Below are 107,500 nucleotides of genomic sequence, written 5' to 3' on the forward strand. Positions count from 1 at the left end.
ATGAACTATCCAAGCGGACTATGGGGGAGAGGGAAATGTTTACTGTGTGTGTGTGTGTGTGTGTGTGTGTGTGTGTGTGTAATTGAAAATCATCCAAAAAAGTCTACAGGTGTGATGGAAGGTGTGTGTGTGGCTGTTGACTGGACTGTAGGGCTCGTCTGCCTTCCTCGTGTGGTGTAGTCAGTGGTGTATAGTGTAGTCTGTGTACGATACTACTGTCAGTGTTCAGCTCACCTAACTTCCTCCATTCTCAATATGCACGGGGTGACACAGCAGGCGCTAATGACTTCACACGGAGGGCGGCCTTCCTCTTAGTCCTAATTTTTACTTTAATCATTAACTCATCTAATTATAGTCTACTTTCCCTTTTATTAATAGTGTGTCATAAGTGTTTCCTGTTGTTTATTACTGGGAGGATCTCACATAATACTGGTGTTACCTCGTCAGCCATGTTTATTACTGGGAGGCTCTCACATAATACTGGTGTTACCTCGTCAGCCACTACTAATGTTTTACACGACTGTCTGCCTCACTAGTTGTTGTTGACACTGTTACCTGCCCAGCCCAGGTGTGACAGTGTATCATTCTCACCTGTAGGTAACCCTTTTAACCACTATCACATTTTTCTGTAGTAGTGTTCGGGCAGTTTCAAGTTCATGTCCCACCAGGCAATGGTTCCTTTCAGTAATTTTTCATGAACGAGGATTCTTGGTGTTAATGGAGAGTTGTTGTCTATGGAAACTAGAGCTGAATGTATGTTAGATGTTTGTAGAGCGAGAGAGCGTGTCTGAGAGTATTTACCGAGGTGGGGCAGCGTCTGGGGAAGTCACAACCCCTGGTCACCTGTTGCCTCCCTCCCTCACTCCTACCTTCCTCTCATCCCTCCTCTCGTCTCTTCACAGGGGAAAAAATAAAGTCACAGGAAAAAAAGGTCTTCTGTGATATTTTTTCCTACTTTCGTCCCCTAATTTTGCCTGGCTAAAATACCTAACATACGACCAAGGGCTTATACTAATTCATACATCATAATAAATTAAACCTTTTGTTGAGTATATATATATATATATATATATATATATATATATATATATATATATATATATATAGGGTGTCCCGAAATGGTGTCCCTGCCCCCTCCCTCCCTGCCTGACTGCTCCCTGGGACATTGTGAATTGGAGGGAGGGAAGGAGGCAGGGAGCAGGCAGGGAGGGAAGGAGGCAGGGAGCAGGAAGGGAGGGAAGGAGGCAGGGAGCAGGAAGGGAGGGAAGGAGGCAGGGAGCAGGAAGGGAGGGAAGGAGGCAAAGATAAATTTCATTTCTGGGAGATCTAGAGTGTTGACATAGAGGAAAACTTATATACGAGTGAAATACAGAAGACCCGGAAAGGGATTACATAACGTGATACAATTCGGGAACCTCTGGGCACAGCGACGGTCATTTGGAAGTTAGGACACAAACACACACATCTACCACGTGTTGTAGACTCAGCCACCACGTGTTGTAGACTCAGCCACCACGTGTTGTAGACTCAGCCACCACGTGTTGTAGACTCAGCCACCACGTGTTGTAGACTCAGCCACCACGTGTTGTAGACTCAGCCACCACGTGTTGTAGACTCAGCCACCACGTGTTGTAGACTCAGCCACCACGTGTTGTAGACTCAGCCACCACGTGTTGTAGACTCAGCCACCACGTGTTGTAGACTCAGCCACCACGTGTTGTAGACTTAGCCACAGCGTGTTGTAGTCCTAGTAGGCGGATCACCATAATCTAACACCACCATTGATTCACACTATCATAGATTTAGACTACCATGGGTTGAGACTACCATAGGTTTAGACTACCATGGGTTTAGACTTCTATAGATTTAGACTACCATGGGTTTAGACTTCTATAGATTTAGACTACCATGGGTTTAGACTTCTATAGATTTAGACTACCAAGGGTTTAGACTTCTATAGATTTAGACTACCATGGGTTGAGACTACCATAGGTTTAGACTACTATAGGTTTAGACTACCATAGATTCAAACTACCACAGGTTTAGACTACCATATTGACTCCCACAGATTTAGACTACCATAGATTTAGACTACCATAGGTTTAAACTACCATAGCCGCAGGTGGAAGACGCTTTGCTAATGACGTTTACCTGTAGTATGTAAGCCTCGTCATGCCCCTCCCCACCTCCACGCTGCCTCCTCCCCCTCCTCTTCCTCTCCCTTCCCCTCCTCCTCATCTTCCTTCTTTTTTTCACCCTCACCATTATCATCACCCTCTTCACCTCACCATTACCAGGCGCTTTCCCACACACACAAACACGTCTCCTATTTCCCATAACACCCCACCTTTACACCTTGATATAAGCGTCCCACTGTGTATATATGTGTGTGTGTGTGTGTGTGTGTGTGTGTGTGTGTGTGTGTGTGTGTGTATGTGTGTGTGTGTGTGTGTGTTCATCCACCTTGTCCCTCCCTACCCCCTGTATATATTAACCTGCTCCAGCATTACCTAACACTTCCTTATACCTCCTGTTGCTGCAGCTGTCCTAACACCTCCTTATACCTCTTGTTGCTGCAGCTGTCCTAACACCTCCTTATACCTCTTGTTGATGCAGCTGTCCTAACACCTCCTTATACCTCCTGTTGATGCAGCTGTCCTTCCTGTATTAACCAACTGTCTGGGGATTTAATGCTGTTTAGAGAGGGAAAGAAGTGTAGGGAGGTGGTGGGAAGGGAGGGAGAAGAAAGGGTGTGGGAAAGGAGGGAGAGAAAGGGGTATGGGAGGGAGGGAGGGGAGAAAGAGAGCGGGGTGTTGGTTTAGAGTTGTCACGCCGGGAGGAGTGTGTTGGCCACTGACAAACTGGACCCAAATATTCAGTGTGTGAGGTTTGAGTCTTGTTTCTAGATCTGTTTGTTTGGTCTACTGTTGAGTGTGTGTGTATGTGTGTGTGTGTGTGTGTGTGTGTGTATGTGTGTGTGTGTGTTTATTTGCTCCACATATACAGTATATTTGTACAGTTATGAACGAGTGAGTGTGTTAGCTTGAACTTGTTATACAATATACATAAAGAGGTCACCACACACATCTGTTAACCTCGCCTGAGAGTAACACCTGTTAGATACGCCAACCTTTTGACCAACAGGTGCAAACTGGCCAAATGAACTCTCTTTAATACGGTTTATATATCTGCACTACGTGTGTAAATCATAAACCAGTGTGAACCTTTATGGTAATTTTACTGTCATAATATCTTAGAGAAAAGGAGATACGGAGAAAATTGTGTTGTGTGAGACGGAAGTAGGTGATGAAGACCTGACATCCGGTTTTCATTTGATCCATCGCCCTGATACCTCGTTCGATTAGAATAGAGATACTTTCTCTCCCACAGCCACTTATTAACTCTCACTAGACCTCTGTTGCTGTCTTCTCCTTCAGTAGTTTGTTTGGTCATCTGGTTAACGTTCGTGTTGGTCTGGATAGAGAAAACGAGGTATAAGGTTCTTGTCTCTCTTGTCTGTTAAAGGGTAACAGTATAGACTCACACAGCAGGAGTCTCGTGGTTATTATATCCTGTTGTTTTCCCCTATGATGGCCCTTTGATCTCTGAAAGGTAATAAATATTTAACTTACCTGGAGTTGATTTTATGTGAGCGTCTTCATTTGTCTTCAGAAGTTCAATGAAGATTAAGTATCGTTGATCCTCATTTATCACTATTTGTCTTTGTACTGTTGGGTTTTGTCAGCATGATGATGTGCGTTTATCTTACCACATCGTCACTGATGTTATACCGTATGACATACATTGTGTTATATACAGAGCTTCATTAGCGTGTTAGGATGTGTTAAATGCGTCCGTGCGCTGCGGAAGATTCTCGTCACTTGCTTCATTCAGCGCGATAAACATACGTGTTCAATTCGTTGTACATTGTTTATTATTAATAGAATATACAGTATACTGCTCTGACTACTTGATGCACAGCACGATAGTCGTCAGAGAACACAAGATCATTGTCAATATTTTAACTTGTAAGAAAAGAATTGTGAAGAAACCAGCAGTTTAGTATCATACGAGCAAAGCAACAACAATAATTTTCTCAAACATCTATAACTTATTCACTTTAACACATGTTCTTAATCGGTGTTGTTTTATGGGTAGTCCAATATTATTCGTCCCGTTGTCCAGCGTAGAGGGAGGTAGGTTGTGTGAAGACGGTGACCAGAGCGCGTCACCTGAAGACTGAGAGGAGGCCAGTGTCTGGGAGTCAGCTCCGCCCCGCACCTCCCATCACTCACTTACTATAGAGAAATGCTAGACACAATGACGCCCTCTGTAGACTTAAACGCTCTGCCTGCCACCACCAGCCCGGCCATGGTGACGAAGTGCGTGTTTAAACTAAACAGTATTTCCCTTTTCATATTACAAACACAGGAATCGGATTCTTTGTAAAATCAATTTTTAGAAACGGTTTATATTTAGAAATATCAGTCGGTTATTGACCCACTTAACTAAACCTAACCTTACATAATCCAAACATGACCGTCACTATAAGCCTTAGGAATATTCCTACCCGTCTATCTTAATCCTGTATCCCACCTGTATCTCATAATGTGTTACGAGTAGAAAGGCGTTGTAATGCGACCTTCATATAACACAGCAGTAACTAAGGTGGGTCTACTCTATATGGAGGTTCTTTAATGGTTCTTCCCTCCCACATTCCCATGGTTGACCACGCCTACCACTCTTGGTTGGCAGGGGGGGGGGGAGAGGGAGGTTCTACTTGGTGATTGGCCAGGATAGGTAACTAGTAAAAACACACAACAGTAGGGGATCAGGTTTTCACTCGATTGTTAAACCAACCGCAGAGTAGTTTTGTGTAGGCCCCGTTGTGGGACACACTCACATGCATATCAGATCTTAGAATTTAAAGTCAAACCACATCAAGGCTTCAAGGTTCTAATAAAGTCTTTGCAATAATAAAAAAATAAGAATATCCGATTAGAATTTTACATCCTACTCAAAATTCAGTATCATGTTGTTGAGATTTTAGATGTTAACGTCCCTCTGGTTCTTTAGCAGATTACCCTCAGGCGAACACTTTCATTAAGGATATTGAGCACGCTGATGGATATTTTGAACACACAACACGTGGTTTTTTTTTTTACGCTGTTATTTCAAGTTCATCTGGGAGCAAACTTATACACATTTGTAAACGCTGAGATATTTGTGGATCGCCGCAGGTAAACACGACAATCAAACACACGTTGGTGATGTGTTTGTATGAACGTGGATTTTTCATGTTTGCTAAATTAGACAAGAAGTTGCATATTTTTCGTATTATTTTTGTTTAAAAGGCAAATATAATCCTCGTTGTAAATTTGTATGTATGTAGGTATGATTAGTATCACAGTCTGGCCTCACCCTCATCTGCAACACAGCACAAGGGCTACCGTACTAAAAACAAAACAATATCACATAAATATCTATCATAGCTGTTCCTGTTCTTATTACGAGTGTGAGTTGGCAATGGGTTGATTCACGTGGCCAGAGACAATGATTTCATATGTACATGTCGAGGATTGTAGTGATCGAGACGAGGGTGTAGTAGTATGGTGTGTGGGTAAGGTGTAGTATGGTGTGTGGGTGAGGTGTAGTATGGTGTGTGGGTGAGGTGTAGTATGGTGTGTGGGTGAGGTGTAGTATGGTGTGTGGGTAAGGTGTAATATGGTGTGTGGGTGAGGTGTGGTATGGTGTGTGGGTAAGGTGTAGTATGGTGTGTGGGTGAGGTGTAGTATGGTGTGTGGGTAAGGTGTAATATGGTGTGTGGGTGAGGTGTGGTATGGTGTGTGGGTAAGGTGTAGTATGGTGTGTGGGTGAGGTGTAGTATGGTGTGTGGGTGAGGTGTGGTCTACCCCTCTCCTCCTGCTGTGAGTCAATTAGGAACATCCACCTCTGACCTTAACCCCTTATGAAAACAAACAGTGGCACTTAATTAGATTGTGGAGGTATGGCTTGAGGGACGTGTGTGTGTGTTATTACGAGGGACTCTGGGGTGTATTTTCATGGTTAAGAGAGCAACAGGTATACAATGACCAGGTGTCAATGTAGCTCATGGATACACCTCTGACCCCTGTGTCCTCACTCTGTCACCTTATTCTTGGTGTTACTGTTGGTATTTTAGCTGTAGTTGTTGCTGTATTGTAATTAGTGTCACTGTTATTGTAGAAGATATTATAGTGGTTGCTGCGATTTAGAGTATTATGTACCTTGCTTTTTTTGCTGTTGTCGCAGAACCTATTATAATGGTGGCTGTCACAAAATTCCAGCACTGCTTAGGTTAAGTTAGGTTATAAACGAATTAGAAATGCAAATCATATGTTTTAATTCTATGGACACCCTGGACTGGACGTTGAGGAGGGAAGGGGAGGGTTGTCCAAAGAAATGATCATCCTCTTCCCAAATAAAGTCTATTGAACTATTACCCACCCTTACCATTGTGGCTTGAAGCACCTATATTACGGTTCCTTTAAGATGCTAGTAATTTCTCGAGAACTTAGTCACAGATTCTCAGAAAATGTGAAGGAAAGCGCACCTGTGTACCCTGTTGCGTGCTGATTCATTTAATTTGAGACTGGTATAAACATGAAAGGAATGCTTAATTGGTATTGGTGTTCCTGTGTGTGTGTTCCTTTGTGTGTGTGTGTGTGTGTGTGTGTGTGTGTGTGTGTGTGTGTGTGTGTGTGTGTGTGTATCACCCAGAGAAGAATTTGTGCTTTGATGGATATGTTGTTACTGTTGTGCTACTGTTGTGGTGGCTGTTGTTGTTGCTGTTGCTACTTTTGCTGTTACTGTTGTGGCTGTTTCTCTTGCTGCTTCTACTGTTGTGGATGTTACGTAGTGTACTTCTATTATTGTTGTTAGTGCTGTAGACTTCAGTTGTTCTTGTTGGTCTTGCTTGCCAACAGTGCGTAACAGAGAGCCAGAACATGTCAACATTGCCAATAGTGCCTAACAGAGACGTGGTCAATCCCCCAGGCGGCTAGCATGCCGATCAGTGGCGAAAATTATAAAATAAAATAAATTACACAAAAGTAAATAAAAGCTGTAGCATTCAACCTTAATAAGGAATAAAAAAGTTTCCCCTAATATATATTTTCATTTTCTTTTATAGCATTAAAGAAAATGAAAATAACACGTTCATGGATAAGTTTAAATGTTGGACTTAAATAAATTTGAAAGAATTGAATGATTTTGAATGAGTTTAAAGGTGTTACCGTAGTATTAAAGATACCAGCTGAGTATCATATGAGTAGGTGTATGGAATCAGGGGCTAAAACCCCAGCATCACCAGGAAGTTTGTTGACATGTAATTACTGCAGGGCGACGTCTAATGTACATTGTGTGAGTCTGGGCTCTACAGAGTTTAGGATGATTCTGAACGCGGTAAAGCATGAAGGCTGTTGCTGGTATTGCCTTGACTGCATAATCAAAGTAAACGAGGCGATTGCAAACCACAAGAGAATGAGAAACTTAAGGACGAAAAAAGATGAAGCTGGATCCTTGCTGGTTGCCAAACTATTTTTTTTTTTTTTTTATCCTCTTCGCCACTAATCGGCTTGTTAGCCGCTTGGGCGATCGGTCACGTCTCTTTTCATTTATCTTCTTCACCAAAAGATCGGCTCACTAGCCGCCCGGGCGATCGGTCACGTCTCTGTCACGCACTGTTGGCAAATACTGGGCATGCACCGGCTCCTGAATGTACCTGAACCCGCTCCAGTGTTGGTCAAGTCTTCTTGAAAGAGCTCACACTCGGTGCCGTCACAACACTCTCTGGTAGATTGTTCCAAGAGTTTCCAACCCTCACTCCGAAAAAGTTTGCCCTCACGGTTTTCTGGACTTGCGGCTTCTTCAATCTTGAGCTGTGACCCCTTGTGGGGCGAGCGTCCGCCAGCTCCAAGTAAGGACACTCGAATGAGTAGTGCCCCCTGAGATGCTTATACACCTCAACTAGGTCCCTCCTTGCCCGTCTGTAGTATAAGCTAGGCAAGTTCAGAGTAAGTTGGGAAAGAGATCCTCGCTAATACTGAGGAAGAAGCTGATAGAATGGAAGGAGTAGTGAAGAAGAGTTATGCTCAGGATTTAGCAGGGCCACGGGTCCTTCAGCAGCTAGGGAGCCTGACGAAGTGTGTTGAAGAGATGGCAACTAGCAGACTTACTGATAAGGAACATAATAGTGTTTGGAGTCCCTGAGAGCCAGTCGGGGGATCCATGTGTACCAGAGTTCTTCCAGGTGCATGTGTACCAGGAAACGTCCAGATGCATGTGTGCCAGAGTTCTACCGGGTGCACGTGCAACACAGCAGGCGTTCCAATCTCTCTGGGTAACTGAAACAGAGATGCCGTAGTGCAGGCACCAAGTGTGGACACGTTCAATCAAATGAGAGTCTTTAGCTGTTTCTCGGTGAGGTAATTATTTACGACTTTACAGTAGCTGATTTTGAGTTTGCCCTTTAGTATTTTCTATGGAGGTATTCTACATTAATCGGCGTTTGGAAACTGAAGATACATAGTGAGGGTTATGTAAACAAATTAAATAAGTTGTTTGCTAAATTAACATGGAATACTTCATACTTTCGTTAACCATAAGTGACAGATAGAATGTACACGTGGATTAGATTTATCCAGTCAACTTAATTGATTGATCAAGATGACATGTGCATAATATAAAATACCTGATCATAATTATTGGCGTATTATATATATGTATACAGGGTGACTCAAAAATATATACACACAGCCTTACAAATTTTCGTGGTGACTGCGTGATTGACTGATACCATGTTGGGATTCAGGTATATAGATGGATAAATACAAACGAGTGTGGCTGTATTAATTTTGATTGGTGGGTAGATAGACAGGAAGGTAGGTATACGGACATAGAAACGTGGATAGTTCAATAAATTTTGCTTAATAGAAGATTAGACATATAGATAGATACGGCTATAGCTCAATTAATTTAACTTAGTAATTTATATAGGTATTTTATAGTAAATAAAATCACTACGGTGTTATTGGTCATTACAAACAAGCACAACACAACGTAAGCTCCGCCTACCTATGACGTCATATTCAAGGCCTCACGAAACACCAAGGATTCTAATTATTTCATGAACGAAGCTCCGAGTCAGTAGATCCTGGAGATATGAATCCAGTTTGTCAGAATCCTTATTTAGGTAAACCAATACGTATATATGTGTTTTGATAAACACAATTCAGAATGTCAATGTCATAATATTGATCTACAAGTTGTAAAATATGTCTTCCATGACGTAAATGGTCGTCTTTTACCAATGATGTTTCAAATAGAGGTGCTTCGGTGTATTGTGAGCGAGTGAAGCGGCTCGAAGCTCCAGTAAACTTTGAGAACGAGGGCAGTGTGGGTACAGGGTCTGGGTAGGTTTGGTCGCGCCGCCTCATAACACGCCTGTCCTGACTACCTGCCGGTCTGAATCAACTTACTCCTGAGGTCTACTGGCTTTCTGTCGCAGGTAAGTGCACGTGTTTGTGTGGTATCGGGGAAGTGACGGTTCCTGGGGGAGTGCCTCCATTTCATAATATTGAGAAGGTACCCGAAATAATAGTTCACAGCACCAACTTGAAGAAAGGAACTACTTCAGAACAAAAGATAAACAATCCTCACCTCGAGTTAGGAACATCTAACCAACCTACCTACCTAACCTAAAGTTATGCGCTTCCGCCCCTTAGTAGAATTGCTTGGGTTGTCTTGTTAACGATAAATCATCATAGGTAACTGACAAACGTTCCGGTAAAAACTGACAAAATCGCCAAGCCAATGCAAAAAGTGTTTTAAAGCAACGGTTCTTAACCGGGGGCACGCCCCCCTAGGGGGCGCGAGTAATTTCCAGGGGGGAGGGGGGGAGAGGGTGCGAATCCAGAGCGAAAATGAGGAATGGCCTTAACAGGTGTGTGTGTGTGTGTGTCCTTATTTGGGTTATCGTGGGGGTGCCGCTCCCCACAGATACTTCAAAATGTCGTAAATGGTGATTGTCAATCAAAATGTAAAATTCCACTAAAAGTGACAATTAAGGTAGTGGTAATAATGTCGGGAAGTGTACGATAATTTGATAAAGAAACGATAATTTTGAGGCTGAATGTTGAAGGGACTTGCGCTGTGCTCTGGCACGCGGCCATGTATTCAGGATCTGGTAGCTCAGCAGTGAAAAAAATCTCACTAAATGTTGGGTATTTGCGAGTTGCTTATACACTTTTGAATAATTAAAGTTATTAAAGTAACGAATGAAAAACTATTCTCAATTTTCCTATTTAATTCAAGAGGAAATTGCTTTAGAATTTTATGTGAAGGAAGGAAGGAAGGAGGGGGCGGGGGCGTGGAGATGAGGACCAACTGCTATACCGTAGGGGGCGCGACCCTAGGAAGGCTAAGAACCACTGTTTTAAAGCCTTTTGTTTGTCTATTAATAATTTAAGAATTCATAATTATCTATACAAAAAATGCCAAAGTTGCTGGGTTTTTTGTGGAGCGGAGGAGTAAATGAAGCGCTCGTCTTTCAGACTCCTTAAACAAAACGAATTTGGAAAAGAAATAATTAGATCCTCCATTTTTTCTTATATTCTAGAGATAAGAAATTCCTTCCATGGAATTTTTATTTCATGTTGCTCCATCTAGAGTCGGTGATGTAAACTATTACTCACATTTATTCTTAGATAATTCCCCAAATATAGTTCTTACGGTGGGAAGAGAAAGTAATCCATTACATGTACTATACTCGTAGGTCACCTAATTATACATAATTTATATGTGCATAAATTTGGGGCTAATATTGATGACTAACCCACCAACGAATTATTTGTTTAGTGTTAATATTCTCACTATTTTCATGAGTTCTGATATGAATCATTTTGTTTTAAACTGCTTCGTTTGGTAGATAATTAGGTGACAAAGCGTCCACTACTTTGTCTGGTGCTCACTAATTTGTCTTTCTCGGCGATAATACACCTGAGAAAGAGTATCCCCACCATTCACATTAACGGCTCCAATCGACGTCAGTGTACGGTTGTGAGCCGCATGGTTTGGGCGGCTGCAATCACCCCAGCAAAAAACGTAAAATTACACCATACCATTGTTAGGTTTATTTAATATTCAGGGGGGGGGGCTATGGCTAGATAGTTAGGCAAGGTTAGGTAGGTTTCGTTGGTGAGGTCATCTAACACTCATTCTGCCACGTGTTCTTCTCAACTAAGGTTAGGTTTGGTTTAATTTAGAAATAACCACTTTTTAACACATTTGCCAAGACTACGACAGTATCCACTATAAAACTGAAATTGCGGCAATTTTAAAATAATTTTCTATGAAAAGTCTGCGGTGGGTCAGTCGTCCATAATTACCAAATTTTCTAATAAACTAGTATATAAATTAATAATAATTCAACAGGTGGTATAAGTCTAATCCAAACAGTGGACAGACGATTCGAGTTGTGTGGACAAGTAGCACCTGTCAGTCTCAGGATAATGTGTGGACAAGTAGCAAAGATGGTAGCCCTCTACCTGCCACTGGGCCCAACTATTGCTGGAGGAGTCAACTTAAGTGTATTACCACATTGTATGGATTTAAGATACCAAGTAATTCTTATAGTTCCTGAGATACCAAGTAATTTATAGTTTCTAAAATAAGTAATTTGCATAGTTTAAGGTATCGGGTATGTTTAGTTTAAGATTGCCCTAAAACCGTAGAGAAGTAATGCAAGTAGTTCATGTGCTGACACTAGTGTATATACATTTCAGCACTGGTACAGTACTCGCTGTGGAAGATGGAGGCCTCGGGTTTGACTACCAAACTCTAGATGTCTTGAGGACGAGACACACACAAGCGGGATGCTCGAGAGGTTCGTAAGTTATTTTTTATCTAAACTATTAACCCTGGCAGGCATTGTTACTGGTGAGGAAGATTACCTGGATGAGTTATAGAAATATTAAGAGGAATCATTGCTCAAGGTAGACGCTTATCAATCATTTGTTATAGTTTATTGATTTTAAAGGGTAAAAGTGAAGGTAGGAGGGCCAGGGGAGGGATAGATACAAGATGACGGTGTCTGCTGGTCGGTAAATTATGCATTTTATCAGTTTAAATATTAATGAAACGCGTTTCTCACGTGTGTGTAGAGTACAAATTAATGAAGTTTAAGGTCAGATCGGTAAGATTTGTGCATCTGACGTGACCCCCTGTGCTGACCTAACTTAACGAGCTAGGAGCAGCATGTGGGTCTCTGGACGAAGTATAGAACGGGAATAAATTTTGTCAAGGTCACAGTAGAAGGTGACGGGAGGATTTTTTGTGATGATGGGGTTTTATGTACAAAATTCCTTGAACAGGTCAAGTGACTCGTTAAATATTATGGGACCATCTTAGATTCAAAGTTAGCATGACTCAGGAGGTTTACCAATAGCTTCTTCACTAGGACTTGATGTTTGGGTGTAGATATAATCACAGAACGAATAGTGACAATGGATAGTAAGGGAGAGGAGCTTATTCTTGACTACATGTGAAACAAAAGATGAAGGGCTAAGGAAAGTTGAGCTGGGACAGGTTAAGGGAGAAAAATCATGTCTGAAAGGTAAAAGTGAGAGGAGTGGCAATGTAATGATGAAATGTGGTGCATGATAGAATGGTCAGCCCTGAAGTATCATGGAATATAAAAATCTGGTTGTGATATGGACGTTAGTGTGCAGGTAACAGTGAGAGGATGGGGTGGAAGGAGGTTGTAGGGAGAACTGAATAACTGTCTTTGAAGTTTGTATGATAGTAATGGATGTAGATGCGAGAGTTCATGAATGGTTGGGACTTGTGGAATTTAGTATCAGGAATTATTGTATATATAGGGAGACTGATACAAGAGTTGAGACTTATAGTGGGAAATACTTGTACATGCCCAAGGTGAGAAAGTACACAGGAGATGGATGGAAAGGAGTTTTATTGTGCTGATGGGCAGATGCTGAAATGAAAGCTGCATGTGGATGTACAAAGGAACTGGATTGTCTGTTAATTATTAAAGTATACGTGAGAATGTTAGTGAATGGAAGCATCAGTGAGTGGTTCTAACAGTAAGAGGCGATGGAGCATTAATGGAAGATTTAAAGGATCAACAAGGTGATATGAGGGTGATTGGGCAGTGCTCATTAAGGAGTAAACATATTGGCACACAAGCACTTAAACTGGTAATTTTTGAAATAAGTAAATCTGACACCATTCATGTTAGCTGCACTAACATCGGTCACAAGAGGCGACTCATTTCCTTCCCAAGTGTTCAAACTAATTGAAAACTCTCCTTGCTCACAGCTTCAGGTGTATAAATCGTTACAAGCATGTTGTGCATTTGTTGCCGTCTTGCCAAGCTAAAAGCAAAATTTTGTTTGAATATTGCTCAAACTGACATTTCTACAAATGCACGAGATGCTGCAGACAAGTCCTTATTCAATGCCATGGCACATTGGCACATACTGTAATGGTGGCAACGAGGAGTGTGGTAGATGTAAGCCCCACCCACAGGCCTAACCACTACTCGCTCATTCCTTGTAGCAGTAACATTCACCGAACTTTTTTATCATTCCTCGTATATATAACAAGTAACGATACCATTAATTACAATATTAATAGCTCTCCTTTGAGCTCGGGATTGATGGCAAATTCTTTCAAGTGAAGACTGCTGTAATTTCTTGATCTATTGCCGGATTTGCCTGTCGGTTCCAAAAATTCAGTAGAGGTTCTTGTGTTGCCATTAAGTTTTCATTATATATGGAGATGAAATACGCTTGTAAAGTACTGTAATGGATTGACACTTGGGTGGAATGGACAAACTGGGAGAATGGGAAGTGAAACTGGTAAAATTTGTGGTAGGAAGAAAGGGATAGAAGGATAGGGTGGAGAATGTAGAAGTGAGAAGGGAAGGAACATCCAGGAAACAGCAGTTTACTTGGAGGAATGGATACCATAGCTCGGGTGTTTAGGAAAGAAAACGTGTTTCTTGCGGGTGATACAGGCTTGTGTGAGGGGACAATTAAATCCAATATGCACGGCTTGTTGTGGAAGGCAAAGAAGCATAGCAGAATACGTCTAGTCTAGCAAAAAGTGAATATTGAATGATCGAGAGTGAAAGACTTTATTTCTTGTCACTCTACAATATACAAATTTGGCTAATTAAATATTCATTTTACAGGAAGAAGCAGATACCTGCCCAGGGAGGATGAGAACCAGAACTTGCTGTCCAGATAACGATGTACCATCACGTTGAACAAGAGACCAAAGAAAACTGAAAAATTGAATCCGCCCAGAATATATCCGGCTCCCCGACAGAAAGAAAGATATTGAATGATGTATAAGTAAGTGCTATTTAGAGACGTCCACATACTAAAGCAGATTATTAGTGTATTAAAAGTATTTTCTGACGAATGATGGTTTGGGTAGGAGTTTAGGACTTGCTTACTGTGTTGTGAGGGAAGGACTTGCTTAGTGTTGTGCAAGGGCTGGGGAAGAACTTGCTTACTGTGTTGTATAGGAGTGGGGGAAGGACTTGCTTGCTGTGTTGTGAAGGAGTGAGTGAAGGACTTGCTTGCTGTGTTGTGTAGGGGTGGGGGAAGGACTTGCATGCTTTGTTGTGGGGGAAGGACTTGCTTGCTGTGTTGTGTAGGAGTGGGGGAAGCACTTGCTTGCTAACTGTGTTGTGGAAGAGTGGGGAAAGGACTTGCTGACTGTGTTGTGTAGGAGTGGGGGAAGGACTTGCTTGCTGTGTAGGGAGTGGGGGAAGGACTTGTTTGCTGTGTAGGAGTGGGGAAGGACTTGCTTGCTGTGTAGGGAGTGGGGGAAGGACTTGCTTGTGTGTATGAGTGGGGAAGGACTTGCATGCTTTGTTGTGGGGAAGGACTTGCTTAGTGTTGTGAAGGAGTGAGGAAGGACTTGCTAACTGTGTTGTGAAGGAGTGAGTGAAGGACTTGCTTGCTGTGTTGTGTAGGGGTGGGGAAGGACTTGCATGCTTTGTTGTGAAGGAAGGACTTGCTTAGTGTTGTGAAGGATTGAGGGAAGAACTTGTTTAGTGTTGTGCAAGGGTTGGGGAATAACTTGCTTACTGTGTTGTATAGGAGTGGGGAAGGACTTGCTTGCTGTGTTGTGTAGGGGTGGGGGAAGGACTTGCATGCTTTGTTGTGGGGAAGGACTTGCTTGCTGTGTTGTGTAGGAAAGGACTTGCTTGCTGTGTAGGGGGGGGAAGGACTTGCTTGCTGTGTACTTGCTTGCTGTGTAGGAGTGGGGAAGGACTTGCTTGTGTAGGAGTGGGAAGGACTTGTTGTGTGTAGGAGTGGGGAAAAGGACTTGCTTGCTGTGTAGGAGTGGGGGAAGGACTTGTTGCTAACTGTGTTGTGGAAGAGTGGGGAAGGACTTGTTGACTGTTGTGTAGGCGTGAGGGAAGGGCTTGCTTGCTGTGTAGGAGTGGGGAAGGACTTGCTTGCTGTGTAGGAGTGGGGGAAGGACTTGCTTGCTGTGTAGGAGTGGGGAAAGGACTTGCTTGCTGACTGTGTTGTGGAAGAGTGGGGAAGGACTTACTTGCTGTGTTGTGTAGGGTGGGGGAAGGACTTGCATGCTTTGTTGTGGGGGAAGGACTTGCTTGCTGTGTAGGAGTGGGGAAGGACTTGCTTGCTAACTGTGTTGTGGAAGAGTGGGGAAGGACTTGCTGACTGTGTTGTGTAGGCGTGAGGGAAGGGCTTGCTTGCTGTATAGGAGTGGGGGAAGGACTTGCTTGTGTGAGGAGTGGGGAAAGGACTTGCTTGCTGACTGTGTTGTGGAAGAGTGGGGAAGGACTTACTTGCTGTGTTGTAGGGGTGGGGAAGGACTTGCATGCTTTTGTTGTGGGGGAAGGACTTGCTTGCTGTGTAGGAGTGGGGAAAGGACTTGCATGCTTTGTTGTGGGGAAGGACTGCTGTGTTGTGTAGGAGTGAGGGAAGGACTTGCTTGCTGTGTGGGAGTTGGGGGAAGGACTTGCTTGCTAACTGTGTTGTGGGGAAGAGAAGGACTTGCTTGTTGTGTAGGGTGGGGGAAGGACTTGCTTGTTGTGTAGGAGTGGGGGACTTGTTGCTAGGAGTGGGAGGACTTGCTTGCTGTGTAGGAGTGGGGAAGGACTTGCTTGCTGTGGGGAAGGACTGTTTGCTGGGAGTGGGGAAGGACTTGCTTGCCGTGTAGGAGTGGGGAAGGACTTGCTTGCCGTGTAGGAGTTGGGGAAGGACTTGCTTGCAACTGTGTTGTGGAAGAGTGGGGAAGGACTTACTGACTGTGTTGTGTAGGAGTGGGGGAAGGACTTGCTTGTTGTGTAGGAGTGGGGAAGGACTTGCTTGTTGTGTAGGAGTGGAGGAAGGACTTGCTTGCTGTGTAGGAGTGTTGCTTGCTGTGTAGGAGTGGGGAAGGACTTGCTTGCTGTGTAGGAGTGGGGAAGGACTTGCTTGCCGTGCAGGAGTGGGGGAAGGACTTGCTTGCCGTGTAGGAGTGGGGAAGGACTTGCTGTAAGTGGGGAAGGACTTGCTTGTAGGAGTGGGGAAGGAACTGCTTGTTGTGTAGGAGTGGGGAAGGACTTGCTTGCTGTGTAGGAGTGGGGGAAGGACTTGCTTGCTGTGTAGGAGTGGGGAAGGACTTGCTTGCTGTGTAGGAGTGGGGGAAGGACTTGCTTGCTGTGTAGGAGTGGGGGAAGGACTTGCTTGCTGTGTAGGAGTGGGGGAAGGACTTGCTGACTGTGTTGTGTAGGAGAGGGGAAGGACTTGCTTGCTGCGTAGGAGTGGGGGAAGGACTTGCTTGCTGTGTAGGAGTGGGGGAAGGACTTGCTTGTTGTTTCGTGTAAGGACTTGCCTACTGTGTTGTGTAGGACTTGCTTGCTTAGATGCTTATAAGAGGGATGGACTTATTGATTATCTTAATATGGATTAGACTTTATTGTACAATGTTATAATCTCTTAGTAAGTGGACCTTGTCACTAAGGATCAAGTTTGACTACATAATGTTTAATTCAACCATTGTAAAGAAGTATTCAGTCCCACCAATGGGTTAAGCTGCTAGTGGTGTCACTGTCCTTATGGTCTGCCCCACCAATGGAGTAGGCTGCTAGGGCTTGCGACTGTTGTAATACACCAATGGGGGCTCTAAGGTGTCTTTTGCCTATTTATTATACTCAGAATACAAAAAACCTGTGACATTCATTGTAGGTTTGTTGTAAAGATGTAATAATTACTTTAAATTGCAATAAATTCTTCACAAGCATTTCGTTGACAGGAAAGGGTAAAATATTGTAGAAGATGAAGTTACGCTACACAACATTGGTCAACTGAGATCAGTGATTGGTTGTGAAGTAGGAAGTTTTGATCTTCACTGGTTTGATGTTTTGTACAACAATAACCAGAGAAAAAACTCCAAGATAAAACCTACATCACAATCCATTACTTCTCGGTTCACCAATGTTGTGTACTTTAGTTCTATCTTCATATGTAACAATATTTTTGCTTTTTCGTGTCAATACAGAATACTAGTAAATATTATGCTTTTTGAAGTAATTACATCTTTACAACTTGCATGTAGTGAGTGACTTCTCATATCTTGTTTGTAAAAAAAATTGTAAAAGCTGTACTTTACAAAAAAAAAATTAATATTTAAAAATAAATTTTTTCCTTCCTATGTAAAGAGTTTTACTTAGATTTTAGGAAAAAAGTTCGATGTGTAAACTGGACACTTCAAACAAGGCAATCGAGATAGTCTATAAACGGCAAAAAAAAAATTGACCAATTTTTTCAGATAATTTATTGAAAATTAATAAAATTTAATTAAAATCTGAGAAATTTCCAAAAGTTTAAATAAAGTTAATTTAATAGTAAGATTTAAATATCAAGTTATAATTAAAAAAGATTGCAAAAATGTTTTCGGATTACATAACAAAAGCCTAAAAGCCGCTTTTGGTCTGGTGGCCAAGATTTACTGGAGTGCTTCTTGTGAAGTGAGAACGCGTGTTAAGGTCTATGAAAACTGGAGAGATCAGGTCCAAGGCCGGTGATGGAGATTAACTGGATGCCAGGAAACTGTCAGTGGCGTAGACGACAGCATGGCGACCTCGAGCGTGTAACTGGATGCCAGGAAACGGTCACAATGGCGTAGACGACAGCATGGCGACCTCGAGCGTGTAACTGGATGCCAGGAAACGGTCACAATGGCGTAGACGACAGCATGGCGACCTCAAGCGTGTAACTGGATGCCAGGAAACGGTCACAATGGCGTAGACGACAGCATGGCGACCTCGAGCGTGTAACTGGATGCCAGGAAACGGTCACAATGGCGTAGACGACAGCATGGCGACCTCAAGCGTGTAACTGGATGCCAGGAAACTTGTCACAATGGCGTTGATGTCTGCCTCGGACGTGCAACTGGAGGACTAGTGTATCTTCTTTTTCCTATTAAGAGAAATGAAAGTTAAATGGATGACAAGACAAGATAGTCCTGGGTCAATAGTGTTCACAAAGTGGATTTTAAAAACTCGCCAAAACTATTAACAAAATACAAATTAAAATTATGAAAATATTACTTTAAAACAGAACTTGATACCTTCAACAAACTCTAAAAAGGTAATTTAACAGTTCTTCAAAGTATTTTAAATATTTAAAGTTACTAATATATCGAGAACAAATCTTGGTCTAAGATGCCTAAAGAAAGAATCCACAAACCTGACTCGCGTCCTCCAACTCGGAATATATAAGGAGCTATTTTTAAGTTCAATTTAATAACGGCAATGAATTAAGTTTAAAATTCCAAAAACTATCTTCGAAGATAATTTCTAGAATATTCAATGAAATTACTTTGAGAACGCAGTTAAATTAAGTACGCAGTTTAATTAAGTAAGTCCCATTTAAAACTCCTAAAATAGTTTAAAGGATTCACCTTGTCATGTAACCTACTCCCCAGGCAGCAGATTCCCTCTCAGCTGGTACAGGACTCCTCCACTCTTGACGCCTCTTCACATCACCGTTCTCCTGCAACAGGATTTTTTCCTTTATCATACAAGTTGTGACAAATGTTTGTAACAATTCATTTGTGAATTAAATTTAACGAGCAACTTTCATAGCGTGTTTATAAATTCCTTGTTTTGTCGTTTTCTACCAATTTTCTCTGGAGGAATTGAACTATAGGGGAGACTCGTGTATTTCCACTCATGAAATACTGCAACAGTTTGTCCGTCGGAATGACTTCTCTATAGTACACCTGACGTAATGTCATACCAACCATTCTTATCTTCACTTGGGTAAAACTCTTATGGTTCCTCAAATCCTGTCTAGTGAACTACTCCGTACACACCCAGACTAGTGTTGTAGGCTGCCGGAACCACATTCCAAACATACCTATACTTCAGGCCTAACCACGCCAACAACTGTCCTACTCTTCATCTCCAGAGACAAGTCCACTGTAGTACCTAGACTCTTCCGGACAACATAACATCTCGTCTACCCCCCACAAGCTTGGCCGGGTCACATGAGAATAACTTTTTTTTAGTTTAATTCTTATTTTTCGGGCCCTAGTAGTGAATTTACAATGAATACGGATGGATGGATTAACGACATTCCAAGATGGCGGTGCGAATCTGAACAAGTCACCACGATTAAGAGTTACGACAATCTAATAACCTGTGCTGTAGTGCAAGTCAAACCTTTGATTAATAAGATCATTAAAGAGCTCTTAGTGGCTACACCCTCGTCAACCTCATCACACTAACACTTAAGTTTGATGCCTCTATAGTTGGAATTTTGTTTACTGTAGTTTATAGATTCAATGGTCTATATCATTAAGTTTGAACCCCCGGAACTTAAGGCAGAAAGTACAATAATATAACGGTGGAACAAGTGACATTTTAAGCAGATAACACGCAATCAAAATTAACCTGAACTATCGTCTAACTATCATCAAGATCGATCACCCAAAGTACATTACTGTATCAGAATAATTAAATTTAACAGTATCAGACGGGTCGACTACACAGGGGCGTCTGGAAGCTAATACTCTGGTTTTAAGTCCACAACCCTGACAGTTTAAATCGTCAAAATCCCTTTAACACGTAGATAAATTCCCTTATTGCTCACAACAAGAATAATATTCTTTGGTAATATTTAAGTTATATGAAAAGAATCCATTGAAGGTTAGGTTACGATGGGGCAGAAATGACCAAAATTGATGTGGACAGACTTTATTTGTATCCGGTTTCGAGAACAAGAATTCGAGGGAGCACGAACATTAATGAACAAACTCGGGGACCTACACTCCTCACCGCCGAATGGCACGCAGAAAGTTACACAACAGCTAATTTTTGCTTCCCCAAGTACGTAAATTAGCAAGAGATCATCAAATTATTATCCCTTAAAATATCAATTACGTTAAGTTATATAAAGAAACGCTATGGCGCCGTGTGTCTGTCCGCCATACAATCAAACTGCCATGCTACAATCTGACCCTAGACCTCGGTTGTAAAGTTCGAGTAAACAGCCTTATCAATTCCCTAGAACACTATCGAATTTGGTGGAACTTTACCCGTTACCCGGTCGTCTACGTCAGCACCCATCAGCGTCACCCGACTGGAAGCAGTAGTCCATCAGCAAGCAAGTATCCTTCAACAACAGTAGCGTTCACCCAGCAGCAGCAGCAGAAAACACAAACTAACATTCCCTGGCGTGTGACCGCTCCAAAATAATCTCTGTCACACGTTCGTTGTGGCGGATGACTGAGGCCTCGACTCCCCCATACTGAACCATCAACCTTCATAATCCCATTTTAATAACCAACATTTATACATTATAACTGAACCGACAACGAGACAATAACTACCTGAAGTAATAATAACTAACCAATTAACTTAATAAAGCTTAATTACTTAAAATCCTCGAGAGAATTGTTTCAGTGTTCGAAGCCGAGTATTGGTGTTTCGGTAATGACGTCATCAGTGGGCGGGGTTAATAAGCGAGGTGTTTGGACTATCAGTTGGTTGTTGTCTTTGCACTATGAACACAAATACGAACTTCACAATATGTAAACATTCTCCGTTATCAATTCAAAATATAATTAGTTAGCAAAATACTGACACACCTCTTCATTCCAATTATCTATCATATTTTACCAACATAAGGAAATGCTCGTCAAATAATGCTGCGATTATATTTTATCAATTAAATTAGTAATGGATGAACCCTACACACTAGAATGATCATCATCCAATCTCTGACTTTTCGTATCACCTTTCCCTACCACAACACCACCCACAACCAGAGATGGTTTTGGAGAATCACTTATATTCCACGAGTACACCACACCGCATACCCCCTCCCCTAGATCGGAACAAGATATACACGTATCATCTTGCACATCTGCAGTACAATACCCCGTAGTTACTGTATGCATGGCCGGGTTGTTCCTGGCATCTAGCACAACAGGACAGACAGGATAATCTTCAATTTATCACTCAGCTACCATGGTGCATCAGTCTCAGTCTCGGGGGGGCAGATCACAGTGACACACGACACTCACAGTAACACAACACAAGTCCAACATCCTGTGACGCAATCCCGGCGTAATTAGGTAAAGTTGAGGAGGAAATTGCTGGGAAATAAAGGAACATTAAAGGAACATTATTATCTAATTTCCATTCATATTAGATGAGTGAAGGACAACCTGGATCAAGACCTACATCTACAGGAAGTTATAAGTGGTGTTGTGTGTTCCTCGTTTCCTGTTCTTCCTTCACGTAAATAACAACACAGTTTGCTGGGTCCTGCCATCATCGTCCACACGTTTGCCCGGGAGATACAGTTCACTCTGAAGGAGGCGATAACCTGGACTCTCCTGAGGTAAAGGTATGGATCACGAGTCCTAAAGCTTCGAAACAAACAAATGAGATGTTCAACTGCGGAGATTGAAACACAACTATCCTGCCTCGGGATAATGTTGAAGAGAAAAGGAAGTAACTTGACACAGTTTATACAGCCCCAGCGTGAGGAAAATGTGTGTGTTTGTGGTCATTATGGTGGAAGTGGCTGTGGTCACTCGTGAAGGCTGGGTGATGCTCAGGTAGACGCGGTGACGCCACACTACTGTAATAAAGTCTTTTGTCATGTTATTATTTCTTACTAAATCAGTGTTAAAGTCACCGGAAATATGTTTATATATTTTTCGTTGCCTGTAATTTCACAAACAAAGGATAAAATTTATCAAAACTCTCAGATACAGTACAGTACTCATGTAACACGCCCGAACTTCAGCCTTTCCGTTGACAACTAAAAACTATTAGTATTAAATATCACAGTTTTCCCATACTCGGCTGGTGACGTAGTTTGTTGAGTACTGTGAAGGACGCAGGAGTGGGTGGGGCGGCAGGGGAGGTCCAGCTGTCTGAGGGTTTGTCCGGTAAGGAGTTGTTTCCTTACCCATGTGATTAATGTATTTCCTTGCTTCCTATTTCCGTGTTACAAGTTTCTTATAACGATGTCCTTCTGATCTCTGGCGCCAGATCTATGCTCAAATCTTCTCGGAAATTTATAAGAACATCTTCATAATATATAATTCTAAAAGTTAAATCAAATTTGTGGTCGGGAAGTTATCAAACTAACAAGGGGAAAATTTGGCTCCGTCTATAGTACAATATAAGGTTTGGGTTGGGGTCCGCGGCTGCCACTGTGTACGAACGATTTCAAGGGTGGGAGAACTTTCACTCGGGCGCCAACACATATATACCGGATGAACCGCCTCGTAGAAGACAGTCTAATCCAAACTTTTGTGATCGACACACACTCACCCCACGACCACAGAGGTATATGGTAGTGTTGTGCTCACAGTGAAACCTGCATGTTTGGAAATCTAACGTAAGGTTGTGTGTGCTTTACCGGGACCTGCGTAATTTGACAGTCTAGCCTAACTTTGAATCCCAGCAGAGGGAACTTAGAAAATTCTTAAAACGCAGATTAAAAAAAAAACGCTTATATTAACATTGGTCTTCGATGCAATTCCACTCGTATGCTTCCTGACCTCAAAATTAGGTCTGTTTGCACATTTTCTAAGGTCCTCACGACGTAACACCCGGGTAGTCAAAACATTATTATTAATTTCATAAGATAAGTCTAACTACAGTATACCATGGCCGACACACAAGGTAAACCTCACCATACATCACCATCATGACCACCACACAAAGTAAACCTACACTATACATCACCATCATGACCACCACACAATGTCAATCACACCACCATGACCACCACACAGGGTCAATCTCACCAAACATCACCACACAGGTAAAACAAGTACTGTTCCCACTCTCAGTTACCCACATAAATCTCCTTGCAACACTGAACATCACGAGTCATAGATCTACCTTACTCAATATGCTATCAGTGCCTTCCCTTCCCATAGGTGTAAGTCTTGAGAATCGCTGGAGTGACCGCTAAACTCACAGAAATGTTACCTGAGATAGGCTGAAAGTTACGGCAGTGTGTGTGTGTGTCATTGTAGGAGCATCGAGGCTACCATTATCCATGAACAGCTACTCTGGACTGGCCATGTTACCCCCCGCGTGGACGACAGTAGACTGCCAAAGCAGTTACTTTACAGTCACCTAACGAATAGTAAACGTAACGCCGGCGGGCAATTGAAAAGGTATAAGGAAAGTCTTAAGACCCAACCTGAAAAAGTGCCAAATCGACCCCCTCACCTGGGAGTCGATTACTCCACATCGTAACGCTTGGAGGAGCACCACATGAGAAGGTGTCAATACTTTCGAGTTAGCCCGACTGCAAACCGAGGCAGACAAGCGCCAACGCCATCGCCCTCCCCGCACTAGATGCATCCCTCCACATGTTCAACGAATGTGGACGACCCTGCGGGTCCCGTATCGGCCTCTTTAGTCACTTCAAAACTCACCAACCTAGGTGACATCCTTAATAACTCATATCATTGTATCATAGCTGGATGATCGTCATACTCGATTCAGAGTGACAGCAAAGTAGTAGTGATAGTAGTGTCATTGTCCTCCTACACAATAACACGGACAAGAATTGTTACGTCTCCCTAATCAACAAAACTGTAATCTTTTAATCTACCTACAAAAATTACATAAATAATAATTCATCTTCCATCAACTAATATGTTTTAACTTTTACGATATTGCTTAATTTTAATACATTAAAAGTGCTGACGTAGCATGAGATTATTGTTATTTACTCCTCGTCTTTAATTTACGTAATGTCAGTGTATTTGTGGTGTAAGTGCTTCGTCAGCCACTGATTTAGTAACACCCTGGTGAGGAAATACCCTGACTGACGCTTGTGACAAGATAAAACCAAAAGTGATCCAAACAGCAACAAGCAACTAACTCTATCATTGCAAACAACCCGCGAGGAGTGAGCGAGGGAAGCTTAGCCAATGTATTCGCGACACTCATTGTAAACAGGTATGGCTGCCCAGTACAGTATTGTGAAATGCTGGGGTCGTTTACTTATTTGTTGGCATTTCAATTTTGCAATAAATTTTTATGTCTTAATTTTACTGTACATTGTTACGGTGTACATACTCGTACATCTAATAAGATACAATTACAGTACACTATTTAACTTTTATTAATCCGTTTTCTTTGACAGCGCTTTAATAGAAAATGAATAACTTATTTTGACCGTAAACAATTATATATTAGCCAAATTCGTTTTATTATTATTGTATTTATTATTTCTACCACTCATCAGCACGGGAGGAAACCAGAGTATCCTGATACAACCTGTTAAGTTTGATAGGACTACAATGGATAACATCCTTTTTACATCTGTCTCGAGGTGGTGGTGGTGGTGGTGAGAAGCAAGTGCCCTTCCGCTGTACCACCAGCTTTCGATCCCTTTTACATTATAAAAAGAATAAATTAATCCATATATACACACACATATACAAAGTTAATGTACTACTTACAGGAGACAAACAACTGAAAAGAGAATGTCCGGCACATTATCCATTGTACATCACACACTGAGGAGAGAGGAGAGTGAATACAAAAATATAAAAGTATGGAGGCCACGCTCTGGGCCATCATTGCATCAGTCGTCAGGAGACAGCACTTACAGCAGTCCACACAACCACCACCACCACCACAATGACTCACGTTACGCTGAGATGCCCTCAGTACACAACCAGCAGGAAACATGTGCTGTACTTGCCTCGTACTGTATTTTGAATTGGGTGATTGGTCAGGATTCAGAGAGATGTGCTTGTTGTTTTTTGTTCTGAACCACGAATAAGGATATGCAGTTAGTTACAACAGTCTCGCGTGCAAATCTGACTTTTTAAAATTCCATTTCCACCTAATAAAGGAGAAAATTAGCTAAAGTCTTACGTCTTTAACAGATATGTGAAAGCTCCCATACGTCACGTTTTTTCTTTAGATAAAACTTACATTGTTTACCAACATTTACTTAACAGAGTTCTGGATTAATTTTAACGTTAATTTATCTTATAATAAAGGTAACTAAACGTCAGGCGCCTTTCTCAAATACTGTCATGTAATACGCAACAGTAGCCTTGACATCCCTCACTCACGCAACATTTGTACATAGTCCAACCCACACAGTCTGTAATCTTGACCAATCGAAATTTCATCACTGAAGTTTGCAAATCACTGTTCCTCAGAGCAGGGGCTGACTGACTGGCTTCATGAAACCAGTAATTAATGGGATGACAACGGATTTTTACGATGTAACAAAGAGATTCCATAATGGAGTACTATTTGATAATGGGCACTGACTAACAGCCTTTATGAAAATAAGGTGTAGTTACTTAGTTCCAATAGTGTAATCCTCAGCCTTGACATTCCATCAGCCTTAGCTTGCCCTTGGCTCTCTCTTTATCTCTTAAGTTCACTTTGATTTTTTTTCCATCAAATCGATTTTTGTCACCAATTTAAGGAATATTTCATTTTATAGGAAAAGTTTCGTAACAATCAAACAAGTGACCTCTGTTGCCCTTCCAGCAGCTCATGTCACTTGTTTACCTGCCTAGTGATCTATGAAATATAAACGAAAGTGAAAACAACCTTATGTGTATTAACATGTACATCACCATCTCGCATTACTGAGCCATAATTAAGGCCTCACAACCTTCACGGTATATGACTCTCATCCTCCTTCCCTACCCTCACAGCTACCTTCCACCCTCACCCATTATCCATACTAACTAGCAGTTAGATGAGGCAGGTGAGGGTGGACAATAATAAGGTTTTATATTATAAAACTCTGGTTTGAATATGGTAGTGGCCGGTTGTGTAACTTTTTTATGTGCTTATCTCTATCGTGTGTAGATCATATTGTCACTGTGCCACAGGGAAGTGTGCTGGGAGCGTTGTTTGTTTGTTTGTATTAGAAATGAATGTCATGCTATTCAGATAAATGCTTGTGGATGACACTAAGTTATTCTGGGAGATTAAGAACCCAACAGACTGTGAAGCACTACAGGAAGGTCTCTAGTGACTTCAGGAGTAGTGAAACTTCAAAGGGGCTTACACAAAGATAGTATGCATACTCTTCAAAGGTGAGTTCGTCCCCCACTTATGAGTACTGTACTGTCATCCCCCCCCCCCCACCGATATGTTAAGAGACTGCCAATTGATTGAGAACGTCCAAAGGAGAGCCACCAAATTGGTGCCCTCACCCCAGCACCTCACGGATCAAGTGAGATTAGAACACCTGCAGTTGCCTAGCTTATACAATTGATAGGCAAGGGTGATTTATTAGCACCTCAGAGGGCAGTACTCGGTTTAGTGTTATATCTGGAGTTAGCAGATGTCCACCCCAGTGAAAGTCACAGCCTCAGGTTAAAGAAGCCCCAACCCCACAAGTATACAGAACATTGTTAGAGTTAACTTTTTTGGAGTGAGAGTTGTTAATTCTTGGAATAATCTTCCAAGCAGAGTTATGAGAACACCAAGTGTGAGACCATTCAAGAATAGACTCGACCATCACTGGCCCAGGTATAGATACATTCTGGAGCCAGTACTGGGCATGATGCCCAGTACTGCATAATAGAGAAATGACCAGGCCAATTGGCTAAAGAGCTGACCAGTGGTGAGGAGGATAAAGTAGTACTGTAACAAGAAAACTTCACACAGCATGTAACAATAATGACTGAAGGAGTTAAAATGACAGAGATGACAAACTACAGGTATATACAGGGACTGTGTGCAGGGAGGTGGTTGTGTGGCAAAATGATAAACAAAATGTTACCAAACAAAAAAGCATATTTTGTACATATACAGTACTTGGATAGAGAGAAACATTAGTGTGGACCAACTTTTTTCTGTTTCTCTTCCTCCTTCAAAATGGCCACAATTACAGTATCTGCCTAGTGTCATGCTGGTTATACTTAAAAGAAGAAATAATAGAGGCTTGGTGTATTATTTGTGGAGTGAAATTGTAACTACTGTACTCTACCTCTTTATCAACAGATGCAGTGGAGTCAGTTAGTGATGATGGTGGTGGTGGTGTTGGTCTTGGTGACAGTGACAGCAAAGCCCCAGAATTTAGGGGTACAAGTCAACAACAATGCTCTCTTCACCCTGGGCGTGGGACTGCTGGCTGTGGGTGCTGGGTATCACTTTGGCCGCAAGCATGCAGCTACTCAGCAAAACAGATACAGGTACCCTCCGTAAGTAACATATTTTACAATACTTATACTGTACAATTACATGTACAGTACTACTGTAGCACTACTATCATCATCATCATTGTTGTTGTTATTATTATTATTATTGAGCATATTGGATTAAGGCACAGTGCTCTGATCTTTTCAAGGAAGTTGAGAAGCATTACACTGGGTTAATTTGTGTCAGGTTAACTTAAATTAGTGTCTGCTGATACAGCAACAAGATCATTTGTTAGAGCAATACTTCACATGTGGGTGTGCACATTCCAGTAACTTTTACATCAAACAAAACATAACCTTTCAGTTCTTCATAACCTCAGCCACATCTCCCTTCTCTGAGACCAATACTCTACTTATGCCCCACCCTCAGTAACTACTACCGCAACGACTTGTACTCACCCTTCCCTGGTGGTCGTTTCCGCCGCCAAGCTGAGCCAGAGAACGAGCTCGACCCGCTGGTGGAACAACTCTTCCAGATGGCACTGGAAAAGGATGCTACAGGGTGCAGTTTACAGTTAACTTGTATCATAGGAAATAAACCTGCCTCCTCCCTTGCTGGCCATGCAAAGAGCCTTTACAATGTCCTCAGGTAAGACCTCCACTTGGGGGAATACTGAATATTTCAAACTACAGTATAGGTTACAGTTACCTGGGAATCTCATCAACATAAGACTCCTGTGGTTTCCAGTATCATGTGTACACAAACAGAATGACATGTGTTGTTAGATGTGCCTCTGATTATGTGATAAGTGTGAGTAGACCTACTGATATATCCAATCTGAAAACGCACAATCTTACTTTTAGCGTCAAACATGTAATGCCAAGTCCAATTTTGGCAACTTTTTCCAATCACGTTATTTTTTTATACTTCTTCCAAAATCCCTCCCTCTTAACTTTGTTAGCTTGTCTTCTTTTAAAGAAAATGTTGAGCTAATGTTACCAGTCTGGGATCATCATCATCACCATAATTCTTTGGAAAAAATTTTACATTCTGCCCAGTAGTTTTAAACAAATGAGCATTTGCATCCATTTGTATTGCTAACCTCTGGCAGAAAGAGGATTTAAAATATCCCTCATTTTTGCCAGGCACTTTAGAGATGGTTTCATATTATATATCATGAGCAAGATCTCTTTCATCCCTGGGCTCATATGAAAATGGAGCTTAATCTTACAAACATGTACTAATTAACAACTACTGTATATGAAAACACTAGTTTGTCCTGACCTGACTTTTTCAACAGCACGGTGTCTGGGAAGGCTGTGACCACCACCAAGGGAGAGTGGAGTGGCCTGAATGCCTACCAGGTGGCGCTCAACCTTGGTCATGATGGTGGTGATTGTGACCAACTCTTCCCTCACTGTCCCACCTCCTCCCACCAGTTGATGCACCAGTTCCAAAACATGAAGGTTATCCACACCAATTAAAGAGAACAGATGGATGAATGATCTTCTTTCAACACAAAAACATTCTCTGTGTGCCCCCAAAGGGCACATTCAAAGACAACTCCACAAACCTACCAGTGAAAAACATTCCATTTCTATAAAGTTACTCAAGTGGTATTTTAAAACTTTGTGTCTTTAAACTACAGGGTTGTACAAGTACAGGCAGACCCTGACTTATGAGGATTTGATTTACTAAAATTTGCATTTACAAAACAAAACCAAAAAATTGTCCCATGCTTTGATTAACAAGCCAAAACCCTATACATACTGTAGTTTTTAATAATTAAATTAATGATTATGAAAATATGCTAAAATAATGTAGTTTTTTCACTTCCAGTTTGGTTATTTGTTTCACTAACTTATTTCATTAATCTCTAACTCTCACAGTGTTATTAAGTCTACAACTAAGCTTATTCATCAAACTTGTGTGGACAATTCCACTCCTCACTCACACCACCAGTTACTTTACAGCATGTACAGTATTTCACTGATGTTTATTACTGTATTAGCATAAAATCATTCTGTACTCAGTAAAAATAGTATCTTTCAGTAGGGGTCCGATGAACTGAACACTCGTGTTGTCTCACTACCCATGCGAGGTATGCCTCATGGGCCTTTATCAAAAACCTCTGTTTGTGGTGTCATTTTGTTTTGCACAATAATTGTAAAGATAGATTTTTTTACTGAGTGTACAGTACTTTACAGCAAATATTTTTGTTAAAAACATGTTTTGTAGCATTCTAAGACGTTATGTTTTTCTTTGTTTTAGGAACGTACAGTATCTCGGCTTTTATAATGGGAGTCGATGGGAAAATGTACTTTTATTTTTTATTTTCTTAATTTTCTATGAAGGCTTCACAATGGGGTAACTCTGCAGTGTCAATGTGTAGAGGTAGATTAAAAATACACTCAGTACACGAAGCCTTCATCAAATGATGTTGGTAAATATATCCATGTTGTGCCCACATTTCAGTTTATGGAAATGTTTTACAAATCTTAAAAATGTTAAAAAGAACATATGTATACAAAATATTATTAATGATATATACTGGTATTTATAATAGTCATATCCATAATAAACTATTTTTGTTTTAAATAGGCCTCTTTACCCTATGTAAATTATGATTGAGTACTGTATTGGCCTATAATAATTAGAATGAATGGAAGACAAATGTGCCAAGAACTTATTAAGTTACAAGGAGTGAGTTAGATGTGGGCGATGACTCATGCTCTGATCATCATTGTCTTTATTATCCTACATGTGGTCGCCATTATCCTACATCAACAATTATCCATACATTAAACATTTTTCAACATGCAATCAACATTATCCAATTAATATCAACATTGCATAAATTATCTCAGTACATTACAAGTATTATCCAACAATTATCAGTAGCAAATGAAATTATCTTCTGAGCTTCAATTGATGTGATTCAGCCATTTTTAAGATACTGACTGTAAAACAGGTGTCTGGAAGAGAGAAAAAGAAAGGGGGCAAACTTAATGATAAATGAGATGAATTTAAACCATAGATTATAATTATATGATGTGCACAACACTGGCATGAGAAACAAGTCAGCAGACATTTTACAGTATACAATAGGATATCCAGGTACTGCATAGGGTGATACCTACAGTAACTCAGGTAAAGAAGGGTTGCACTGTCCTAACAAACTGCATGTGATCAAATGTTTATGTACTGTATACAGTACTGTATACTGTACATAAAACATTCTTAATCTATCCACCTAAATCTTTCAACTAAAGTCTTGCTTATGACTCGCCAATTGAGGTACAATATTTCCTGTTCTCTTTGTACAGTACTTGTTAGTTTACAGCAAGTTATTCCCAACTTCACGAGGAAGATTTTGTGTGTATCATATAGGGTAAAAACCTCAACATATAATCATAATTTGTTAATTTATTTACCAATATATCAAGACACTTTAGTAGGGATACAAGTGTATATCAACTTTCCAATTTGACTGGTAGTGTTAACATCACTCTTCATAAAGAGAATTTATCAATATGATTATCAGTTTAAGAATACCTGATTTTTTCCACAGTTAGAAGAGAAGCACATAGTAAACAGGTAATCTCTGATTTTTGTATATTAAGGTTTTAATAATATCCAGGAAATGTAAATCCACAACTGGGTAAGAAGGACCCACCTTACATTATACAGTATTAGAGTGCCTGCCTGAGGCATAGTAAAAATGGCCAAATGTATTTTGTAGCTGAAACCTTTTAATTTCCTAAATGTATTAAATGCATCATAATATGATGGAAATTTGGAAGTAGTGTATTGGGGTTTCCTTCTCTAGCAGAGAAACCTCATTCAATGATAAAAATCAGGACTTCTCTCCTAGTAAAAATGTTATGAATATTTCCACAAAAAGAAAGAAAGGCAAAAAATAGGAAATATGGGAAATTACAAGGCACTAACTGAAGTAGCACCTTACACCAAACAGGTGAAGCTGTCAGAATATTCCTTTTCTTGAGTGTATAAAACCTTCAAATAATAATCCTATCAAACCAGAATACAGTAAACCCTCGAAGATCCGGACCCGAGAAATTCGGATTTTGGGGTTCTAGGCTAAGAAGCCTCCTAGAAGTTTCCCTAAGAAACACTCCCAAACCAGAGCAAAGAAGATCTCAGGCCCGTGGGCGCTGCTTGACCCGTCAGTTGCTTGGACACAGGTGCCCGAGGAGGTGGGAAACAATTGTTTGTGGGAAGATTATTTCATTCACTCTAGTAATGATACAATGTTTCTTATTATGTTATCATAGGTAAATGCATGGTGTATATACAGTAATTTGTTTATCACTACATTAGTACTGTATTTTTGGTGTTTCTTATATCATTTATTATTTGTCTGAAAATCCGGACAATCGGCTTTTCCGGACTGGTGGTCCCCCCTTTTAGTCCGGATCTTCGAGGGTTCACTGTACTTGGGTGAAAATTTCATTGACGTGGATACAGTTGTCTTATAATGGCAAAAAGGAGCAGTGTGATCACAGAAGCAGATAGCTAATATATATATTTATATTAGCAGACAGATATACAAGGACTCTCCTGACCCTGGGGTGGAGTGGCACTTGAAATAAATTTTTAGAAATAACCAATGCCACATGGATCAATTTCTCTAGGAACAGGTGAATCCAACATTACAAAATATTCTTAAACTATATAACTAATGTCTAAGTTTGTATCTCATAGGATAATCCAAGTCAAATATTGAAGCATTACAAACAGAAGACGTAAAATCTTGATAATAAATCTCTCATTCACATATTATAAATACTGTACCTTTATATAAATAATATCTTACTTCACAATTATACCCTCTAATCCTCTGTCACTTGTTCATATCATCACTTGAACAAATAAATCTGCAAAACCTTCTTAATTTCATAACTTTGTGACCCAGGCTTCTCTTTTACTTGCTCTCCATGATTCTTATCCCCTAACTTGCTGAAAGAAATCACTGCAATTAATTCAGCTCTCACCAGAAAATGTACAAATTCATATAATGTACAGTCAGTTCTGCTATAACGCGATAGTTGTGTTCTTGTAAAACATCGTGTTATAGAAATTCGTGTAATAGAAATAACAGGGCTTATGGAGAAAATAGGGTTAGGTGCAGATTACTACTCGAAATCGAAACAAATTTAGTAGTTAGCCTAACACAAAGGATAGCACAGTCTAAATAAATGTTACATTCATATCTAATAGTGAAATCATACAGTAAATGTAACACTTTACCTTGAAAAAATATGAATATAACTTGATGGGGCAGAAGGGTGATTTTGAGGTAGATAACATCAAGCTTCTCTTCAAGGGTTATAGCCTTTCTCTTATGATCATCACCGGGAATTCGATCACCAGAACGCTTCTTGGAGATATTCTTCTTTACCATATTCACAGTTAATACCACAAAATTGGAGAAATAGAAAGCAAAAATCGCGTTACAGCAAACAAGCGTTCGCGTTATACAAATATCGTTCGTTCCTCTATTCATAAATCGCGTTAGAGCCAATTCGCGTTGTCAAAACACACGTTATAGCAGAATTCACTGTACAAGGGAATTAATACACACAGGTGAAAGCTGTAACAGTGCTTCAGCAATTTTTATGCTATTGGTGTTAATTTTCTTGGTATCAAATTCTTAGAATATTCATGACTTGCCTTACAGTGAACTGCAGTTGGTTCCAGTTTTGTATTCATGTGCAACAATTCCTTATTACAGTATTGTGCATTTGAAATTTCCTATGATTTGCCAAATATTTCTGAGAAATATTCTTTCCTTGCACCTAAACCCACAACCTTTGACAACAGTTCCCAAATTTTACAAATACTGTACAGTATTAGTGTGTTTATTTACTACCTGTATTTAAATTAAATCATATGAGTACAAGAACGCCAGCAGTTTACATTCCTCTGTGAACTTTAAATAATGTATTGTATCATTCAGTACAGTACAGTACAGTACAGTAAAGTACAGTCTTTGTTGGCACAGCAAAGAAATTTTCAAATACCTGTACAGTATATAGTACTGGACATGTAAATTCCAATTTTCTATTCTTTCCTCTTTGCAATACACTACATCCTCTCTGAGAAAAAAATAACTCGGTATTTTCTGACACATATAAAAAACTACACAATACAGTATACAGTACTGTATTCTTCCTTCACTCAAATTTTGAAATTAATCTACAATATATATTTATGGTGATGAAGAAGTTTAATATACAGTACAAAATACATAACTCCTATTTGATTATCATGCACTTGATGAACAATAGAAACAGTTCTCAAATGTGGTAGAATCCTTTCATTCTTGCTTGGGATGGTTTATCTATCATAAATATTATAAGCAGTACCCTTCTAGCAAGCTTGAGGCTTTCTCAATACGTATATACAGTACTAAAAGAAAAAAAAGATTAAAATGATGTACAAATACTGTATAGCCGTATATGATATTCTAAGATGGTCAAAATACCTGCCACATGCACCTTCCTCACCAGAGTATTCAGTAACATGACACAGATTCAGTGTTATTGAATGAGTGTCTATAACAAAGAGGTTATTTTGGTATAAGAGAATGAGGTTATTAGCCCCTTGTGTACGAGGTGCCTCTGAATTGAATAAAATTGTCCAGTGTTCACCAAATAAAATATTAAAAGTGGCATCCCCATAGAGAAGGGGTTAATACCGGCATTATCACACGAGCCTACGTATAGCAAAAATAAAGTTGGTCAAAAACTACATTTTTTCCTACTGGCTAATATAACTGCCAGGTATTATTTGCCAGAAAACAATTAATACGAACTAGAGGACTCATCCTGACAACACGGCTCTCACATGAAGGCAGAAGATCAACCTTGCAGCACTTCCCAGCTTTACTCACTAAACATTCTTACGATGTGAGTAAGTTTAAGATTAAATATATAGGGACTTTGATGTGCTTGTAAGTAAGAACATCAGCACAGTTAAACATATTTTTAATTGATGAACAAAGAAAATTACGGATATATTAATCTTGTGTTGTCATTTTGCCTGAAGGTGGATACAAATTTGTTGAAAGTAGAGGACATGTCAGGTTACTGGATGGTTCTGTTAAGGCAGATGTATGCAGTGGCCACAGCTCTGATCCATATATACTGCATGTGTCCATACCATCTTTCTTTCACCAAGAAAATGTATCTAGCCTGAATTTATGGAGATTCATTAAGCAGTTCATATAAGATAAAATACAGAGGAAGACTATTTTGCTCATATGAAGAAAATTACTGCCAAATAAATATGAAAGGAAACTGTATCTGAGAATTCCATTTATCCTACTCAATTAGGAAATGGCTATACATAAAGACTCCTCTTATTCAACTTAAATTTTCTTTCATGAACACTGAATAACTCTTAATTTTCTGCTAATTTTAAAATATATACACTCAATTGACATACCAAGTAACACTACCAACATAATTTTTCCTCTTCGTCTCAAACAATGTACAGTACATTAAAACCTCTATTTAATGGACTATACTGTATAGAGAAAAATACATTATATCGAGGGTCCGTTACATGGAGGTTTCACTGTACAGGTGCTCCTGATACAGAGTCTTTAACTTGATACAGTAAAGCTGTACATTAGTAAACCTAAAACCAATTTTTTATTTTGTTAATGAACACACCTGCTAGTAATGAAGCAATTACTACTTAGAACTGTAAGAATTAAATATTTTACATAAAGAAACCACATGAAGAGATCAAAGTTCAGATACATCAGACACAAACAAAGAACTTAAAATCAATAGAGGCCATTAACAACAATGACTAGATCACATGTTCCTTTTCTTATAAGGATAAATATGTAGTTGTGAAAATTGCCCTCTTAATGTGTCCTTCAGTAGTTAAAGTTAAATTGCAGCACAATATTATGAGAGCATCATTCAGCCTTCACAACATCACTTATACAGAGTTAATATATAATTACTATTATTTTGATTGAAAACTTGCACAATATAGTAATGAAAGCAAACATACACTTATATACGTAATTATAAGAGATCAATATATTAGTCACAGATAATTATATACAGTACATAATGATATTAAACACATACACAACCATACACAGAAACATATATATCCAATTCATACACAATTGCAACACACACCCACACATCTTCCACCAAACACACACACATTCCCCATACACACTTACACCCCCCCACACACACACACACAAACTGAAGATTTCATAAATAAACATTGCCTTGCCACTACCTAACTCACTAAACATGTGTGATATTTTCAAGGTACTAAAACATAAATGTGATTCTAAAGCTGAAAGCATTTAAGGTGTTTCATAATTCCTTAAACATTATTATCAAGATGCATTGACTGTATGAACTGAAATTGTTTGTAATGCAGTATACAACATACTCATATACAGTATACACTGTACAATACAAACAATATCATACTAATGGTGATTTTTAATATAGCCTTCTTCTAAAGACTGGAGATAAAGATCCGTTCCATATCCAAAATTTGTAAATCATAGCATCCAGTTATTGAGTTAGAAAATAAAATAAGAGTATAATTTGCACAGCAGTAGTTAAACTATAGATGCCGTGTCTACAAGTATAAAACCTAAATGTAAAATGTACAAGAAAATATCTGCCCCAGATCACTCTAGCTCAGCCTTTGTGAGATCAAGTCAGAGTTTTGTTTTTTCCTTGCAAAATTCAAAGACCTGTATAACTTACCTTCTACAGTGATGGCTTTCAATAGTAAAGGAAATAACAGTGGTCATTCCTACTACAAACAAAAATGTAAAGTGAATGAGAATGTAAAATACTCGAAAAATCTATCCAAAGTAGACATTTGTAAGAGATTTAGAATGAAGTGTTTTAGTGGAAGAATAAAATTTTGTTTTCTCAAGTAACTGTGACACAAAGACTCTAAAAGGTAAAAGTACAGTACAGTATTATAATTTTTCAGATTCTAGCAAAGGTGTTGACAAAAAGGAAGACTTTACATGAGCCTAATTTACAGAAAGTGGCCATTACACTTTATGAGAGATTCAAATTGAAACAGTCTAAAGCCTCACCTGCATTTCCTCCAATATAATTAATGAAATGGGTGAATATAATTTATGACAAGATGAATTTGACTGATAAGTGTGTGTGTGTGTGTGTATTTTCTGAAAGGCTGTTGGGGTTGTTGACTTAATTCACATTGCATCATGACTTAGAAGGCTCGCTGTAACTGATGAGCAAAAAACTGCCAATCATAAAACTGCTTAAATATACAGTACTGTATACTGTTTTCATCTGTAAAATAAATATACTATAATACATGTGCTTAAATAACAAAACAAAATTTCCCCAAAAATCTAATATAAACACCAACAAATGCGGCCACTCGTACATCACTGGTGAATGATGCAGTACTATATTTTACTGTTTTATTTCCTTTATTTCTTTTTACACATATTGTTCATTTTCACATGTGTATATATATCTTAATGTTAGAATTATAGAAAAGAAAGCTTTCATAATGTCAAATGGGCTGTCAAAGTTGCTAATTCATGACTTTTGGAAAGGCCTTGATCCTGAGGATTCCTGATATTAAAGATTACTATATATAGATGAATGAATTTGTTAACTATACCGTAGAAAGTGTATAGAAACGCTATTAGTGAGAGAATTAAGAAAAAAAGGATGGTAAATTTATAAAAGGATGAGATATAAGTTTTTGTATAAGAGTGAAAATTTCTGGAGAAGAGGAAGACTTGGTGTTAAATATAGATCTATAAAAACATACAATAGAATAGATAAAGAAAGTATTATGGGAGGTATTGAAAATGTATGGGACACATAATTATAAGTCCAATGGCAAACATCATATCAATGGAGTAAGTAACCCACTAGCTGTTGAATGGTGGTGAAGTAACCCTTCCAAGGACTGACTTCATGTTAAGAGGGTTGGATAACCACTTGTTGATGAATGATGGTGCTCATCAATATAGTTGGTGGCTTGCCTAGTACATATGGGTCATGTCAAAAAACATCCATTACTTCTAGGTTGAGCTTAGCCTTGGATTATCCTCACCCTGCTTGTCAGTATGGTTCTGGCTGACTGTCTTCCCCCTACACTGCAACAGTTTCCTGGGATCATCTTAGGTCACAGGTTTGAGTCATGTGATATAACTGGCACCACCAATGATATTGAATGAAAATGATTTGGTGTTAACACAGAAAAAATTAACTTAACATTTATGATGATATGGGGTGAACTTGGAGGAGAGCAGTGATGTTTTTGCTGCCCCAAATGACTGAATTATTGCCGATTCTGTCAAAACAACATTATCTAAACTTCAGTTATATACTGTAGAGGTAAGTTATCAGGCTATTTGTTGTTTCCTTAACATGATTTTTTTACAATTGGGTAAAGAAACACTTGATTTGGTAATGAGTCTTGAGAGATCTGGTAATGACAGTAAAATCAGACTTGGCAATACGGTGCCGCACCACCCTTAAGGTGTAGTTCCCAGATACCAATGTTTGAACGAATCATACTGAAAACTGTGACATCACTTGGCAGGAAGAGCGTACTTTGGTTTCTTCCTGTACTAACACTGGACAATAAAGTTCATAACAAAGTAATAAGGAATGAACCAACCATCTGAACAGCTAGTGGTGAAATGATATTTGAATGTAGGGTCTGTGGGCATAGATTGATTGCATGGATTATAGATGTGTAGGACAGTCATTCATAGCTTTAATGCCTTTATTTCTTGAATAAATTTTTGGGGGGAAAATGCAAGAATTTCTGGGATAATGGAATGTACCTTTAATTTCTCAGAAAAAGTTAACTTTGAGAGTTTACCTTGATTTGCAAACAAGATCTTCCAACACTGAAACTCGTTCTCTATCAAGGGTTTACTGTATATACAGTATACAACAAATTACTCTGTACAGCAAATGAATATTGTGAAATATGGCAATGAAACTGACATTACAATATTGGTAATGAAGTAACTGATGAAATATGTAAAATTAATAAAAAAAGACAAAAAATAAAGGACTGAAATATAAAATATAATTTTGTGACTGGGGGAAAGAGATGAGTCACCTGTGAGATCCAAACCATTAAAAGACCTGGCCAGGCCTGCCTTTGTCAGAGGACTAGATATGTTTAGTGAGTTTACTCTATCAGTACAGATAAAACTTTCACTAAAAGGCAATTATTGATCCAAATTGTTTCAGGGTAAAGGATTTAATCCCATTTGATCCAGTGGTTGTCTAAGGACCAGTGAGGGATTCAACCCAAGCACTATGCTTATACATTATGAACCTTCAGCCATACAATGAAAGTCATACTACAATGCTCCCCCAAACAGCCACAAGATTAGCTGCCAAAATGGGCTCAAAGTAGTTTGATTTATGAAATATCAAAGTCAACTTTTTATGGGAGTTGGTCTGGCATGGGTGAGCTCATAATTGTTTTTGGTTTTGTTTTCTTTTCAACCACAATTAAAATACATTTTAAACAGCATGTACAAGTTTTACCAGTAGAACTTCATTACTTCACCTCACATACATTTACCATCACATTTTGCTGCTCAATTTATCAGCCCTAGTTAAATTGTATATCACCCACTAAATTCTTTTCTCTGTCCATTCAAATGTGGTGCAATGGAAAGACTGGGAGCACCACACTGGCTATTTCCAAATTTTCTAAGCTTAGCGAGTCAGCTTACCCAGACAGGTGGATGCTGTCCCAAGCACTTACTGTACTTCTCTAGCCCAGTCTACACTTTGTCTAAATTAGATACACTTGGCATTTAGTGTGGTAATCCTATGGTTTGTTTTCCTTTATCATGTATGCGGTGTTTATCTCTTTATCTAGTGTTTCAGTTCCTCATACTAGGGAGAGTGGACTACTGTACTGTATGTGTCAGTTGCCTATTTGAGACAACTACCAGATCAAAGAGGATTGAATCCCCAACTCTGAGTCAACTAGGTAAGAAGGGATGCATTGGAACAAAAGCTTTATCCATACATATTAAATAATCTCCCACAAAACTCATTTAGCCCACTGATAAAGGCAGGGTAGCAAGAGGGCGTGTTACTGGTATGAATCTTCCAGTTCATTCATTGATGCCCCATAAGACATAAAATTTGCATGTATGAAAAAGCCATTCCTGAGCATCTGTTCACACAAGGCATTTTCAAAAATCACCATAACCATTATAAGAACACCATAAGACAAACTATACAGACCATCCACTCATAAAACAAGCTATACAGACCATCCACTCATAAGACAAGCTATACAGACCATCCACTCATAAGACATGCTACATCCACTCATAGATTAAGACAAGCTTACAGACCATCCACTATAAAACAAGCTATACAGACCATCCACTCATAAGACAAGCTATACAGACCATCCACTCATAAGACATGCTACATCCACTCATAGATTAAGACAAGCTTACAGACCATCCACTCACATGTACTCGAGTCATTCACCAGAATAACACAAAGTAGAGACCAACCAATCACGAACATGCCAAAAGCTACCACCCAACCCACTGTATCTTTAGGAAATATTCTTTATACCTGAAGTCACGAGGATCCTTTATAAAGACACTTTACGAAAATGATAAAGTTACCTTGAAATAAGAACATCACACTTAAGCTGACGAAATTTAGTGTGATTACAATAACAAGTGAGCCAAACGAGCTGACTCAGTTGAGGATCACATAAACTATTGTTAGGATGGCAGTGAACTGATAACCACATCTCAATGGGAAGCAGCAAAAGTTTCTGAATAAAAATTTAGAAGAAAACAAAAACCAGTTCATATAAAAATCAGCAATCTTTGGGATACAGAATAAGGATATTGAATCACATTATCCTTGCAAGGGTTGGTAAATTATAAACCTTGAAACTTCCTTGACCTAAGCTATATTGACAGAATACTGAAAAAAAAATATTAACCCATACACCTTATATACCGTTGATGTATGTATTATACACATTAACATGAAATACTTATTGAAAAAAAAATACTTCCAAAATACTCTTCTCCATTATGTACTTTCTGTAATGTAACAAAATATATCAAACATCTGTCAAAAATAACGTTAAAGTCCCCTGTTTATTATAAATCCTTTGGCACAATCGATATTCAACAGTCAACTTCTACTGCCTTAAAGACAAACTACAATAAACTCTTTAAATACTCCATCTTGAAAATGAAGTATTATTATTAACCTGCAAATATTTTTATCACTGTTAATAGTTTCAGGATTGTCATTTGCATACACTCAAGATGAACCCATTATGTCTCTTGCTTCATGAAGGCTCTTTTAGTGGTATTTGAACCTTATCAATCAACTGTGTGGTTCGAAGGATGAATCAACCAGTTTGTCATGATGATTCAAGATACAAAATACTATTACTTGTATTATGTTTAGGATGCAGTCAGAATCCATTTAGGGCACAACCTGAATCTCTTTAGGGCAGTCAGAATCCATTAAGGACACAATCTGAATCCATTTAGGACACACTCAGAATCCTAGACAATATATTGTTTTCAGTAAGAGCAAAGTATAATGTAGTTCAACTTCATCATACTTCTAGCTGGACTGATTATCTGGATGGCTCTCTAATACAAGAAACAAAACAAAGGTCATTATGCTAATATTTCTAGTTGGACTAAATTTATGCTTGCTTCTCTAATATTTTTTTGTTTTCTAAATACTGTTTTTTTTATTAATATTACTGGTCAATCTTGGCATTAGAAACATATACTCTAAGAGCTTTCTCTGAGTGAATCTAATTGAAAATGTTCCAATATTTTTCATTGTAACTTTCAATGTGTACAATACAGAAAGAGTCTTGATAATTAAGCTACTTCAACTACCTCTCAGATTCTTTTTCAAGAATATAACTAACATGACAGTCTACAAGAAGGTTTAAATAATAAATAAATAAAAATGTAGAAATAACACACAAAAGCCATAGAGAGAACGTAATGGTCTTAGTGTGACTAACGGCAGAACAATCAGCAGTACCACTTTGCAACTCAACAACAGTACATAGATTAATAACCATGCATGTCTTATCTATACATCATAACCTTTGGGCTCTGGTAGAAGCACATGTAAGCATCGCAAAGAAGGCGCCGAGGGAGATCGGGGAGAGCCTTGTTGTCCGTGACGGCGTGAAGCATTTGGCTACCCTCCTCCCCCACCCACTGCATCAGGTCTCCACACTCAACAACAGTTGGGATGTTGTACCCGTGCTGCTCACCTGCACAACAAATAAGGGAGTGAAATATCGGCTAGTTAATCTGCCTATCTACATCTTACTGCTGTTATTTCACACTACTGTGGTATAATTGGATAACCCCAAGAGAAATTCAGTTACTGATCAACTTACATATAATTTCCTGAAACAGTTACAAACTTCTTAAATCACTCACCTTTTCGATCAGCCATTGAGTCAAAAAAGCACCAGGTAGCATCAGCACCAGAGCCACAGCGTGTGAAGGCTACATAATGCGAAGTTTCTATGCACACTACAGCGAAGAGTTCCATGTAGACCCGGGGTATTGACCCACAGTGATCAGCCAACATCTAGATAGAGAAGACAATGGTTAGTTGATGCAAATATCCTGTTCTATTATCATTACTGAAGGTCAAATATAAAATCAACTATGTAAGTCAAAGTTCTTTGGTTTTACAAATGTACAAATGGTGGTAGTACAGTGATATCTCCGTTACCCGGAACAATTGGTGCAGAGCACTTCCGGGAATGAGAGATTTCCAGGTAACGAGACGACTCTCTCTCTAAGCTGGAAAAAATCCCTCATCCTCGGAATTTTCTGGGTAATGGAAAAAATTTTCTCAGAGGTTCCATCCCCGGAATTTTCCAGCTCGCGGAAAAATTTTCTTGGAATTTCCGGAAAATGCACCTGATTTTCATATCTCAAACCCAGAAATAAAACTCCCCCATTCCTGGAATTTTCCAGGTACTGGGAAAATGTGCCCCTCAGAAAATTTTTCCCAAAGCCTGAATTTTCTAGAAAACTCCAGCTTTGGGAACGATTTTCCGAGAAAATATCAATTCTGGTTATCGGAGCGTTCCATGTTTGAGGGATACCGGCTAAAGGAGATATTACTTAAACTGTACTATATATGTCAAAATAATAATTATAATGTTTGCATAAGATTATTTCTGTATGATGTTTCATATGAACCAATATCCAGGTTTGCCATGTGATTATTTTAGCTCTTACTGGAAAACTATTACTGTACAGTGTACCAAAACTACAACAGGAGACAATATTACCCTAAAATAATAAAGCACATTGAAGAATCCCAAGAGTTGTTCTTCCTAAATTCTTAACAAACCACAGACTCTTTATTTTACATGTGTTTTAACAATGTGGACTGTTTATACATGGTAAAATTTGGACAATTATTTTAATATGCACAGATACTGTATTACTGATGCAACTTGGTTCATTAAATACAACACAGTACAGTACCAAAAGCTGAAATGCAGTACCCTGCGGCATATGACCAAAAACTGTCACATCTACAATACCACAAATAAATGAATAGATTTGTACCATATCCACATATAATTGAATATACTGTACTGTACTGTGTATATCCATCTACAGTCGTTTCAAAAAGTATCTTACAATTTAGTGCTAGACAGTATGACACACACAATAATACTGCAACAAAAAACCACAACAGCTGTAATGTTATTAAGACAATCACCAATAAAATGCCTGGAGCAAAAATCATAAATAAATACACTGTAGTAAGGAAAAATATTTTGCAATAGTACTGTAACACGACCCACAGATCATGACTCAAATATCCCAATAAGTTAAAATTTCACAATCTAAGACTGCAAACATATTTTTTCCCTTAAGTTTAAAATCTGCAGGTATCATGGTTGGCTGTATTACAACAACCATTGGGACACATTACAGTGATACAGCAGGAGCTTTCTGTATCAATAAAATAACTTAATAACATATTATACTTTACCTGAAAATCTGGAGGAACTTTCAGCTTGCGAGTAGATGAGTGGCTGCCTCTTTTCTTGTGGCTATGAACCTGCACAGGGCAGAAAAAGAGAACTTTTGTAATTTTAGCACTTAGTATGATTATTTCTCTCCTTGCCATGTCATTTTAGGGGGGTTTATGTCTCTTCAATTTAGCCTATGCAAGACAAAGGTGAAGAACTATACAATGGCTTCTACCACAAATCTTCTGATAATTATGAAGTATTTTATACTGGTATTTTGATGTTGAAAATGATGATGATTTTAGAAATAACACATCAGAAACACCGAACAAGAGAAGAAATTCCCAGAAAATCCCAGATGGTCAACAGGACCACCTAACCAAAACTTCAAGTGCTCTTGTAATAATCTGTGAGGACCTGCATTTGTTCATAAAGATTCCAAATTATCCACTTGTGGACAAATAGAATTCAAGAGGGAGGGAGGGAGGTGGTGAATTGGAGGATAGAGGTAAGTAAAGACTTGGCAACATCTCATATAGGAGACAGTTAAAAATCAGCAAATTTCTTTCCACGCCACAAATTTAATTTCTTAGTTTAATTATGAGGCCAGTGCAACTTACACTAACAATGTGCTGTAAATAACCACTACCACCACCACCCCAATGTGATGTTGCTAAGTCCCCACCTATATCCCCTAACCTCCTATACACCACCTCCCTACCTGCCTAATTCTTTTTGTTCACAACTGTACATTTTGTAATAATTCTACTGTACTTAAAGTAAAACCATATAATGAATTGTGATTTTCAGTACTGTAGAAGTTATAACTGATTAAAGTGAATGAATAAACATTCTGGAAAAAGTGGATCTGATTCAATTTATTCTGAAATAACACTGTCTTGCCCAATAGTTCTGCACATCAGTAAATCAGTATCCAAGTAGTTCAGCACTTTACAACTGTGACTGTGGTATACTTCCTATAGTCTGGTAAACTCCTCTGATTGTTTAGCACTGTGCTTGTCAGGAAATAGTGGTGGACAGATGTGCAAAATGAGCTCCAAGGAAAAAGGTATACGGAAGAATTTATAAATGTCCATTATTGCCAAAGTGACATGCGACTTTGATCACATTTCCATAGGATTCATCACAGGAAGTTTGGAGATAAATAATTTTGTGTTAAATAAATAGCTAATTACATTTGAGGTAGGCCACTAACCTTGTCCATACACTTGGCACAAAAAGCAATGCTCTCAAGACCAGAGCCACATTGTCCAAAACACTCACGGCACTCGTACTCTGCTAACTTCCCGCAGATGATGCACTGACGAGGTGCTACGAAGAGAGAGAAACTTATAGTACTGTACATCTTAACTAATGTAAATATATACAATGTATTTTATTTACAGTTAAACTAAAATATTTGGCATAATCATTTAACTTAAGCAAAGGAAAAGGTGAGGATGACGTAATTTTTTTACATAGTGAGTATAAAATGAAGAGATGTGGAAGATAATATAGTGTGATGACATGAAGGGATAAAGGAAATCCAGGAAGAAGGCCACACCCAAGAAAAGTCAGTGGAATTTAGAGAGAGGAGGAGTCAGAAGTATAGGATCTGTAATACAAAAGAAAATAGATGACAAATGAGGGGATAAAAATAAAGCAGATGATGGTATTGGAAGAGAGTTATAAGTAAAAGGTCTTACAAAGAGATAAAGAAAGGAAAGCCCCAAAAAAGGAGTGTGGATAAAAGAATAAGAGATACCAGAACATAATAAATGGTGTGAGAAATGTAATAATATCATACAAATGAACAGAAAGAAGAAAAACAAGGATTCCAAAGTCCATTAAAAAAGTAGCCAAAGAGATAAAAACTATTATAAATTAAATACAGCCTAAGAATTATTACTTAAGTTGGTAAAATAATACAAGAGAGACAAAGATAAAACTGAAGTGGTCAAAAATTGGGAAATGTCCTCTTGGGAACTGGGGAAGGGGTTGGACGAGTGGACATAGAAGGATACATCACCAGTCTCATCCATCTATACAAATAAGGTCACACAGATAAGCTTAAGGACCACAAAGGAAGAATAAGATGAAAGATAATGAAGGTGTATGGAGGAATATTAAAACTGTAGAACTGAAGAATATAACAGAATGTGATATACAATATGTGAGGAGAAGCTGGGGAGGAGGATTCATGTCAAGACAGGGCCCTAAACATCAGATATTATCAGTAAAGTTAGTAAGAGATAACAAAGAAACACACTACTCACAGTTCTCAATAACATCAGTAACATCAAGAACCATGGACGGCAGAATCCTTGGGTACATTTTGTAATCTTTTCCAAAACGGGGCATCTGGATGATTAGGCAGGACGGAACCTGTAAAAAATAAATCACCCAGATACTCTTTGGTAACCTTCATAAATATGGATTTACAAATACTCACAGTTAGTTAAAGAATCATATATAAACAAAAATAAGAGGATTGTCAGTGTAAATTACAATGATCACAAAAATATATGAACTCATTCCCTTTTTGGCTGATTGATTTCCTTAAAAACTTACTTGCTTCAACTTAATATCAGAGGTGAGGAAAGACTGGTCAAACAAAGTCTGAACAGATGGCAGGTTAAGTTTTTCATCTTTGTCAACAAAGAGCTGGTAGTGGTAGGCTTCTTGACCAGATGACAGCTGCAACAGTGGCTCAGCCTGCAGAATCTGAGCCAACAGGGAGTGGAGGAATTCTTCTGGATCTGTGATTAAATAATATACAATTTAACATATACAATCATATTAATAGTTCAATAATACCATATATGATCACCTATCTTAGAATTACTTGGGCCAAACCCACTCAACTTTGTTGGCATATAAGACACGAGTCCTTCCAAAATGGCATTAGGTTAAAAAACTTGCTTCCAAACAATTACCATAAACCCTCACAACAATATAGCCCAGTGAGTGGAGACATGTGTTTAATATTTAATTTTTCGCCAAAACATATGAGTCTTTTCCTGCCAAGATTCAGAATACAGTAGTCATATCAGTGAAGATCTGAGTCTTAACATTCAGCAGTTCATTGGGTTGGTCCATCCCTTTAGCGGGATACTAATCAACTAGTCGACAGGAGGTCAGTTCCATCATCAACAAGTGCAACTAAAATTGTACAGTACTCTCTTCAGTGCTGAGTGCATAAGGAATAGTATATATTTATTTTTGGCTCAAAGAAAACACTTCTTATTCAATACAGAAGCTACCTTAATTACTTTTATCCTGAAATTAAAATGGGACGAGTCTCTTCATAATTAAACAATGTGGTGAAAAAATAAAATGCTATGGGTAAAGGAAAATAAAAAAAGGTATGATTTCCAATAAAATTAACAAATGATTTAACAGACAGACAGACGGAAGAATAGAGACTAACAGATAGACACATAGATGCCAAGGTTAATTACAATAACCTTACAGCTCTGGTAGACATGTGGTAAAAAAAATATCATCTATTTCATTGTTTCCATGTTAAGAGAAGTATGAAAATTAATGCAGATCTGATAGGTTGCATTAAGTCAGTCTTTCAACAACTACAAAGTCCATTAAACAAACCCTTTTCTTCAGTGGTAAGACCCCGCACTGAAGACAGATGATCTAGCATGGTGCGTAACTTCATAATACGGTCGGCTCGCACGAACAGGTTTGCACGGAGAGGGTTGACAATCTCTTCTCGCAGAACTCGCTGGACTTCATGGTATTCCTTTATGTCATGGGTAGTCGGCGGTCGAAACAGCAAGTTGTCAAACACACTGTAATGTACAAGTAAGTTAAGGATATAAGTGAAAATGTGTCAACCCTAATGTATAATCTTCATAAAGGAGGCTAAAAAAAATATATACTGTATAAAGATAATGTAGCAGAGTGCAGTCAATATCCTATGTACTGTGTCTAAAGCTCTATATGGAGTACCTAGAGGATGTAATTACTGTATATAAACAAGAAACAAGAAATTAATCTTTGACTTGAGAATTAAAGATAATTAGATGAATTAAAAACACCTCTACCACCTCTATTCACTTCTGAAAAACAAATTAATGGTATAAAATAGGTATAATATATATAAGACATACTGAATCTGAATCAATTACAGTAGTCCAGTACAGTACAGTTCCTTGATACTGTACATCGGACTAATTGAGGCAGAAACCCAGTCCAGAAAAAGTGAATCTGTGGGAGAGGGGTAAGGGGGGAGCTGGACAAAATCCTGTTTATCTGGACAAATTAAAGAAAAGAAAATATTAATCTAGTTAGCGACAACTGTTTTCACTAATATGACTGTTTCGTACTGTAAAGTGTTATACATTATATAAGTACATACTGGTAACCACAGAATTTGCGGATAAATCATTTCAATGTGTTCGTGTGCCTTATGAATAAAGACAAAATTGGAAAATGAGTGTGACACCCACACACAGACATTCAACCACATGTACAAACACACAAACCATCCAAACTGATGCTGGATTTTACAGACTTTTTCAAATATTTATGATTAATAGAGGGATGGTCTGAAGCACCCCAGAGAGTAAAAAAAAGAAGGGAATTCTCATGTATTGAAGTCCAAAGTATAGAGATTTTACTACAGAAGAATTCTAATTATATCCAGTAAAGAGTTAAAACAAAAAGAGAGGAATAATGACTTACCAATGGCAGAACAATGATAAAAGTCACAGGAAAGAGAGAGATTAATGAGGGATTGATCCTGGAATCGTGTTGTCTAGCAGAGCCAATGACAGGCAGCCATCATTATACAGGCCACTTACTGAGCAACTACAATATACAGTACTATCCACACCCCAATTATACAAACCAAGGGATTACATCAGTCTTAGCTCCCTCCCCAGCATACCATCCCCTAACTAATAGTGACTTGGTGCAACAAACTTAGTGCAACAATTCCCATTTGGGAGCAAGGAGGTCTTAAATAAGCTCAGCCTGCTAAGTCAATTTGCTCCAAGCATGCTGACTAGGCACAGACACTTGTTAGGTGGACCTGTTGTAAGCAATTTTTTCGTTTAAATACTGAGTAACAGGTTGGACCATGGATCCTTAGGATTTTAAGAAGATAAATTGTTGCATATTCCAATGGTTTCACAAGGTTAGAAGTAACTTTACTGAGATGGCAGAACAATTTCTGCCCTGAAAATTGTTTCAGATTACTACAAGGCTTCATGTGAACTGCACCTGGAGATGTAGATGTTTTCTATGTCTATGGGTGTCCCTCTATACTGAAGATGATCTTCACAGCAACAGGTGAACATAATACCTGTATTTATTGACTGTAACTTCAGCCATGTGGTTTGGGGCAACACAAAAAACATTTCAGTAAAGAATATTACCTTGTAAAAGCAAACATACTGAAGAGTGTGGCATCTAAGTAGCAAGAATTCTGGTGACCTTGAATACCACGATTCTTGCCAAACATTGCACGGACCTCATCAGGAGCTGACAATGGTGCTACACTGCCTCCTACAGGCTGACAGTCCATACTGCCAAATGCTAGGAGGAAACAGGAAAATATACAATAAAGTATTTAAAGAAAACATTATAATAACACAACAGACAATACACCCCACAGATATCTACTGAACTATACACTAGCTGATGTTGACATTTTCATCTCCAGTTCCAAGTTTGCAAATTTTATCTAATGCGGAGTATAATAACTTCAACAGAATCTCTTGTTAAATGATGCATAACACTGAACACAATGACGGGCCACTTTATAAACCTGCAGATATATACTGTTTATCAATTATGAAGCACAATCTCTTATAATTACTTAAGCTACAAAAGATAAATGTTATTTCATGTATCATAACACACAATCACACACCAATGTTGTTAGTTAGTGCAGCTCATCATGCATAAACAAAAAATTAAAAAATCACTCTCATGAAAACACCACACCAAAATGATCATATGTACTATACATTAATATTGTCAGTAAATACCAAGAGAAAATACCACAACCTATCTGAAGGAGAACGATAAGGGAAGGAGATAAAGAGTCTGGCAAGGAGATAAAGCAAATTACTGAGTCATCTGGAGATTATATAAAAAAAATCTTCAAGAAATTTATAGAATCCCCCAAACCCAGTAAGACACCCACTCCAAAAATCATTATTAGAAAGCCGGGAGTTTTTAAATACCTCGAGAGGACCCTCCTGCAAGAAAAACAATACAATATGCTTGGCATTAGTACCTTCTGTTACTTACAATACATCATATATCAAAATAAATATCTGGCTGTTTTTTTTAAATTTTCTATTATTATAAAATCTACTGAAGAACATCTATGAGTTACAGAATAACAAGAGAAAGTGAGCCACAGATTTTGTATTCCACAAAGATGATGACAGTACAAATAATAAATTTCCATTAAAAAAAAATATATATAATGTAGAAATTTTTTAATGTGATAAAATAAAGAACTAAAGTAAGAAATCCCATTTTATGATCAGCAACTGTGAGATCCAGACTACTAAAATACCTTTCAAGTGTCAGAAGGGTCGAGATAAGAAAAAATAAATGAGTGAGGGCGAAGGAGGACAAGAAGATTGAGAGAGAGAGAGAAAGGACTGATTGAGACTAAACTGAGGTAGGCAGGTGGGTTGGTGAGGAGAGCAGGTGAATGGATGGAATGAGGAGTCAGAAAAGAGGAAAACCTACATTGAGATCAGATGTTTATAGTAGGATGGACTTAAGAAAGGTTGGGTATGATAGAAATTGGAATTCACTAACAATGGATTGATTGGGTGGAGCTGATAGATAGAAAACAAAAACATGAATAATAAAATACACTATCCAGGTACAACAAGGCTACACAATAGTATTCCTGAAAAAAGCAATTTCTTATCCAGTTGAATAAGGTCAAAGATTCGTCCCCATTTATACCATTGGTTGGCTCAGAGCTCCTGTAGGCTGCAGATGAGGAGATCAAAACTTATCTATCAAAACTTATCTATCTAACTACTGTATCTATCTACTACTTATCTACCTATCTACAGTCACGGAAAAAAGTCCTGTCAGTCCTCTGTCCTATCCACGGACACTAACGCTGTCTTAAATTTACACTTGCACCATGACCTGGGGTAAAAACTAACCTTCTAGTCACTGCAGGAACTGTGAAAAACAACTGTGTGGCAGGAACCAAACCTAAAGAAAACAATAAATTTAACAAATTCCTAAAGAAAACAATAAAATTTAACAAATTCCTAAAGAAAATAATAAAAATTAACAAAGAGTAATGTTAACACTTCTCCTCTTGAGGTATTCAAATGAAGACACTGGCAGGAGAAAAATACAAGTGAGACCAGTAAGAGCTTGGTATTGACCATTCAGTGCAGTAGCAGGATCAGAGAACATTTGTATATGTATTTCCTTTTATGTCACTGGACCCTGAGCCAACTTGTGGATCAACAGGGATGAATCTTCAACCTTGATTAAACTGGGTAAGAAAGTAAAGTACACCGAGGAACAAAGACATTATCTGGTCTTGTCCACCTGAATAGCGTATCCTGTCGTTAAACGTGTCAAGCCCTCCATGTACAGCACTTTGGATCTCACAGGTCACTTGTTGATGACCCATACTTCACACAAAGTACTAAGGATATGACTATACACTATTGAGTACAGTACTACTCTTTGGAATGATAAGAAAAAATTAAAAATGATAAGTCAATTATTTGTTCAGGAAAATATTATACTGTAATTAGAGATAATGCAAAGACGCTGAAGCAGAGTGGGTGTGTGTGTGTGAAGAACATGAGAAGTTAATGTATATACCTGTACTGCTTTGGCTAAAAATAACAATGGTCATAAACTCCGTCAACATGGCTATAGTCTACTCCACTACTTCGTTCTCATCAACAACAGTCATTACATACAAGTACCAGACGAAGATAACATAATGACAAAAAAAATCAACAACACTATGATTATTCTTTAGGATAATGGTTCGCTCGGTATCCAAAATTAGGAATATCACCAGAGCAATACTCATAAACCCAGCAGCAACTGTTGTGTAGTTAACAGTGGGATAGACCTCCTTCCCTCCACTACCTCCCCATGAAGGGCCAATTAAAGGTCTTGCCTCTAAACTCATGATATGAAATAGGACACTAATGGTTTTTCATAAGTTCTGTGATTAGTGTGACTCCCAAAACTGTACAATAACTGAACCATTTACCAAAATAATATCTAAAATCAATTATATTAATTTATGATTACAGAGTGACTAACAGTTCACAGAAATAGCAATGCTCATGTTGTGACGCAATGGTTTGCACATTTGTGCTTATCTTAAATATTTGGCGATTCCTTCCAGGTTCTTTTACTTCAACCCAACAATCAAAAATACCGTTAACAAAATCTTGTTTTAGCAAAGGCTTCAATTGCTGCAATCTAAAGTCAATTAAAAAATCTCTGGAAATTGTACAACTTTCATTGAATTTGACCCTTAAAATTTTGGCCAGTACTGTATACTGTATTGTAGGCACATTTTCTATTTGGTTTATTAAGCATCCTGTGTGGAGAGATTAGTTCTATATTTAGACTACATACAGTCTTCAGTAACTACTACCATACCACATGTTGACAGTGACCAATAATGATGTACACATATGAAATCCAAACAACATACAGTATATAATGTATTTACCAAGGCTAGCTCTGGGGTTGGATGATATGGACTCAAGGAAGCGACTATCCTTATGACACATGCGTAGTGGGACAAATAATGCTTTTCCAGTTGGGCATGTGAAGTATCTCTTGCCACTGAAGGTTCCATCTGACAACCCATCTTCTGCATCCTCCTGTAAAATATGTTAAAGTGTACAATAGGATTCCTTTTGTGATTCTTTTTTTATTTATTTTTTGTTCTTCTGGTTACCATTATGTGAGTTACTTCCTGCATACAGAAGCTTCCCTAAATTTTTGAAGGGGAGAACCAAAACTCAAATAAAGGGACATTATTTGATTTTCATCCACTAATATGTTTATTTTTCGTAAGCAAAGGAGAGCCATGGTCGAATGCCCCCCTTATATACGTCACTGGTTAAGAATATCAAAATAATAATACACTTTGCCTGATGCCACACTCACCATCTCTACACCAGCAACTTTTCGTCCTTCCTTTTTGTCTCCTGGTACAGTCCCAATCCACCTTATGACCCCAAACCTGTGGAAATCATGACAAAGCTAAATTATATGAAACCAGATGATATGTAAACAAGGCTGGAGAGTCACCACAATGTGAAAAACAATGTATGAAAAGAAACCATCATTCTGCCTGTCATTATAGGTTTCTTCTTATATAAATATGTGAATACGGTATTTATATGAAGCTATAAGGATCACATGTCCAATCACCTGCCAAAAGATGCAGCAGTGAGGGGGAGGAAAGGGGACAGTCACCTCACACTTTGTACTTTAACTTCCAAAAATAAAAATAAAGCAAAAGTGACTAGGGTGGTTGAATTCATAGGGACAAAATGAAGAACAAAATAATTGAACGATGATGACGGGAGATTTAAATCCATGAGCATTTATTCTCCTTCAAATTTTTATCATTTTTAAACTCGTGAACACAGTGTAGAGTATATCTGCATTATTATCTATACGGTACACTGAAATTAGACACATGCTGTCCAGTAAACAGAGAGTGAATCCCCAATTATATATATTATCAGTGACATAACCATTCTGTGGCCTAAGGAATATTATAGTTCTATTTGAGTAACGGTATGTGATCTTCAACTATATTACAGACAAAAGGGTATAAAAGGGGTAGGGAGAGAATAATCTGAGAAACTGCTGAGACTTGAGTGAAAGACAGAGATACCCTTGTCTAATCTATTGCCTCTCATGACTCAGCATCAGCCAACAGCAGCATCTCCTTCCCTAAAAACTGGGATGACCAAAGAGATGACATCAAGAGTTTAATTTATCCACCAGTAAACGATACACTAACTGTCTCCACTAAACAGTCAATGACAGTAACCATCAATGTGGACCTCCCCATCCCATCATACTCAGTGTTAAGTACTCACAAGGACACTTCCTATTTCTAACTCAAAGTGATCCAGGTGACTGGTTGTATACTGTATATAACAGCTGGAAATCTCTTAAATAATTATGAGTGAAGGCCTCAACTTTAACTTCAAGTGATTCATACAACTTATTGCAATAAAAATCATCCAAAACTTCTTGACTTATCAAAGCCCTGGATAAGTTTATTATTGAACTGTGATGAAGCAGTACATCAGCTGTGAAAAACTCACAAAAATATTTCACAGTTTTTGTCAAGTTACTAATTAATGGTTAGAAAATTAGTAAGATGAACAAATAAATGAATGATTGAAGGAGCACAAAGTTGATTATTACCGGAAGTCTGTCAGAGGCAAAGCCCTAATAAATCTTAGAAGCTATGAATCTAATACTATGACACTGAAATCCCACTGTAAGAGAAAACAAAACACAGTGGGATTTCAATGATACTAACCAGCTTGGGATTAGGTTGCCTAGTTTTGTTAACCCTGACACTGTATCAAGAAACAGTGTATAAAACTGAACTACTGTACCATGTTACCAACTATAGGAGCAAAAACTGAAGTGATAAAAGACATGTTACCTTGGAACTTCTTTGATGACCACCTCTACTAATGAACCAATATCTAGGTCTTCCTCGGTCCCCTCCACACTACCCTCGGGCGTTTCATACACACTGCCGTCCCCATCAGACACAACTTCTAATTGGTCGATCCCTAAAAGAAAACCCTGAATGTTATATACTAAAACTGATGATAGTACTTACATCTAAGGCAGAGTTTTCATCTTACATTGTCTGTTATGATAAAACTATTAAGCTATTCCTTCAATAATTAGTAAGAAAGATGATCAAAAATACTGAAACAGATCACATGAACTCAATACACAATTTCTGTCTCTCAAATCATCATCAACAGCTGTGAATAACTTTAATATATACAAAAACTACACCAAACTTTACCATGTAGAGACAAATGATACAAGGGGTTAACAGGTAAGTCCAAGTCCCCAAGACCCCCGATAGGAGAACCTTGCTCGACGTCATTGTTTATCTGAGTAGGTCGTCCACAGCTTCCTGAAGACTTCCATTTATTATTCTTTTTGTCTATATTGCGATTTAAAATTTTACTCTTGTCCCGTTGACGAGATTTATGATCATGCAGCGTCTCCTGTGGAAAATGGTACTTGTGATATTACAGGAAAAGAAGTTTCAAATATTGTAGATAATTAATCCTGAGTTAAATAGCAAGTTTAACTTATAGTATAAAACACTATATCCAGTCAATTCACTTTGATTCTCCTTAACTCAGAATCTTACTATTTTTTTTCTTCCAAATTTCTATTTTTTTTCCTAACATTCAATACTAACTCCTCTTATTATGTCAACTCATTATCCATAGATAATACTTTATCCCCATCTTACACCTGGGATGCTGATGCAAAACTTCCTCTGCAAAATCTAATCTCAGCAAATCACAAAGGCAAACACTGGAATGTCCCTCTCAGTACAGTAGGTACTCTCACTACACTCTTCTTTTGGTATGTCACTGTCATCAACTTTTCAATCTTATGGATGTTTCTTGTATAGTTGGGAAGTTTTATGGCTTTTAACATTACCTGGTAGCTTTGTTTAATAAATTCAAAAGGTCTTATTTTCACCAAACCTTAGGATGGATGGATGCAAACCTAGATCAACCTTTACACTCAATGGGTTAAAACTTTGGTCTCAATAAAGCATGAGTATCACATACAGCATAAATTCATCATACTCACCTTGTTACTCGAAATCAAATTTTTTTGAGTACCATAGGTCACATGAGGTAAAAGCTCCCACTCCTTTTCTGAGTAAGGCGGCGGTGGTCCTACAGTCCGCTGACTAGGTGTGGATAACTGTTCATATGCCAGGAGATGGAAAGGAGTCATACTTGTCATATCACTGCCCAGCTGATTGTCACACTGGAAAAAGGCCAAAGAATTCGAATATGAAATTGCCAACCTGAAGTATTACCCAGCAGAGCCCCAGCTGACTTGTCCAAGAACCTATCAGTGTTCAGTTTACGAGTACAGTAATGTACATTCGAGGTTAAAATTTCTCTCCTTCCAAAAATGAAGCAATATCAAACCTAAATGAAATAAAACAGCACACTTACATCAAATGACAGTCAGCATAAGTAAGTTAAGAGACTTATTCTTGTGCTTGCTTCACCACAGGGTACAAACTTTTGTCCGTGACTGTACAGGCTGCACATCAGCTATCCACTTGCACAAATAAGTGTTTATAAACCAAATTCCAATTTCACTCCAGCAGTGATTAAAAAATCCTTCACATACAAACTTGGAACTCAGACATTAAACCTCACATTTTCATGCTGATAAGATAAGCATGAAGAGAGGGGAGAAGGATTTCTGGTCACCTGTTCCCTCTTCCCAGCCATAAAATAGGATTTCAAACTTTAATCTTTTGTTTTATGGTCTATGGGCCATTTGACAAGTGACCTGTGAGATTCGAAATGGAGGAGGTTATGTAACAAGGAATGAATCTCAGCACCCCAGCAGGGAGTTACTCATTTATAAAAACAACATCTAATTAACATTTACTTCCTTGTACCACACAGTCTGATTTTAGGTTTACCACTCAGAGGGTCAAGTCCTTCATTTAATGGAGACAGCCAGAAAAGCATAATATGAAGTAGAACAGTTACCATAGTCTGAGTGGTGCTGTACTGACAATAATGAGATAAGACTTTCATAAAGTCAACGATAAAGATCCATGAGCTCTCCTTAAGGTGTTGAAAATACCGATAATAGCAACAGCTAGGGGAAAAAAATTATGTACTGTACTACTTCATGTCAAACATTAAAGCCAAGGAAATAGAGGAACATTACAGACCAGACATTGAACCCAGGCTCATCCGTTACCATAAAACCAGTCAAGGAAGAGGATGTGATTGTGTTGGGAAGAAATTATGATAAAAAGACATAAAACCCATAAGGAATAATGATACTCAACAGTCATCAGCATCACTAATTATTTACCTTTGAAATCAGATGTGCTGGCCGCTTCCCACTTAAATTGCGTCCACCCGGATCAATGCTGAGAGACTCTTTACCTAGAAAATCCTCTGCCTTCATGAGACTTGTTACAGGCATCAAAGAAGCATGATTCAGTTTAGCATCAAACAGCAGCCGGCCACCGACTCTGTGGTTATCATTACCTACAGGATTGTCCTGAGGAGAGAAACAAAGGTTGAGGACCATCTGTGAACTAGAGGGTCATGTGGTAAAAACTGATTTACTGCTACGATAAATAAATCTAGTCATAATTTCTGTTATCGCCGCTGGCTTCAGCTACAGTGCTGACGTGTGATGCCATTAAATCTTTCAACCTGTGACCTCACCAGATGTAGAAGTGTTTACAGACAAGTCCTGGTCCTGCTGAGTGGACTGTCTTAGACTGGTGGCGGTGGCTGCCCGCCCCTCCATGAGACAGATCGCCCTCTCTAATGATGCTGTGAAGACCAGCCTTCTGTCCGAGAATTTGTGCTGGGACGATTTACGCAATACTGTTTTCTCTTGGAACACCATACTGATCTGCATTGACCCGCACTTGTAAGTACAGCCTAAGTGATGACATACCCCTCGGTACTGAAATATTGTTGAATAATTACGACGCATTCAATATTTATTGATGTGGTCAAAACCTGCAGAGGAGAAGGCGTTCATATTATTACAAGGTGATCCATCTGATACATAATTAGTTAGTCTCACACAATTTTATCTTAATTACAATTTATTAAACATACTGACATAACACAAAGTTCATAACTCTATTAATCTTAGCTTCGCTTCACTCTGCATTGTCTTATTATTCCAGGTTAGGCAGAAACGAGTAGGCGTAATTATTCAACAATATTTCAGTACCGAGGGGTATGTCATCACTTAGGCTGTACTTACAAGTGCGGGTCAATGCAGATCAGTATGGTGTTCCAAGAGAAAACAGTATTGCGTAAATCGTCCCAGCACACATTCTCGGACAGAAGGCTGGTCTTCACAGCATCACTAGAGAGGGCGATCTGTCTCATGGAGGGGTGGGCAGCCACCGCCACCAGTCTAAGACAGTCCACTCAGCAGGACCAGGACTTGTCTGTAAACACTTCTACATCTGGCGAGGTCACAGGTCAAAAGATTTAATGGCATCACACGCCAGCACTGTAGCTGAAGCCAGTGGCGATAACAATTTCTTTTAAATTTTAAAATTATTGGACAAATTTATAGTAAATTAATGTGCATTATTTAAACTTGAAAGTCTTCATGTTTCTAAATACTACAGTATTAGTTGAATGGCAAGACTGTAACTAATTTTCAATTAAAAGCATTTTCAAAATGTTTCTCTTGACAATTTTAATCAACATACATAATATATGTAACATAAAACTAAACAAGAAAAATGTTGTACATTATTTGGAACTCACAAATTCCACTCCCACCATCCACGCTCCAGAATCGCTTATTCCTGGCAATTTCCCAGTCCACTTGACCACACCAAACTCTGGGTAATCCTCACTCAGCCAGACCACGCGGTCACCAACACTAACGCCGCACTCATCATTTCCACCTGCCATTGTCATTGTTCCCCAGGGTGGAAGAATTGCCTTATTTGATTATGTCACAGCAATTAAAAATCTTTCAGATTAATCACATGTGCTAAAAAGTTATGCATGAAGCACTGTTAGAAGACTAGACAAAATCACAAGGAAAATTTTGTTCTTATAACTTGCTGCAATAAGAGATGAAATGTAAAATGAAATCCTTTGAGAAAATTCTTTTAGAGGTGAGTGGACAAAAAAATCCTGTTTTACAATCTGAGTTGAGCAGATGATTTGTGACAAGTTAGCTATCATAACACAGCCATCTGTTGCTATGACCTGAGGGCACAGTGACAGGTACTACTGATGCAACTATCCTTACAACCATATCTTGATCCATCAATTCTAACAGAAAAAGATATCAAAATGACACAGATTTTGTTGTTATATTTGACAGAAAGGCCACAAAGCCATGGAAAATATGCCTGTGACCCTACATTCAAGTGTGATGATAGAAAACAGATCCCAATAGACAAGGTCCACAGTTCCCCATACTGCAGATTGTGCCATTCCTTTCTGAATCACATAGAGATGGGAGGGTCATTTTCCATACTGTTTGAAATGATGAATCCAAATATGGTTGGGAAGATAGTTTTCAGCACATAATAACAGATGGCTTTTCATTCTTATTGCATTACCTCAAGGAAGTGCCAAAATTAATTGCCTTTGTTATACAGAAATGCAGTTAACACCAGCTAATCATATTAAGGGATTACTACACTAACTTTTCTTTTTAAATACTGTATACTGTACTATAAATAACTTCAACCTACCTTTTCCACCACTTGCATGAGCCTTGCGCCGTCCACCTTCCATCCTGTCCAGATGTACTGTACTACATAGGTCTGAAAGTGGGGTAACAATAACTGACATCAATTGGGAATGCAATCAAAAAAAGTTGACCATGCACTTTACAGGACGTCAGTGCATCATTGATTTCTGCTTCCTTGTCTCCTTCAGCAACCTGTGGTGGATCAATCCATAAAGGGACTCAACGCATTGCAGTGCCTGAGATTACCTTCCAGAACATGTTTCAGGGTTAGGGGCTCAAGCTTGGGACTTTGAAAGCTACAATCAGTCCTCTAGCCATCTGGTTCTTGCAGGCCCATCCATCTACTAGTGCACACAAAAAACTCCAAATCTCTTCATAAAACTTCACACTGCAAGAATTGAACAGCTTGTTTCTGGCTGCACAAGCAGCAAACACAAAATCACTTTGTATTCAAATTCTTGGTCACTGCATGCTGATACAATTTCATGAAGGGAGAAATATTCAAAAATGTTTTGTAGATACAGATATACTGTATACGGTATGCTATACTATGACCAACTTCATCTTTCACCATATTGTAATTTATTTTAACTATAGCCTCTTACATGAAGTTTCCTGTTGAGTTACAAAGAAAAGATTGATTCTGTTATTCCTTTTTTATGATTGTGCCTGAAAGTCGGTGGTTGTTTTAAGCATAATGAACACACACGAAGCCATTTATTTTTTTTAAGAGAGGAAGAGTAGAAAGAAATAATATAAGCTAATCATACACCAAGCTGAAATACCAAACCCCAGATAAAACAGTTACTATGCAAATACATGTTAAGTCACATGAAACCAAGTCAACATCAAACACCATGCACCACCCTACCATGAAACAGTACACTACTCACAAGCGGTGCAACTCCCAAAGCTGAACAATCTGTAGTGAAATCAAAAGTATTACAAGTTATCTACCAAGATTGAGGTTAATTTTTGTTCTAAACAAACAGAAGATAATCATTAAATCATATAGGGGAAAAAATCATAAATAAAATAATTAAAACAAAACAAAAGGTCTTTCTTGGTAAAACATAATTTATACAGACATTCAACTTCTACTGATATGATGAAGTAAGTGAATAAAGGAAATGATAAAAGTAAACAGTACTTAATTTAAACCATTCAGGCACTTCTTTATGTTCAGAGGTACAAACAATGCCTAGATAACAGATTATTAATATTAGAAATTCCTTAAAAAGAGAAAGTTTCCAGAGTGTCAGCAGTAAGCAAGATGTTATGCGTTAAGGGAAGTTTGCATGCCATATAAGGGGGTTTGGATGCCATTTACGGGGGCTTGGTGCCATATAAGAGGTTGGGCATCAAGCAAGAGGATAAATCAGGAGAGGAACTCAAACTAATCTATAGAATTTAAATCTAATAATAAAACAAGGACTATGAATGATCTAAGAATACAGCAGAAGGTTGTGGCCTCCATGCCTTCACCACTAAAGGGACTGGACAACAATTATCACTAAATAATATATGATTTTAAGAGATATGAACCACTGAGCATTAAATTAGGCAGCACTCAGGGGTCTGTCCTTAGTGTGCATGGGGTAGTATAACGGGACTGTGTGTAGGGGGGTAGTAGTAGAACCATTGCCTCTAATTGTGTAGATAAATTTTGCAGCAAGGTTTCTTTACTTGTATATTCATAATTTCGTGTTTCTCTATCAGTATTAGTACAGAAGGAAGCTGGAGTACCACGGATAAACCACCAATGTTCAGCAAGGTCACAGACAACACCCTACTCATGTCAGATCATAGTAGGGATCAATCTCATGGTCACACAGGTAGGGCGATAGTATACTACTGCTGGTGGTTCAGGTACATTTACTTAAGGTAGCTCATGTTATATTATCTCTGGTTCGTTGTACAGTAGCCACGTTCATAACATTTGTGTACACAGAGGACGTAAATATGACATCATCTTATTTAACAACCATAAATCAGGTAGGAAAACTTTAATTTCGACCTCACATAACACTGTCGACACACATTTCCCTGAGCTATAATCTGTATAAAAGTCGTTTTTTGATCCATACCTGTAGTTAAAAATAATATCCAGGGTTATATATAGGCTTACTTAAGGAGGTGATTCACAGATGATCTCAGTGATGTAAACACTAGCTCTGCGCCTCTTGTTTTGATCCTGTGGCTTTAAAGGGATCCCTAATATAAAACCCTTGGCTTATCCATTTTCAACAGACGTCTTTCAATAATCATTTTTATAAATTATTTATTTAAAATTTTCAATATATAAATTTTCTGATTAATTTTATGTTTTATCTTTATTACTAGGAGAAATAAGGCTAACGTGTGTTGTTTATAGACACTATCTCTGACAACTATGCAGACGACAAAGCTGTCACCATATCTTCCTGACGTGAAAATTGGCAATTCCTCTCTGAGCATGTGTTCATATTCGGCGTCAGGTAAATATTCATGTTTTTTTGCTGCCCTAACCCCTGATATATTACATTCCCTGAGCTTGTTCTATAATACATAAACAGGTGATAAGAAATTATATATAGATTTAAATGTGAGAACATTGATTGCATTATAGGTGTCATTTAATCAGAAATAATATTTATATCAGCCCAGGGACAGTGATTAATGTATGCAATTATTAATGCTGGGATAATTTATATACTATCTAGTCAAATGGCAAAGAAATATGCGTTCTTTATACTGTCATATATCCCTACCCCACCAATGTAACCTAATCTACTATACTGTGGTTGTCATTAACCAGGGTCATTAATATTTATTGTCATTTTTAATAATATATATAATTCCAAACATCTTTTTCTGGCCTTTACAAGAATATAGTTATCGAGATTTTGAAGTCATCCATGTGTTATTTCCTGTTTATAGGCATGTATAAAACAAGGCATTACCTTAGCAATCTTCTCTGACTGTGAGTAATAACTACAAAATTGGGAATCAGATAATGGAGAAGTTCAAACGGAGACAGAGAAACTGCTCATAAGATGTCACTACATAATACAGTACAGAATTGAGCATTTAATCATAATAGAACTTTTAATATTTGTTATCATACAGAAATCCTTGAATTAATGTATCTCAAGGGAGTTGTCCACACATAAAGGGGCATTAAGGTAGGACTGAAAGAACAACTGTAATAGGGTTTTACTTCCAAGACAAATTTAATTCCACTAAAAAAGTGATTGGTGGTAGGCAAGGCTGACCAGGGTGGTGGTCCAGGGGGCGGATCCAAGAATATCAAAAGGGGGGTCAAAGAAGTTGTGGGTAGGGGAACTTGGCAAGCACAGCCAACCCATTCGTTTTTTTTTTTGAAGGGGGGGGGGGAGCTGTAAGCCCCACCCCCATAATATAATTTAAAACTTACCAATATCAGGGGCAATTTGAGGTCATTTTGAAGCCACGTGCACTTGATATTAGGAGATTCAGTATTCTGAAGTCAATAGTAATTACTTTTTACTATACAAAAACGCCTGAGTACAATATTATAATTAAAGGAAAGGTATTGGAATTTTCTGATGAAAAGGGGGATCCGGTACCCGCCCCCCCCCTGTATTCGCCCGTGGTCAAAGCAGGAGGTCGACCTAACTTACATAGGAAGTATCTGGAAACAGACAATACTGTACACAGAACCTATTAGGGAACCTATAAAGTTCACATGGGTGGACCAATAACCTTCATTTAAACATGATTTTATATACTTTTCGTGTGTGTGTGGTCACACCCCAGGGTCACTATAGTGTCTAGGTCCCCCACTGTTGATGGTATTTGAGATATCAGAGGCCAGTGTTCCCTCATTAGTGTGTTGGTGAAGGACTCTTGGTCTTCTTTACAACCAAGTGTTAACAGCATTATCATTTATTTCTCAGATATAAAGTGTGAATTAACATATGTTTTCCCAGTGGCAGTATCTGGTACTGGGTAATTATATTTCACTCTTGCCAGTAATAACAGTTTTGCAAGTTCTGCAAATACTTACATATGTACTTCTGATAACTTCCCAGTACACCCCCCCACCTGGTGGACGTTGGTCAGTACAGTACGTATTAGCAGGCCTTGCATTACATCATTAACTAGAACACTGTAGAAGGATGTTTTATCTCTCCTCATCAATATAAGTTTGCTATAATTATTCTTTCTCATAAAATATAACCAGGGGCGGATCCAGAAATATAAAAAGGGGGGATCCAGGAACTTGTGGGTGGGGGAACATGGCGAGCAGAGCAAGACCACCCAGCTGGGGGGCGCTATTAGCCCCCTCCCCCAGATTTTTTTGGAAATATGACCAATATCATGGCCATTTTAAGGTCATTTGCACTTGATATTAGAAGATTATCTGAGGTCAATAGTACAGTAATTACTTTTTACTATACAAAAAGACTAAGTACATTTCTGCATTAAAGAAAAGTATTGTAATTTTCTCATGAAAAGTGGGGGTCTGGACCCCCAGGACCCCCTTTGGATCCACTCCTGACAGCATTAGTAATGCTTCTTTGTATTGGCTAACTGTTATTAGTATGGAGTAGGTATAGTACAGTAGTGGGATAACCCTGGTAGCCTATCCTTGCATTAGTGTGGTGATGTTGCAGCATTATAGTGTCCAGTAGGAGGGAAGAGCGTGGCAGCAGCCTTCACCCCATGACCGAACCCCTAACACCCCTCGCCTGCCTCGCTCCTAGCTATGGCTGCTTGTCGCAGGAAGGTTGAGGTATGTATGCTTCCCAACTCTTGCTAACAACCTCTCATTCTATAACCTTTCTGGAATATATATGCTTATAAGCTTAGAATCTTGTCTTTATAACCTCTTAACATAGTAACATAGTTAAAAAGTTTATGCTTTACAAGCTTTGTTGAATGTCAGAGCTTATCTAGATTCTCTTAATTTTGTTTTAGTGCCTGATTTTTTCTCCTGTTTCTGTTCATTCATAGTTAGACTCTCTCTTATTCCCTCTGCACTGTTTAAAAGTATTTGTGCAAATCATATCTTTTGTGGATCTTCTCATATTTACTGCATAACTGTTTTAACACAGTTGTGGGTTCAAAGGGAAAGTCCAGTGAAGGAAAAGCTTAAGTTTCTCATTTCCATTAAGCTCCTTTTATGGAAAGGGAAATTTAAAAAGAATGTTCTTTATACATGTACGGTAGTGTAATTTGGAGATCATTTAGGTTCTCTCAAAAGAGTTGAATTAAATCTACATACCAGTGTAACCACCAATTAAGTAATTAATTTTAATAAAAGAATTGAATCTCTTGCTGGTGACCAATATCATGGTGGACATTCTAGTCTTTTAAATCTTAATGCAGAATGAGTTGTCTGTTTTGGAAAACTATAAAAGCATGATAATTAAACTTAAGGCTCTTGGTATAGAGCCAGTGTTCTATCTCAAACTGTGCCTTTTCAGAGGATAAAATTAAAAAAATATATATTGACATTAATAGAAGTCTCAATGGGAACTAAGAAAACAAAGTCACTGTCTCACTGATAAATTTTAAGGAACCTTTTCCAAAAATTCATAAACTTCCAGCTCATAAATTAAATTCCAACTCAATTTCTGAATCCCTTATACAGTGTCTGGCTGTAAAGAGGTCTGTATAGCTGTACAGTACAGGGTACCTCTAGTATCCTAAACAGGAGAATTCTACATAATAAACTATTAACAACTGCATCTTTGTCCAAATTAATCATTCAGATTGGGGTTCCTATGGGTGGACAGCTGATCCGATTGAGCTTTAATTGTCTTTTCCACATTCTCATGAAAAGTGGAAATTGTTTTGAAAACTCCACATCCAACAGGTGCAGAAATAGGAGGGGAAAAACTTTGACTGCTGTATTCTATACAGAGCAAGATTCTGATCTGCAAAACTAAGCTTGAATAATCTTGACTTCAGTCTGAGTCAGTGAAGTGTGAATCTGAGCTTGAGTGGAGATAAGAGAAGACTGAAAGGCATTATCTATATGAAGTTTAACTTGTAACCAAACTATAATGCAACAAATTTTGGGGGGAAGATTTTATAATTCAGCAGTTTCTGAAATGACAAAATTTGTTCATCATATCATCACCCCTTAATGGTAGACTACAAATATACAAATATCTCTTGAATTATCTGGTCACTATTTTCAGTTAGACAATAAGCATTATGTCATGCAGTGTTCACGAGGATCATCATCAAGAGTAAAGCTCAGTAGCTGAGAACCTCAAGGCAACAGGAGAAGCTTACTTGGTCCATTGTGTGTATCTGATAATATTTTCTGAAACTGAAACCTAAAAAGTGCTTGCCAAAATAGCACATCTAGATTGTTGACCATTAAGATACCAGTAATTCTATTGGCTATTAAGGTCAATATGTGTGGAAAATGTTACAAAATGGATATCAGCTGTGAAACCTGAGTACACTATAGACCTAAGATAATCCTTGGTTGATAGCTAACTTATTAAAGGATATCAGTTGCATGAAAACCCATGATCTATGTAGCCATCTTTGAATAATGTTGACTGCACTGCACATTGAAAATGTCTGACGTTTGGTTATTCTTAAAGAAAAAAAAACATCACTGGGAAAGAATTCCACACAATTAAAATCATTTATAGTATTTACACTGCTACTGTGAAATACACTCCATGCTGTACTCGGGCGGATCCAGGGATGGGGGATCATGGGTGTCCGGACCCCTCCCTTTTCATCAGAAAATGTCAATACTTTTTCTGTAATGCAGTATTGTACTCAGGCATTTTTGTATAGTGAAATGTAATTACTTATGTCCTCAGAATATCAACTAATATCAAGTGCAAATGGCCTCAAAATGACCAAGATAATTGGGCTCGCTGTGCTTGCCATGACCCACCACCCACAACTTCTTGGACCCCCCACCCCCCTTTTGATATTCCTGGATCCATCCCCAAGTACTGTATACAGTACAGTACTGTATTTTATTCTATTCTATTCATAAGTATCTATCATAAGACAGTACCTGTAAAATGAAAACATAAACCATGACAGTTACCACTGTAACTGATATTCTAAAGTTGCATTACAGGTGTACAGTATCACACTCAGGTGGCCATGTTTAGGGTGTAATATATCATGTGCAGGAGTACAGTATGGTATGTACAGTATTACCAGTAATTATTACACGATTTCCTTTAAGATCTTTCCTTATAAATTAAAGCTTTAAATTCTTGTGATAGGAAGGTTCATGTGTTGAACATCATATAATGGTGACATCTGACCTGAGATTATATTTCCAGGTGTTAGTGGTGCTACTGCTAACACTAGTCCCACGACCTGGGCCTCTGGAACCACGTCCGCCCTGCACCCGGGACAAAGCAGCTCTTGTTAGGAAGCTTGTCAACAAGGTAAGTTCAGCAGTATGTAGCTGTATACTGTACAGAGATAAGGAAACAAGAGGTATTAAAAATATGGAAATAGGAAAATCCAAGGTGATCAGAAATAATAAAAAAGGCATATTTTTGTATTTAAGTACAGTACTGTACAGCACAGTCGCAAGTACAAGAAATTAAAAAATAATCAAATTTTTTTTTACAAATCTGCATTATATTTTTAATAATGCATAACCAGCCTTCACAAAATACAATACAGTACTGTACATATTTTGTTTTGGATCACATGGATTCATTCACTTCATTGCCTATTAAGAAAGTGTGTTTGGTGTGTATCAGCGGTGGGTGCCAGTGCTGGAGAAGTATGGTGTGACGCTACCCCTAGAGTGTCCGCTGCATGCAGCTCGGGATGTGTTCGCACAGCAGGAGGAAGCCAAGGTGCATGTACCACCCCAGTGGACTTGTGGCTTCTGTGGAAAGTCATTTTACCACGAGGCACACCTGGATCGTCACCTTGACAACCGGCATGAAGACTACCTCAATAATGTGAGTTGGTTGAGAATTACTAAGTACATACAGTATTATATTGCAAGCCAGTATGTGTTACTTGTATATCTCATATATATTTTTGTTTGTGTATTTCAGCATAAAATCACCAACAACAAGAAATTTCAAAGGATGTTTCTCTGTGTCAGTGTCATAAGGTACTTTACACCCATGTCTAACATAAGGAGTGCATTAGGATACAGTATTTTATAGTTAAATACAGTAATATGCTATGTTGTACTGCAGGGATGGGGAAACTGTGGTCCTTCAAGGGTGATGGGGTGGCCTGCGTTAATACCTGTATTTGAATTCAGTGTCTTTTAAGGGGACCTGTTGACAATTTTTTTTAATGATTAAATTTTCCATTTTTTTTTCAATATGTGTCTTCACTCTGATTGTACATGTATGAATTTTCAGCTTGTTAGGAGAGTTAAAGAACCTTGAACATAATATAAACTTCATTACAAATCCATTTGCTGTCGACGATTGAGACAAAACACTGCAGTTCTGTTGTCCATGGCAAACAGGATTGTCATATTTTTTAAATTTGGGTTTTCCAACAAAAAGAAAAGGACTACAGCTAATTCTTTTATGTTTATGTGTTTGTACCAAAGGGAGTTGCTCCACTTCCCTTGACAGAATTCTCACTTTGAGGAATGGTATCCCCATCGTATTTCGGACGCGTCCATGCAAACAACCAAGTCTGCTTGAGGGGGAACCCAGGGAGATGAACCGATTAGATTGTCCAAATTTGTCCACCATGACAGATGATTCTTGATCTGAATAGGGAGAGAAGAAGCAATATTTCTGTTCCTGTGAAGCAACTTCGACCCCAGATGAGTTAGTTGCTTCTTCCTAAACTTGCCCAAAGGTCCTACTATGGTGGCAAAATTCAACAGACCCAGTAGTTTTCCCAATCGTGCCAAGAAACCTCTAGCTTTACACAAAAGGCTTCTACTTGGTTTATCACATCTGTTACTTTTGCTTCTGGTAGACTGACTGACTGCTGATTGGTATCCCAATGGAGACCTAACCAATCCAATTTCTGACATGGTATGAGATTTAATTTGACCTGGTTTATCTTTAATCCTAGATTTTGAAATAGTAATAGTGTACGTTGGGTCGCTCTTTGACAATCTTCGAAAGAGTTTCCCACTGTCAGCCAGTTATCTAGATTAGCAAAAGTTCTTATGCCCTCCCTTGCAAGGATCTCTCTGGGGATGTTTGCCAGAAAAAAAGATGGGTTTTGCAAATGTTGTCAAGATAAAAATTTCTAAATTTTATTTGGAAAATATTACTCAACGGAAAATGTAGTACAGGTCAAGTTCAAATTGAAGACAAGTTGTGTTCACTTAATTAGATGACATTTATTTTCTGTTTCACCAATCATTTTCGCTGCCTCTACTATTTTCATTGGGAATTACTGTATGTCTTATCATATGTTGTAATTTTTCTTAAAATAACTACAAAGACTTCATTGATAAATATAAAATTTAATTTGCAGCTTTATGACATTATGTCATCCCTGAGCATAAGAATCAGCATTTGCTGTACAGTATAGTATTTACTGCAGTTATTTATGTTTTTCCTCTTAGAATTTTGGCAGTGGTATACTATCAGTGATTATTTAGTTACAGGTTCTTGTATTGTTTTGTACAATGATTGTAACCATAAAACTTTCCTTCTAAATTTATCATTCCCATCATTCTTACAGGGAGAGGACTCAGTGTGCCTGGCAGATTTTTGTGATGTGATGCGTTGTGAAGTGTTGTTAGAGCGGCTACGGGACTTTGATGATGCGCCACCTTCTGCCACTGCTCTAGATTTGTGGCACCAGCCTCTACTATTGTCTTCCCCCACCATGCACCAGGCTCAGTCACATTCAGGTAGCCATTCAATGTAATTTACTTTACTTTACCACTGATCGGCCTGTTAACTGCTTGGTGCGGTCGGTCACATCTCTGTTGCACACTGTTAGAAAGTACAAGGTATGTACTGGTTCCATAATTTATCTGAACCTTTTTCAGTGTTGGTCAAGTGTTGTCTTGAATGAGTTTACACTCGGTGCCATCACAATGCTCTCTGGCATATTCTTCCAAGAGTTCATAACTCTCACTCCAAAAAAGAAAGTTTGCCCTCACAATTTTCTAAACTTATGGCTTCTTCAACCTGAGGCTGTGACCTCCAGTGGGGCAGGCATCTATGATGTCTTCCCTGTCATTGTCAATATTTGTCAAATCATGTGAACTTTATTGCTGCTTTTTTATGGCTTGGTAAGGGTAAAGATGTGAGCCAGAAAATTGGCCTAACTTCATTATATGACAGCAATATTGCCTTTAAATTAAGTACAGTACAGTACTGTGATTGGTAAAGTTGGTGTGTTTAGTCAACCACTCCTTGAATGAACCATTACTGTACTTCACACCATTGCTACCACTTATCAGATTACTACAGTTGTTTAGGCAGTTGTTTTGTTCTCTGTTACTGTGTTATGACCTTCACTGTCCAGTGATAGTACAGGAGAAAACTGAAATACCCAGGGAAAATCTGGGATATATGGTAGGGTCACACTGGATAACACCCTTTTCACATCTGATTCGTGGATTTGAACACCACCAACAGATAATGTACTGTATATGGAACACCCAGAAAGCATAAAGATAAATTTCTCAACTGCACACATTTGCAGACACCCCAGTATCAGATAAACTGTACAATACAGTACAGGTACTGATGGAACACATTAAAAAAAAAAATCTCCCATAACTGATTTTCTTCAGATCAAGCTGTGGAGCGAGCTCTGCCCAGAAGTTTGATGAGATCGTCACATGCATCACATCCATGGTACCAGTGGACTCGACAGCCCCGCATCCGTCACCATGACCCTCCACGCCCTCCTCCACCTACTCCTCCCACGCCTGTACCAGCGCCTGATCTTTCAGGAGAGCAGCAAGGGGATGAAGGGAGGGCAGTGGTGGACCCTGGGGTTTTGGCAAGGTGTGACAATGAAGAGGGAGATTGTTCAGCTATACCCGAAGACACCAATAGTAAGTACACTACTGTACATATACTGAGTAGTACGCTACTCAGTCATACCTCTACCCTCCTAATAATCAATATCGTTTGAGATTTATCTCTCTGATGAGATAAAATTAACTCTTATTATATTGCAGCTCACTATTATACACTGTATAATAAATGTGAAGATAGAATAAAGGTTTTTAAGTGTTTTGTTTTGCTTTAAAAAAAGTTGACTTTGGAGGGTAATGGAAATTTTTGAGATCTTCAAATTCAACACAGAGTTCTTCAAGAACATGGGAGCCACTTTACTGGCATTTGAAAGAGAAGAACAGTCCTTATAATGTCACTATGAATGGAAAATACTGAAGGTTACAAATTAATACAGTATACAGCAATTATTAATCTGACAAGTAATGAAGATGCAAAAGGAATGTGTGGGATCAAGAATCTCATGAGAGATGAATGGATGAGAGTGCACCAAGATGTTATGGCCATATGAAGTGAATGACAAACAAGAGATTGGTTATTGAAATTTAGACAACATAGTTGAGGCAGGATACTGGGAAGAATATCAAAGGAGAAATTGAGAGACTGTGTGGATAAGTTATTGAGGTCTAGAGGTGCAGATAACGCCCAAGGAATGATTGTAGATCATCGACAGTGGAGTTGTTTACGAATGTAATAGTGGTAACATGAATAAACCCGACGACTTACATGTTCATAGGGAATTAATATGAAGTGTTGTGACTCAGTGAGAGTGTTTAGATTCATTTTGTATGCTGTACGTATATGCAAATTGAGGATAGGAGAAACCATGTTTGAATATTTTTACTTACAGTAATTTTGTAGCCCTTTCTTGGTACTTTCTGTATTTGTCTGGAGTTAACAGACAGGTAAGCATAGTTTTTCTGCCATCTAGTTTTCTCAGTTTGGAGTTTATATCAACAGATGAGAGTGGACACGCTGCTGGAGGGCCTCGGGAGTTACCGCTCCATCCATTACATTCGTGGCGGGACACCTGTAATGAAGAACATCTGGCAGAGTTAAGAGTCAAGTGTCAGGTGAGCTACTGTGTTAATTATATACTGTACTGTATCTTTCTGTGCATATCTTATACTCATTTTCTCACTACAGTATCCTGTACATGAATATGTATACATTATATATTGATTTCAAAGAGTTATCAGTGTAAAAAAAGACTGTGAGGCATTGTTCTCTGATGATAAGGATTAGTGAGAGCTTTTACCACATGTGTGATTTATTGTGCTATCTTAGAAAAGGTAATTTTTGTTTTGTTTCTTACTTATTTATTCATCTTTGCAGCAACTAATTCAACAGTGTATTGGTGGCTTACTTCTCAACCTCACCTTTGAGCAATTTAGAGAAGTGGAAGGTAAGTTGTCACCAGAATACAGTAGTGAGTACAGGATCAAAGAACTAAGATGATAGGCTACCCTGCCTATCTATTTTGACTCTACTTTATATCAATAGAATCTTTGCTGAAAGTCCTTGATTTCTATCTAATGCAACGGAGAACATACAACATGTCACCCCTTGTTAATGGATGCTCTTGCCACAGTTATTCATGCCGTGTGTTGGGCCCATGGTTGAAAACCATTTGTATTTCAAAACAAATACAGGACTACTGTATTAAGATTAGATTTTTCATAGTGCTGTATTAACTTAAACACTGTAATAATGTTCCCTTCTTTTTACTCAACTTCTTTATTTACTCCATTTGTATTTACTCCATTTGTAATAAGAATATTATGCTATCAAATGTGACCAGGATGAAGATCTCACTTTGGTGTGTGTGTGTGTGTGTGTGTGTGATGTAACATACCTAATGACACTTTTTCAGGAGCACTGAGTCGGGCGGTGTGCTGGTATCTGACATGTGAGAGGTACTGGGAGGCTGGTACTATGGAGCCACCTGAGTTCCCTTGGGGCCTGGTCACCGGCTTGGTCCTCCTCTTGACGCTAGGAGTATCTCTTGCTTACTATATTGTTTGGGTTCTCTGCGAGTGAGTGTCACATTTTTTATATATATTTTATAATGCTTATTCTACCTACTGTATACAGTTGCCAAGCCATTTTAAACTTAATGCAGGGAAAGATGATACCTCTAACCAGTATATTTATGTGTGTTCCTTCATCATAGTTTTTCTTTTAAATCAATGATAGTTTTCTGTCTATTGTTTGCCTCTGTTATGGCTACAGTGCTGTATATACTGTACTGTACTTATATATATATTGTTGAGAGTACTGTACTGACTTGTGGCTATTTCTCTGTAATTATCTATAAAACTAAAGTAGTTTCTGTTTTATTGTATTCCTCACTCCCACATCTCTCCTTTTTCTCAGAGTTATATTCTTAACCATAAGTACATGTACTCATAGGTACAACTAAATGGGACAGATACAACAGTAATTCACAGTTTTTTGTTTTAGTATATTAGACAATTATTCTTATTTTATCTTTTCCTGCATTTGCTTTTTTTTTAGAAAATATAATTCTCAATATGAGATGTCTGATAATAAAAAAGTGAGGATAATAAAATGCCCCCAGGTACAGTACAGCAGTATACAGAAAAAATTCCATTTTATTAAATTAAAATAGCATAACATTTTATCAACATGTTCTTATTTACAAAGATGCAGCAGTACATCCTCTGGCCTTACATTATGTACAGGAGTTAGAGTTCATTACTATTCCAGAGGAGCAGAGGCACCATTCCTACATAAGTTCATCTTAGTTTCTCAACTTTGGCTTACTAAGCACTTAACCTTCACTCCTGTCCTTACCACTTTCACTATGAGAAGAGACCTTAAACAGGCATCATCCTTTTGTTATAAAATACTATTCGTAGTTGAAACTCCAATATTACTCACAAGAAAAAAATCCCTTATCCCCTGAATTTTTCCGGGTACCTGTACTAGGAAAAAATTCTCAGAATTTTCCGGTAATTATGCATTAATTCATCCTCGGAATTTGCTCCCAGAACTGGAAGAAAAAAATTTGGAGAGAGTTTTCATAATTTTTCTCGAAATTTTCAGAAAATGCGCCTGATTTTCAACCTTTGAATTTGTTCTCAGACCCGGAATTTTTTTTTAAAGATTTTCTGGAATTTTTCTCATAATTTTATAGAAAATGAGCCTGATTTTCAATCTCAGAAAATTATTCACAGACCCAGAATTGAGATAAATTTTCCAGAAAAATTCCAATCAAATTTCAATTCTGGATATTGGAGAGTTCCTGCGAAGAGAGATTCTGGCTAACGGAGAAATTATTATTGTGTTTTCCTTAGTAACTCCTTTAGTATCTTAGTACATTATAGTACAGTACAGTACAGTACAGTAGTGTACTGTACTTTGTTGTTCATCTTTATTTATTACTGTTACATTCTAGTATGCCAAGCAAAGCAACAGACTCCTCACTCTTAAGTTATTGAATTATTTCTTACTTACTTTCCAATGCAATCCTTGTCTTGAATTTCCTGCTTGACATTTTCACCAAGATGCTTTGGTAGGACATTTGTTTGGTGCCATTATGCAAGTAAAGGTAGTAGAACATACAGAAAACACATTATTGAATGAGAAACCACTTGACACTGTAATTACCACTTGCACACATTATCCAAGACACCGCTTAACATTGAAAACTACCATCAAGTAATCATGGCTAATCCAGGCAAAATTGACAAATGGCCATAAAACATTGATGATGATGACCTGTGCTCCCAGTATGCATTGCTTATCACACAAACTGAAGGGAGGTCTTTGGGCATTCACTTCCAGGCTCAGCAAATTATAGTACAGGTATTAGAAAATAAATTGTGTAAGATCAAACTAATGTAAAGTTAACTCCTGTAAAGTGAGGGAAGGATGTACAGTACTATTAACAATGTATCATTTTGAAAATGATATATGTATACATATAAAAAAAAATTCTGGTACTTTAACAACTTTTGGAACTTAAGAAATATCCAGATGAAATGCAATAAGAACTGAATTTAACAAACTATGATTAAGTTTACGTTTCTTAAGGAATAAATCTTTCCTCTACATATTCTTATATGAAATTGGAAATTGATAAAAATTTATATTTTGTATTTTATATAATATACAAGTACCTGTAGTACCAAATGTGAAAAGTTTTTATTAAAATAATCAGTCCTGTGCTGTGTTTTCAATTCAAAAACTTACAAAACTGTAAGCCTCTCCAATTATCATATTTACTAATTTCCACAGGACAAGGGCTTCACTGGACAAACAGCCATTCTCACAAAATATTGAAAGTTTACAGGGGAAGTTTCTCGGTGCTTTGTTCAATGCAGAGAATGTGCATGAACAGGGGCCTGTGACATATGCTTTGGCTGAGAAAGTCTTAACCATGAGGTGTGTTTACTGTACAAAGCTAAGGGCCCAATAGAATGTTAATTCTAAAATACAGCCTTGTTGAACTACAGTTTCTTCAACCTATGTCCACCTTACCACTGCCTCACTTGTTAGACATCTATACAGTTGTCATCTATGGGAGTTTAATTTGATTTTGGTAAGTATGATGCACCTCACAACTTTACATACCTCTCTGTCTCTTAAACCTTACTCATTAGAATTCTTCAAACCTATATCAGTGTTAGACTACAAATCTTTTAAACCATTTCTCAGGTCACCTTAGCCATACCATTAAAACATCTAGATTTCATTATTTATCAAAGACATCTCGTACAACATTCAGCCAATAACAACACTTGTACTACTCCAGGTCTCAAGATGGAGGAGCAAGCACGCCAGGTAGTGTCCATGATGCAGGAGGCATCCCACCCATCAGATCTACCAAACTCCGTCATTCTGCAGCCACAGAATCAGAAAGTGAGTGTCGAGACTCCGGCTTCAATGAGGGTCCCTTATACCCCGATGCAAGTGATGTCAGCCATTTGTATAGTGAGTACGATGGGCAGTCTTATCGCTCAAGACATTACTCAGAGGACTCGCGGTTGTCTTATGCTCCAGAGGATTACGGGCCTGGCTCCAAGTACTACATCACCGAGGAACGTATGTTTAATTATGCTACCACATTTATGCCCAACTATGAACAGCGACGACTTAGACGAAATCGCTACAATTATTTAGATGACTATGACGACTACCAAGATTTTCCAGAATCTGACAAATATTATGATACATCTAGTCTAAGTAGAGAGCAGAGTGACAGTTTTATCTATGTCTCATATCCTCCTGATGTTAAAAAAAGATTTAATGAAAACAGGTGATGAAAGAATATTAGAATTTACCTTTGGTGATGCATTTAAATGAGCACCTATTTTGCCCATAATATTTCACGAGGTGTTTAATGTAGCTAAATGACTAAGAAATTGACAGTCTAATATTCCTTTCACCAAACTAGAATAGCAATTAAACTTCATGTGGTAGCTTTGTCAGGATGAGCATGACATACTGGTAAAGAAAGACAATTTTTTATACATTTGTCATTAGTTTGTCAGCCAAAGTAGAACAGACACATTCATTTTAATTTCAACAAAGCAATCAGAATGTGACATCATCATCATGAGAATTTCAAGTCATTGCAAGAAGCCAATATGGTACTATGGTGATTAATTTCAGTTGTCTTAATTTAGGAATTACATATCGTTTGTATTTACATCTACTTGTATCCGTTTTAAACATACTGTATTTTAAATGAATATGCAAGTAAGGGATGGATTAAACCACAAGCAGAGAGATACTACAAAAGATTTTAGGGGATATTGAGAGATGAGAGAGAAATGGATCACACAAGGAAAATTTCCTTAACCCTCATCTTGTTGTGCACTGACATATATGTGAAATGTCAAATGTACTGTATATGTGTTCCTATGGACCAAGTTTGTATAGTATTTGAAGAGGAACTAGCAGTGCTTTTTGAAATGTTGGTGGTCCCTTCACCCAGTGTTAGATCATGTATAAAAGTGGTGGTTCATTTGCACTTTGGAATTCTTGGGTGCCCTTTATCTATCCCAGTTGTTCATTGTCTGTGGGATCCCTGAAATGCTGCTCTCCCTGTACAGAACTCATAAGTTTCTTTGTTATTATTAAGGGTTAAGAAGTAAGGGTACCTTAGGTTTGGCTGCGGCCATATAGGACACATGATTCTCAGGCTATTCTTAGCCTAAGAAAGTGACCTGATTTAACTTTGGCTGTAGATGGTCACCTAGTTCAATCTTAGCTTTGCAGGAGTCTTCTAATATGCCTTTTGATGGACAGATGCAGGAGTGTCATGCATGATAAGTACACAAGACACACATAGAGTCTGATAGCTTGGTTCAAGTGTCACATGATGTGTTGTACATGGTGCAGTGGCACATAGTGTATTGTACAGTCTCACCAAAAAGTTCGTTAAATCTCCCAGCCAGCTATTGCTGCACTGCCTGCTTCAGGTGTTTGAAATTGTCTCAGTACCAACCAGAACATGAAACCGATACGAATGAATCTAAAGGTTCGAAGTAACAGACTCAAGTTCATACATCTGAAGCAAGCAGTGCAGCAATAGCTGGCTGGGAGAGTTAACAAACTTTTGGGTGAGACTGTACATGATGCAAAATCACATGGTGTATAGTACCATGTACAACACACCATCTAATACTGCATCATGTACAACACACCATGGTGTGTTTTACATAGTGTGTTGTACAGGATGCATCATATATGAAGTGTTGTACCTCTTGCATTCTACATGATGTGGTGTACATGGTGCATTGTACATGGTGTGTTATACATGGTGCCACCCCCACTGATGAGAGCAGAGTGCTGGTTGTACAGGGGTATTTAGCTCTGCTGCTTTACCATATATATCATGTATGTTCTGTTCATAGCTCATGACTCTACTTAGGAAAAAAAATTATTTTTATATTTAGTGGTACTCTGCCACATGTGTTTTAGCCCGAGTACAAATAAATGAAACTGTTATTCACGATAACCATACAATGAATGAAGACCAGACAAAGGACAACTGCTGTCATTGCGCTTTCACCGGAGCTGCCCTGGGTAGGATATATCTGGGAATGATAGGGGGATACAGGGGTTAGGGGCAGCACTCTGGGTGGTGGGCAAATGGGGTAAGCATTACAATTGGTGCTGGTTTGTAGACTAACCAAAAACTCCATACTAACTTATGTCATTTAAGCCCAGAGGAGTGCCATTCATTTGTTGATAAAATGTATATATTACATTATTCTTATACTGTACACAGTTTCATTATTGTTCACAGTCAAATGATGTATACTTTCTTCATAATTGGAAGTTTATAGTTGTTTACTCCTTCAAAAAACTAAGGTACCGGTATAAACGGTTGTGTTTATTATATTTCATGATTTTTTAGGCTAAAACTTGTGCAACAGTGATGTGCAATGTTTGTATTTATATTTTAAGACTAGATTATCACTGTCATTCACCTGACATGATGGCATTTAAGGAAGAGTTGGTATTATAAGTTCACCACTTTACTGATTGTGTATTTGGAATCCAAAGTGCAATACGTTGTAATAGCACAAGTACCCAATAAGTAAATTTTTCAAAGTACTATCTACTTAAAATGCAACAGTTTCTTTAAGGGTAGGATAAGGATTTTGGCAAGTGATATGGATAAGGCTATTTTCATAACTGTTAATATTGTTCTTACAGTCTACTGTTTTTCATGATAATAATATTTCACCCGGTAGCTTCGGGAGTTCTAACTCATTCTTCTATGGTCCGTCCTCCCTCCCTTTAGGATCTGCCAACTGTTGTAGACTTTGTGTAATAGAGCAAGAGTAGGACGGCAGGCCCACTAGTCACGTGCTGTACAGTAAGGCTTTGGGGTTCTGTGCTTGTGTACACTAGCTATACAGTACTTTTTTCAGCTGGTCCCGGGAAAGTCAGCTCTATGAGAGTTAATAAGCCCTGACCAGCAGCTGATCTCATTGGTTGATTTGTTTTACATATATTTGCCAACAGATGAATAGACACAAGAGCAATGCTTATGTCTTCATTGTATTACGTACGACCAACATTAGAGTAGTCAGTAATTGTACAGTTGTTGTATGTGCTGCCAGGAAATTGCACAGCTTGAGAAAGTTCTTAACATACACTCTGCTTTAATTTATATAAGTTTTTTGTATCACATTTTTTTCTATGGTTTTTGAAGAGGAAAGCATTTAATACCATACATATTGACTACATTAGACAAATTAAAGTAGTTGCAATTAAGACAACTCCTTAGTTCTTATATCCATGGGAAATTTAACTCTAATAAAACTTCCTTTACATCTTTTAGATCAATCAGAGACTTAGACAAGGGACAATAAACGCACAAAAACATAACAAAACTGTTACATTCCAGATTGAACATAGTGCCAGTAACTGTAAACTATTAAAACAGACAAAACACTTTGTATCACACATATATCCAGTGATAGTGCAGAGCAGAGGCTAAAGCAAGGTAATGTAATGCACAATGCCTAAGAAAGTTTCAGCAATAAGTAGGTAGTAGTATTAGTAGTTTAGCTGCATGCAGGCTGTGAAGGAAGATGAGCTGAACTTTGTGGTGAGTTTAAGCCCTTGCTGTTACTTAGTCTTCATCTTAGCCATGGCTGAGCTGTTGCCTCAGGGGACTTATTGCAAACATTTAAAAAATAAAAATTTATAGTTGTAGCAAGTATGGGGTAAAAATCTAGCCTATAAAGTTTGATGAATTGTAAAATAAACCTATAGTGTGGATATACAGTATAATTCATACAAGAAGATAGATGGTGAAGGCTAGTTCTATAGTCACAGTGGGGATTTAACTGTTGATGAGGAAATCTTGTGGTTTGAGACTCTTTGTTTGAATGTAAATATTATGTTGAGACTGATCCTGACTATTGTCTGTGGACTGTGTTAAGTTAATGTTAGTGCTATTACTGTGGCATATGATTTATCAATATGTCATTGTTATGGTGCAACAATGGTCATGAGATATGGAAGTGAATCCTATATATTGACCCTTTTGTGGTTGGTTCTGGTCTTTAGGTGCTCCTGGTGTGAGGTTCTGTAATGAAGTAAACATTACTGAACTCATCTGAGGAGTTGCTTTGTACATACAGAGAGTGAAGTGTGAGCTTAGATTCGAGAACTAAACAACAGCCATGGAGTGGAGTAAGATTTGATGTAAGATAAGAAAGATGTGATGTTAGTCGTAATATTGGTGATAGTTTGGGTTTAGTCACACACTGTACTGTACTTGTCATGATAACCTAAGTTCTGTGACAAGAGATGATGTTGAGACCCAAGAATTTATGGTGATAATTCTCAAGCAAAACATATCTTCAGGTTACTTAGCTGCCCAATACAACAACAATACCTAGTGTGTGATTCTAGTGCCCCTATGTGGAATATGGCCACTCCAGGAGTGCTTTACATAATTTATTATGTAAATAATGTACATCTTGTAACTGCCAGCTTGTAGTTGGTGTTTGTCAAAGAATGTTAGTTTTTCTAACTGCTTGGGATTTGAGCCCTTATATGGTATTCATGTCCATTGCACAGAAAGGTATACACATACCTTTATATACACCCCCTGTAGTTCTCCTCACAAGTCCCTTCCTGCAGTCCTCATCTCCTGCTCTCATCATGTAATTTCTAGTTTTCTGAGCGAGGACTTGTAATGTTTAGTATTGTAATCACAAACTGGATTGAATGGTTATATAATGAGCATTAAGCACCATGTTTATATTATGTTCCATGGAAAGGTAGATTCATTTATCATTTATATACAGTACTAATGTATAGGCCTCTTCACATAGATTACATGTTATAATTTTCATCATTGCTTTTCACAAGTGAATAAGTATGATTACAATGAGCTTCATATTAACAACTTAAATAATTTTTATGATCAGATGTTGTAGTGGTTGTACAGTAATATTTTTAATAGTCTGTTAAAAGAATAAAAAGAGTTGGTAATCCTTTGATAATAATAAGGTACAGTCAACAAAAAAAATTCTGCACCTTTACGGTGTTTTACAATATGACAAACCGGACCAAGAATTCTGAATAATACTCATTTACTAAGGTGGTTCCTGTTCATTTCTTTGTACTAATTATATGTGATATGCAGAATATGTCATATTGGTTACACATTGCATCACATAATCAGAAATACTGTACCAACCTTACCAAATGAACAAGGCCTCAGTCAGTGATCATTACGAAGGCCATCAGATCCAGAGGTGCAGAGAAAATTTTTGTTGACTTTACATCCAGCATAACAGAGGAAGTCACATCTTCATTTTCATGGTCAGTCTGACAGATACCAAGATTTTATAAGGAGTTATGATAAAATTAGCACACATTAAATACTGATACTGGCAAGAATGAAGTATGCTCCAAAGGCAGCTTTTATTTGTCCACTGTTAACAGTCATCAATAAATTGTTCACTGAACTTATTAAATTTTATTGGTGTGAAAAAATAATATAAAATGAAAATAGTAACTACCAAGAATGATCTGATATTCCTATTATATATTTCTTGGTTTATATGCCTTAAAGATTGATCCATAATGTTAAAGAAATGCTAAAACTGAACAACAGGGTCAACATTACTTCATTTTATTTATATTTGCATTTTGGATTTACTGCCTTCCCACGACCACTACTTCTGGCTTGTGACTGTTGAAAAAACAAATTGTAAGTCATGTGTAATTGTGAATTGAGTGAAGTTTAGTAAATCCTCTTCTCTAGCATTACACCTTTAATCCACATTATCTTCTGCATGTCTTAGTTATCACCTCACACCAAACCATTCCAAAACTTCCATGATGAACCAATGTTTATTTTATTTTTATATTTAATTGATTCAAGGTGTCAGGTCTTTGTATCCAGATCCTTAAACTTTGTCATCTCCATTTTCACGGGTCATATCTGAGGTATCCACTCACAGCAAACATCAATCCTTTAGTAAGAATACAGAAGCAGGAAGTTATTAGATTAACACTGTATTCCTGGATTAGCCAACTGTCGTGTACTTGCCAGCTAAGTGCTTAGCTAGTTATGAGAATATATAGCAGCTTATGTGAGGGGAATAGTATGAGGGGCAGTAGAAGAACTGGATATCAAAACACAATGCTGACTGAACCCCAACTAGTTTACTGAAGCATCAGGAAGTAATACATACAATCAGTACAATGATCTTTTGCTATTAATCTTGTTCAAAACTGTCTATACTATAACTGCTACATTACCAGATCCATAATAATGAAGCTTAGGAAAAGTCTTTGAGATCAGGATGTGGCATATTAGCAGACGTAACTGATCATTATAAATATATGGCAACTGCTCCTTGTAGGTCAGAAGTGCAGATTCCATTATGAACTTACTAAAGTGAAAAAAAGGTTTTCTGCATAAATGTTGAGTGGTCATCCTAAGGTTACTACACAGCTAGATCTAGTGTGTTGTAGGGTATTACAGTACTGTACTGTGCCATAATAGAAAGTAGAGTCTAATATGTTCATTTAGGTATTAAGAACAAGACTATGTAGCCTTAGTACTTCAGAGAAGAAAGAACTGATATGGTTGGGATGTTCAAGTGAGATATATATATATATATATATATATATATATATATATATATATATATATATATATATATATATATATATATATATATATATATATATATATATATATATATATATATATATATATATATACACAGGTACATATATATAAATTAAGCAAATGACAAATTGGAGGTACTACAGTATTCTAAACTAAAGATTGATCTAATATTTTGAAGGCAAGTGAACCAAAATTCATCATATAATTTTGCGTATGCTCTCCAGTAGACATGAAAGATCACTTAAAGAAAACATTACAATACAGGTATACTTTTTCAATATCATCTAAAATTACTGTATTGATGTTATGAACATACAGTGTCACGTTACTATTTTATCATTAAGTACTGTATACAGTAGCATCATATCTGTGATGCCACTACCTAGTCCTGTCCTATTAATTTTAAATTATTACTTATTTCCTCAAGCACAATCTGTTAACACTTACCACCATACAGTTGTCACCTCTTGGAGCCCCCTGCCATAAGCACTTCATTCACTGCAGTTCTAACTTGAGCCACCTTGGACTGTTCCCTACACACAGAATGTAAGTACCCCCCAAAAATTTTTCATCTACATTTTAATCACTTTAATTACTGTATATCATTTCTGTATATCATTTCTTAATCCTTGTCTCTCCTAATTTCTTATACTGGTAAAGTGAAGGCCATGATCAAGTGTTTCAAATACTATGCTGCACAGTACAGAACTAACTTTGGATCAGAAAGTCCTAGCTTGGAGCCTTGTTTACCAAATATATGCCCCAGTCAACTCAGGTGTGAATTGTAATTACCAGTAGGTACTCTGAAAACCTATTGACCTGTATTGCCTTTGTATGTTAAAGACATAGGGGTATTACAATGGAGACTGCAGGCTACCTGATAGTTTTGGCTACAGAGATTAGCACTGTGCCTGGGTATACTGCTACAGTGTATAGTCATCAGTTTTACTTTCTGCCTTTCAACCACTTACACAGGCTTAACATTACTTCCTGACCCTAAACAATGGTTAACTGCTCATTATTTCTACTACTCATTACTGAATTACCCAACAATCACACTCTCATACTCAAATAAGCTTCCCTTCCTCTCCTGTATTCCACAGTCTGCCATCACTTTCCACAAATTCCTCTCCATCGGCTGTACAATGATACAGGTTTAACCTCACTAATCTGGATTTCCATAAACCATAAATTCCAGTGGTCAGAACAATTAGGAAATAATGTACTGTATAAAAAATGCATGTTAGTTGTATCAGAAAAAAAAAATTAAATTTGAAAGATTATACAGTATTATACTGTACTACTTGAAAACTGTCTGGTTTTTATGGCGCTCTAACAAAAAAACAGTAACACACAATTTTGTAATACTTAATGCCACGTTGTCAATTTCATTTGAAAATCCTCTTTTGACATACCCAGTATTCATTTTTCAATCTAGGACCCTCTACTGTAATACTGTACTACTGAGAAGGTAACAAACAACTTTTAGATTATTGCATAAAGCACTAAATGTTGTATTAATGATTTAATGACTACAAGAACATAAACTGTGTATTACCAAACACTGTACAGTACAGTATTGTGATTCTTTAAGTAATTTTTACCTGAGAGCTTGTAAACTCCTATGAATCACAAAAGTCTAAGATATGCATAAGTCCCAAGGTTACCAGATTAGAGGAGTTCAATTTTTATACTGGTACACTGCACATACAATTTTCTCATGAAAATAATTTACTTTTCTTACTTTCATCCACTTCGCCACTGATCGGCTTGTTAGCCACACAGCAGGTCAGTCATATCTCTGTTACACACTGTTGGTCACCATAGTTTTTCTAAGCAATATCATAGGAATTTTAAAAGGCTTTAACAAAATACTGGTCATTATTACGGTATGCTGACCTGTGGTAATTGTGTTAGAGCTGTGGTATCCTGGTGTGGAGCTGTGGTGTGCTTGGATAAATTATGGTCCAGAGAAATGACTATAGTGACCCACATAGGATTTTACTTAAAGGAACTAACAGCAGGGCCATCAAAACTAATGGGGAAAATAACTATTTACTGTACAGGTACTACATTGACTGTATGACCTACATTTGCTGCCTCTAATGTAGGTTGTAACATGGAAAAATATACAAAGAGTACGGTACAGTACTTGTAATTACGAGCAAATTTAATTCATTTTTGAACTTGTAGGTAGTTGAGCTGTCAGCTTTGAGTGCTTGCAAGCTTTATCTGCTGCACTATTACAATACAACTACAGTACTACATAGAGACAAATTAAGTTCTTCTAGGAAGCTCTGTAGGTACAACATAATGCAGGTAACTTATGTAGAACTATCCCTGACCTTGAACCCAGTACAGTACAGTACAAGGTTGATCACTCCGATCACAGGGAGTCATTTACGTAGTTAACTATGGTTCTTTGGCTTGTTACCACCTTTGCCGGCGTTTCACCTGTTTGCTGCAGGTCTTCCCTTACTGCAAACAAAGATTCTTTGTTTCATGCAGACAACAAATAATATTAGATTACAATTTGCGGCACTGTTTGCCAGTATATTTATGATATGTGACTGGTATGACTTTCTCAATCTTAGCTACTGTGATTTAGCTTTTTTTATATGATTTGTCACAGATTTGTAAAGGGAAGGGACTTACTGGACTGACACAGAAGTAATCATGCATTTGAATTGGTCACTTTTGTCTTAAATAAACTTTTATTGATATATTTCCAAGTGAACAAATGTTAGTTTGCATATTCAAGTATTTTTGAGGTATGTATCTTGACCCTGGTGTGTCATGTAATACTGTAATGTGATAAAAATGTTCATTAGAAAAATTTTAATATTACTAATATCTTAGTGCACAGTTTATGAGATATCTGTGAACTGTTAGTGTTATACACCTTTGAAAAAATTTGAATGAAGGAATCTATTTTAAAGGAATCTTAGAACATTACATTGTCCCAGACTGTCCTAAAATTGCAACATATCGTCAACACTCATTACCTGAATGGTTTGTCTTGATAATTAAAAAAAATCTCAAACATGAACATGAAAGAAATATTCAAAGCTTCATATTTGTGTGTAAATATTTACAGCCTTACATTTCTTATGTCTTACATTGTCCTGTCATGATGACTAAACACTGGTGTGCTATCACATGATGGCCTTACGGTATGATTCCTTCTATTTACTATTTTTCCCTGGTTCATGTTTTGTTTCACTTGTAAATTCTTTTTGATAATATGTGTGTCAATGGCACAATTCTAGGTATTATATAAATTTTTTTTAAAGTTTTGTGCATATATTAAGACAAGATAATTGCACTTCATATAATAAATAAAGAATGTACACAATTTCTCTAGATTGGATTACCACTTACCACAATACTGTACAGTATACAGTACTGTACTCGAAGTGATGCATCTAACAACTGGTGTACAGTATATGTATTTCTTTAAGTAATTTGAATACCAATATTGTTAATGTTGCTTCACTAAAGTTTAATTACTAGTATTATATCCTTGCATTAAGATTATATGCAGTTAAGATTTATAAGACATTTCACTTCCAACATCACAACTGTAATATATTTTCACATCTTATGTTGATCTTAAATGTCCCTGTAAACAATGAAATGCTCCACATATCCCATATCTCTGCATAGGTCAGCTTGCTTAAAACATTGTTTAGTAACCCCCCCCCCCCTTTTTTTTTACATGAACTTTCATCTCTAAAGTGGGTTGCATAATTATGAATACATAAGGCTTTCAAAAGTACAGTGCTCCCTCACTTGGAGTGCTGTACAGTACAATACGTACTGTAATTCTGTTTGATCTCCAGTCAAGAACGTCCAAGGGAGGGCTATCAAACTGGTGCTGGTACTGTACTCAGACACCTCACGTACAAAGACATATTAAAACACCTTCAATTGCCGATTCTTTACTAAGAAGGGCAAGAGGCAATTTATTATAAGTCTATAAGCACCTCAAAGGACATTACTTAGTCAAATGTACAGTTGCCGACAACATAAACATACTTAATGGCCAAAAATCCTGCATGTAAGTGACACTTTGGTGTGCCTTGCTTTATAGAACATGGGATAGGTGACGGAAACATTGTGACACGACCTGAATGTTTGTATAAGTACTGCAAAATAATGCTACCAGACGTGTTGAGAGTATTTTGTTGGCGACTGTACATGATTATGCTTATCCCATTCACCACTCTACAGCTTACTGGCTGGTCAGATGATTGTTTTTTTCTACTATGCATTGTTGGCAAGTACTACACACTCTTGAATGTCTCTGAACTTGTGGCAGTGTTGATCAAGTCTGGTCTTAAATGAAATCACATTCATATTTGGAGTTGGCAGATGGCCACCACACTAAGAGGTCAAAGCCTCAAGTTAAAGATGATATTTGTGCAGAAAACTGTCAAAGATAACTAACTTCCTTGGATATAAAGTTATGAACTCTAGGAATAACCTGCCAGAGAAAGTTGTTATAGCAACATATGTGAGCTCCCTTAAACCCAGACTTGACCAACACTGGCACATGTCCAAGACCTCATACATGCTCAGTACTGTACTTGTCAATAGTGCCTAACAATGAACTGACTGACCACCCTACTGGCTACAAAGATGACAAGTGGTGAAGAAAACAAGTAAGTAACTGGGAAAACAAAGGATAGAGTCTAGGAATGACTGAGGCCATCCATTACAGGATTTTTAACACATATTAGTGTACTGTACAGGTACTTTATATGGTATTATAGCCCTTACATTACATCAGCTGTACAGTATACTAAACACAACCATAAGAAATTTTACAAGTCAATAGATAACTCATATGTTCGTGTCTTATGGTGAAATAGGCTGGTAAATATTTGCAGTATGCTCCCTGAAACTTTTTCTGTTTAACTGTCCTGTTCATTATAGTGCATGCACAAAAAATAAGACACAAGGGACTGACCGGCAGTTTATGTCACATTACACGATTAACAACCATTCTCCAGGTACAGTATAGTAAGCCTAATGATATTAAGATCTTGAGTACTTATAGGTAAACAACATATTCTCCTGAAAACATGAGACATGGGGTATTCCAGTAATATTTGGAAGCATTTAAGGAGTTCCAGAACATTCAGAGGTTAAAATAGTCATCCATCTCAGTTATTCAAAAGAGTGTACATTTGTTATCATCAACTTGAACGTCTTCCTTACTGTGTATTAAGTCACTTCTTATGATACTCTTACTCCCTATAAATCTAATCTTGTTAATGGTACGTGATTACACTACCGGTAGTTGTTTTCTTTGATGCATCAAATGATTTGCTCATATTCTTTGACACTTTTTTTTTTCAAGTACAAAATCCATGACTTCTTTAACTGTTGGTTTTGATCAGCATAATTTAGACTACACAAAACAGTCTGCAGTCCCAACACAATTTACCATTGTTGTCATTATATTCTTCTAGAAATCAGTTTCTTTGACAGCAAAGTGCAAACTAATACAATCATACAAGCATTAAAAGACACACACACTATCTGCTATGTGTTTCAATGCAAGTGTTTGTTATACAGTACACTATTTGTATTATGCACTGTATAGTATAAATATTATAATTCATCTCTTTACTCATTAGAATTTTGTATATAAAATGACACAAACTAAAAGTAAGGAACCAACTTTTCAAATGCTCAGTTGTGAAAAAGATATGATATAACAGACAGTGGATTCAGATAATTATTGAATCCTGTGGTTGTGTTCAGTTAGCTATAATAATGATAATAATAATAATAGTCATACATATACTGGTGAAAGTTAAGAATTATTGTTGTTCATTCATGATTCTTTGCCATCATTCATACCACAGGAAGGCTTTGTCGTCTTCCATAATAAATTCTCAAACTTCACCCTATCTATAAAAAGACTGTTGTTTCCTCTCCTACCTTCCTTGTCTCCATTTACTGTACTGTATAATCTACTTTTACTTCTCATTATTTCTGCCATCTTCTGGTTTCCTTGTTGTGTACATTGCTAAAATAATGCTTATGGTGCTGTACTGTACAGTTTTTACCGATACATATTGCTTGACATAAGCAAAATGTGATTGTTATCTTTTATGTGATATCCAAACCAATAACATCTACAAAATTCTTCATCACATTTTAACAATGTTCTTCTTGGGTCTCTGTTACTTTGAAATGTTTAGATGAATATGATTAAAATAGATCAATATAACAAATCTAGCCTCACTCTTACCATATAGTTATGCATATACAGTAGTATTCTGATATACTAATACTCTGCAATTGTTTTGTTTGTGATAATACTGTAGTGTTTTCATACAACAACATATTAAATTTATTAATACAATAATAGGTATTGTAGTGTCACCCACTGGAAACTACAGTACAGTATTCACTTAAAAAAAAAAGTGGTTGATTACCTAAATACAAAGTTAAATGATATGTTTGTCACTTATCCTAATTATGTGTGTGGCAAGACCTAATCCAGAAGAAAAAAAATTCAGTTGGCAGACACTAATAATACAAAGGTTTTCTCATTAGTAGACCATAATTTGGTTTGCTTTAGTCATCTAATGGCAGTACAGTCCTGTACTACTGAAGGAGAGGATGTCCTTTTCTTCATTGTTGATTTCCTCTTTGGATTCTACAGAACTGTAACACCTCCACACTTTCCAGCAGAGTGTGTCATTGTCTATTCCATATATTTTATTGCTTCCTCTTGCTTTTTTATAAATATTTTTCTTGCTTCCCTACTTTTAATATCCCCTTTCTGCAAGATTCACTCTTTTCTCACATTCCTATTTCTTAGCATAAACAAGTACTGTAGAGACTGCTCACATTATAAGTCGACTGGGCAACTTTTTTATATATGTATGCTCATAGCCTTATATCAGGCCTTCAGGAGGAAAGTATAGCAATGGTACAGAGCAAAAATAATTTGAGAATATTCTCCATTAGCCACCTGGTATCAATGTGCTCAAAGCCTCAAGGTATGGCACGATGATTATATGCAATTTATTTTATTCACTATGCTACTGTTATATAAACTACAGTATACAATAATTATTGTAACATTTAGCCATTGACTTGCAATCTATCATTCTCTGAACCATTATCAATTTCATATGATATCCAACATTTTCTACAATGGATGGAAGTTGTTTCGATGATGTTCTGGATTTGTATCATGTTGACAATAAAAAGGAAATTTGAATATGAACTAGAGTGTTTAGTTTAATGGAAGATTATGAAATTATATGCCTTTTACTCAAAATTACATAATGAAATTTACAAAGGGGGCATTTCTGCTTATGATACGGGTGTCAGGTCAGTTACAGAGACAAGTGCTAATCTTGTACATTACCTGGATAATATCACTCATTAAATTCATAAACATAAGTTCACACAGTTTGGAACATTTTAAAAACATCAATTTAATTTTTGGGTCAGCATTCAATGGACAGAATAAGATGCTGCATACCGTACACCAAATAATACACATCGAATAAAATTATTGTTTCTTATTGGTAATACAGTAACTCTAAACAGTGTACAGTATACAAGTAATGTTCTCAATCAATGATAAAAATATCAAAAAGCTTAATTCAAATCATAACTACTGTATTAAATCACTTACTTAAACTTATTCTCTTTATCCTTTGTCAGTTTACTGAAGGTCAAACAGTTACTCACTTCTTACTGTTGGCAGGTACTGGCCTGCCTGTACAGGCTCTTGAATGTACATTACCTTGTACATTATCTGAAAACAGCATCAGAAAAGGTGAATTTATCTAAACCTCTTGGTAATAAAACAGAAATGATTTAGCCCTAAACTCTAAGTTGTCTTTTGATTATGGATATTAATAATCTGACAGTAGTCTAAGAATTATTTTAGTTAACATGTGTTGTTATAGGTGTGTATTGTATATACGGTAGAAACTATCTTTGCACAAACTTCATGCAAGTGGTTAAGTGTTGTGACTGTCATGTGTATTTCATCAATTTATTATTTTTATAAAGTAAAGATGAAAAAGCTGTGAACTTGTCATTGACTTGCAACCATGTGTGAGCCTTGTTGTTGTACATCATTATTGCTACTGTTAATGGGACTGTGTAATCTGTAAGCATTCATTTGCATCAGTGGATCCAGGGGGGTTCAGGTGGTTCGACCATACACCAAAGACTTCAAGTTATGAAAAAAAAAATAGACAAAACTTTGTTTCAACATCACCATTCACACTAAACTATTCAAATCAAATACTGTACAGTATTATGGAAGAATGAGGCATTTTGGTACAGCAGTTGCTTACTGTAATATTGCCACCTTGCTGGGATTAATTGTTCTTACTTTCAGTCAGATAATTTGAATCCCTTGGTAATCTGGGTCTGCCCTAAATTGTGATTATCTTTCCAAAGTGTTACAATTGACAATAACATCGTTCTAAAAGGTAATATTATTTTAGTAACTTGTATCTAAAATATTCTCATATGAGCAATGTATTACTACTCCTGAAGTTTGGGATCTAATTCATACAATCTGGAACATAATTGGAAATGTAAAAAAAATTTGGGTGAGTAAACTTGTGAATTGAGCAAAGTAGATTTGGGTTCTAAGTTGTTCCTTGATAACATACCACTTCCTTAAATTTAAACATAATCCCAAATATCACCATTCATGTACAGGTACTCCTTAAAATGTTTTGGTGGGGAAAATGTAATAAATACCTTAAAGCACCCTGTTCCTTGATTTTCTAAATCTTTGTTTAATAAAGTGATAACACTTAATGTTTCTTGTTTATGGAAATTACTTATCCACCTCCTCTGTTCAAAGGAATTTAAATACAGTACAGTACCTGTACAAGTTTGGTATACACTGTACTGTGCACAGTGCATTAGTATATCACACAAGTACCATACCTGGTATCCATACATTACTAAACAGTGGTCCCCTCTATATACCGCACAATACGTGAAAAAGAAGATAAAGAAAAAATTTGATATGAAGCAAAAAACTGTACAATGATGCAGAAAAGGAGACTGAGAGAAATAGATGAGAAAGAATAAATAATGAAGCTAAAATAAATCAGACTTAGACTTAGTCTAAAAAAAAACATTTACTAACATTAATTTGGGGGAATTTTGGAAAAGTGTGTTTTGGAGGGATTTGGAAAAATTATTTTTTGAAAACGTTTGTGGGATTATTACTTGGGAAATTAACTGTGATTATTACATGGAGAATGAATAATCATTACCTGGGGAAAAAATACTGTAACGATTACGTGCTTTAAATAATTCCTTAAAACAAGCTTTTTCTAGGTAAAGCAAAAAATGACAAAGAAAGGCTGATAAATCTTAAGAGCCCTAGTTGATGTTGTAACGCTTCAACAGGGTGGGTCTTTAATAAAGGAAACATTACCAGGTGATTACCCTTTAATTTGTTTGTTTTGGTTAACTGCGGCATTTAAATGTATATGAACTTAGCGTTAAAATCTAAATCATTCGTCTTCGTCAGACACATTTCCCTCGGCTGAGCAAATGGATATAAATAGAAAGTATCGGAAAATTTGAGTATTATTAGGGAAAAGGAATATTTCCCTCATTACTTTCTAAGGTGACGCAGTTACACAAGGCGGTGAATTTGATTTATAAAGACAATGACAGCACTTCTCAGTTACTTTCCTATTATCTGGTTATGTGTATGAAGCATTATGAACCACTGATGGCGTCAATATCTTCTTATTTCGTTGTTAATTACATGGACAACAAATTCATTTAATCCTGACAACTTATTTATGGCCGCCACAATAAGTACAACAATAATAAATAAAAGAAGACAAAAGAGCATAGTTTTTAGTACACAACACATATAAATAGATACCATTTATAGGTTTTGAATATATATCGTTGTGTTATTAGATTTCGATTCTTCCTTGTAGTGCCAAATAGAAACTACTTCATGTCACTTTTTCCCATTGAGTGACTATTCTGTGTTGATCTTTAACTGTGATTGCCATTTAAATCTTCCATAGTATTTAACTCTTTCTATTAAGTTTTATTCAAGTTTTGGAGCGATTTTTTGAAAGATACAGACCATCCTCTTACAAAAAAGGAGGTAAGAGTCATATTTCTTTACTTGTAAGGTCTATATAAATCATAATTTGTAGTTAAGTTTCTTAGATTTTGTCCATTTAAATGTATGACCAAAGATGACATGTTGCTTAATTACATCATACCAAGTATATTATTTCAGTCTTTTGCTGGTAATTTGCTTTAATGGAGTTGTTAGTGAAGTAAGTCATTAGCAACAGCAGCCGAGTTAGACCTGAGAGTTGCCATGGTGATGAAACAGCTGCTGATGCTTAGAGATATAAGAGAGTCTTTAAATCACCTAATAGAATGAAATAATGCCCAGATACAACTGAAAATAATCCATGGGACCGTATAGACTTGCGTTGTAACCCCAATGATACCCCCAGTAGATTAGAATCTAAATGGAGCTAATATAGAACTTAAATATACACTGACCCCAAGAGGAATGGTTAGGTCAGGGTAAATGAAATGGACCCAATTTAGTCTAGTGTGATCCACATTGGGTTTCTTTTACAGCTGTATAAATATAATATGGATGTGTTTAGCTTGTTTATGTGTACTGGGAATAAGGATTAGTCAAATTTGGTGATTCAGCAAATGTGGTGTTTTAGTTTCTCATAAGAGTAAGGTTGAAGGCTATAGCTTGTTAATAAAGGGCATGCAGAGGATTGCCACTTTAGTTATTGGGACGTGATCTTAATGCACATGGTAAATATACAAAGGACATTTATATTTTATGCATAAATTGGAAGTCTCTTGGAAGAGCAAAGAAGAAATAACTATTAACTTAGAGGAAATAAATATGTAATCTCCATACATGAGCTCATGGTCATGCCAGTAAAATCTTCTTGGGTAAAACTGTAATACTAAACCATTTACTGTACCGTACTATTAGAGGCAACTATATCAAAGTAAATCTTGCAAATATATTATTAAACATATTTTCATCTGGTGTCATAAACAGTTTTAAAGAAACATAAATAATTTTGTAAAATTATTGCCTGTCAAATATAACTTAGGTATATGCATGTAATTTAAAGGTCAACCCAACCATTCTGCAACAGCCTTAGTCCTTAAAATAGATTGTGAGAAGATGAGGTTGCTTATTGTGGCTGAGAGCTTAAGTGTTGTGAGAATACATGTGTTGTGTGTGTGTGTGTATGTGTGTATGTATGTGTGTATGTATGTATGTATGTATGTATGTATGTATGTGCTACCTCTTTTATATAGCTATTGGGATCAGTTTTTTATCTGGAGGCTAAACCAACCACATAGTCAGCTGTAACTTCCCTGAGTTAATTCTTAATCTTATGTGTTTTTTTTTCCTGTAATTTCTTGCACTTATCAGCATACTCCTGGAATAATAAAAAATATGTTGGAGGAATTGCACCTTTCATACTTTGGTTGTGTATAAACTGTTAATGGGGATGAGTATCTGAGGATGAAAATCAGGTGCATTTTCTGGAAGAATATTCAGACAAAATTTCTCCAAACCTCTACATTCTGGGTATGGGAACAAATTTTTCAAGAATTCTGAGAGATTACGTCATGCTCTGACACTTTCTCATGTTTCCTCGTGTTCCAGACACATGGGTTGGCTAGCTGCTTGGATAAATTGTGCACTTAGTTCATACTCTGCTGCCATTGTACTTTCACTTTTATCCTCTTTGCCACTGATCGACTCGTTAGCTGCTTGGGCAGTCAATCATTTCTGTTACACATTGTTGTGATGGCACTCTCAGTGCTGTCACAACACTCTCTGGCAGAATGTTCCAAGTGTTTACAAATCTCACTCCGAAAATGTTTGCCCTGACAATTTTCTGAACTTGTGGCATCTTTAACCATGAGCTGTGACCTCTAGTGGGGTGGGCATCTACCAGATCCAGGTATGAACATTCGACTGAGCAATGCCCTCTAAGATGTTTATAAACTTCAATTATGTCGCCCCTTGCCTGCTTATACAGTAGTATAGCTAGGCACTTGGGCATCTGCAGGATTTTTTCCAGGGGAGTGCAAGAAAGTACGACAAGACGTGACATGAATTTATGAAAAAAATTGGATCATGTGTAATCGAGTTACCGTACTTTCAAGTGATGTATGATCAACAATATCACTTAACACCGCTGTCACCAAATTATGAATCACTAAAATTCTCACAGAGTTGACCTTAAGCATTAAAAATTCACAATAATAATTCATTTCACATCATTAATCTTACTAGCTGTCTGTCATGATGGTGATTTGCTCTGAACATTAACAGCATAATTTCAATGGTTAAATACAGTAACTACTGCAGGTGGCGCTTATCTGCTCAAGAACAATCACTCGCGTCTTCAATAAAGGCTTTGTTTCTATCTAACACTTTATGGCATGCACTCTGAACAAGCACAATCTAGAGAAGCATTCAGTAGATATTGTTAATTGAAGCAATATCTTGACATGTCTCGGCATACTAAATGATCGCTCTATTTCACATGTGGAGGCTGGAAGTGTCAAGGAGATCATTCTCAAATAGCAGGAAACAATCACACTGCTTCAAAAGATCACAAGGACAAGGTTGCACTAGTGTAATACTTTCAGATTACCTCCAGTTCTAGTTATCCCCGCAGTCATTTGACCCTAGGTTGAAACTGTCCCCTCCAGTTTCAAATAACACCCTATTTCTCACAGCTAATTTGGCCATATAGCTAAGAAAATAGACTAAATTTGATTGAATGCTTGTTTGTGTGGTTATATAAGTACAGGAGTGAATTTTTAAAATGTAATAAATTGTATTTACAACAATAATTTTATAATGTTAATGACCAATTCTTGGCATCAAAAGACTTAGGTAAAATTTGATTAAATCCATTAATACTGTACTCTCAATATATCATGACAGTGTAGTCTTAAAGAGGATGTCACATTTGTATGTAGGCCTACATCTGTGGCAGTCTGTGGTATAATGGTCAGCATGCTCGCCTCACAGGAGAGTGGATCAGAGTTCGAGTCTCGGGAAAGTTTCTTGACACCATTTGCCTCTTGTCTACCCAGCAGTAATTGGAGAGCTGGATGTTAATTGATTTGCGGATCGTATTCCGGGGTAATGGTTCGTCAGTGCAGTTGGTGAGTTGTTCGGACTTCTCAGACTATTCCATGACACTGGGTCATGCAACGCATTAACTCAGGGTGTGGTTGTTGTGTTGGCGACAGCTTCTATACCTTAAACAAATTCACGCCTAGGTGGCCCTAGGGCAGGCCATCCTCAAACATGAGGCGCAGCCATTACAGTCCAGTTTTGTTATTATATCTGTATTTATGCATATGCCCGTAGGTGTATGTGGGATTTACTAACACTCAAAACACCATTTCATATAAGTACGTACAGGGGTAATTTGAAACTAGATTTTTATTACCACTAGGGATATTGAACCGAGTAAGAACAAACCCCAGGTATTTTGAAACTAGGTTCAAATTACTGGGGGTTAATCATCTGAAAGAGTGGTAATTTGAAAATGTTAGACCAGAATCAGATGCGGTTTTCTTCTGGGAATGTTAACGCTGGAGCCACATTTTAAACTAGGACTGCGACTCATCAGCAAGATTATCGATGTTGTAGATATCATATAACTGTGCTATTTTTTACTGCATTCAGCAACCACTGGATCTTCTCTCACATTACCACCACAACTTGGTTTTGCAAGTGACATGTTGGGTAGGCATGAAGTTATTGCACCGGATTTTTTAAGCTTGCCTATAATTGTCAGTAATTTCCACTGCAGTTGGCATAAATAAACTTATAAACAAAAGTCATCCACAACGTTACTGACCTCAAAACTTTCCACTATACCCCCTGCATTTGTTTTGCTATAAAATTCATCTATGAATAATAATATTAATGAATATTTATATAGTGTTTATAATTATGTGTTGTATCGTACTGTACAAAACAAATTGTGCACTTACCCAAATATCATACTAGTTATCAAAAATAAAATAAAAAGCCCAAAATTAGTTAAATTATATTGCAATAAGCAAAGTACAGTACCTGTGTCTCTGAAAATTGCTAAATTAACTAACACCAGGTATACTGTACAGCACACGGTTCCTCTGTGATGTGGACATCATGACGGTCTTACCTAAGTCGTCCAGCCAAGCCCAGGCACCAGTTGTTGCTCTTGTCAATAACATCGTAATTCTCCCACACAGAGGAATTGTCCAAAGTACCAGCTTACTACAAGTGACTGTTATGGGAACATTAAAGAACAAACAGTTCACTTAAAAACTTGTAATATCATACACATACTGTGAACAAGGACTGCAGGAAAAAGAACATTTCTAATTTTCCAGGGGGTGCAAGTGGATGCCACCCCCTGCGGACGCCCATTACAAATAGGCTAACATTCTACCTCTATTTAGTTCTCTTATTTTACAAATATAATTAAGTTGTATATGCATATTTTATGTACTCTTTTCCAGCTAATAAAATGTGGAACCTAACACAACCTAACCAAATCTTCTGATCATAAACTTATCTTTTGTGACCAAACCTAACTTATCCTAATCTATCCTAACCAAAAATAATCTAATCTACTCTAACATAACCTAACCTAACCAAATCTAACTTAATTTATTATAACCAAACCTAGCTTAGTCTGATCTAATCTAACTTACCTACCTACCTACCTAACCAAACCAAGATACAGCACTAGGGTTCCTAATAATCCTGAAATCCATTTATTCTTTAATTTTTTGCTATTACCTCTTTGTAATCTGTAAAGTAAATATCATTTTGCAAAAATATTCTCCATTTCCATTATGAAAACATTGTATGGAAATTTCTTTAGCAAAGGTTAATTTCCTTAATATAACTCTATCCTGAATTAACTACATTATTATTATTATTATTATTATTATTATTATTATTATTATTATTATTATTATTATTATTATTATTATTATTATTATTATTATTGCCGCCTACTGAATCTCGAGAATTTATTTTTGCAATCATAGTTCAGACAATTCTAAGATATTTATCTTCTACGACGTTTCCCGCGCAAATGCCCTATATTATTATTATTGTTATCCATTTAATGAAAGTGATACTCAGTTGGTTTAATACTATACTACGGTTACACCTTTAAACTCATTCAAAGTCATTTAATTCGTGCATTTAATCTCATTCAAAGTCATTTAAGTCCCACATTTAAACTCATTCATTAACTTTATTTACGTTCGTTTTCTTTGATGCGATCAGAGAAAATGGAATTATTACTTTGGGGTACTTGTTTATTTTTTATTATGGTTGTAAGATACAGCATTTATTTTTCTTTAGTGTCCTTCATTTATCGGTATTGCTGTATTTTAAACCAATATGCAGCCGAAGGTTAGGTTAGGTTAGAAACTAGTGATTTCCGACAAAAATCAATATAAAAATTTAATAAAACACATTTACCATTTTATTTTATCCTCTTCGCCACTGAACAGCCAGTTAGCAGCATGGGATGTCGGTTACGTCTCTGTTAGGGTACTGTTAGCACTGTGAGCATGTACTGGCTCTCTGTTACTCAGGTATATAAAAGTAAAATCCGCCACCATTACAAATGTCACATGCATGGTAAATACAGCAGTGTATTTACCAGACTAATCAATTTGACTTGGCTATCCACTATGCATCAGGCTATAATGCGCCAACCAATTTACAACCAGTTAGTCCCCAGTTACTGCTTTGTAAACTGGGGCAAGTGTTTAAAGGAACTAGCTGTAAATTCAACCTCACCCAGGAAATGAATCCATAATAGTGATCATTATAGAGAGAGGGGGATTAATGCTTATCTCAGATTGGTGTGAATAGGTTATATAATTTACTGTACTATAGCCTGTACTGTATAACACTTTACGAAACATTTCCGGTTTGAATCCTATTAGCTATTGTACTTAATTGTGTCCATTACGGTATCAACAATTTTATGTCCCTGGGTATTGTTTGAAAATGTGATTCTTATTTGTACTTATTCGTAGGCTTTCATGCGGTCATCTTTTATAAGTGAGAGTGTTGTTAGGGTTAGGTTAGGTTAGGTTAGGTTAAGTGAGAGAGTGTGTTTTAGGGTAAGGATCGTCCCCCTAGGCTAGCCAGCCACAAGATTCATCCTGACTCTCGGATTTCAATAGCGCAGTGACTTGTTAGTTGTTGTGCAGTCTCATCCCTCACAGCCCACAACCCACCAGCCTCCCCCCCCCCCTTATAACTTCCCAGCCCCCTTCACAACCTACAGCTTACCAGACCCCTTCACAGCTCAAAAGTCCCCCTCACAGCTTACCAGCCCCCCTTCACGACCCACAGCTGAACAGTCCCCCTTCACGACCCACAGCTGAACAGTCCCCCTTCACGACCCACAGCTGAACAGTCCCCCTTCACGACCCACAGCTTAACAGCCCCCTTCTCAACCCACAGCTGAACAGTCCCCCTTCTCAACCCACAGCTCAACAATCCTTCTTCACAACCCACAGCTCAACAGTTCCCCTCCACAACCCACAGCTGAACAGTCCCTCTTCTCAACCCACAGCTCAACAGTCCCCCTCCACAACCCACAGCTCAACAGTCCCTCTTCTCAACCCACAGCTCAACAGCCCCCCTTCTCAACCCACAGCTCACCAGCCCCCATCCCTCACAATTCAGTGTCTCTATTCCACATAACACAGACCCTCCTCTTCATAACTCTCACTCAGTCCCATCATCATTGACTCCTTCCTTCCTTCCTTCCTTTTACCCAGCTGCCATTCCCTCATGTATCTGTCTCACAGCCACAGTAAATCCTTGGAAGTATGAAAATTGGGCCCTCAAGCACCATCAAATTACCTGGTATTCATACGTAATCTGCTGTGTTTACATTCTAATACCGCTCCTCCCACTCAGCTACTTACTGCACAACTTAACATATCTCTCTCTCTCTCTCTCTCTCTCTCTCTCTCTCTCTCTCTCTCTCTCTCGTGTTCGTGTGTGTCATGGTGATGGTGGTGTGAGGCCGCCGCTTTGAGGATGTTTTTTTGTCTGTAGTGTCCTGCCAGGGTCGTGACTCGGCCTAATTCACCTGCCTCTTTCACCTCCTCTAAATGTGACCTTCCTGGCTCCTCTGGGTGCTTCTTTAACACACACGTCTCCCATATCGAACGCTCCGTTGCTCTAAATATAAGATAAGGTTACCAAATAGACCGGACTTTTTTTTAAACCTTCCATTCTTAGCATAGTGACGACTGGGGGATAAAAATGACTACCTGCCTCTGAATATTTTAACTTCTTTGGAAATAGTGGGGAGGGAGGGAGTGTTAGGAGGGCAGGTAGAGGGAGGGAGTGTTGGGAGGGCATGTTAGGAGGGCAGGTGGAGGGAGGGAGTGTTGGGAGGGCAGGTGGAGGGAAGGAGGGAGGGAATGTTAGGAGGGCAGGTGGAGGGAAGGAGGGAGGGAATGTTAGGAGGGCAGATGGAGGGAAGGAAGGAGGGAAGGAGGGAGGGAACGAAGGAGGTGGATGGAGGGAGGGAATATTGGGAGTATACTGCATCTCAACAACATTACTTTAAAAGACTATAACCAAGACAAATAAATAAACAAACACAAACTTAATTGTCTTAAATAAAAACACACACACAAAAAAAATACTGACTTCAAACACCCAAAACTAATCCCACTCGTTACTGTTACTCACTCTATGGACCAAACGAGGGGTTAACAATGATGACAAATACAAGTACAGTACACGGTATATGACCTACTAGTGTTTGTGGTCGTGTAGTTAAGGTGAATTGTCGTCGAGTTTAGGTGCTTGTGAGTCGAGAGGAACTTGTGTGTGTGTGTGTGTGTGTGTGTGTATGTTTTGTCCCTCACCGTCTATTTCCTCTATTCCTTCCAGTCCTTCCCTTCACTGTGGCCGGACCAGTCCCCCTTCCTTCCTCCCTCTCCCCCTCCCACCACATCCCTCCCTCCCTCCCACCCACCACCACCACATTCCTCCCTCCTTCCCACCACACCCTTTCTTCTTCTTACCCTCCTTTACTCCTCATTCTCCCCACCCCCACCCCCCCACCCCCATCCCTACACACCCCCCCAGGAGAGCCAAGGTCACAACAACAGTAATGAGAGGAATGTAGTGTGAGACGCCGCCGGCAAGGTGGCGTCATGTTCCAACAGAGGCGTACTGGACACCTCCCCTCACTACTCCCTCTCTAACCTCATAGTCTCTCTCCCTCACTCCCTCACATCTCCTTCACTCCTTCATATCTCCCTCACTCACTCAGTCTCTTTCCTTCCCTCATAATCCCCCTCACTCATAGTCTCCCTCACTCCCTCATAGTCGATCTCACTCATAGTCTCCCTCCCTCATAGTCTCCCTCCCTCCCAGTCTCTCTCCCTCCCTCATAGTCTCCCTCACTCAAGTCTGTATGTTTATAAGTCATCATTTAAGGTGAGACTCTCAACAACATACACCAGTCATGTTTTGTGAATCAGATTTACCCATTGAGTTTATTTTAATCTCAGGTGAATAAAATCATCTTGTGTTCGGGCGTCAGGTAGAATAAATTCTCTTAAGTGCGACGCTACTCCTTAAAGGGTTATACAGGGGAGTAATTTATTCGATTTGTTTATGTACCGCCTGAGGCATTATACGTTTACCTTTTTACGTCTGTCTGGTTAATGGGTGTTGTTTTTTCTAGGTCGGGCTAATGTTTTTGTTTTATTTTTCTAGGTCGGGTTAATGTTCTTGTGAGGGGGGGGGATCAGGGTTAATGGTAATGGAGCATAGGACGGTCTGGTGTCTGGTGAATGTCGGTAATTAACCACTTGTTGTTTATGGATTCCTTTCTTGGTTAAATACAATCGTGTGGCGGTAACCAATTGATAGGAACATAGATTAATTAGTTACCTGTATAATGGGTAACTCACCTGTGTGTGTATGTGGAGGAGGTGACTGGCTGGCATTATCATCCTGTGAAATTGTCAATGCCTGCGGTAAGCCACAAAGGGGGTGGGGGTGGGGAGGAATAAAGGCCACATGGTCTATATACTATACAAACAACACCCAGTACCACCACATACTGTACAACAAAACCGTCCTGATCCATTTTTACAACACTGACCTCACCTTTTTTTGTCATTATTTGTATTTTTTTGTCTTTTTTTTATTATTATTATTTTTTTCATGTTTTTTGTCATTTTTGTTGTAATTTTTTATCATTTCACCATTACCGGTTTTGCTACATAAGAGCCTCCCAGAAAAAAACAACTGACTGTACCGTCAACATTACCGTTCTGTTTGAAACTCTATAGAAATACGAACTACAATTGGATTACGTGAGGCTTTACCACCAAGGCTTCCTATATTTATCCCTGGATCGATAACTTCCTCTTGCATATAAGCGAATATCCGGGTTAAATGATATTGATAGTGGTGATATCACAATGGAAGTTGAGGTATAATTTAGTAGTGTGGGCGACATTGGTCGTATTATTATTATTGGAGAGATGGTAATGTCGTTGTCTGTTAGACTTTATTTGAAACTATGTACTTGAGGAGGAACCTTTAATCCCAGTTGGTGGCAGTTGAGGTGTTGGGAGAAATGTGGAGGGCATTGGGTTCTTCCAATACCGACGGCCCTCCCCACCCTAAAGTAACCCATCCCCACCCCTCTCTCCACCCTTCTCCCCTTTCTTTTCCCTCTCACCCAGTCCCTTCCACCTCACTCCGCTTTCCCATTGACGTAAACGCCTCTCTAGCCTCCCCAGAAAAGAATCGAAACTTGTTACAAAAACGAAATTCTCCTCCTGAAGGACCGAGGGGCCCAGCAGTGAGGTACTCAGGCTAACATTCCGACGAGGAGTTTATTGACGATTGTGGGTGGTAGGCTAGGGAGAACGCTGGACTAATAGGCTGGTGTACCGTTAAGGGAAGGGGGGAGGTAGTGAGGAAGGAAAGGGTCACTGGTATACCAGGAAGAGCCACTGGTGTACCGGGAAGTGTCACTGGTAGACATATTAAACTAAATAACACTCGACACACACACACACACACACACACACACACACACACACACACACACACACACACACACACACTAGATTAACACCACACAAAGACGAAACATTTCTCACTTTTATTAAACTAAAAAAAAAAGTAAATCCTCTCCCTCTATTTTTTTGGGACGGACGGACGGACGGACGGACTGATAACCACCATAATCCGTGGCGTTAGGATGTAAATAAAGAAAACCCTAAATATACCGTCAAAACAAACATTGATGATAAGGGTGTGGAAGTGTGAGTCTGCAGAGGGAACGAGAGACATTAGAATTAGGAGTCATTGTGGTGTTCATTGGGGTGAAAAATGTGACGTGTGTTTATAACTGAGTCACTGTGGCAGGTGGATGTTGGTGTGGATGACAGGTTGGGTGTTGGTGTGGATGACAGGTTGGGTGTGGTGTGGATGACAGGTTGGGTGTTGGTGTGGATGACAGGTTGGGTGTTGGTGTGGATGACAGGTTGGGTGTTGGTGTGGATGACAGGTTGGGTGTTGGTGTGGATGACAGGTTGGGTGTTGGTGTGGATGACAGGTTGGGTGTTGGTGTGGATGACAGGTTGGGTGTTGGTGTGGATGACAGGTTGGGTGTTGGTGTGGATGACAGGGTGGATGTGGATGAGAGGTGGATGCTGGTGTGGATGTGGATGAGAGGTGGATGTTGGTGTGGGGATGAGAGGTTAACTTGTCACATGGCCCCCTCACCAACCTCATAGCCTTAATAGATAGATAGATAGATAAATAGATAGATAGATAGATAGGATGGAGGTTCGAAAGGATGGATTGAGAGAGAGTACTAGGTGTGAGTGATGAAGTGTGGCAAGGGAATGGTGTGTCTGACACACACACCCACCTACCTGCCTTACGTAATGCATGAAATGGAGCTTCCCTGATGGACGGAGGTGTAACTTTAGGCCTAGTGCACAATGACCAACCAATCAGTCAGTCAGTCAGTCAATCAATCACGCAGTCAATCAATCAATAACTTTGTATTGTTGGAACGATTGTAATGTTTTGTGTATTACTAACTTATAATACACATAATGACCTCAGCTGCTGAAGTGAAGTGTAGTAATACCTGCTTATACCTGTCAACCCACGAGTTACCTGAACCTAACCTAACCTGAACCTAACCCTACAAGCCAACCCAGATACACTCAAATGAATCAAATCGTATCTAAATGTACACAAACAAATAAAAATTAACCTTATTATAAATACCTACATAAGAGAATTACATATAGACGGTAGACACATTTCAATGGTTTTTTCTCCTCATAGACTCAGCAAATTTTGTGTTGTTGTCCGTATGTCTTAAACCCGTATGAGTGCGAGAGGTCAGGGTCTCAAGTGGGTAATTATCACACCTGTACAACACCTGAATCACCATGTGGAGTTAAGAGGAGTGGTGGGGGAGGGTGGTAGGGTCGTTATAGGGGTTACTAATAGGGTCATTGTGTAAACACCCTTATGGCTACTGGGGGTATCCTGTAGGACTCATAGGAGAGGGCCATGAGTTGTGGAGAGGGGTTGGTTACGCCATAGTCGGGGGCTCATGGTCCGTTGATAAGTGCCAGTCCTCTCACCTGCAGCCGTACAAAAGCCGTAAAGTCTCGCCCTTTAAACTAGGGATAATCCGGCTTTGATTTAATTTAGGGATTCAAGAGCGTTAATCCTGGTTGGTGATTTGGGTGAATGTGTCTTGGGGATTGATGGGGTGTAAATCCTGGCTCGTGATTGGGGTCATTTGGGCGATTGATGGGGGTAAATCCTGAGTAATGTTTGGTGATTGGGGTCATTTTTGGGATTGATGGGGGTAAATCCTGGGGTGTTGGTGATTGGGTCATTTTTGGGATTGATGGGGGTAAATCCTGGCTCGTGATTGGGTCATTTTGGGGATTGAAAGGGTAAATCCTGCTGGTGAGACACTGTAACTTCCTCTTCCTGTTGGTGAGACACTGTAGCTTCCTCCTCCTGCTGGTGAGACACTGTAGCTTCCTCCTCCTGCTGGTGAGACACTGTAACTTCCTCCTCCTGCTGGTGAGACACTGCCTTTCCTCCTCCTGCTGGTGAGACACTGTAACTTCCTCCTCCTGCTGGTGAGACACTGTAACTTCCTCCTCCTGCTGGTGAGACTGTAATCCTCCTCCTACTGGTGAGACACTGCTGGTGACCTTGTTAACCAGCCTCGTGTGATGATGTGAGGGTGTAAAGCGGTACAAAGTGAATGTCCGTACTGTCTGTCTGTCTGTCTGTCTGTGTCACTCACTCACTCACTCAGCTGTTCCTCTCGTTCCATATTTAGCTGCGTCGTTTATTGTCATTTTTTTATTGTTTTTACCTCATCCTCGTTTTATGTTGTTTGTTAAGAGACGCGCGATGTGGTTGTATGTCACTTGTGTTTTGTTTGTTTGTTTTTGTCTTAACTTTCACTTGGTGTAAATTTGTCTACATAAATTGTTATCTTGTTGAGAATGTTTGGATAATCTTCTCTCATTGCTTCCTCCTGCTCCTCCTCCTCCTATTCTCGTCCTTCCCCTTCCTTCTCCTATCATTCTACTCTTCATCCATCTCCTATCATCCTCATCTTCTTTCCCTCCTCTTATCCTCCTCTTCATCCTTCCCCCATCCTCCTCCTATCCGCCTCTTTACACCTCTTTCTCTTTCCCTCGACCTCCTCCTTCCCTCCTTGACCCTCTTCTCTCTTCGTTTCTCTTCCCCATGTGTAAAAACTGTGAGTTGCTTAATACAGTGTTATTGTTTTTCTTTATCATTCAACTAATTACCACCTTAAGAGCCGTTCAGGAGGCTGTTCTAGGGGCTGGGCTAGGTTGGGTTAGGTTAGAGATTACAGGAGATTGTAGAGAAAGGTGTGGGAAGGAGGTAGAAGAGGTGTGCAAGGGAGGAGGGCGGTGCTGACAACCTTCACGCACTAATACGGTTCCCCTTAGCCTGTATATAATCACGTCACTCAGCACCAGGACACACTTTCCGCTGTTACCTTGGCGAGTCAATATGCGTAGAGCGGGGGTGAGGGAGGTAAGGGTGTTGAGGGAGTTGAGGAGGGTAAGGAAGATGAAGAAGGTGAGGGTTGAAGGAGGTGAGGGGGGTGAAAGTGTTATTGTCACTACGGTTTAGTTACGGTTATCAATTACGAAAGTTTTGTCCCTTTATATTCATTCCATTACCTCGCTGAGTCATGCAAATTAAGAGGGAGTGAGAGAGCTGCCTGGAGAATGACCGCCATTCCTAAAGTGTCGTAAGTTTATTTTTTCTTCTCGTAACTGGTGAGAGGTAAACAACGTCTCTGATTGGCTGGTTTTTGAGCTATTGCGTTTGAATTTACCTCCAATAATGACATCATCAGTTATACTAAGACCTTATTTTAACTAGATACGGACTCTTTAGTACGTTCAAAAATGGCGTTGTTATTTTTGTTAAGACCTTTGATAATTATACTCTAACTCAGGGGTCACCAAACTTTTTTCACAGTGGGCCGGATAACTGAAAGAATGACGAGCGGGCCGCATAATATTTAAATTTAAATTGTATCACAATGTCTCGTGTTCCATACGTTTTATCAAGCAAATTCAAGTACCGTCGGCGGGCCTGATGAACTGACGTCGCGGGCCGGATCCGGCCCGCGGGCCGTAGTTTGGTGACCCCTGCTCTAACTAGGTACATTTTTTTTTTAGTTACGGGAAAAAGATTGAGGTACAAACGTAAGTGAATCTAGACCAAGGAAGATCGAGAACAAGGAGAATTAAGAACCAGGGGACAGAAAGATCAAGGAACAGCAAGAACAAGGATCATCAAGACCAAGGAATTTCAAAACCAAGGAAAATTAAGGTTAAGGAGTATTAAGATCAGGGAACATAAAGCCCAAGGAACAACGAGATCTATGTTAAGGAGGAAGATCAGGGAACATCAAGAGCAAGGAACATAAAGACTAGGAAAATAAAAGTTAGGGAGATTACTATCAGGGAACGTAAAGCCCAAGGAACATAAAGAGCAAGGAACATTAAAACCAAGGAAAATTAAGGTTAAGGAGTATTAAGATCAGGGAACATATAGACCAAGGAACAACGAGACCAAGGAGAGACATTCACTGGCTAAAGGAAAGTCAGTGTTACCTTGGGGGTCCATGACTGGCGGCTCATGACTCGACTACAACACAGTCACGGTATGTATGTTTGTGAGGTTCATGCACTTGTGTTGATGAGTGGTGGTGGACTAGTCGCTGCCCCCACACGACGACACCACACTACACACGGTCCACCCCAGCACCTGTCTGTCACCACACATTAGGACAGACTCTGTGTTCATCATTATATAAACTGCATCATATAGTACTGTACTCCTCCCTCTTATGCTACTGACTTGCTTGTAGTTATTCACCCCATTGAGGTAGGTGAGGAGGGCATTGTTGGTGGCATATACCGTATCTCAGTATCCATGGTATATATATATCTACTACATCGACTCTACAATGAGGAGAACTACGTCGACCATACCCCCACCCCCCCACCCGACCCCAGAGCTCCTATGATATTGGAATAATAAAGGTCAAAGTTCAAGGTTATGACTTTGAATAATAATCACACCTGAGGGGGAGTTTGTTCGTTGTGGGTCTTGACGTATTGGGTCTTGTTCTCTTATAGCGTGGTCTTCGTTATATGGGTCTACGTTAGTGGTGAGTGTTCGTTATATGGAATGTGTGTGTTATACAAGTCTTGATTGATGGTTCAAATTAAATGCATTGCTTATTATTATTATTATTATTATTATTTTTTTTATTATTATTATTATTATTATTATTATTATTATTATTATTATTATTATTATTATTATTATTATTATAGGATAGTTGAGTGCCAAAAAGGCTTAAAGAAACACGACTAAATTAATAACTTGTATTGAGATTACAACATTGATTAGCCCCGTTAAGAGGAACCCCACCTGCATGTGGACAACTAGCGTGACCAATTTCAAGTTATGAGCATCGTTACCTGGTCAATAGAAGGTTCTCCTCCTCACCTGTCGTGGCTTATAGACGTAATTAGCTCCCGTGTCATCGTCAGGTGGTCGATGCTGGGGGTCTTATACAGTGTGAGTGTATGTTTAGTGGTGTATTAGCTACCTGTGTGTGTGTGTGTGTGTGTGTGTGTGTGTGTGTGTGTGTGTGTGTGTGTGTGTGTGTGTGTGTGTGTGTGTGTGTGTGTGTGTCCCTCCACTCTCTGTTCCTCACTACTGTGGAATCTGGATTTAGTTACATATGTGTCTTCCTGAGATTGATTTCTGAGGTTGGTGTGTTATGACGCGTAAGAAGCTGCAATGAGTCACAAGCCGGGGAAAAAACGTATAAGAATGTGGAACATAAGAACATAAGAAAATAAGGAGTCTGCAATAGGCCGGTTGGCCTGTGCATGGCA

The 107,500-nt window shown here is 38.2% G+C and overlaps 3 protein-coding genes and 1 long non-coding RNA gene across 4 annotated transcripts; 2 read left to right on the forward strand and 2 right to left on the reverse strand.

The window, feature by feature from the left end:
* Window positions 1-17,019: 17,019 nt before the first annotated feature.
* LOC121867839 lies at window positions 17,020-20,736 on the reverse strand. The gene is made up of 3 exons (XR_006089253.1): window positions 20,629-20,736; window positions 18,991-19,082; window positions 17,020-18,506 (listed from the first exon to the last, which is right to left on the reverse strand). It is a non-coding gene; the product is annotated as an uncharacterized LOC121867839 (long non-coding RNA).
* Window positions 20,737-26,705: 5,969 nt separating this feature from the next.
* Window positions 26,706-30,298, forward strand: LOC121867838. Its single transcript, XM_042367958.1, has 4 exons — window positions 26,706-26,789; window positions 27,563-27,762; window positions 28,130-28,348; window positions 29,001-30,298. Exons 1-4 carry the CDS (start codon window positions 26,706-26,708, stop codon window positions 29,182-29,184), a joined length of 687 nt encoding a protein of 228 aa, XP_042223892.1. The 3' UTR covers window positions 29,185-30,298.
* Window positions 30,299-41,432: 11,134 nt separating this feature from the next.
* LOC121867845 (ubiquitin carboxyl-terminal hydrolase CYLD-like) lies at window positions 41,433-61,495 on the reverse strand. Its single transcript, XM_042367964.1, has 18 exons — window positions 61,437-61,495; window positions 60,202-60,230; window positions 59,310-59,381; window positions 58,363-58,505; window positions 56,927-57,118; window positions 55,664-55,846; window positions 54,852-55,059; window positions 54,474-54,606; window positions 52,946-53,021; window positions 52,503-52,656; window positions 49,180-49,339; window positions 47,393-47,589; window positions 46,355-46,542; window positions 46,060-46,168; window positions 45,000-45,115; window positions 43,804-43,872; window positions 42,219-42,372; window positions 41,433-42,046 (listed from the first exon to the last, which is right to left on the reverse strand). The coding sequence occupies exons 3-18, from the start codon at window positions 59,350-59,352 to the stop codon at window positions 41,856-41,858; spliced, it is 2,316 nt and encodes a 771-aa protein (XP_042223898.1). The 5' UTR covers window positions 59,353-59,381; window positions 60,202-60,230; window positions 61,437-61,495; the 3' UTR covers window positions 41,433-41,855.
* Window positions 61,496-61,698: 203 nt separating this feature from the next.
* On the forward strand, window positions 61,699-90,716 carry LOC121867846. Its single transcript, XM_042367965.1, has 10 exons — window positions 61,699-61,785; window positions 63,946-64,064; window positions 66,604-66,711; window positions 67,036-67,242; window positions 68,957-69,128; window positions 70,023-70,289; window positions 71,212-71,324; window positions 71,587-71,656; window positions 72,125-72,287; window positions 75,032-90,716. The coding sequence occupies exons 2-10, from the start codon at window positions 64,038-64,040 to the stop codon at window positions 75,537-75,539; spliced, it is 1,635 nt and encodes a 544-aa protein (XP_042223899.1). The 5' UTR covers window positions 61,699-61,785; window positions 63,946-64,037; the 3' UTR covers window positions 75,540-90,716.
* The last annotated feature ends 16,784 nt before the right edge of the window (window positions 90,717-107,500 follow it).

The sequence above is a fragment of the Homarus americanus genome, unplaced genomic scaffold (assembly GCF_018991925.1).
Source record: "Homarus americanus isolate GMGI-L3 unplaced genomic scaffold, GMGI_Hamer_2.0 scaffold37049, whole genome shotgun sequence".
In the NCBI taxonomy this organism is placed as follows: Eukaryota; Metazoa; Arthropoda; class Malacostraca; order Decapoda; family Nephropidae; genus Homarus; species Homarus americanus.

What these genes read in the sequence shown, in the direction of transcription:
- LOC121867845 (XM_042367964.1), bottom strand. Translation starts at nt 59,352, where the DNA reads ATGGAAGGTGGACGGCGCAAGGCTCATGCAAGTGGTGGAAAAG. An exon ending in AAGTTGCTGGTGTAGAGATG is followed by an intron (nt 52,657 to 52,945) that starts GTGAGTGTGGCA and finishes CATATTTTACAG; the next exon opens with GAGGATGCAGAAGATGGGTT. An exon ending in CAACCCCAGAGCTAGCCTTG is followed by an intron (nt 49,340 to 52,502) that starts GTAAATACATTA and finishes GTTTCCTCCTAG; the next exon opens with CATTTGGCAGTATGGACTGT.
- LOC121867838 (XM_042367958.1), top strand. Translation starts at nt 26,706, where the DNA reads ATGTTAAGAGACTGCCAATTGATTGAGAACGTCCAAAGGAGAGCCACC. An exon ending in AACAGATACAGGTACCCTCC is followed by an intron (nt 27,763 to 28,129) that starts GTAAGTAACATA and finishes CCCCACCCTCAG; the next exon opens with TAACTACTACCGCAACGACT. An exon ending in AGCCTTTACAATGTCCTCAG is followed by an intron (nt 28,349 to 29,000) that starts GTAAGACCTCCA and finishes CTTTTTCAACAG; the next exon opens with CACGGTGTCTGGGAAGGCTG.
- LOC121867846 (XM_042367965.1), top strand. Translation starts at nt 64,038, where the DNA reads ATGGCTGCTTGTCGCAGGAAGGTTGAG. An exon ending in CTTGTCGCAGGAAGGTTGAG is followed by an intron (nt 64,065 to 66,603) that starts GTATGTATGCTT and finishes TTATATTTCCAG; the next exon opens with GTGTTAGTGGTGCTACTGCT. An exon ending in CCAGGCTCAGTCACATTCAG is followed by an intron (nt 69,129 to 70,022) that starts GTAGCCATTCAA and finishes GATTTTCTTCAG; the next exon opens with ATCAAGCTGTGGAGCGAGCT.